Source organism: Amphiura filiformis, chromosome 3, assembly GCF_039555335.1.
Source record: "Amphiura filiformis chromosome 3, Afil_fr2py, whole genome shotgun sequence".
NCBI classification, from domain to species: domain Eukaryota; kingdom Metazoa; phylum Echinodermata; class Ophiuroidea; order Amphilepidida; family Amphiuridae; genus Amphiura; species Amphiura filiformis.
Window position 1 is genome coordinate 78,473,942 of NC_092630.1, and position 135,870 is coordinate 78,609,811.

A 135,870-nucleotide genomic window follows, 5' to 3' on the forward strand; every position below is an offset into this window, starting at 1 on the left:
CTCAAAATCTCCTAATTTCAAGTTAGATCGTTTTACCAAATCAGGGCCGAAGAGTATAGCGGGTTCTCAATAGGATACCGTTATGAGGACAAATAAATAGAGTAACAGTCAGAATGTACAAAAAGTATTATCATGAACTTAAATACTCCTGTTTAGACATCCTTATTTTTAACATATTGATGGGCAAGGCAATTATTGCACAACCACGTCTTGTAGAGAAATTTTAATTGCTATTAATTAATTCATTGCTACTAATTAATTAGTTTATTAGGGCGTTATTAATTAATTAATTGCTATTAATTAATTAATTGCTATTAATTAATTAATTGCTATTAATTAATTAATTGCTATTAATTAATTAATTAATTGCTATTAATTAATTTTAACTTAAAAGTTCTGACTTGAAGATGTTGTTTGATACTTAGCCAATGGAGCCACACCTGTTGACTGTAGAGGAATTCTTATCCAATGGTTTTGTGCTTGTCGGTCTCCTATTTGTCTCTGTTATCCTACGATCAGCATTTAATCAAAGGCATATGCATTGGATGGCTGTTGATTCAGTACATGTCCGTTCTGCACTGCAGGTAAGTCAATGGTAATTGAGTGGTCATTTCATTGCTGAGTTTGTTGATTTCTATCCAAAACAAAACAAAAAATATACTCCAAGAACTTAAGGAAATTCAGTGTCATCCTATACAATCAAATCTGACCATACAACAACATGTATCGCTTTGAAAAAGGAAATCAACCAAGCAACCAAAACAAACCAAACAAACAAAAGAAATACAACAAATAACAACTGCAACACCCGTTACCTTCTTCCGAATGACAAGTGCCTACAAACATGAAAGCTGAAATGTATGGTTTGATTACTAGTAACATTAGAGATTGTTTTTATTTTCTTAATGTAATGTACCTTTCCTGCATAATAACATCAATTCTGTTACTTTGCTAGACGACAGTTTACGAAAAATCATTACGCCTGTCAACATACGCTATTAGTGGCGGTGAAATGACAATGGGACGTATTACCAATCACATGTCTACAGATGCCACGGCCATGTTATTCCTATTCCAATGGTTACATCACCTGTGGGCAATACCCATTCAAGTAAGTTATGACAGAAATGTATTAAAAAATAACTATAGTGGGTGCATTTGAACAATCTAACAGCTCTTTACATCTTTACTTGACAATCAAGTCACGTGTTTATACTTGTTTTCTTTCTCACCCATAGGTAGTCGTCACGCTGATTCTTCTCTATTTTGAACTTGGCGCTTCTGCATTGATAGGAGCGTCTGTGTTTTTAATTGTATTTCCTTTACAAATGTCCATAGCTGGTGCTGTGTCTAAGATACAAAAGGACATATTGGTAAGTCTGACCTAGTGAAAATGTATTATATTGGAATATTTTAATTGCCCATTATCATTCTTTTTTTTCTAAGAACAACTTCAGTTGAGGATTATTATGCTCTACATGTATATGTAAAAAAAAATCAGTTTACATCTGACTACCTATTCACAAAAATGATGACATAATATGCGATGTAACAACTTGTTTTTCATAGGAATTTGCAGATGACCGATTAAAGCATTCCAACGAACTGTTGCAAGGAATGAAACTGTTGAAGCTGTATGGTTGGGAGGCCATCTTTGGTGATAAGATTGAGGAGATGCGTAAGAATGAGATGAAACAAGTATTAAAGAACAACACGTGCTACAGTATCTCAAGTAAGTCAAATTATATATTTGGATCACAGTGAGTCTTTCGAAGATAAGTAAAATAAACTCGGGTCCAAGAGCTGGTTTTGTAATGCACCAGCGCAGGGTTGAATGCGTGGCCGGTAAAATGTCACAGTCAACTATTAACGTAAACATGAGTGCGTTTGATTACCAGGTTCTGGATTGGGATTGGTTAGTGTTTTTTGAAAGTACATTCTTAAAAAGGTATACAATGACGTGTATATTCATACATAGCGGTATAAAGGTATATAGAAAGCAAAATTAAACTTCTACTCTACTTATATTTGGTACACTCACCGGAGCGCTTTCACTGGGTCAACCGGCGTCTTCAACGGATACTATTGCTCTGAAGTATAATATATACGTTTATACGTATATTTATACCTTTTGAAAGACTTAAAAGTATTTCTACAAAACGTAAAATATACGTTTTAATGTGCGTTTAATGCATGTTATGTATAGAGATTGTGTCTCACTGATCGCTTATATTTCTATTGCATGCATAATTTACAGATTTCTTGACGCTAGCTGGTCCCATATTAGTTACACTTATAGTAAGTACATTTTGCTAATGTCTTGCAACTCCAATGTGTAATAACTCACACACAGCTCTCAGAATTTAAAGTACGTTTATGGGATTTTCTATTATTTTGTAAATTGTAAAATAATATGAACACTCCTATTGTAGCCGACTGTAAATTTCACACAGGGATTATCATGTTCGTCTATACACAAGTTTTCGATACCCCCAACTATTCGACGTGAAATATTCGTTATTCAATCTATTCTAATGAATTTTTATCTTCCAACGAATGTTTGTATCAACGTGATACTTCCACGGATCTGCACTTAATATGTCCTAACTTCATTAGAACCACTCTTGTGTTTTGTATAGGCATATGCAACTTACGAGCTATTGAATGGCAAACCTCTGACACCTGAGGTCACATTTTCTTCGCTGGCTTTCTTCAATCTGCTATATGCACCCATATACAATCTTCCGATGGCACTGGCGTTTCTGGCTAATGCCGTTGTCAGCACCAGACGTCTTCAGGCCTTTCTGATGGCACCAGAGATAGATGATGACACTAGTGGAAATGGCAATGAACAGGTACAAGCTGCACTGCAATATCAACGTTTTACAAAATAACAGTAAAGACAAATTCAACAAAGTATTAAGAACTGTCACCAATTCCCCATGCTTACACAATACGTGTATTTAATATCATGATTATTTGAAGGTGAGTATAATAGTATTTGTTCTGATACGTGTGTAATTCATTCTGCTACTATCATTGTAATTAAATATACCTATCGTAGCTAAACTTCGTTTGTCACCGTTTACCACTCTATGAACAGTTACAAGGAGAGTTAGAGTGTTTCTTTTCTGCTGAAGTCACAATGGAAGCTGTGTCTTATGATGACAACACGCCACTTTTGTATGACAAACCACCAAAAATGGCGCCTGGATATGGGGCTGTTGACCAATCCGAAAATAAAGTGGTACAAGGAATTGAAACACCAAAGACACCATTGGGTGTGGCCGTTATGGTAAGCCTGTACGCATCTGTTTGATCTAGCAAGAAAACCTCATTTCAACCCATCTCAATCTCAGTCAGTGTTGCCGATGCCTTACAAGCAATGAAAGATGTGGCCATTCAACAATCGACCTCCTAGTCCGCGCCATTGTCCACCACGGTTGTTTGATGTGATCATTTATTAATTTGTCGAACAAAACATTATGTAGTGTTCAATTCTAGACCTGAACAATACCAACAACTATTACACTGATATACACATATATTTTCAGCTATTTTAACATAGATTTTCATTTCTATATCAAATTATTAATCCTGATCTGCTTTATTGTGGTAATCTTCATTGTATAAACTGTAAATTTGTGTGCAAACTGAGGGCGCTATTTACATATTATTCTCTATTTAAATTGGTCAAAAATACAAGCTATTCCTTACATTTCATGATGAGAAGTTTTTCGGATGTTCTAATACCATTATGCAAGTGTCTACCCCTTGTAAAGATGCAAACAAGATTTAAGATAAAAAGCGCCATCAGTGTTCACCTTTACTTCAAAATGACTACAGTTTTACATGCTATCAAACAACCGTGCCATGGGTTAAAATGAACTTTTCATTGATAAACCATCATGCACCTGATATGTATGTTGCTCCATCAATTCGTAAAGAAAACGTATTTTCAAACAATATCCAAAACAGGTCTCGGAAGTTAAATAGCCATATACGAGGGTCATTCAAAAAGTTCTACCTGTTGGGTCATAACTTTTGTATTGTTAAAGGTAGCTACTTGAAAATTTGCATATATGTGACGTGTCATGTCAAAAGGAGACACTTTTGGGCAGGATCGTAAATGGAGAAATAGCCAAAAATCTGCCCAGGGTGATTTTTTCACAATTTGGGTTTGTTGCAAATTTGTGATGTTATTAATGTTTAAAATATTGTATGATAGTTTCAGACCGGAATATAACTGGCATCTTGTATTTTTGAGACACTTTTCAAGGTAAATCCTACTCTCAACATTGTCAATAATATTTTTAAAGGCCGATATCTCAATTTCCAATTTTATCATACCACAACTTACCAACTCAATATATTTGCTTAGGAATGTCCGATTTCATTGGGGAAAACGGCATTGTGGAGCAAAATATCTCTATATTTAAGATATGTAAAAACCTCAAAATTGATAACCTGCCCAAAAGTGTCTCCTTTTGACATGACACGTCACTTATATAGTTCATAATGTCTCCTACAGGTGGCGAAAAATCAGCTTTAACAATATGCTGATTATCATTACCTGAAATGTTACAAGATATCCCTCCAACAATTGGAATTCTGGGTAATTTTTGTCCATCAAACTTTTACCTTTTCAGTCACAGATGATGTGTTGGACTGTAAGGTCTATATTCATTCAAAATTTATATTGTTACTAATATGATTTTTTGGGTATAAAGAGGGAAGTTCGTACATTTGGCTGCACGAATGTTTTCAAGTGCAATATCCAAAGATGCGTCACCGTTTCCGGTGTACCATATCTTACTCTGGTTTTCAGGTCACCAACAAAAATCTGAAAATGGTCTTGACATGATTTTATCATCACCTGTAGGTGACATTACGAACTATATGTGTGTAAATTTTCAAGTAGCTACCTTTAACAAAACAAAAGTGACCCAACAGGTAGAACTTTTTGAATGACCCTCGTTTGGTGAAGCAGTGGGAAACGATCTTATGTTACAGGCCCTATACTGAACTAGCACCATTTGGCGTCTTAACCGCGGTGTTGGCAATATTGTACCTTGTGCCTTATTGTATAGCTTTTATTCGTGGATCGATAAAGACCCCAGTTGTAAAATAACTAGCACCCAATGTTCATAGAAGTCACACGTTCAATACGTGAATGGTATTGTTGATAGACATATGGACAGAAAGACGAATATATATTGAATACGGCTTCACCAGGATTTGACAGATGAAATGATAGAATAAATAATCACCTCTGCATTAAATTCTGCCTCGAAACTGTCGCCATGATTGTAAGACTTGCACGTGACTAATATTATTTGATAAAAGTGACTATCTCAGGAATGTATTAAGCAACAAATTAGTGCTGTATTTTTCTGGAATGGGGAGTAGTACAACACGCACCCCATATATCCTCGACTAAGTATGAGGCAAACTTGTGATCAATGTGCGTTTTCCACTTCCTGGAACACCTCCTAAAATCACGAAAATGGCACTTACCATGCTTACCAAGTTCGCAGGAGTGATACAGCATGTTCTGATTATAATGTCATTTTGTTTACGTTTTAAGCGGACCCCTCCCCCCCCACACACACACACCCACACCCCTCTGATTGGATGAAGGGAACACTTGAGGTTTCGACAAAAAACAATCACAGAGGCCTGTTTTCCAGCTAGAAGCTCACACAGTTCTTACGATGCTATGCACTCAACCGTGTAGTGTAATTAAAGACTGTGTAGAGACAATTCACTGCTTGCTTGGAAGCTCTTGGACGAAAATGTGTGCTCAGGTGTATCGAGGTGTAAACTGTGCATAGATGAATCGTTTTTGTGTACAAACCTTTCCATATGTCTCTTGAAGAAAGTGTGTGAAAAGCAGAAGCAGCCCCGGTCCCGTTCCACACTATTCCACTTACTTTGGAAATAATCACCTGTGTAAGGATCTTGTACGCATTCTCACAGAATTCTTTTGCTGGGTTCCAATTATTCGCTCGTGAATGTGGTCCAGGAAGCTGTTCCATGTCAGTGCATTTTGCTGTTGTGTCAGTTGGACAATTGCTTGATTACTGACACGTGTTTAGAGTAGAGTATCGAAGTAATCCTGTGTGTAATTCTGATTCATTTTTATGGAATTTGTCATTTCTGTCAAACATTATGTTCCCAAACGATTGATTTCTTTTGTTCATTACTAGATCAAAGATGGCGTCTTTACGTGGAATGCAGAAAGTGAAACAGCAACTTTATCTGACATCAATGTGATCATTCCTGAAGGTCAGAATTAATCAATATCTAGCAAATCAGGATACATGTGCTACCTGATAGATTTACGACACCATTTGGTCATTTTGACCACATTAAAGACAGGAAATGGCCCTACAGACTTTTCGATGTAGCATATCTACGTTATTTTATCTATTCCCATTCTATTTCCAGTACCGTTTAATTTCTAATGAATGTTTAAAGACGCAAATCGATAATATGTTGCGTAAAATATATTCTACGCAACATATTATCGATTTTACGTCATTAAACATTCGTTAGAACGTAAACATTACTGAAATAATAATAATAATAATAGCATGAAAGTTCATCTGTGTTGGTAGACTTCATAATTGTAAATTTAAACTTATGATCTCAACACAAAATTAAGACGTACCTCAAATTTTCGGTCACAACTTTGACCTTCATCTGGAGACCTTGTCACTCGCCCGAACTGTAATAAGATTGACTCTAACCTTTCTAAAGAGGAGAGGGAAGCTTTGCAACAGCTTCAGAAAGATCAGTCAATCCAAATCTTACCAGCCGATAAGGGAAGATTAGTGGTCATCTTGAATAGTGAGGAATACAATCGCAAGTGTGAGAAACTTCTTAGTGACACTAATACCTACAAGAACTTAGGCAAAAAGGACCCAACCAGTAAGTACAAGAAACAATTAACATCTGTGCTTCTTGAAATCGAGAAAGAGGGTGGTATCAACAGAGTTGAGTACAGACAGTTGTACCCCACCACCGAAACTCCACCTAAATTTTACGGGTTGCCTAAAATTCATAAGAAAGATACTCCACTGAGACCCATTGTGAGTAGCGTCGGGTCAATCACATACAGTAGTGCTAAATTGGTTGCTGACATTTTAGCCCCTCTTGTTGGTAAGACAGAACACCACGTTGCCAATTCTCAGATTTTCGCAGAGCGAATTAAGAACGAAACTGTAGAGGAGGACGAAGAATTAAGATCTTATGATGTCACTGCTCTTTTTACCTCTGTACCCGTTGACAAAGCATTAAGAATTATTCAAGCTCGTCTGGAACAGGATAACACACTTAGTGATCGGACCCGCCTGTCTGCGGCACATGTGACAAAACTTCTCGAAGTGTGTTTGAATTGTACTTTGTGTATAATGGAAATTACTATCAGCAAATCCATGGCGCGGCTATGGGGTCACCCGTATCCCCGATCGTCTGTAACTTATATATGGAACAATTAGAACAGGAAGCGATAAGATCAGCCCCCCACCCCCCTTTGTGGTGGTTCCGTTATGTCGACGATACCCATACAAAGTTAAAGAAACAATACGCGGAGGAGTTTACGAATCACTTGAACTCAATCGATCCGGACATCAAGTTCACGACAGAAGGCGAGGAAAATAGGTCACTCGCATTCCTCGACACTCATACAGTCATCCAAGAGGACGGTACGCTTAAAATCAAAATCTATAGGAAACCGACCCACACGGATCAATACTTGAACTTTGATTCAAATCATCCTGTCCAGCATAAACTGGGTGTAATCCAGACTCTTCACCACAGAGCGGACAGTATCATATCTGAGCAAGAGGACATAGCGGAGGAGAAATCGCACATTAACAGTGCATTAAAGAAGTGCGGTTATCCGAACTGGTCCTTTGACAAAGCTAAGAAAGCGAAAGAAGGAAATCTAAGAACAGAAACCCGAAAAATGCAAACGTTGAGACAAAAGGACAAGTAGTTTTGCCCTACGTTAAAGGAACTTCCGAAGCCCTACGAAGAATCTTCGGCACCTACGGCATCAGAGTTTGTTTTAAACCCACTCAAACTCTGAGGCAGCTACTTGTCTCACCTAAAGACAAAACTGAGAAGAAAGACATTATACCGGACCAATTTATTACATCCCCTGTCAGGGGAAAACCCTGCGGGGCCAGTGTTCAGAATCTTACATTGGTGAGACTGAAAGATCTTTGAAACCCAGATTCTCAGAACACCGTCGTCCGAGTACTACCTCGTCGGACGTCTCCCAGCACGTCCACATTGAGTCCCCGGCCACCAAGTTGATTTGGATGAGGTCAAAATCCTCGACCGGGACGCTAGATACTTTGAAAGGGGTGTGAAGGAGTCAATTTACATCAGAGTCAACCAACCATCTCTCAACCGCGACGGGGGTCGATACAAGTTACCCAGAGTGTACGACCGGGTTTTGGGGTCAAGTGTCCAAAAGGTCACTGATCCCAAACTTGGGTTGCCAGTCTCCAGATGAAGGTCAAAATTGTGACCGAAAATTTGAGGTACGTCTTAATTTTGTGTTGAGATCATAAGTTTAAATTTACAATTATAAAAATAATAATAATAATAATAATCTTTCTTTATTGAGGGTAATTCCACTTCAGTGTCAAGCACTGCTTTCCAAGCAGGCCCTCATACAATTATAAAATACTGTAATACATATTGATACATAGTAAATTTACTTCTTACACATGGTAAATCAATAACATAATAAATAGTATTGAACTCATATGGCAAAGATTATACAAAATACAAGCTAAAGCTAAAATGTCCTTATAAAAGTACAATTTATAAGGAATAGAAATCCCAAATTATTTAGCAGAAGTATTGTTCGCGCTTTAAATTGATACAAAGACATATTATTTAATTCTTTGCGGATTTGAGGTGCAATTTCATTCCAAGTATTAACAGCTCTGGCATGGAGTGTACGCTTGCCTGAATTTGAATTACATTTTGGTACAACAAGAGTATTTGATGAATGATTCCTGGTAATATGCATATGACTATCATGAACAAATTCAAATTTAGATGATAGATAAGATGGACCCAGGTTTCTTAAACACTTAAAAACTAAAATAAGAAGTTGATTATTCCATCTATCATTTAGTTTTATCCACTGTAGTGCACTCATTAAGTTACTTATTGGTGTTCTAATATCAGCAGATAAAATTGTCCTGGCTAGCTGATTTTGTAACACTTGCAGCCTTGCTTGAGATTCACAAGAAAAATTACTCCATACAGAACTACCATAATTAAATTGAGGCATAACAAGTGCATTTGATAACATAACAATGGTTTGACGAGGCAGGAAGTATTTAACACGCCTAATGACACCAATTTTTTTAGAAACATTTTTACATAGAATGGGAATAGATTAGATAACGTAGATATGTTACATCAAATATTCTACGTCAAATACTCGGAATCTGTAGCGGCCTTTAAGATATTTTGGGCACATAAACTTAACATCTCGAATCGTCTCGAATAATCATTTAGTCACTGGACTCTGTTATAGAAAGTTTGATTACTTCCCGTCACAGGTAAACTGACAATGATCACTGGTAATGTTGGAAGCGGTAAATCTTCTTTAGTTGCAGCTATTTTAGGCGAGATGACAACATTGCGAGGATCTGTCCAAGTCATTCAGTAAGTTGTATGAATATGGTGGCTAACTTTTACATTTCTGGTCCTACCGGTATTATTTCTCATCTCATGTTATAGATATTAGCATTTTGTCCTACTGGCAGAATACAATGCTTGCATGCAACATTCCAACTCTATTAACGTTAACAGGAACACTTTGTGAAAATCATTTTTCTTGATTAGGATGATCCTTTATAACCTCATGATGTACCGTACCGCAGTGTTTAATTGCAATCGTCACATTCTTCTATTTGCAGAAATCGACTTTGTTTTGCTTACGCCGCTCAAAAGGCGTGGTTGATTAATGCAACTGTACGTGAAAATATTTTATTTGGACAATCTTTTAACCCCCAAAGGTAAGATTGCTTCACTTGAAGCTCCTGGTATATTGCAGAAACGTGTAGTTTTAGAACAAAGCTCTTGGGCAGAGTGACAGAGACGGAGATTTACAGCTAAAATGATAATTGACAAACTACAATAAAAATACCTATAATCTACCATTTCAGTTTACAACTTAATTTCCTTGTTTCTATGCAGGTACAGGAGTGTTTTAGAGGCTTGCGCTTTACTACCAGATATTGATATCTTACCAGCTGGGGATAAAACAGAAATAGGTGAAAAAGGGATAAACTTGAGTGGTGGACAGAAACAACGAATTAGTGTGGCCAGATCACTCTACTCACATATTGGTCTTGTCCTTTTGGTAATGTGATATTCGTAGTATTGTTCTTTTAGGCTTCACCAATTAGATTAAGTTCGTTACCAGTTTAACTTTCCTCGGCACATTTCAACACTTTTTAAATATCACGAAGCATTCATTCTTTTTTTTATCAGGACGATCCTTTATCAGCTCTTGATGTCCATGTTGGAAGTCATCTTTTTGAACATGGAATTCTTGGCATGTTGATCAAAGAAAAGAGAACTGTTATACTTGTCACACATCAATTGCAGTACTTGAGGTATGCAGCGAAGGTAAGTCATTCTTTATATAAGTCGAGATAATTCCATTTCACCACACTACAAGTTCTAAACTTATGAATTTAGGCCTGATTTCAACAATGTTATTCTCCCCGATTCCAGGTTATTGTGATGAAAGATGGAAGAATATCCCAGCAAGGAAGTTTTCAAGAGGTAACGGGTCAAGACCCAGAGCTACACAACCAATGGATGGACGCTGTGTCTGACAGTGATACGGAATCATTGGAATACAAGATGGACGCATCCCTACAACAAGAAAGACAACAACTAGAAAGTCTTGTCAAGTCAATGTCTATGTCAAATGACTTTGTTACATCTCACGGTGGTAACGTTTTATATTGCATTTATATATGTAATTTAAGTATTCTTTCTTGCGGGCTTTCTTGTAGTCAAAATCTCGATTTTATCAAAACAAAAAATACAGATAAGAAATAGTCTAATTTATTAAATGATTTCTTTGTAAATTACATATTCTTTAAAAGCAAATAAACTGATAAACGAAGATAAATACAATCATTATTAAAGAAAAACTGACTATGTTCCTATTTTTGTAGATTCCGAAGTTGGCAAGCTAATTAGTGCTGAGGAGATGGAGAGTGGTTCTATCTCTGCACGTGTATACCTATATTACATGAATGCCATGGGATGGCCACTGGTCGTATTGGTAGCTCTCAGTTATCTTACGCAGAGTGGACTTACGTTAGCGACTAATTTCTGGCTTTCTGATTGGTCTAATGCTGGTCTCATAACCAATGTAAGTTAACATAAGTACTTATCCAATGTCCCATTCTAAATATTGGGCTTTTCAAATAAATAACCAAATATCGCATTTTAATACCAGATTATACAAATAAGCTGAAATTGTATTCTAAAAGCGACGCGTTGTCCACCATTATGACCGTAGAAAATACACGCTTCAAATGAATAACACATTGATATTTCCAATTAATGTTCGAAATCTTTCCTTTTTAAGGGTACCACTGAGACGGAATATATAGTGGGATATGCAGCATTATCCTTCACCAGTATTGCAGCGACGTTGGTTTTCTGTGTTTGTTTGTTACAGGCTTTATTTCAAGCAGCTAACAAACTTCACCATGAAATGTTGTGGAATGTTATTGCTGCTCCTATGAGGTTTGTATTGTTAGATACGATAAATATTAAAAATCAATTACTTCAAGTTCTTATATTGCACAAAGTTCAATGTTTATGTTGATTTTAGAGATTTCAAAGGAAAGAAGTGACCAGGGGAAGTACAAACAATGTACAAATGAGAGACGTATTGAACCTTTTTGATTTCGAGCAAATTTGGAATCACATCCCACATTACTTGTAACGACTTTTATGTAAATAGCAATGGCATTAAAAGAGGTGCACAGTGTGTTCGGCTTATTGGAAATAACACATAGGCCTAATAACGTATCATTAATTTATGTACTTCATTTTTTCTCCCATGCAGGTTTTTCGACACAACACCGATTGGCAGAATACTCAATAGGCTATCGAACGACACCCGTGTTATAGACATTGTAATAAATCTTCATTATTAAAGATTAAATAAAATTAACACAATTAGGCAATCTTTTTAAGGGCTGGGGTATGAACGTTTGGACAGTATTTATTGTGGGGCATTAAAGCACATCAGACATATCGAATTGCATTCTGAATACGAAGAATGTCATTCTGATATCAAATAATTTTGATTTTTTGAAATTCGCAATTTGATACACATTTTATGGCAAATCATTAAAATTGATATTTTTGATATTTAACAGTACTTGAAGTAAACTTTATAAATCTGATGATTTATACTTAAAGTGTATGTAGGTGGGATGAAAAGCCGACGATCAATTGAAAATTTTGACCTTTCGTATTGAAGATATGGATTTTTTTCCCAAAACACCCAAAAATTTAGGTCTTTTGGGAAAAAAAATCCATATCTTCAATATGAAAGGTCAAAATTTTCAATTGACCGTCGGCTTTTCCTCCCTGCTACATACACTTTAAGAATATGTCATTAGATTTATATAATTTACTTCGAGGACTGTTATATATCAAAAATTTGAAAAATATCAAATTTTTATAATTTGTCATAAAATTTGTATTATATTGTGATTTAAAAAATGAAAATTATTTGATATCAGAAAGACATGCTTCGTATTCAGAATGCAATTCGATAGGTCTGAGGTGCTCTCATGTCCCACAAAAATACTGTCGAAACGCAATAAACGCTCATTTTAGATCCCTTAAGCAACCAAGATTATATATCTTAACTATACGTATACCGACGTTCTTGTTGAGGCTATATTAAGGATTTTTAAAGGATATATTTAAATTCCATAATAATAAAAATTTCTTATTTTCTTTTTCTCTTCGGTCCAATCATTTAATTTCTCTTTCTAATCATTTTGATTCTTTAGTTATTGCGTACTTTTCCTTTCCTTCTTTTTTCACTTTAACCCAGAAAATGCTTGAATCAATCGACAATACGCTATACTTTGCTATCGCTGTCCTTGCGTCATTTGTCGCTATCGCCGTTGTGACTCCTATATTCGTGGTATTGGTAACTCCAGCCTTTATTGGATACTACTTTCTTCAAAAATATTATATAGCTACATCAAGGTAAAGCTGATCTGTTTAATTCTCCTCCTTTAACCAACTCTCTCATGCTCTGTTAGTTTGTCTGTCTGTCGTAAACCCGTGTCTGTGGGCGTGTCTGGGTGTCTGTCTGTGTGTCATGTCTCGCACACGAGTATTCAAAACTACAGTTCTGTGTTGCTTATGATGCAGTTTATGGTTATTGTACTTTGTACAAGCATTCTATACATCGTTTTCCTCAATTCTTTCATTTTACAGAGGATTACAACGATTGGAGAGTGTTACAAAATCTCCAGTGTTCGCTCACTTTTCAGAGACACTTGGAGGACTTGTTACAATTAGAGCCTACAAGTAAGGATAATTGAGGACTACTGATATTTCAAGTCGCTTTGTTGTATATTTAAGAAGTATGTATTTAAAGAACACATAGGCTCAGACAAATCATTGTTTAATATCAAAATGAACAACAAACTTCATTCAAGGACACTAGATGTGGAAAGGTTGCACTACTTACATCCTGATATAAAATAAGCATATTACATTCATATATTTTAAAATTCTTAGATTGAACAGTCACGATTTAAAGTAATATTAATATTATGCGCATGGAAGTAGTGTTGATATAGTTACTATATCTTGTACAATGTCTCAGTAATCAATGTTATCAAACTCCGCGGTTTAGTACAAACTTTGTTCAAGGCAATCCCGGTTGTGGAAAGATTATATTGCTTTCAAAATTGATGAACATACAAGTGTCACATAATTTGTAAACGTTATCATTGTACAGAGAGCAGGTCCGGTTTAACCAAGCGATACTGACGAAGGTTGATATCAACAACGCAGCATACTTATTCTTACGCACGGCAAATCGATGGCTAGCTTTCAGATTGGTAAGGGTTAGAAAATAACTAGCAATTCACAGTCAAAGTTTTGATTTTTTTGGGTAGATTGGTAGGTTAAAACGTCAGACAATAATTTATTAGGGACATGAAATTTTGGTTTGTATTACAGTAGTGAAATATATCTCAATCCATATAATAGTCATAGAAGCATTTTTATCATTTGATTTTAATACATAAAGGGAATTTCATTTGTAACTTTTCATATGTAATATGATGTGTATAACCCTTTCAACTTATTATATAACTTGAAATATTAAGGTAAAACGGATTTTGCCGAATATTCTTGTTTTGATGATGCAATTCGGCAACTCATATGGAATTGTTATATAAATCTAAATAAAGCAGGAACTTGACATGATGGTTTTTTTAATTATTATTATTTATATTAAAGTAATGATTACGCTCTTGTTTTCAATCAGGATCTAATAGCATCTGGTGTGATCCTTATTGCCGGTATTGCAACAATGATTAGCTCCCTTGAGTTTGGAGTAGAGCCTAGTCTTGTGGGGTTGGCAATTGTCTATGCTTTGATGGTAAGATATTCTAAATAATTGTGTCATTTTCACCATTTCGACAGATATAATCATGATAAGTGTTGAATCATTAACGGAATGTAGTCATCAATCCTCATGTCTCATTTGTATACGTAATCAGTATGTATAGATTTCAAATTACCTTTGTTAATTATGTTGTCATTACATACTGTTCCTATTAATAAAAATAAAAATTGTTAATAATATACTAACTGAAAATGAAGTACGGAGTATATTTTGATTTGTACAGATTTCCAATTATATGAATAACCTTGTTCGATGTGCTACTGAGACTGAGATACAGATGAACGCTGTTGAAAGAGTAGAGTACTACACAAACATCAAGAGAGAACCGTATAGTGGTAAACAGAATAGTAAAGCGGTAAAACAGAAATGAGAATAAAGTGTAACAAATAAAGAGAGCAAAAAGTGGTAAACCCGAGTAGTCAAACTCGGAGTCAAATCTAGGAAAGAACATTATAGTGGCAAAGTCAAATTCACAACACATAAACAACGTAAAGAGGGCAATCCTTCCAAGCACATAGAAGGGGGCATACAGCCAAGGGTAATACACAATTCGATAAGTTACCTAAATTTAAAATTTTATCGTTTAAAGTGTTATCGAGGCGCAGGTTAAAATTTTGGTAATATTTTTGGTATATTATGGCAAAATGTTTTGGAAACATTGCCATAATTTATTTCGCGAAATTTACTTATACCTCAAATTAAAAGCGACCTTTGAGCTTGTTGATTCCTTAAACTTGCCCAATGCACATCTGTCAATATACAATGTTAGGTTGGTTTTGTATATTTAAGGAACGAGAAGCGTTGGCGACAATTGGCCACAGAAAGGGGATATTTCACTAGAAAACATATCGGTACGGTATGCTGAAGATCTTGAACCAGTCCTAAATAATATCAGTCTACATTTCAATCCAGGCGAAAAGGTAATTCGCATCTGTTATAATGTAAATACTTGGTAAATGTAGCGTTTTTTTAATTTTTAAAAAAATAAATATTTTAAGCAAATATTGCGATAAATATTTACCACACTATAATGTAGGTTACTAACATCTGAGACCAACACGGCAACAGGTCTCGGTCAACATACACACTTAATGTGTTCATATTGACTCAATGTTTGATCCAGTTTTATCTTAAAATTTGCCAAGTCAAAACATCATCATTCAGTAGGCCCTATATTTCATTTTTAGAGCTTGCACTTTATAATAATTTTAATGATGTAATAAGAAACATGGAACATTTCACAGTGATCAATTTGGTGGTAATGTTTCCACTCTCGTTTCAGGTTGGAATTTGTGGAAGAACTGGAAGTGGAAAATCGTCGCTTTCGCTGACACTTTTTAGACTTATTGATACTTTTGAAGGTAAGTAGCTGTAAGTAAGCATTGATACAAGGTAGGCAAACACATATTTCTGTAAATGTAAGTTCGAGAGTTTGTGAGTTTTGATGTGAATTGATGTTGGAATTCTCATAGCTACCAGTCACTGAACTTGTTAAATAATTACAGGTCATGTGTTTATTGATGGAATTGATATATCAAGTGTACAGCTAACAACTTTACGCCAACGTCTGGCTGTCATCCCACAAGATCCAGTCTTATTTACTGGAACAATCAGGTAAAATATAAAAGTTCGTTGTCTGCAATTAAGATAGAGGCTCTTACGTGAGCACATAAAAAGTAAATCGTTTTCAAGATTTTATAGGACATATTATTTCAGTCAACCGGCTTCCATGTTAAAATCGTTTTCTATTGTATCTTTGTTAGATGGAACTTGGACCCCAAAGGTCACAAACCTGATGACGAACTGTGGCATTCATTAGAGATAGCACAACTTACCAATATTGTGCACTCTTTGACCAAAGGTTTGGGTAAGTGAATAAAGTAATTTATGAATACTTTATCGAAAGATAAAGTATTTCTAATTTTGTCACAACTGAATTTTACATGATCATTTGAAAAAATTATACTTTGCTTACATTTTCTGAACTTGATTTTAAGCTTGTTTCATATATTCATTTTAGATTCGGACATAACGGAGGGTGGTGAGAATTTCAGTGTTGGTGAGCGACAGTTATTCTGTTTAGCACGAGCATTTCTCAGGAACTCACATGTATTAGTTATGGATGAAGCTACAGCTTCAATCGACACAAATACGGTAAATTTGAAAGGTTACATGTCGATAGGACATTAAAAAAACCCACACCCTAACTTCAAACTAACCTATTAACTAAACTAAACATATCCCTAACTAAACCCTAATACTAACTCTACCCCTAAACTAACATAAAATGCCCTTTCCTCAACTTTGACCCTTCAGATTAATGGGCTGTTCCCAAATGTACTATTTTTTAATACGACTGATTGAACTTGATCACTGGGTTGGTCCTCAATTAACACAGATATCACCGATTTTATTTCCAATTTCAGGAGGAAATTTTGCAGAAAGTTGTGCAAACTGCATTTGAAGATAAGACAGTCTTAACAATAGCGGTAAGTGAACATTTTGACAGCATTCTAACCTGGTCTCATTTGACTATTCAGAAACACTTCAAGCATGAAATGTAATTATATAAAATGTGCCACCCTGCAAAACTGGCAGTCAATAAAAGACTACTACAATTTCAAATGTTTACTCTTTTGATTATTTTTTCCACCATAGCACCGTGTTTCGACAATCCTAAATTGCGACACTATTATTGTTATGAATGAAGGAAGGATTATGGAGTATGGCACCCCAGAAACCTTACTGGCAGATCCAAGCAGTGAATTATCAGCACTTGTTGCAGCGAACAAATGAAGGATGGCAAAAGTAATGAGGATATCCAGAACCTACCCCTGGAGTCTGGAGACAATATGGAGCCCACAGGGTTTACATATAGCTCTGGGTTATGAACAGAACTTAAATGCAGGCAGTGTAACAAGAGAGATCTTTTCTGATGTAACATACCATTGGATTGGCAAAGAAATATGGCCCCAAAGTACACTAAATTCAGAGCATGTGTATTTAAAACCTTATCAGCTCATGGCAAACTAATAATATATTTTCACTGAAGTACCTTCTTTCAAATGACATAATTACGGAGGGAAAACTTGTTTCATAACTCTTAGTATCATCATGATATCCTTTCTTTAAATTTCCAGACAACTTGAAGAAATAGCAAGAAAGAATTAATTTGCAAAGTATATGTTGATTTAATCACATAAGGTTACATCATTTGTCCTTAATCAAAATTAAAATTACTTTTCTTTTATACAATTTTACATCAATTATTATTGATTGCAGATAACTAAGAATATTATAAGTGCAGACTTTGTAAATTGGTAGTTTGCGTAGTTTTTGTTAGACTAGATATATTTAAGATTCAAATCAGGAAAGAATAATGATCACTTTTCTTAAGGACTATTACATAACCGCACACTTGAACCACTCTTTTCCTGTAAATTTACAAAGAAGGTAATATTTTGGTTTTAGCTTTTTCGTTACAAGGTGATTTATATCACTCATACCTAAATTCTAGACACCTCATTGGTTGATTACCATTTACCTATCCCAACAACGCTTACACTGTGTGATAGTGCGATACATTATGATCCATCACATAGTAAACATAGTACGCAACTATGCGTGACTGTGTGAGTGTGACTGTGGAAAAGACTACTTCTCTTGGATTCACCAATTTAGTAGTGGGAAAATTATTGGAAACATGTATTATGTAAGAGCAAAATGATTATGTTGCAGAATTTATGTACGAGTGATATAAAACAAATATTAACATCTTCAATTTGTGTAATGATAGAAATATAAGAACTCACCATACCAGCTATTGAAATAGAACATCCCCCTCCACCATGCGATTATATTTAAACCATTACACTCATATACAGATATTTTTACAATATTCACACACTTAAAAATGAAAGTGAAAAAGCACACAAGATTTCTGTGTAACTAAACACAATTCATAAAGTACACTTCATTAAACTCACAAAGCCATGCCACACTGGTCTCTTATATCAACTACATATTGGCAAGCATATTGTAATATACATGGTATGTTTTGTTGGGTAAGAATGCAATTCATGTTTAGCTTTCCTTATCATATAGGGGGCCTATAGCCCGGGTACGACTTGTAAATAATCAGGGCATTCGGGCTGTGACTCGCACATTTGGGCACTTTCTCATGCCAAGGTAGCAAAATCTTACGCTTTTTAGATTTTCAAGCACCCTGGCTCATATAATCATCATGGGTGAAAAATTAAATATTGCAATTGGCACACATTAATTATCTCCCAGCGCCCCACTGGTCGACTGCATCTCGACAGCCCTGAAATAATACAAGTCAACTTAACTCAATAGGACATTGCAATTGGCAGACAATAATTCTCTCCCGGTGCCTCACTAGTCAACAGTATCAACAGCCCTGAAATAATACAAGTCAACTTAACTCAATAGGATTTATCTACTTAGAGATTTACTTAGTTATTACAACAATAAAGGTCCAATAATGATAAAGAAATTTAAAACAGTGAAAAGGGCATAAAGTATTCTGATGATAAAAAAGCTTTCACAGATTTAGCGGAGTGTTTTTGTAGACACACACAATTTTATTTCATTGATAATGATGAAAATCATCTAAAATCACAAAAAACTAATCCAATATCACAAATTTAAAAAAAAAGAAAGAATTTGTATTTGAAACAGCTGTTTTTAGTACAGTGCAGTTGTAAATAAATTAATAATAATTATTTGGCTAGAATACCAGCCTGCCACCATCACTACTAGTATACCTATGATTTGAACTATAGAGAGTGCATTGATCATTGCATCTGGTAGTGTTTGGTTAAATATTTTAATCATACACAAGACATATTGTATGTACAGAAGCTATGTAGATGTCACCATTTGTATCTCCACCATTTGCACATAGAATGACTGACATGCATAGCACATCGAGTGTAAGTTTAAACAGTTAAAAAATATATACAAACTATATATAAAGACTAAAGAATTAAATAGACAATTACTACCATGAACTATAGGTAAATTAAGTAATTCTTGTCAAAGCTGAAACATACCTGTTGCGTCCATGTAGCGTACTAAGCCTTCTGGACCACATTATATGTGTGTGCTTATCGCAGAACTACAAGCATGCCAAGTATTCCAACTTGGCCAAGAATTACCTAATATACCCACAGGAGCTCTTTACTGCATATTACTACCATGAAAAGTGAGCATTTGTACTGCATACTCTTCCCTATGCTAAATGTAAATAATCCTGCTCTGTGCAAACAGGCTACTTGATTGAAAAATCTTGATTATTTCAATTTTAAAAGACTTGATATTACCCTGTCTTATCTTATCTACACAATTGAAGAATAGCAGTTCACAGCAATTACTCTAATATTATAGAAAATTATAGTGCAAATTAAAATAAAGTACATCATGAGGAAGCTTCAAACAGAACAGTTGATGGACAAGTCAATTATGAGGATTTTGCAAACATTCTGGATAAGCAAAAATTACACATACCCATACAAGTAACTGCTGAAGACCCATCTTGGAAGATATAGCTCGGTGGAATTTTGTTATGGATGGATTTAAATGTCTCCTATTATGTCTGACAGGTGATATATAATGAAGAATGTTGTTTTTGCACTGGCAGTTATTCTATACTTTATACACCAAGTAGTAGACAACTCATAATGAAAATATGCACACAGGTATTTGAGTGCCTACACTCAGTATTGTATGACAACCCAAAAGGGTCTATGTATTTACAAAAACGGTCATTTTCTTTTATGACATGATAAAAAATAGAGACCATAAGAGTTGCTTCAATAATCACAAAACTCACTTCACAGAAGATCTGACATCTTGCACATACACAGGCAACTATTACAAATATAAGTTTGTTACACTAGCAAGATAGAGATCTTGAGACATGTTCAGTACTATGTATGTAATCTTGTCTTAATAACATTAACATAATCACATTATTTACATGTTATGTTCAACTTCTTGGTTGATTGGTCCTGCCAATCTGGCAAACATGTTTTTGATACTTGTTTGCTTTAGAAGGACACAATAATTATGTGCTACAAATACACCCAACAAATAGATGTATATGGTAAGTGAAATCATGATTTCATCGTTCAAATTCAATATGACACATATTAGTACTGACTTTGCACGCACTCATTAATCTCTGATACACTATAAATAAATAAAAGTCCAGCTGCCATTTTGATCTTAGTGCTCATAATGCATCTTATTTTCCCTCTATAAGTTACATTTTCATCACACCACATAACATTGTTACTCATGAAATACCTTACATTACACTGAAATAAAGATTCCAAATTCTCAAGTTCACTGCATAAAATCAATAATCAACAGACAAATAAAGCCAAAACTGAACCCTGAACTATACACAGATATATTATGAGGATCAACTACCATTTACTTATTTCCCTCCTTTAACAAGAGTAGTAAATATGCTATCTTCTCTTGCAAGTAACCGATCTGGAGTATCATATTCCGCTATGTGACCATCACTCAGCACCAGAATTTTATCAGAATCCAATATAGTTGCCACACGATGCTGAAAAATACAAGGAAATCAAACAGTATTAACTCCTATTTTGTTTCATGTAAAAGTTAAGCACATACGGGATGTGGACTTAACGCGGCTGTGTACTCTAGACATTGTTGCTTTCGCGAAATTGAGTTTTTTTGATATGTTTGTACTTTGTTATGTTTTTTATAAATACAAGGAATGAAAATCCAGATTTGTAAACTCCAACTGCAATATTTTAAGGATTTTATTTCACTATTCCACTCGTGTTTGAAATTGAAAAGGAAAGAAAATCTTTGTTGTACCAGCAGGGTACACGCTTGGCAAGCAACAACGCATCGCTTTGCGTGTCGCGCAATTTAATAACGCACAAATACGCTTACGCATACGCGACGCTTATCTGCATCTTGCGGCGCATCTTATGGAAACACCACGGAAGCACTGATTTCACAAAAACCTAGTCGTCATATGGCTCCGCTTTAGCTGATAAAATGTGATTTTTTCAAGTTCTTTCCCCCGATTTAAACATCAAGATATGAATAGATTTCGCCCAAACTTCTCAAGGGTTTGTGGATTTACCCGATGTTCACGTAATGTAAGGTAGAAAAACGAGAACTGCCGCATTCACCTGTAAGCTTCGATCAAAGTGCAAAATGTGACCACTTTAAACTTCAACGGCCTTTATTTCAATGTTCATTTTCTCGGTAAAATGACGATTTAGGTACACAATAACTCAATAAATACAGCATCTATAGGTAAGCAATTATGCTCATCATAAAAAGCATGATTGACTTAAGAAACGGTTTTCTCATTTTTTTATATTTTGGTCTATTTCCAATTTTAGGCATCATTTTGTGCAAATAGGCGGTTGTGAATTTTAAAAGTTCATTTTGATGCCTTATATGGTCAATATCTCCAAAAATAAGGCCAATATCAAAAAACTAAAAAAAACGTTTTTGGAATGGTGCCTCAAGATTAAGAAAAAAGCAAAACAAACATTTTTGGAAAGAGTGTTTTTTTGTTATGATGTACCGAACAAAAATGGCCAAAATTCACTTTTTGTGATTTTCTTCATAATTGTTGTTTTTACACCAAAACCGTACTTATATTGAGATTCATTGATGTCTTGCCTTTATAAAAATGTATACTTTTACATGTCTTGCGTAAATATTTACAAAGTTATGGCACTTTTACTACATGCGTATCTGAGAGTACACAGCTACCTTAACACATGTATAAATGGTCTTCTGCTTAGGGATTGTATTTTCTATCTTAAAGGTGTACTTTGTGATTTTAGCATCCTGTTTTTCGGGCATGGTTCAATGTATATCCATGAAAAAAGCTTATTTCCAAAATTAGTTGATTGATACACTGAATTTGTGAGTTCACATAGTAACATCCCCAACTTTGTTGAAGTTGGGGATTTATTTCTAGTAATGTTAGCTTGACAAAGTCAAGGAAAGTATCAAGATTTATCAGATTATCAAAATTACCAATAATGCTACTTACTGCAATTGTGATGACGGTTCTATCCTTGAAAGCTGTAGCTACAACTTGTTGTAAAATAGCATCCTGTATGGAGACAATCAAAATGGCATCTTTAAATTAAAATAAAGTTATAGGATTTACACAAAAAGGTAAGAAGAGATGGATGATAGAACATAAATTATACATATAATCTGGAAGGAAACTTCCATCCACTCATTCGATATGGCAAATATATAAAGGATAGTCTCAGGAGACCGTGCAGTTAGCTTTTTAAATTCACATTTTAGTGCATTAGTTTTTTTCCATGTTTTGATGAGTTTGTTCCATTTATGTTCAGGAAAAAAATGTGGCCTCAAAACACAATAAAAAAGCTACAAAGAGTAAAATGAATGCCTATACTTACTGTTTCCAAGTCTATAGATGCAGTGGCTTCATCCATGATAAGAATACGAGATTTTCTAAGGAAAGCCCGGGCTAGACAGAACAACTGACGCTGACCTACACTAAAATTCTCCCCTCCTTCACTCACAAATGAATCTGAAAAAAAAAAAAAAAAAAATCCAAGAAAATTATATATTAAGATACTTGTTTCTTCACTGCAGTACAGAGTACAGAGCATACATGGCTAATTCAGAAAGTTTAGGAATACAATCTCACTTGCAGCCAATAACTGGTATGATGAAATCGGCAAGTTCCAATCGCCACTCATCTAAGGTTCCACATGTGCATTTTAGTACTATAACAACATTCTTTGCTCCAAATGGTTCACTTACAAGATTAAGTTTACGAATATTGATTTAGTTTACAAATCACACTTTTCAAAATCTCACCTAGACCATTAGGTAAAGCTGTGACAATGTGTTTAAGTTGTGCAATCTCCAGTGATTCCCACAGCTCTGAGTCTGGATGATCTCCTTCTGGGTCTAAATTGAACCTGCAGTCAAAAGCAAAGCAACAAAGTTAGTCCTAAACAATCAAGTAGTAATTCCAAGCTTACAATAAAGCAGAGCTGTTTTGTCTACCTTTTCAACCATGTTTTGATGCAACATAATATTACCACTAGAAGTGTTAATAATAATATCTATTTTGATAGTTTTTATTTATCTAATAGTCACTGGCTGTTCAGCAGCTGGTCAAAAGTATTCTACAGGTAGCTCCACCCAGGACAGCATTACAAGTATCTCTTTGATATGAAGGACATATTTTAATACATTATCTCTCGGTGGTTTATATGACTCATATGCTGTTGTAGCTTCTCTCTTGCAGAAGTAATTCTGATTTATAAAAAAAACAGTGCAGTGATTTATATAGTGCGCTACGCACAAACACAACGCCTAGATGTTGATACACAAGCCTCAACACACTTTACTCGTTTTCGCTGACCACTACGGCCCACATCATTCCATAAACCATTTAACAACAACACAGAGACTTTGAAGCTTCAAGAGCGCACATCCTAGACAATCCACAATTATTTACCTTCGCAACCAGGATCAGCTCCCCGAGTTTTGTACGGGTTACAACAAGACAATTAACAGTAGGTTCCTTGTCCAGGGGAATTTCAAGCTCAATTTTCCATGAGAGCATACTAGACTACCGCCAGGGTTCAAACCCACAACCTCTCACACCATAGTCGAACGTTTTATCGATTGAGCTAACTTGACTGCTTTATATGATGTATTGGTGACATTGACCCAACGTTACATATATATATTACAACAAATTCACTAAGATTTGAGATTACCGACACAAGATGACACTGCATGAACACAATACCTTATAGTTCCTGTAAATAGCACAGGATCTTGAGGAATAATTGATAGTCTGTGTCTCAGCTCTGACAGTGGTAGCCTTGCTATGTTAATTCCATCAATTAAAATTTCACCTGTTTAGGAAATAAGAGGGAAAAAACAAATGTGTTGAATGTATTTTACACTTCATCCTATTACTACTCCCCAGTCAAGTTCTTTTTCAGACAGCTCTTGGGAAACAATTGTAAAATCCTGTGGGTACTATCCTAGGTGGTACAATGAATTTTGCATTGTTTAAAAATCCTTCTAGAATTTTAACTTTTCTTAACTGACCTATAATATCTCTTAATTTCCCACTGGGAAAGGGGAGCTTCAAAACAACAACAAAAAACCATTTCACATAAACAAACAAATAAATTATGTCCTATGGAACGTATGACAACCTTCTCAATGGAACATATGTTACACACTGTCACTTTTTGGATGGAATGTCAAATGAAATAGACAACAGCAACAATAACCACGATCTCTACTGACCCTTAAATGACATTACTGCTCACTAAGGACAGCCACTCTCATGGTCATTGTGGAAAAGCAATCCATTTGTGTCTTTGTGGCTACACCAGGTGACCCTGCTGTGTTCCTGCTGTAGTTGACAGCAAAGAGTAAAGTAAATATTCTCCCCAAGTTTGCAAAAAATAATGTAATCTTACCATTAAATGTCTCAATGATCCTGAATAAAGTGAGTGTTAGTGAAGACTTGCCACTCCCTGTTCTGCCACAAATGCCAACCTATAAAGGGTGAGAGAGAAAAGGAATGAATGAAATGAGAACATTATCCGTTAACATATCACTCTCCAGTTTTAATTATATAGCATATAATTCAGTAGAATATATTACAAATTTTCAATTCAAAAGTACACACTAGAAAAAGCAAACAAACTTGGTACGTCCGATAGTCTTAGTAGGGCATTACAGCCAGGAAAAAAAACATGCTGCTCTGCGGGCGGATGGATGGACTTGCCAAGTAGGGTTAGTCGGTCACAATTTTTTTTTTTTCTGGAAGAGGCTAAATAGCCCTTAAAAATCACAGTAAGCTTGAAAACTCTGAAAAAGTTTTGCAAACATATTAAATTTTTTTTGAAATATATGTATGCAAATACTTTAGATCAAATTTTCTTCAAAAATAGTGCTCAACTATATAATAATAAATAGGAGCGATCAAGAAGTAGTAAAGATGCTAATACAAGTTCATGGTATTTTTTACACAAATTTATTATGTCTCCTACAACATTGTTTCGAGGAGGTTTTTGCACCTCCTCTCATCAGGGAGTGATCAATAACAAAGTTCTCAAAAATAGTAAAACCACAGACTACTACAGACCATGTATCATATCAACAAAGTCCCCATGCATTGTATGCTGTAAACTCTCGCATATTCATGAGGGCCGATTGTTCGATTGTGCCATGTCTCACATTGCCTGCCTTACCGTAAAAATATGCATTAAGTGCATTGCAGTTTTGCCTGTTGCATTTTCATGGAACAATCGGCCCTCATTATCGAGTGATGCTGAGACTTTGACTGCTTGTACGCGATGTTATCTTTTTCGTCCATGAGTAAAAAAAACCTTACCTTTTCACCAGCTTTCATATGTATACTGATATTTTGTAGTACTGGGTCTAATTCTCTAGCATATCTTGCAGAGACTTCTTGATATACTATATCACCTCTATCAGGCCATTCTCTACTGGGTACCAAAATACCTAAGTAAACAAACACAATAAAGCAAAAAGAACAGAAATTAATTGACAAGCACTTGTGGTACACATTTGGGGAAAGCATATAGGCCTGAAATATGGAAAATCCTTTTTTGACCTAATGGTAAGTTGTCCTTTCTATTCCAAATCATCAGCCTTAACATAGGCAAGGATTGCACAAACCTTCCTTGAAAATATAATTCTGGGGAGCAAGTCATTGATTCTGTATCTAGCTAAACTACCCTACTAGTTGACAATCTACGAGGTCAAAAATCCTATTATTTTAAAGCTTCTATACATTAATTTTTCCTTGCATCTATTCTTACCATTATAATCTTCCTTCTCTACATTGGTGTAGAACTCAATACGTTCTATAGCATTCATCTGCATTTCCATGTCAGCAGACATAAGGATTACCCAATTCAATTGACTTGCTATCTGTAATGTTTATCCTCCCATATTATATCTTACCATCATAATCTTCCTTCTCTACATTGCTGTAGAACTCAATACGTTCTATAGCATTCATCTGCATTTCCATGTCAGCAGACATACGGATTACCCAATTCAATTGACTTGCTATCTGTAGAAGACAAAACAGTGTGAATAATATGGTAATTAACAAAGCCAAATGAGGAATTTCCATTAAAGAGTTACCAGAGAGTTCACAGACAATGCAGAGGACAATCATGTCACTGGCTGAGAGGATACAAGAATCAGAGAGAAAACAAAACAGAAATACAAGATATGATATAAGATATATAACCGAGATAAAGGAAATCACTTTCTACTGCATATTTATGACCTCCTCTTAACAACAACAAAACAGTGGTACCAATGTCACATTCCAACAGGAAGCAGATCAGGAGGAACAGGAGAATTGGTCAATTTGAGAAAGCGCTACAGTCAGTCTACTCTGAAGTACAAAGTAGCGACGCGGACACACACATTGTGCCGACTTTGTATACGCGCGCGTTGTCACTTTGTACTTCAGAGTGGACAAACTGTACAATGCAGAATGAAACTGTCACTGAGGTATGTTTACATCATTTGCAATTGGATTGTATACATGGAATTTTTTGAATTAAATTCAGGAACTTGGTAATGAAATACAGACTCCATGTAGCCCCATGAATGATTGGTCGGCTGAACCTTAATTTGGCATGTCATATCTTCCATTATGCATATACATTGTTGCACCAAAATATGAAATCATGCAGCAGTAATCGGACTGTTTTTCCCAATGGGTGCCAGGATCATTTTCTATTAAATTCTTCATTGAGAATTCAGAGACTCACTGAAAATATACAAAAGTGTGACATAATTTAACTGATCTTCTTTACCTAATTTTAAGTAAACAGTCTATTTGAAAAACCTTGTAAAAATTCTACTCTCTTTCTACAATTTAACTTACATGTATTTTATTTCCAAACCTATTTCTTAAAGCTTCTTGGATGAGAAGATATTAGAGGGTGGGTTTTGAACTAAAGGCCTCTAGATAATAACATCATTCAGTTGGTAGAGCATCAGTCCGGTGATCCGAAGGTACCAGGTTCAAATCCTGGATGGTCAGTGAAATCTTTTCACTGGCTGTCATTTATGTATGTGGAGACTTCTGTTGAAAACCTTTCTCATAAACTTATTGTATATCCTTCTATAATTTCAAGGTTATTACCTATCATCCATAACCACAATGAAAATACTTAGAGCCTGTTTACTACTTAAACAAGAATACTGCTACTTACTGATAGTGCATATGTAATGGCTAGGCCTACATAGCTTGGTTCAAGGCTACCTAGTGCAGCAGATGTCATGGTAGTAAAACCTGCAACAAGAACTATGACAGCTCCTATGAAATCCTGTGAAAAAGCAAGTTTGGGGGACAGTATTACATAGACTGATACAATATCATTTTTTGTTTAAAATTATTTAACTTCCCTTCTGAAAAGTCACACAGACCCTATGTTCAAGCTTTCATACTACTTGTAGGTAATACAACAAGACTCATGCTGACTTACCAGTCTTATCCCTAGCCATCTGTTAGCAGTTTGCAGATAAAGAAAGGCTACGTTGTTTGTTTCAATCTTCTTCAAAATTGTCCTCTGGAATCGCTTCTCTTGACTTCAACCAAGAAAAAATAAAAGTTACCAATGTGGGCTTTTGTTAGGCAAAGGTTGAATCAAAATATGGACATTTTACAACAAAGTCGGACAAAATAATGCAATATGGTCGTATTGATAAAATGTGTTCTGAAATGTATTCCCAATTATGTCGCCTTCTTTCAATAAGGCACAAATAGTGGCTACAACTTTAAGATGACTTCATACTTGGATATGATAGGGATATATGCATGTTCTTACCTGTAAGCCCGTATAGTTGATAATCCACCCAAAGATTCAGAGAATTGTGCAAATATTGGTGACTTGCTTATGCTGTCTATCCTCTGTAACTCCCTAATTACACAAACAAAAGTAACATTGGTTTAACTACAATTATCTTGGCACCAACCCGTCAACACTGTCAAATAATAGATGACATGACATTAAAAAAAAAAACATTTTACTCAAGAGAGCAATGATTCTGTTACCTTTCCATGAATTCACTGCAAGTTGGTTTGCTTTCTGATCTTGCTTAATATTTCAGAATATTCATTTACAAGATTGCCAGGCACAATAAAAATTAATTTGAAGTACTTAGAATTCAACTGAAGCAGAACATGAAATCAAAAAGTATGCAATTCATTACAATCAAACATGTATTCCTGCCGCAAACAGGACGTTTCGCACCACACCCGTATATACCATGACCAATTCGCCCAATACACATACATACCACTACCAGTTCGCCCCAATTGACATTACATACCACTACCAGTTCGCCCCAATTGACTTCCTGTGTAAAGTTGCCGTGCATATACAATGTGTGCGATCAATCAATACAACCTCCAATTGTGTGCATGTACAGGATGTAGTCCTGGTATAATCAACATGACCTTCCAGCGCAAGAGCATGGATGTATAATATTTAATAGCAAAATCACAACAACTTCAATTTCCAACCCGGACATGTGTTCTGAACTCGCCACCCATAGAGTTAGTTCACAAATATTATAAATTTTTATACCAATCTGATTTCAAATTAGAATATCTCCACAATTATGAACCCTTAACTAGCAAAAGTATACATTTTGGGGAAGCTGAAAACATAATTAAATGTACACATATCAACTCATTGCACAGGGTGACATTGAAGTTATACAGGGTGGAATAAAAAGATTCTGGATAAAAAATGAATGCTAAGGTTATATGTCAGGTCTTTTGTGTGGCAAATTTTTGAATTTGAGCACTGCGACCTGTATTTAAATTACAATAATTTACAAATCAGATTGCACCTTTTTCAGAAATAAATATGATGTATATAGTATAATAGTCCTGGTTGTGGTGTATGCTATAAGCCAGTAAAGAAATAGGCCTATGATGTGCATGTATCAGAAGGTAACAGAATTAAGGAAAGGATAGGCCCTACCCAGTTAGAGAAACAAGGGATAAACATGATCAATGAAAGAACGAACACACAGCTAATAATAATAACAGAAACAAGGAAGGAATTGTTTTAGACAACTGTCCATTATGTTTTTATAGCTAGCCTGATCATGCAACGACATAAAAAGCTGAACCATCTAGCTTCCAAATCTGGGTGTTTGATATAGGCTTACCTAGAAAGGGAAAACCTACTGGGCATGTGAACAGGAAAAATAACAAGTTATTATGAAGTTCAGAATTAAATCAAAGTCCCTATATCACTAAACATATTATTGCACAAAATTGTTCTTTGTTATTTGAACATTCTTTACCCAGGGTAGCCCCAATGTCTTATAACCCAACGAATGTGGACCATTCTAATTAGATGTAAGCTTGGACATGTTAAAACATTACAAATATGCTAAAAAAATCAACATGATCAGGGATGAAAAAAAAAAATCATGTACAACGACCGTTGGCCTGCATGATGTATATATACCCAGCAAACACAAAAATGTTTTTAAAACGTTATATATGTGTTATAAACATGTTTTGGTTTTATTAGCAAGAAAAGCACTAAAAAGGGAGATTCACAGCGAAATATTGTGTTTTCTAATAAGCCTAAAATGTATTCCCTGACGGAACTGTTATGACTGAAAGTTGTCCTTGGCATTGATCGCATGCACAGCTTTGCACGCTACGGCAACGTTACACAGTGAGTCAACTGGGCCAAACTGATCGTGGTATGTAATGTGTATTGGGCGAACTTTTTTGGGGCAAATAGGTTTCAGGGTGTAACGTCTCGCATTCTTCCTGCCTTATTGTCAATAGAGTGAGCAGCAAAGACAAATTGCAATATGTGATAACATTCCACTGACTCACCTTGATGTTGCTATGAAATACACCATGAGGAGTATATAGAGAGCTGCTATAGGTATAATAGCAATGATGAAGAAGGGCGACACAATTGCATTCACAATGATTGCAGACAGACAATGTGATTCAATAACTCATAGACTCACCTTGATGTTGCTATGAAGTACACCATGAGGAGTATATAGAGAGCTGCTATAGGTATAATAGCAATGATGAAGAAGGGTGACACAATTGCATTTACAATGATTGCAGAGATACATGTCAATGTGAAACGGAAGAAGCTTGACATTGTATTACCAAGTCGCTGGCGGAAATAAGGAAAAAAAGACATAATATATAGGTTAAATTATAGTATAAGCAGTTGATTTTGCAACTGTTTGCAGACAACCTATTGTTAATTGTACACAATAGTCTGTCTTGTCTCAAGTTGAGAGTAACGCCATGTTGGATTTCTCAGTGGCAGATTCAAATTGTGCGTTTATTCTCAACTTGAGACGTCACAAGACACAATACATTAAATATTTCATTTGACAAAACCAAGTTAAAGACTTACTGTTTTTGCTGACAGTTTCATAAGTGAACCACTGACTTTTGTCCACAATAACACCAGCTTTGAGAATGTTGGGGTTCACTGGCCATTAGCTTTGGTTCTCTCAAATTAAACTTTCAATTCAACTCTTATAAACTCAAGAAACAATCTCCCAAAATGTCAAACATCTATATGACATACCACTCATAAAACTTACCATATCCATAACATTAGTGTCTGAAGAGAAACGATTCAAGACTCGGCCGATTGGTGTGGTGTCAAAAAATCTGGAATAAAACACACCACCATAATTCAAATAAGCTGACAGGTGCTTGGATTTGATCTTAGCAGAAATACTACACAACTAATTAACTAATTAACTCTGATGTGCTCAAGTTGATGGCATACTTGCATTCACACACCAATTGATCTTAAACAGGAAGCCCCGCTTGGTCAGTTCTTCACAGAAGAACTGGCTTACACCTGTTACTTTGATGACAGACAGAACAGAATTTACATGGATAAATTTTAACCTTGACTTATTCCCTAAGGAACTTGAACCAAAAGTGGGGCTTCCACTTTAAGAGAATAGAGGTCAAAATTCAGCACAAACACATTAAACTTTCATTTGGTATATGGTATGTTTAGAATTGCTCACCATATCATAACCGACTAACAAGAATCAAAGACAGAATTAAAATGACTAGTTTGCGTCTGACATCATCTGTCAATCAAACTCAGGCACGGTTTGTTTGCGAGTGTCGTGATGATTGAGTTCCTGGATGCTGTGGTAAAACAGCGTGCCTTATGGTTAATTTTGCACCTTCAAATATACAAACCGTCTCAATAAGCTAGGTCTTAGTAATAGGAAACTTTCTTTTCTGAAGGCACCATGTCAACAATGCCTAGAAAAGTTGCATTTTGCCTTGTAAAAGTATCATAATGTTTCGCCATTTTCTGTGATTCCTTTCTCCGATTGGCACCAGATGAATCAAACTATCCTTTTACATGCTACTGACCAATCAAGGATCGTGGTGAGTTTGATTGACAGTGAAATCGGACGCAAACTAGTATTTTTAATTAAATGGTGGGATATGCTTTTCGACAGGAGTTTATAATAATTAGTATGTTTTTAGCGGGTTCACCGTCAGACAAGTTTAGAACTGTCTAAACTTGTCTGACCTCGAACCTGCTAAAAACTTACTAATATGCCTTTTAATTCTCTTTCAGATTATAAAAAAGAATAGAGAACAAATACTAATAGTGATTTTAATTGTGTTAATAGACATTTGTAATATAATTCCTACCTCATTGGAGCATGCATAATGTTAAACAACATTTTATTATGTAATCGTCTGGCTGCATATAATGTAGACAATAGAATGACAACGGATGATATGGTTGACATGACGATGCTGGATATGGACAAAGCTGCATAACCCGTCAGGTACTTGAACAAGATGTCATTAAGTTCTTCCTGTAAGGGAAAAAAAGTAAATAAAAATAAATGTAATGCATGATATTCATAAGCAAAGAAATATATTTCCATTATATGAAGAAGTAAACCTGATTCAACTACTGGAAAGAGCTCTTACATATTAACCCAAAATGTTACAATTAAACAAGACAACATATAAATACAAATCCAGACCGGCACACAACCGAACTTGAAAAAAAAAGCAAGGGAATGTGCCGGCGCGGGAATCGAACCCATGACCTTCCGATCTCTAGACGGACGCCTAATTTATATGTTGTCTTGTTTAATTGTAACACTTTGGGTTGGTAAACTGTTCACTCTTTCTTATTTAATATATTCAGTTTCCTCTCGTAGCGAGCAATCGTTCCCCATTGTGTTTATTTGTTCTTGTGCAGGATGCTTATCCCCATTATCTACTTTTCTTACATATTACACAAACTATTGCCAATCATGATGGCCCAAGACTCACCATGGAGCATCATCCAGGGATCTGATCAATAAAAACTCACAGGACTCTATAATCATGCTACATCCTGAGTAACTCACAGCCAAGATCAGCTCTATCTATGTTAGAGCTTGTAATTCAGAATTCAAGCAAGCAAATGTTTTTATGAGAGCAAGTGGTTTGAACACATAATTTGCTACAAATGTGTATGACAGTACAAGAGACCAGTGCCTTATTGATTGCATTATCAAACATAGTCCCTATTTTCACCATGGGTTCAACCATTTACAAATCTATCATAATCTCAGAAGGAATTGATTGGATTCAAATCTTGTAAGATCATCCCTAACCAATGTGACGAAATTTATGTAAAAAATTCATCATCTGTATTACTTACGGTTGTTGCATTGGTTACGTTATTTCCCGCTTCAGACCAGTCCGACAGCCAGAAATTGGTGGCAATACTGAGGCCATTCTGTCCAACAAAAAGAACCATGACGAATGCAAACAAGAGGACACCAATAGCTTTGATATAATACCAGTAGACATCAATCTTGACTGATCCTGTCAAACGTTCTTCTTTCTCTATTAGATTCCCTTTTTCACTACTGTCTGGTTCTTTAATACTTGCTGCAATTCAAAGAGATGAAACAATTATTAAAACTCAATATTCACCACATGTAGGTCCTTGTATAAAATAACACATACAACTAATTCCAGTCCAGTGTTTCAACACATATAAATGAACTGATACAGATAAAACTAATTTGTATATTTGGGTTTCATCAAATGTATACCCTGATATACACTAGCAAACATAAATTAATAAAAACATTTTGCAAAATAACAATAACAACAAAACAAATGAATAAATATTATTTTAAATTAAAACAATCAAAAATGGAAATGCCAATCATCAGCGTTGGTGTTTCTCACATCTCATAAATAATGACTTGTGTTGGATCATAATCAATGTAGACCTTTTTTTTCACCATAGTATCCTCACAAACATACACACTTTTGTGTGGTCATCTTTAAAATGTACTGTTACTATGTTTGGGTGTATTTTAAGATGTGCACTGTATATCTACTTTTCCAATAATTTCAAATCCATCTATAAACCAAACATGAATCAATTTCTTCTAATTGTCTGATCAAGAGTTGTGTACTTCCTTGAGTGATGGAAGTCATTTATTCACTGGTTGCAGTTGTGCTGACATACCCTGAGTAATTAAATTTGTTTATTCAATTTATTTTGGTATCTAATATCATTTTATTTTATTATTATTTATTTATTATAATATTTTGATTAATTAAGTTCCTTTCATACACCCTCCTGACTGAGCACAATACAATCAAAACCCTCATGTCAGCTAATATATCCATTAATATCTGTCTTGCAACTATGTATGAAATTCATTCAGAAGATATAGCAATTCAAATTCCTGATTATATTTTTACGATTTTATTGAGTATTTGTTCAGATTTAGAATGCAAAGACCTTCTCCTATGTTGCGCCTTGCACCTGGAATAGACTGCCAATTGGTATCACATGTATCAGGGAATCACAATCAGTGGGTGTTTTTAAGAAGGTTCTGAAGTCACATATCCTCAGATTATGTAGCCTTTCAATCACATGCAGTGATTGCTGTTTTAGTTTTCCTCCTGTTGTTCTTTTGTTTTGTTTTTTGTCTTTGAGCACTTCGTTCTAAAAGTAGCACCACTATCAAAATATTTGTATGTATGTATTTTGTATGTATGTAGAAGCAATGCACTTAACAACAAAAATATAAGCATAAATATAAAAATTAAAAGAACCAACATGCTTACAGCACAGCCAGAAGGAGAGCAGAACAAGGCAAAAAAAAAGGCAATTCAAATGTGATGATTTTAAAAATCAGGCAAGCAATAAATAGTACATTACAGATACAGAAACAAATATAGGCAAGCAATGTGATGCGATCAAGCAAAATCAGTCGGAACTCAGAAATATTAAATTTTCAGTTTCTTAAAGGATAGTAAAAAGCATTTACAAAGCTGGATTTTGCAGAAAACCCCACTGAAATTGAACAACCAGTTCCAAAGATATGAGCAGTAAAAGAGCTTCCAAAACAAAAGGAAACAAAAGGAAATAGTTCCTTTGTTTGGACAAAAGGAAATAGTTCCTTTGTTTGGGCTATATCTCAAAATCAATATTTCCGAGTTCCGACTGACTTTGCTTGATCGCATCACATACCATGTATATGAAAGATAAAATACAAATATATCAAAGTAAAATTAGAAGACAAAAACATTTCATTTACATGCAGCAAGAAATAAAAAGAGAGTATTGATGACTGGCACCCACCCACGCCCTCAACAATAAAAGAACATGAAAAACAACATTTTCATGAAATCAAAACCTTGACCTAAACAAACATCAGAATACATACTATCATATAAGAATATGTTTCAAAAATATATTTGTACCACATAAATATATAAATATGATATATAATGCAAAATGGATCAAAATGAAACAAGGCACACATAACGGCTAGAATAGGGAACCATTGATTAAAGCAGAGGTCACCAGTACATATGAGCAAAATTATGATGCAAACAAATGCATATTCTAAAACAATTCAATCTTAAATACAACAATTATGACTGAGGAAAATGAAACCGGTATAAGGAACACACAAAAGCAACATATGGGGAACCCTGTATGAGCAGAGGTCACCAATACATGCATCCTCCGCCTAGATCCTCAGCATCTGGTTCTTGAAACAAATAGAGAACCTGAGCACATGAAACATATTCAAAACACATGGCAAGAAAAAGAAAATAGAACAACCCTGGTGGAGAAGAGGTTGCTAGCACATGCATCCACAACCAAGAAAATTCTTACACCCAAAAATGATGAAACAGTACTTCCAACTTCATTGAAGTATTACTAACAAATACAAAAAAAAGTAACTTTTAAACGATTACCAGTTGCAGGCAACAAATAATGAACCTACCCTCCTGGTTACTGTTTGGGTTGGTATTTACTAACCTACCCTCCTGGTTACCGTTTGAGTTGATATTTACTGAAACACAACAATGATGCATCATTTTCTTCATTAAAATGTCAGAAGCATTTTTAAAGCGTGGTTGAAACATGAATATTAACATATAATCTTCTGACCAATGTACTTTTGATACATGGTGTATGACACTCTGATACCAGTCTCTTACACTGTGTGGCATCTATGAACATAGATAAAGGACACTACAAGCTGATTGTTTGAAGGAATCGGCTGTGAATGAAAATATCATTGAAAAGAGCAGATTCAGAATGTCTAAATTAAAAGAAGAATTATTGTATTTGCTTGCACCAAACCCGAGCTATACACATTTAAATTAAACCACCCATGTTTATTATAGCTGCACATGGTTTCACTTCCTATGCATGTAGCCATGATCATGGTAGTGTGTTGACTGGTATGGCACGATACTCGAATGCAAAATAAAGTTGTGTGGCAGGAGTGGTTTCGATCAATAATGCCTAGTGGGCTACATTATGGCCTAAAGATGGGCCTCAAGACTTCTTTTTCAATCTTTCCATTTCATTTTTATCATATTGCACTGCACACAAAGAAAAGAGAAGTATAATATGGCACCTCAAAGTTTTGTGAAACTAAAGAGTCCCTGTGAAGTTCATCGTCACTTTCGTCTCTTTAGTTTCCTGCAGCTGATCGGATATCAAATACATGTAAGGATTAGAGTGTGAGCAAGATTAGAATCATGTGACCTTAACAAACTGACAGTCTGAAGCTTTAGGGTCTCGAAGACCGCGAACTGCTAGATCAAAAGTGAAAATATTAGAGTTAGGCAAATAGACCAAAAGATCAGCAGCTCAAGACTTAAGTTTTAGTTGGATCATCTGAAAGACAATCAATTACACAAGTTATCATGGTTATAAGAGGAGGTATCCATACTATCTGCAGCACCGTCATAGATTTTGCATTTGAATATAGTAGGCCTAGCTTCTAGCGCAATACCAATCAATACACTTCACGCATGGTAAGTGAAACCGTGGCTGGTTTTATTCAAATGAGCATAACCCGGGTTTGGTGTAAGCAAATACAACAATTCATTTTTAATCAGAATCTGCTCTTTTCAATGATATTTTCATTTACAACGGATTCCTACAAGATTTCGTACAAAAGTGCCATAAACATGAGTTTACTTCTTTTTGAATCAGCTTGTATCTCCTTATAAGAGGACATGTTCAGATTATAATTTAAAACAGCAGACTGCTATTGAATTATTTGCACAAATTATTTACTTCTGTCAAAAAATATGATTATCAAGACTGAATTTACACTCGACTGCAAAATAAGTGATGCATCGCTTATCGCTAGCATACTAGTCACATCGATTGTATACAACAAATGTCATCAAAATATTCCAAAATACCACAAAATACATTTTAGGACATCCATTTTTGTTGATAATTATTGTTTTGAGGTAATTCATATCAGATAACTGGTGACACTTGCGAAAAAAGAAAATTAATATAAGCAAAATAGTAAATCTGGGAGTAGGCAATGATTGAACATGTGACAAGTGTCATCGCTTGGAGTAATTTCAACTTGCACAAGCGACATGCAAAAGCAATGGATATTGATTTAATCTGCTTGGTTTGGGCTATGTTATCATACACAAATACCTTGTTTTTCCAGCACTTTGGCACGTAGCTGCTGTTTCTTTTGATCTTCAATCTGCTGTGACACCATCCTCATTAGCTGTGCTCTCTCTTCCATTGTCTTCTCGTCCTCCGTCTCTGACTCAGACTCAACAATTTCTTGCATAGTCTCCCTCCAGCTAGCTGCTAGTTGTGGATCAGCTTCTTCAATGCTTTCTAGAGTGCCCTGGTGCACTATTTTGCCTTCTTTAATGTACACAATCTGTCAACATAAATTACTAGCCAAGTTAATCATGGCAGGATTAATGATCAGTAGTCATTTTAATTATACATTAACCCTAACAGTACTAGGTACTACAAAATACTACTTGATATATGCACTGCACGTTCGAATCCCACCCAGAGCAAACAACTTCTTTCTTTGTTCTCTCTTTATTCCTTCCTTTGTTCTCTCTTTATTCCTTCCCTTCCAGTCGCCAAAAAGCTCTTAGGCCGTTAGGGTTAGGTTACCACTATCGAAACTCAATATAGGCTTAATTAACCCTAACAGTACCAGGTACTACAAAATACTATTTGACATATTATGCACTGCGTGTGCGTGCATGCCAGGTGATGTGATGATGCAATCACCCCAACCTGTGGCTAAGTGTCACTGACCTAGTGCTTGAGCATGCAAGCGGTCTCGGGTTTGAATTCCACCCAGAGCAAACAACTTCTTTCTTTTTTTATCTCTTTATCCCTTCCTTTTTTCCCTTCCAGTCGCCAAAAAGCCCTTAGGCCGTTAGGGTTAATATTACAATATCACACCTTCATTTACTATAAATAATGGTGATTCTCAATCTAAATTATAGCCACAGTACAGCAATTTCAATGTTTCACATGTTCAAGATGTTTTGCCACATAATATAGCTACAACTACTCACCTTATCAACTCTGTCCAGGTATTGTATCTGATGAGTTACGAGAATCACAGTTCTTTTGTTCTCTTTATTAAGGAACTCCACGATACCTTCTTCAAACAGATGACCTCCAACATGGACATCAAGAGCTGACAGAGGGTCATCCTGAAACAAAACAACACAATACATCAGACATGCTACATGTCCTAACATTTGAGGCCCTAGCTGAATTTCAACGTAAAACTGACTCTTCAACAAACTCTTACACAGACCAACGACAGAATAGCCTGGAGAGCAGTAGTAGCGTGCGCAATGGCAACATAGCCGGAAAGCATAGACGATGATGATATGAAGTTTACAATGTTGTTTAGAAAATAAATTTGAAAACTCTTAACTTTTAATTAAATTGAAAATATTGAGAAATTGATTAACAAGATCAGAAAAAGTAATTTGCATCCTTAGCAAAACCATCCTAACCCTAAATTAATCAAATTATTATAAACACAAAAGGTTAAAACAAGTGCAGTGTACTGCTAAGCATACATGTTTGTACTTCTTGTACGATGCTTGTAAGTTGTAGAATAATGTTAAATGTTAATAACAAAATTCAAGATCATTACCTAACTATAGAAACAATAGAGTCACAAAAGAGATCAAACTTATTGATGCTACCATTTCAACCCAGTACAAGGTTCATGAATAACATGGCAGAGGTTGTGAATGTTTTGAGTCATCCAGTAATAAATCAAAATTGACAACATCTGAATCAAACGTCAGATTCCCTAACAACATTTTCAGTTAGAATACAACCTGTTCTTAACATGGACATGAGAAAAAAAAAGAAGAGCAAAGTACTTACCAAAAGGACAATTTTATTAGGGCTGTACATAGCTCTAGCCACACTGACTCTCTGTTTCTGTCCACCACTCAAATTGATTCCTTTCTCTCCTATTTCTGTTTGATCTCCTGCTGGTAGAATATCTATGTCTGGTTGCAGAGAACATGCTTTGATAATGGCCTTATATCTACAGCAAAAGGGATATCACAAAAGAAGCTTATTGTCAACTATTAGTTATTCGGAGAGTGGCTGTAACACCCTTCCAGTTTTTCATTTGATGTGCTAAAATGCTCACAATAAATTATTACCAAATGACAAAACAAAAACAAAACACATGGGCACATGTTTTGGTACTGATTACTTCTATTCCTTCAACATTTGTAACACAATCAGAATTTGAGAAATTAGCAAACTTAGGCCACATTAATTTGCCAGTTTGTCTCAAAGCTCCTCTGATGTTCAAAATCTAATGCAGAAGGCACTTAAAAAGATTTTCATTTTAGCTATAATTGATTTATAACTGATGGGAACCAAGTTGTCTTCTAATATTGCACATAATGCTACACAAAATAAATCAAATATAAAATGTATTATTTCAGTCTTGTGTTTTTTATTTTATGATGTCGGGACATATATACAAATCGCCTATTTGGGCACATTTAACCTTACAATATTCTTAACTTTTATCACAGCAAATCACAGCCTTCTTTCAAGTTCTCAATGATAAAAAGAAAAAAAAAAGGAAAAAGATTTTTTTTGATAATTCAGGCATGACTAACGTGAACCAATTTTTTAAATGAACCTGGTAGCTTTGAAACAAACTTTAAACGTTTTATATGAAAAACCCTACAACCTTTTAAAATAATTGTCAAAATGTTATTGTAAAATATTTTTTGCAAACATTTTTGCCAAATATTTTGTCAACAAATAATAACATTATGTTAGAATCTTTTGCATCAATTTAAAAAAAATGTCTTCTGAATGTTATTTAAACTTTTTATACCATTTATATACCCCGATATTTCTGTAAATTTCTGTAAAAACGTTTTGTATTTGCTGGGATATTACCAATTTGGAAACAAATAATCCTTACAAGTTACAAGTTACAGTTGACTTATCAGTTAAACTATGATATACCCTACCTTTGTTCATCAAACTCATTCCCAAAGAGTATATTGTCTCGGAATGTTGCATTCAGTAACCATGGTTTCTGAGCTCCATACGCAATACTTGCATGATCACTGTAATGTACAAAAACAACACAAGCAAATCTTTGAACTAAGGTGCTTACTACACCTACTTTAGCACCCTACACACATCAACATCTCTTTGTATACGCCTCAACACTAAAGCAAAAACAACTATTGGTTTGTCTCACAAGACATTTTTTTTGCCAAGGGAAAAAAACCAGAAAAGTTGGCTGCTGGTTTTCAATTTTCTCCTCAGACAATCTTTTACTTTTGGTTTTATCAAAATCATGGAAGTACATTTCAAATGATGACAGAAATTAATATGACTTTCTTATTTTTACCAAATATCAGTAGATGTTGTTGATTGTCTTTACTCCCTAAAATCACTTTCAGTTGACAGATATGACTTAAAAACATCTCACAACACATTGTTCTTTAAATTGTCAAAAAACACTAGTATTTGAAGCTTACCTATTCCACTGTATCATGCCATCTAATGTAGTCATTTCACCTAATAGAGCAGAGAGTAAAGATGATTTGCCAGCACCGACTTGACCTACGATGACAGTCAACTTGCCTGTAAGGAAAAGAATATTGTAGTGCATAAATTTGGTAGGATTTAAAATTCTCTTTATAAATAAGTTGGTGAAATTTTATATTCATGAACTTTATTTATCAATAAATTGATTGCCACCTTGATTGATTATTATAAAAGGCAACTTTGATCTTTTGCATCATCTATTTCTTAACATACTTTACACCACACAGATCATTTGAGAACAGATATTATTTTTTTTCAACCAAAGAATGGAATCATTTACCGTGTAAATGGTGTTAAAACTGTCGACACATTCAAGAAACGGGGTTTTTTTTCAATAATTCTTTTCTCTATAAGTAGAAACATCTTGAATGCTAATGTTTTAAAAGTTTTAGGTGTTATCTAAGAAATTAGATCCAAAGAGAACCAACTCAAAGTTGCCCTGTGTGTAATGCCATGGTAAATCCTACTGTGTGTAATGCCATGGTAAATCCTACTGTGTGTAATGCCATGGTAAATCCTACTGTGTGTAATGCCATGGTAAATCCTACTGTGTGCAATGCTATGGTAAATCCTACTGTGTGCAATGCCATGGTAAATCCTACTGTGTGCAATGCTATGGTAAATCCTACTGTGTGTAATGCTATGGTAAATCCTACTGTGTGTAATGCCATGGTAAATCCTACTGTGTGTAATGCCATGGTAAATCCTACTGTGTGTAATGCCATGGTAAATCCTACTGTGTGTAATGCCATGGTAAATCCTACTGTGTGTAATGCCATGGTAAATCCTACTGTGTGTAATGCCATGGTAAATCCTACTGTGTGTAATGCCATGGTAACTCCTACTGTGTGTAATGCCATGGTAAATCCTACTGTGTGTAATGCCCTACTGTGTAATGCCATGGTAAATCCTACTGTGTGTAATGCCATGGTAAATCCTACTGTGTGTAATGCCATGGTAAATCCTACTGTGTGTAATGCCATGGTAAATCCTACTGTGTGTAATGCCATGGTAAATCCTACTGTGTGTAATGCCATGGTAAATCCTGTGTGTAATGCCATGGTAAATCCTACTGTGTGTAATGCCATGGTAAATCCTACTGTGTGTAATGCTATGGTAAATCCTACTGTGTGTAATACCATGGTAAATCCTACTCTGTGTAATGCCATGGTAAATCCTACTGTGTAATGCCATGGTAAATCCTACTGTGTGTATGCCATGGTAAATCCTACTGTGTGTAATGCCATGGTAAATCCTACTGTGTGTAATGCTATGGTAAATCCTACTGTGTGTAATGCTATGGTAAATCCTACTTTGTGTAATGCCATGGAAAATCCTACTGTGTGTAATGCCATGGTAAATCCTACTGTGTGTAATGCCATGGTAAATCCTACTGTGTGTAATGCCATGGTAAATCCTACTGTGTGTAATGCTATGGTAAATCCTACTGCGTACGTGTTGGCCGACAAACGAGGACACACACAAGATTTTTCACCCTAAACTGTGGACCTACTTCCAACCGAGGACTGTCCTCGGTCTCAAACTGCTGCAAAAGACCTCAAATGCATGCTAGATGCTTTAAACGCGATTTGCCTGAAACCGAGGACCACACGTGTAAAAACTACCGTCCGCAGGGTGATGGCTAAAACATACTTTACACCACACAGATCATTTGAGAACAGATATTATTTTTTTTCAACCAAAGAATGGAATCATTTACCGTGTAAATGGTGTTAAAACTGTCGACACATTCAAGAAACGGTTTTTTTTCAATAAGTAATTCTTTTCTCTATAAGTAGAAACATCTTGAATGCTAATGTTTTAAAAGTTTTAGGTGTTATCTAAGAAATTAGATCCAAAGAGAACCAACTCAAAGTTGCCCTGTGTGTAATGCCATGGTAAATCCTACTGTGTGTAATGCCATGGTAAATCCTACTGTGTGTAATGCCATGGTAAATCCTACTGTGTGTAATGCCATGGTAAATCCTACTGTGTGCAATGCTATGGTGAATCCTACTGTGTGTAATGCCATGGTAAATCCTACTGTGTGTAATGCCATGGTAAATCCTACTGTGTGCAATGCCATGGTAAATCCTACTGTGTGCAATGCTATGGTAAATCCTACTGTGTGTAATGCCATGGTAAATCCTACTGTGTGTAATGCTATGGTAAATCCTACTGTGTGTAATGCCATGGTAAATCCTACTGTGTGTAATGCCATGGTAAATCCTACTGTGTAATGCCATGGTAAATCCTACTGTGTGTAATGCCATGGTAAATCCTACTGTGTGTAATGCCATGGTAAATCCTACTGTGTGTAATGCTATGGTAAATCCTACTGTGTGTAATGCTATGGTAAATCCTACTTTGTGTAATGCCATGGAAAATCCTACTGTGTGTAATGCCATGGTAAATCCTACTGTGTGTAATGCCATGGTAAATCCTACTGTGTGTAATGCCATGGTAAATCCTACTGTGTGTAATGCCATGGTAAATCCTACTGTGTGTAATGCCATGGTAAATCCTACTGTGTGTAATGCTATGGTAAATCATACTTTGTGTAATGCCATGGTAAATCCTACTGTGTGTAATGCCATGGTAAATCCTACTGTGTGTAATGCCATGGCAAATCCTACTGTGTGTAATGCCATGGTAAATCCTACTGTGTGTAATGCCATGGTAAATCCTGTGTGTAATGCCATGGTAAATCCTACTGTGTGTAATGCCATGGTAAATCCTACTGTGTGTAATGCTATGGTAAATCCTACTGTGTGTAATACCATGGTAAATCCTACTGTGTGTAATGCCATGGTAAATCCTGTGTGTAATGCCATGGTAAATCCTACTGTGTGTAATGCCATGGTAAATCCTACTGTGTGTAATGCTATGGTAAATCCTACTGTGTGTAATGCCATGGTAAATCCTACTGTGTGTAATGCCATGGTAAATCCTACTGTGTGTAAATGTAATGCCATGGTAAATCCTACTGTGTGTAATGCCATGGTAAATCCTACTGTGTGCAATGCTATGGTAAATCCTACTGTGTGTAATGCCATGGTAAATCCTACTGTGTGTAATGCCATGGTAAATCCTACTGTGTGTAATGCCATGGTAAATCCTACTGTGTGCAATGCTATGGTAAATCCTACTGTGTGTAATGCCATGGTAAATCCTACTGTGTGTAATGCTATGGTAAATCCTACTGCGTACGTGTTTGCCGACAAACGAGGACACACACAAGATTTTTCACCCTAAACTGTGGACCTACTTCCAACGAGGACTGTCCTCGGTCTCAAACTGCTGCAAAAGACCTCAAATGCATGCTAGATGCTTTAAACGCTATTTGCCTGAAACCGAGGACCACACATGTAAAAACTACCGTCCGCAGGGTGATGGCTAAAATTCCGTTTCGTATTATACACACAAAAAATCCACCATTTTAGTCCACGGTTAGGCGATGAAAACATCATACACACGTCCTCGGTTAGATAGCAAAACACAATGTCCACGTTTGGAGGCAAACACAGACAGGGGTGTGTGTAATGCCATGGTAAATCCTACTGTGTGTAATGCTATGGTAAATCCTACTGTGTGTAATGCCATGGTAAATCCTACTGTGTGTAATGCTATGGTAAATCCTACTGTGTGTAATGCTATGGTAAATCCTACTGTGTGTAATGCCATGGTAAATCCTACTGTGTGTAATGCCATGGTAAATCCTACTGTGTGTAATGCCATGGTAAATCCTATTGTGTTTAATGCTATGGTAAATCTTACTGTGTGTACTGCCATGGTAAATTCTACTGTGTGTACTGCTATGGTAAATCCTACTGTGTGTAATGCCATGGTAAATCCTACTGTGTGTAATGCCATTGTAAATCCTACTGTGTTTAATGCCATGGTAAATCATATTGTGTTTAATGCTATGGTAAATCTTACTGTGTGTACTGCCATGGTAAATTCTACTGTGTGTACTGCCATGGTAAATCCTACTGTGTGTAATGCTACGGTAAATCCTACTGTGTGTAATGCCATGATAAATCCTACTGTGTGTAATGCCATGGTAAATCCTACTGTGTGCAATGCTATGGTAAATCCTACTGTGTGCAATGCCATGGTAAATCCTACTGTGTGTAATGCCATGGTAAATCCTACTGTGTGTAATGCCATGGTAAATCCTACTGTGTGTAATGCCATGGTAAATCCTACTGTGTGTAATGCTATGGTAAATCCTACTGTGTGTAATGCTATGGTAAATCCTGTGTGTAATGCCATGGTAAATCCTACTGTGTGTAATGCTATGGTAAATCCTACTGTGTGTAATGCCATGGTAAATCCTATTGTGTTTAGGCCCGGGTGCTTAATCTCGACGATGAAGTCTGCGGCGTACTCGCAACCCAAGACGCAGACCCAAGCCGATGCGCCTATGCTGAGAAATAAAATACTGTTGCGATATGCACTAACTAAATGTGTGTCTGCTCGATGAAAAGCCATGTTCAGTCACCCGTTCATCGGCTTGATCGGCCCAACTCCTACATTTCTCGAACCGACTTATAACACTTGACAACAATACCCTAACAAATTAGTATCCTTGAGTGCGTTGATGAAAGAGGCCAATGTTTACTTAATAACATTAACTCGATCTCTGCTGCAAACCCAACATTTTTACACATTTTAAAATTATGTGCATACTTTACTCCTATGGTAGGGTTAGTCAAAATAGCTGTAGTTTGAAGCAAATGCTATTTACCATGATGACGTTTGCATGATAATATATTGAAAGTAATTTGTTCAACAAAACTTCACATTAGCCAGCATATATTGTTTTCTTTTAATTTTAGACTACATGTATTCAAATTAAAGAATAATGAAGAAGGAGACGACCTATATATGCTTCTAGCAGGGCGTAAGACAATGCGAGACACTATTAATATATATATATGCGAGGATCGGAAATTAACGATGCAAGCCCGAACAAATTTACCGTCAAACCTAGCCTCTAAAACTGTACGGTCCATTCAAAACCTTTGTAAACATGAAAGACATGTACATCAAGTAGGCCTAGCCCCAGCTGAACTTCAAGAAGACGCCAACGCGTGGCCAATGCAGATAACCCTCATATTGGCGGAGAAAATAACTGAGGACCTAAATAATTATGCAAAATACACCACGGTCGTACAGAAAACACTTACCAAACTGATTTTTAATGGCAACTTTAACTTAACATGCACGCATATATTGTCTCAAAACTTTCGAGTGATAAATAGCCTATTATTCATCAATAATGGGTTGAAAATCTATGTTTTCATAATATCCTTAGTCATGTTAGTCTGATATATAACATTATCTAATGTTCAATGCACACGTATGGGAATTTTATTAACACATGGCTTGATTTGTGAAGTGATTTCGATGATTTCGACTTTTGTTCCACGATTTTTGCATGTACCTATTTATCAATTAAAAAAATACAATGATTTTTATATTTTGAAAGCACAGTAAAGACTTGGGGCTGCATGTATAATAAAAAACAAATCCAAATTAAGAAAAAACAAATCCGCATCAACACCGACCGTTTGACAGAAAACGACGTTTTAATGTCGGGTTATATAGGTCCTACAAAGTATAAGTTAATAGACGTGTTATTAAAATTCAGAAAACATTTTTGAAAACTTCATGCAAAAAAATTCTAACATTTCGTTATTAAGTGTATAGAGCAATAACATCGTAACAAAATTTTTAAACTGTTGTTTTAGTGCTGTTTCATATTAAACGTTATGAAAATGTTTTCATGACCTTTAGGCCTATATAACCCGCAACATTTAAATTGGTCGATAGATGGAGAATTTTATCCTGCGTACTTTGGTACCTTATTCGGTACGATTGCGATTTTATTCCACTAAGCTATACGCATTTCAAAGTGTCAAATTTTGATATTTCCTCCTACAAGGCGAATTCCGCTGCCCTTGTTACGGGTTCATTTAAGATGAATACTCACTGAGCTAACTGTGTAAATGTGCGTGCTTGTTTCGCGGGAAATTAAAAAAAGGAAAAAAATCAAATTAAAATTGTTGGGGAAATAAAGTCGTATTGTGCTCAACAAGGTATTAAAATACGCAGAACAACATCCCTATCTATACTTTATGTTGACACATTGTCTCAATTGAATTCAACTTTAAATCAATAATCAATAAACAGACAAAATGCACTTTTTACATTGCTGCATCAATTATCATAATTATATTGATATTGTATTTACTTGTATCACAATAACAATATTGGAATATTCTCTATCAGAATATATTTACTCTTCAAAATATGATTGATTTAATTGTAATTTATGTGTACCATGCATTTGATGATTGATGAATAAAATTGAATTGAATTTAATTGAAATATGTGCGGTGATCGATTCACATGAACACCATTGTGGTCGTGAAAGTAAGGGAATGTTTCAATATTCAGATAGGCCTATAAAATTATAATCACAGTCACTTGATGCATAGCCATGTTTGATGTGATTTCTTTCCAGGAAAGACCCAAAATGTATAATTTGTCTGCGAAACTTGCCAACAATATCGCGAGCTATTATTATATGAAACAATACAAATTCCCTGTTTTGGTATTAATCATGTTAATATTATATTAATGAAATGCTTTCTGAAATTAGGATCTAAATAAATTTACTCCCGGGGGATATGAAAGTAGAGGTAGCAACTTTCCAATTATATTTAGCTAGTCCTCTGATATGATGCCCTTAATACCAGTATACTGATGAATTTGTAATAATTTTATTTAAAACATCTGTACTTTCTTCATGCATCATGTACATTACGCCAAGAGTTACAGATATTTCGGTTTAACTAACTTATGGCTATTAATTAAGAGAGTGGTAGGACGTCATTTGACCCGAAATGGTAATTTGGTAGGAAAGCACGCTTTCTTATTTCATCAAATGAAGTTGTCAGAGACTAGCAATGGTTAAAATTCATGTATTATTGCAAATAATGTATAATGTCAAGAACCTTTTACGGGAAATATATATGCTATATAATTATATCCTATATATAATTTATATAAAACAATGGTGAAACCGATAAAAGAAAAAAAAAAAAAAGTGAAAACATATCAACCCTTTAAAGCAGAACCAATGTGCTTTATACCATTTCTATGCTTGGATGATATCATTATGACCTTCGATATATATACTTTGCCAGATTATATCGACTGATCCGCAAATTGCTCACGGTGAGTAAACTCAAGTAAGTACTACAATAAACATTAATATAAAGGTTTTGAGTAATGAATGGCAAACCGCAGAGCAAGAAGATGGCAAGATGTTGCGAACTCGATGCACATAACTGCTCGCGAATTCGCAACCAGGTATATGGCTTCACTATATTAATTCATCGGCTTGCTGCGGCTTGAAACTGCAACACGCAGTAGAGCCATCGAAATGCTGCGAGACGACGCAGAGGTAATCGTCGAGATTAAGCACCGGGTCCTTAATGCTATGGTAAATCCTACTGAGTGTAATGCCATGGTAAATCCTACTGTGTTTAATGCCATGGTAAATCCTATTGTGTTTAATGCTATGGTAAATCTTACTCTGTGTACTGCCATGGTAAATTCTACTGTGTGTACTGCTATGGTAAATCCTACTGTGTGTAATGCCATAGTAAATCCTACTGTGTGTAATGCCATGGTAAATCCTACTGTGTTTAATGCCATGGTAAATCCTATTGTGTTTAATGCTATGGTAAATCTTACTGTGTGTACTGCTATGGTAAATCCTACTGTGTGTACTGCTATGGTAAATCCTACTGTGTGTAATGCCATGGTAAATCCTACTGTGTGCAATGCTATGGTAAATCCTACTGTGTGCAATGCTATGGTAAATCCTACTGTGTGTAATGCCATGGTAAATCCTACTGTGTGTAATGCCATGGTAAATCCTACTGTGTGTAATGCCATGGTAAATCCTACTGTGTGTAATGCTATGGTAAATCCTACTGTGTGTAATGCTATGGTAAATCCTACTGTGTGTAATGCTATGGTAAATCCTGTGTGTAATGCCATGGTAAATCCTACTGTGTGTAATGCTATGGTAAATCCTACTGTGTGTAATGCCATGGTAAATCCTATTGTGTTTAATGCTATGGTAAATCCTACTGAGTGTAATGCCATGGTAAATCCTACTGTGTGTAATGCCATGGTAAATCCTACTGTGTTTAATGCCATGGTAAATCCTATTGTGTTTAATGCTATGGTAAATCTTACTGTGTGTACTGCCATGGTAAATTCTACTGTGTGTACTGCTATGGTAAATCCTACTGTGTGTAATGCCATGGTAAATCCTACTCTGTGTAATGCCATGGTAAATCCTACTGTGTTTAATGCCATGGTAAATCCTATTGTGTTTAATGCTATGGTAAATCTTATTGTGTGTACTGCTATGGTAAATCCTACTGTGTGTACTGCTATGGTAAATCCTGTGTGTAATGCCATGGTAAATCCTACTGTGTGTACTGCTATGGTAAATCCTACTGTGTGTAATGCTATGGTAAATCCTACTGTGTAATGCCATGGTAAATCCTACTGTGTGTAATGCCATGGTAAATCCTACTGTGTGTACTGCTATGGGAAATCCTACTGTGTGTACTGCCATGGTAAATCCTACTGTGTGTAATGCCATGGTAAATCCTACTGTGTGTAATGCCATGGTAAATCTTACTGTGTGTACTGCTATGGTAAATCCCACTGTGTGTAATGCTATGGTAAATCCCACTGTGTGTAATGCCATAGTAAATCCTTCTGTGTGTAATGCCATGGTAAATCCTACTGTGTGTAATGCTATGGTAAATCCTACTGTGTGTACTGCTATGGTAAATCCTACTGTGTGTAATGCTATGGTAAATCCTACTGTGTGTAATGCCATGGTAAATCCTACTGTGTGTAATGCCATGGTAAATCTTACTGTGTGTACTGCTATGGTAAATCCTACTGTGTGTAATGCTATGGTAAATCCTACTGTGTGTAATGCCATGGTAAATCCTACTGTGTGTAATGCCATGGTAAATCCTGTGTGTACTGCTATGGTAAATCCTACTGTGTGTAATGCCATGGTAAATCCTATTGTGTTTAATGCTATGGTAAATCTTACTGTGTGTAATGCCATGGTAAATCCTACTGTGTGTGTAATGCCATGGTAAATCCTACTGTGTGTAATGCCATGGTAAATCCTACTGTGTGTACTGCTATGGTAAATCCTACTGTGTGTAATGCCATGGTAAATCCTACTGTGTGTACTGCTATGGTAAATCCTACTGTGTGTAATGCCATGGTAAATCCTACTGTGTGTAATGCCAATGCCATGGTAAATCCTACTGTGTGTAATGCCATGGTAAATCCTACTGTGTGTAATGCTATGGTAAATCCTACTGTGTGTAATGCCATGGTAAATCCTACTGTGTGTAATGCCATGGTAAATCCTACTGTGTGTAATGCCATGGTAAATCCTATTGTGTTTAATGCCATGGTAAATCCTACTGTGTGTAATGCCATGGTAAATCCTACTGTGTGTACTGCTATGGTAAATCCTACTGTGTGTAATGCCATGGTAAATCCTACTGTGTGTAATGCCATGGTAAATCCTACTGTGTGTACTGCTATGGTAAATCCTACTGTGTGTAATGCTATGGTAAATCCTACTGTGTGTAATGCCATGGTAAATCCTACTGTGTGTAATGCAATGGTAAATCCTACTGTGTGTACTGCTATGGTAAATCCTACTGTGTGTAATGCTATGGTAAATCCTACTGTGTGTAATGCCATGGTAAATCCTATTGTGTTTAATGCCATGGTAAATCCTACTGTGTGTAATGCCATGGTAAATCCTACTGTGTGTAATGCTATGGTAAATCCTACTGTGTGTAATGCCATGGTAAATCCTACTGTGTGTAATGCCATGGTAAATCCTACTGTGTGTAATGCTATGGTAAATCCTACTGTGTGTAATGCTATGGTAAATCCTACTGTGTGTAATGCTATGGTAAATCCTGTGTGTAATGCCATGGTAAATCCTACTGTGTGTAATGCTATGGTAAATCCTACTGTGTGTAATGCCATGGTAAATCCTATTGTGTTTAATGCTATGGTAAATCCTACTGAGTGTAATGCCATGGTAAATCCTACTGTGTGTAATGCCATGGTAAATCCTACTGTGTTTAATGCCATGGTAAATCCTATTGTGTTTAATGCTATGGTAAATCTTACTGTGTGTACTGCCATGGTAAATTCTACTGTGTGTACTGCTATGGTAAATCCTACTGTGTGTAATGCCATGGTAAATCCTACTGTGTGTAATGCCATGGTAAATCCTACTGTGTTTAATGCCATGGTAAATCCTATTGTGTTTAATGCTATGGTAAATCTTATTGTGTGTACTGCTATGGTAAATCCTACTGTGTGTACTGCTATGGTAAATCCTACTGTGTGTAATGCCATGGTAAATCCTACTGTGTGTACTGCTATGGTAAATCCTACTGTGTGTAATGCCCTCACTGTGTGTAATGCCATGGTAAATCCTACTGTGTGTAATGCCATGGTAAATCCTACTGTGTGTACTGCTATGGTAAATCCTACTGTGTGTACTGCCATGGTAAATCCTACTGTGTGTAATGGCATGGTAAATCCTACTGTGTGTAATGCCATGGTAAATCTTACTGTGTGTACTGCTATGGTAAATCCTACTGTGTGTAATGCTATGGTAAATCCTACTGTGTGTAATGCCATAGTAAATCCTACTGTGTGTAATGCCATGGTAAATCCTACTGTGTGTAATGCTATGGTAAATCCTACTGTGTGTACTGCTATGGTAAATCCTACTGTGTGTAATGCTATGGTAAATCCTACTGTGTGTAATGTCATGGTAAATCCTACTGTGTGTAATGCCATGGTAAATCTTACTGTGTGTACTGCTATGGTAAATCCTACTGTGTGTAATGCTATGGTAAATCCTACTGTGTGTAATGCCATGGTAAATCCTACTGTGTGTAATGCCATGGTAAATCCTACTGTGTGTACTGCTATGGTAAATCCTACTGTGTGTAATGCCATGGTAAATCCTATTGTGTTTAATGCTATGGTAAATCTTACTGTGTGTAATGCCATGGTAAATCCTACTGTGTGTAATGCTATGGTAAATCCTACTGTGTGTAATGCCATAGGTAAATCCTACTGGTAATGCCATGGTAAATCCCACTGTGTGTACTGCCATGGTAAATCCTACTGTGTGTAATGCCATGGTAAATCCTACTGGTGTAAATCCTACTGTGTGTAATGCCATGGTAAATCCTACTGTGTGTAATGCCATGGTAAATCCTACTGTGTGTAATGCCATGGTAAATGCTACTGTGTGTAATGCTATGGTAAATCCCACTGTGTGTAATGCCATGGTAAATCCTACTGTGTGTAATGCCATGGTAAATCCTACTGTGTGTAATGCCATGGTAAATCCTATTGTGTTTAATGCCATGGTAAATCCTACTGTGTGTAATGCCATGGTAAATCCTACTGTGTGTACTGCTATGGTAAATCCTACTGTGTGTAATGCCATGGTAAATCCTACTGTGTGTAATGCCATGGTAAATCCTACTGTGTGTACTGCTATGGTAAATCCTACTGTGTGTAATGCTATGGTAAATCCTACTGTGTGTAATGCCATGGTAAATCCTACTGTGTGTAATGCCATGGTAAATCCTACTGTGTGTACTGCTATGGTAAATCCTACTGTGTGTAATGCTATGGTAAATCCTACTGTGTGTAATGCCATGGTAAATCCTATTGTGTTTAATGCCATGGTAAATCCTACTGTGTGTAATGCCATGGTAAATCCTACTGTGTGTAATGCTATGGTAAATCCTACTGTGTGTAATGCCATGGTAAATCCTACTTTGTGTAATGCCATGGTAAATCCTACTGTGTGTAATGCCATGGTAAATCCTATTGTGTTTAATGCCATGGTAAATCCTACTGTGTGTAATGCCATGGTAAATCCTACTGTGTGTACTGCTATGGTAAATCCTACTGTGTGTAATGCCATGGTAAATCCTACTGTGTGTAATGCCATGGTAAATCCTACTGTGTGTAATGCCATGGTAAATCCTACTGTGTGTACTGCTATGGTAAATCCTACTGTGTGTAATGCTATGGTAAATCCTACTGTGTGTAATGCCATGGTAAATCCTACTGTGTGTAATGCCATGGTAAATCCTACTGTGTGTACTGCTATGGTAAATCCTACTGTGTGTAATGCCATGGTAAATCCTACTGTGTGTAATGCTATGGTAAATCCTACTGTGTGTAATGCTATGGTAAATCCTACTGTGTGTAATGCCATGGTAAATCCTACTGTGTGTAATGCCATGGTAAATCCTACTGTGTGTACTGCTATGGTAAATCCTACTGTGTGTAATGCTATGGTAAATCCACCATTTTGTGTTGTCGCGTACTGCAGGCATTTATCGGTTGAAGCCCGAAATGGAACAATACTTGAGAATTTAAGCTCAAGTTTTACACAGGTTTGCACATATAATACAGCCCTTTATGCGGCCCATACACTATCAATGTTATTGATAAATATTGCGGACCCTAAATGCATGAGTGGATACAAAATCTACGATTGTGAGTGTACAATGGTAGATTGTGAATCCACTCTTGTATCAAGGGTCTTTGATATTGATCAAAAAATTGAACGTATATGGGTCGCATAACACACAAAAAACCACACACTTCGAATTGCAGTTTGAATGGCGCATGGTGAAATAATTTGGGGGTTCATTATTTTCCACTCCATGAGTGACACACAAACATGGCAGAGTCAGTTCTCTTTGGTTCTAATTTTTTTTCTTATTGGGTGTTTCATGAGCTGATTGATTATAGAACCAAATTCATTCAATGTACAGCATTATTTTATTTAAGCAACTTTAAGGTGAACGCATACATCAATCATATGCTTTTATCAGAGTATATGCAAACTTGAAATAATCCACAGATCTTACCGGTCTCTATTTCTACATTTATGTCGGTCAGGATTGGCCTTGCAGAATCTACATCCCAAGTGTAACAACCATTACTGATCTAAAGGGACAAAACAAACCAACAAAACAGGAAATTAAATGGTGATTAAAACAACAAACTATTTATTTATGTTGCAAATCAATTAAAAAAACACATTCTGAATTTGATACTGAAGTGACCAGTTTGCCTATATTCATATCAATATCATCTTTTTAATTATCGTTTTAGATAGCAAGTATTCTCACTATAATTAAAATATGGGGCTTTGGGATCACATTGGATATAAAAGCAGATTGGAAATGGTGGAAAAATTATGATGTCAACACCTACTGGGTTATGATGTTATTTTCAATAAATATGAAACGAAATGAAATGAAATGATCATTGGTAATTTGGGGCCATTTGAACATCTCACCTTGACAGCAATGTTATCAGCTATAGGTTGTACCACAGATCTTGACCCTTGATTCATGCTCCCATATGAGCCAGATGCCTCATGAGAAAGAAGAGCTGTCTTATCATTACTAGCCTGACGAGATACATGCTGTGGACTATGATGGCTATGTTGACGATGTAATCCTGGCTGCTTGAACTCCACAACTGGCATCTGAAAACGAAACAAAAATTAATTAACAAGAAACGATAACTTCAGTTGGAGCTGTGTAAATAGCAGCTGACATTCACCAGCTTTTGAAACCCAGTGATGATGCTAATTGGATGGTTAGCAGAGGCATAGTACAAGTCGTCTATGTCTGTCATATTTTAAATGGTAATGTGCAATTTTCACTTTGATTCATTACAATGGTTAACTTTTGTATACACATCAGTGCATGTAACACTACACACAACAGCATGATTCCCCAATAATGGTGCAATTCAAATAATATTGATATCATTGTTACTGTAATTGTTGTGCATTTATTCTTTGTTTTAGTACTTCAATGGGCATTTCATACTTTTAGCATCCTCTTTTTAGCATATGGTTTAATAGATATCGACAAAAAAAGTGTATTCCCAAAATTTCAGTTGATTTGGACACTGAATTTGCGAGTTACGCATAATTGTATGTATTACAGTGTCCCATAGACCACCATATTGTAGACAAAAACAAAGTGAACTATGTCTTTGTCAAACAAGAAGAAAATTCATGCACGCTAACATTATGTAGTCCTAGGTTTCTAATAGCATACAAATCTCAAGCTAGGGGATGTCGAGGGTGGGAATCACTAATTCTCCCTTTAAATACCATCTATTACTTATTGAAATGGGAAATAAAGAAAATGAAGTTAACTCACAGTATCATCAGAATCCAGTTCATGTTGATGTACATCACCACCTGTAATTGACTCTCTCTTGGGTCTGCCATCATCGTTGTCTTCAATCTCTGGTGCATCAAAATAAGCTGTAAGACGTCTGGTACTGATCACAGCATTGACATGATAGGTGAACATCGTAGGCATGACTATGAGAGGAACGATCATCTGATTGAATACTGACAGGGCTGCAAAGGTCACATCAGGGGTCAGAGGCTTGTTTTCAAATTTGGAGTATAAACTGTACGCCTGTATTGAAAAATGGTAATGACAAACATTTAATATTACAACATTTAATTTGAACACTTTCACAGTATGTAATTGTTATGTTAATTCTGGCATTTGTCATTATATCATGTATTATTGAAGTTGTGAAATATATATTTCTTACATTAAAAAAAAATAAAACTGACAATGAAATCTGGGAATTAAAAACTGCATAAATCAGGAAAAAACTCTTTTTAATGGCTGGAAATCTTTACATTACTCACCACAAGTGTCACTAACAATGGAGCAGCTTGAGTTAAAACAACTGGAAATAAAGTGAAAAAAAAAAAGATATTTTGATCATTCATTATCATATGCTTGCCTACTAACGTCTACATACTATGTATAATAGTTAGTTACAGAATAAAACACGACAAATTGGTACATGATTGCACAGATATATGCAGACAGGCAAATAATAACACACATACGAACACTGACACACTTTCACGAATAAACCTCTACTATCCTGCACCAGTAATCGTGGACCTTGTGTATTGCTATCAAAATTAGGATGTCTGAAGCAATGTTTACTTGGCATATCGAGGACCAAAATGGTGGATTTTTGTGTGTGATACACAGTATGCAATATGCCTACCAACCAGTTGGTAATTCTTGTCGGTAAGTTTGTCCAACTGCAGACTTCTGCGGACAGTGCTCATTTGCAGGTAGGTTCACGGTTTCAATGTGAAAAGTCTTGTGTGTGTGTCCTCGTTTGCAGGCAAACACCGATTACCCTACATATACACACACTCCCACATACACACACTCCCTTTGGCAATGGAGCCAAAATTATATTTCCATCAACCATCAATTCAGATTAGTCGATAGTTCATTAATGACAAGTACCAATGCAATATCGACAGTCAATCCAAAGATCAAACAAATTTGGCTGCAGTATCTTACCAAGTAAAATTCGCCATGACAACTGTTTGATGAGGTTCAAAATTTCCTTAGCCCTAGCAGCATTGATGTTTTTAAAGAATACATCTTCCCAACCATAGAGTTTGATGACCTTAATACCCTGCAACATCTCGTTAGTTTGCTTCAGACGGTCATCAGAGTGTGCCTAAGTAAGGGGGAAAATAATGATATCAAGTTAACCTCATTTCCAGGAAAGTGGCCTGCAAAAATACAAAGAAATACTTCATCTTAAAAAGTTATTATAATATTTTGCAGACTTCCTTTTACAAATTAAGCGTAACGCTAACCGTCCAACGCGTATTATTTCCCACAAGGTCCTATGCACATGCTTGAAGTCGTGCGCGCATATACGCTATGGTTAGCACATAAAAGGAACCTTGCAACAGATTATATGATGGCACAGCACCAGAAGCATAACAATTTAAATACCCTACTAAATTCTTAAATTCCTGATACACTTTTTACCTTAATTCAAACCTGGAAGTCATACATTTCTCATACTGAAATGTTTGTTATGGTCTTGAATAATACTTCATTGAAGCACACAACTTTATTTATGCAAAATGCACAATTTTTTTAATTATTAGCAAGTAGCAGAAAGATTCATTAAGTTGAGACTTTGAAGCTAAACCTTAGGACTATGAATTGATGTTAATTGGCAACACTAAAATATTTGTGAGTCCCTAGCCATTTAGCCAGGCTCATATGCATACCAGCATCATCTGCTATGACAGCAGTACTGAGCCAATGGCACATTTGTCCACCGAATAAATGTTACTTTTTTTTTTTTTGCTGGGAAAAATAATACTGCTCCTAAATCATTTCAATATTGTACATTAAAAAAAGACACACAAATGTTCAAAACCCCACAATTATCAGATCTCAATCTTCTAACATTATTGATCTTACCATGATATTCTTTTGATACATAGCCTGTCTTTTAGCAATAAGAGTCTGCAATGGTACGGTGACAATGAAGATGACAGATCCAATCAAAGCAGCCACACCAAGCTCCAAGTATAAGATCAGAAGATACCCGGTTAACTGAAATGAAATGAACAGAAATTGTCATTACAAAAAGACGATCAAGTCACTTGATTAAAAACATGTTTAATCCAGGAAGCCCAGAATATTTTGCCTCTGGTTTGATCAGGTTTACATGGATGTATTATTTAGAGGTTAATGACTGCGCATCAGTTGTTTTGAGGGTATTGTGAAATATCTAAACATTGTGCTTTGGAACAGAGGAATATACCGAGGGGCGCAGCCCCGAGGGATATTCAGTGTTCTGTCTTTTAATTTGAAAACAGAACACAATTTTAACTTTATCTGTCGTTTTCTGTACTTTTAGCTACGTCACGAGACGCGGTCATTATACTTTTTCAATGACCTGCATTTGCGTCCGCATAGCGCATTAATATAAAATACCACTCAATGAGCAAATGAAAAAAAAAAGCAAAATAAGCAGATATACAAGCCACAGGACTATAAAATGCCCATATAATATCAAATACAAAAAGTGAGTTATTCATAAGTGAGGTAGTAACATCATATTCTGCATTCTGTTTTCAAATGTCTTTTTGGGAGACCAAACAACAGGGTATTATTGTCCAGCCTGCTGATGACAAATGTCAGGATATTAGCAGAGTTTGCCAATCTTGCTTAAAGCAAAGGTTGCACCATAGCACATGTTGCTAAAATATTGACTACAACCAATTAGCTATTTGAGAAGTATAATACATGTTTATCAGTCTCCACTTCAAGAGACACAGAATTCATCTTACCACATATGGAATGGACCAAACATAATGGACCCATTGCATGGAGTTCATCAGGTTGAGTGCATCTACAGACATATGATTAGTGATGAGACCCATTGTCATAGAACCACCAGATATAGTCCAACTTGATAAGCACAAAGCTTTGTCATATACAGCAGCCTGGGGATATCATAAAGAAATTCAAAGAGTAGTATGGTACAATAGAAAGGATTATATACCTCATAGATTCCTGTCATCTGATTGGTTGAATGTGCAGTCATTGAATTAACTATGCCCATAAAATGAACTATGGACCGGTCCATGGAAATGAACTATGGACCGGTCACATGCGTCCCGATCAAACTGCGCAATCGCAACATCCACGTATCCATTCGGTATACAACACAAATATTGACTGCTTTATTCGGGACATGGTTAAGATTATAGGCCCGCAGTGATCTCAAAACCATGCTTTGACCCTCGGCTGCGCCTTGGGTCATAGCATGGTTTTGAGATCACCTTGGGCCTATAATCTTAACCATGCCCCTCATAGCAGTCAATATTTGTATACTACAGGCAGCCCTTCATGGTTTTTATTTGGCACTGGCTTAGTTCCATTGCATTGAACATTTATAACTATGTTGGTTAAGTAGATAAGAACTTAAAATTTCTTATCTACTTTCCATGTTCAAGATCTGTTGACCAAAATATTGGTATTTATCCCATCAGAAGAAAAGTCATCTGGAGAATGCTTATATTTTTCTCGTAACTCATAACATTTGGCTTGAGATATCTCTCCTTATGCTGTTATGAACAAACATCTGCAGATAAAGTGGAACACTGTTTTATGTGCCATTATTATACATGTTTTGTTTCCTTGAGCATTTAACTCAAAATTGGGGAACGGATTATTTTGATATTATTATTGTGATAGAGATGAATGACTATACTGTAAAACCTCGTCTACAAGCATATAGAGTGTTTTTTATGAAAGCTTAATTAATAGGTGGCAGCCGTAAATATGCAAATACAATGGTTTTACAATAGTACTTGTTTGTATATGCCTCAAGTGGTATTTTATTTGCTCAAACTCCATAAAGTTATAATTTTATCGAATGATGGCGCCTGGATTAAGTTAGCTTTCATCAAAAGCACTCTATATGCTTGTAGACAAGGTTTTTTTTTACGGTATGTATATTAAGAAACAAACTACATAAATCAATAATAAACACAAATCTGATTGAGAATAACATACCTGTAATGCAACTTTGATGTGTGCCGACTCAGTGATGACAATATAGTAGTGTACTTGAAGGCATAGAGCACGAAGAAATGATGACAGGAACATTACCACTATCAATATAAATCCATTGGCAAAAAACGTACTAAATAGTACATATTTTGTTTCCTTGAAAAAAATCATAGAAAATGTATATATTACATCCTGTGGGACACAACAAAATAAATGTTTTCCCTTAAAGGGGGGTAACCCTATCGGTTTAGGATATGGATTCTCTTCAAACTTACACACAATTTCAAATATTATCCCCTTTATCAATCTATGTGAGAAAACGGGAACAATTTTAGCATAAATGTGAATAATTAGCATATTAGCAAGCCAATACACTGGCACGCGTGCATTGCATTCTGGTCAGGCATCCCGAAACAACGGCCGAGCGCATGTCCCGGTGGAAACAGGAAGTGTTCGCCTTGGCACTGAAAACCGGCTCGCCCCTGTACACTTTTATACCCTCTATTCATACTGATTAATCTTAAAAAACATTACATATCACTGCGCTCATTATCATTCTTGACAAGATAGCCCATGCTGTACTTACTTCGCTTAATTATTTCTTTATTTTTAGCTATATCATGCACATTTTCACATATTTATGATTTTTTTTGTTTTATTTTTTAACTAATTTTTTAATTGGGGAAGGTGCTCTCATAATTTTTTTTTTCATATTCCTCGTATCATGCTTGACAATATAGGTCATGTTTCCTTATTTATTTCGCCTCTTATGTATTTCTTTATTTTTTGTTTTTTTTTTTATATCATTATAGCGCCATCTATAGTTTGACATTAGGGGGCCTATTTGATGTATTTTTGCGGGTGAATTGGTACTGGGGTGAAGTCTTCCGAATCTATTCCGATTTCATTCTATGACTACCCAAAACTCCCGTGTCGTGTAAAATGCGAACAACTGGTAACCTGTAAAAACCGCTGTGTTTCATGATTTCTCCGGAAATACATCGACTAGCTTGGAGCGTCAAATTTCAGGATAGTAATGAGAAAAATAGTATCTATAATGTGATACCAAAACCTCATCAACAATGAAAAAAATCGGGGGATGATGCTGTCGATCGGGTTACGGACCTTTAAGTAGAATTAGAATTAGAATATTAGCTATCAGTGATGTTCATGAAATCCTTGTAAGGATGTTTACATTAATTCATCCTGATCACATACACATCGACAGTGTAGAATGTAGATACATACATATGATATGTTATTATGTAATCCTCATTAAACATATCGTCAGCCTGTTACGCTAACTGCCTAAGTCATTTTTTGTAATTTTGAGAACAAAGAACAAAATGTGGTTCAAGCATGTATCAATTACATAATCACCCTATTATTTCGGATTATTCCCTTTCATTTGTATCATCATCATTTGTTCTTGTGCAAAAATTTGTGAATAAATGTGTTTCAATGCATTCTTGAACCATATTTTGTACTTTGTTCTCAAAATTACAAAAAATGACTTGGGCAAAAAGTGTAGCAGGCTGACGATATGCAATTGTTGTGCAAAGGCCAGCTGTCTTAATGCTGGTATAGTTATAACCTGAGCCAAGTTGTAACAGAATCGTTTAACATGAGGTTAAATGAGTGCTTATCCCCAGTTTTTACATGTTAAGTACACACTTGGAATCAAAGGTTTGTTAGGCACATAGGTAGACTTTATTCCTGTACATAAACAGTCTTGTGTTCTACTACTCCTATTCATTGGACCAGGGCTTGCAGGTCACATGCCTAGCACAACCAAAATTTGACATCAGGCAACCAAAAACACAGACTAACATGCACGGTGCACAACAAATTTTAAAATGACAGATATGATTAGAAAAGACCATGGCAAGTAGAATATTAAGTTGGGCAAGTGGATTTGCATTTATTAGTTTTTTTCCTTCAGTTTTTTTTTCAAATCAAGTTCTGACAACTATGTCGCAAGAATAAGAAGGACAAATTCTGATTAATCATAATGATCATGCAGTACCTACCTCTAGCTCAGTATTACGATCATAATAGTTGTTTGAAACATAAAGGATGGCTCCCGATAGTGCTAGTGGTGGCACAAATCCTGCCGAATCACCAATGAATTTGACAATACCAGCGACAGCAAGATCAGCACCATAGACTTTCAGATATACTTTATATAAACTAAGCGATTTTCCTGTTTTGTCAGCCCTCTCCTGCAAATGAGATGTAAAAAATATTGTGAAGAAAACATAGAGATATACAGAATTTGCTTTTAAAATTAATTTATGAAGACAATTTGTTGAAAAGCAATAGCTTGTTGACATCTAAGTTAATTATTCACAGACAAATAACAGTATTAACTTGAAAGATTCGACACAGGTATACCAACTTGGTGTGGGGAACAAAGACAAAGACAAGATAAAAACTAATGCAGTATGTAAACCAGAATGGTGTACCCTGTACTGCACTAGAAAAAATCCAAAACCACAGGGATGGTACACCATTCTGGTTTACATACTGCATTAGTTTTTATCTTGTTTTTGTCTTTGTTCCCCACACCAAGTTGGTATACCTGGTTCGAATCTTTATGTTTTTATATATTCTAGGTATCCTCTTGGCTCTTGTATCATCCCGTGATCCTTGGTGTGTTTTGTACCTCGTCCGTTGGAGGCAACATTACCTACTTAGTATTAACTTGGTCAAAACTTTCATATAGTTTTACCGTTGTAATTGTAAGGGCTCTTTTTGAAATTCCCTTACACAGGAAGGTGTGCGCCATCCTGCAGCTTTCCTGTGCTTGCCTTCTTTTGTTAAAATCCTGTGTGATTATAACACTGCAATTAGCCACTTAAATTAGGAGCGCGCTTTCCTGACCGAGCTTTCCTAAGGCGCGCGCTTAGCGAGGGGAATCCTACCTTCTTTCTGTGTGAAAATGTGGTAGGGTATTTCGATATGAGCCCTAACATATATCTACACAAGGTAACCACAACATTGACCCCACTGAATCAAAACCAAGAGTTCAGGTTCGCAAGACACTTGCCTTAATCATTTAGCCAAGGTAATTCAAAAGCATAACATTCAATATACAATGTATAAGCAAGCAGGGCAAGAGGTGGGGTTGACTGACTACTTAAATCATATTATTGCCACTAATTGTCATGACCAATTATTTTATGTTTGCCAAAACTGGTAAACAAAAAATCACTTCTTTAAGATGCTAATTAGATACATGTAAGGTATGAGTTGACTTCTGACGTCATTGCCTGGCAGTAAGCGCACACATCATTGGAATTTACACCGTGTTTTGCCTGGCAGTATGCGCTCGCATCACATTTTGTTCAGGGCCTGTGCTTTTAAAAAACCTGCTACATCACAATAAGGCAGTGCCTGTATGCAATTCGATCAAGCGTTTCGATATACCAGTCCCTTGTCCTTGTTGATGAACAATGAGGTCACCTCATCTATATTGCTGATAGAAATTGATAGGCGATAGTGATGCATGCTGGGAAGTAAAAGGGCTCAAATTCACGATCTCAGGAGATGAATTCTATAGCTTCCCAGCATGCATCATGTTTGCCCATCGATCACTATCAGCAATATACCTTAAGGAATACAGACTTTGTTGATTTCAGTTCAGTCATGCCATCTTACCCTCTCTTCACGCAGAGCTCTGGTGAACTTATTCCTTTGATGCAATGTGGTGTGAACATTGGACAAGTCCCCTAGATCTTTGAGTTCAAGAGGTTCCTTGTAACCCTTAGTAAACAACCAGTTCATCCACCAGAAGAATACACCAGACATCATATTGCTATAGTTTTGCAGATATCTCATGTTCTCATTCTTCAGCTCATTGGGAAATGGTTTTTCTGCACAAAAACTCTGATGTAGAAAAAGAGGTGAACAAATTATCAACTGATTACAATTCAAATGAGTGTAGCCTGTATACTTTATGGCAGATTAATGGAGTTATTGTATGTACAAAATATATGTTAAAAGGCATGCGTCCATTGTATCTAAATTGGATCAGATGGTTTAGTCTGAGTGTAATGGCATGAATAGAACTCCAAATGAGAGGTCTATGTTATATTACAATGTAGGTAATTAATTTACTATAACTTTTAATTAAAATATAATTCTTGATTGTCATGTGGACTAGATAAATCAAGCATTCTCTTACACAAAAGATAAATTTACAAAACAGATATTGTACACCACTTACATTTGAAATAAGAATCTTAAACAAAATTATTCACATGAAACTGAAAATTGCACTACATTCATAGTAGTTTGTACTAATTACTGAGTAATACATTTCACACACACAGCTAATAGTCGTAAGGCAAGTTTGCTTCAATGTAAATTATCTAATTTTTAGATTGCATTCTTGATATCCTACCTGGCAAATTTCCTGTTGTTGTTATTGCAACAAGTAAGTTTTACAAAGTGTCACTAATGTGGACCAGTGCAACATAAAAATTGTTAATATTTTAGTTTGGGCCCACAGAAATTGACGAGGTACTAAAGATTCAAACCAGGGCCTAGATTTTGTCTTGGTTTGCGAGAATCAAAATCCATCAAAGTCACTGCACTTACTGTATGACACAATGAGAGAAGTTGATTCTCGAAACTGAATCTTATGAGAATCATTACGAGAATCGATTCTAGGCCCTGCAAACCCAATGCCCCAAATACACCTTGAAAATTGTGGCTTAATTTGAACATTGTATGACTTATCCCTAGCACCCAAATATACTGTACATCAGATCTTACCTTGCAAATGATAGAGTAGAGACAAATCAGTGTAAACAAGGAATATAGCACCAGCATCAGAATGGATACATCAACTCGCATCACTTCCCAAAACTTAACATCATCAACTTGGTATTCAGAGTCATAATATAAATTCAGAAATCTTGCTACTTCAGCTCCAAGAGATGTTACCCAATAAAGCAAGAGTAGCCAGGCCATCCCCTTTTTATTCCACACCTCCATATGATGATAATACACAAGGGCTATGATGCCTCCAAGTGATGCAACAATACCAGGGATATATAAGTGAGGCTGAGTAAGACTGTCCTTCTGTACCTCTACATCTGTGATGAGGCCCTCTCCTAGGGCACACAACAGACCAAACATAAATGGGAAATAGAGTACCCATAATGCATAGTGTCCTGGAAATGGCAAGAGGTATCTGGGATGTTTCTTTCGTAAGGATGTGGCGCAACCTAACACAAGTAGTACAAGTGATGCTAAGATGACAAAGATGATGTGAGGAGCGGTGTAGATGAGATTGGTAAAACAGGCATTTTTTATAGTGTTATTTCTGTTCCATTCAAAGTCTTCTAGGGTTTCTGTTTCTGTGCTGTTTACACCACAATACCAGTTAAACTTTTCTATTGAAGGTGCCATGGTTGACACGATTGATTCACTATATTGAACGCTGAAAGTGAAAGCAAATAAAAAACAATATTTAAAGACTAAACAAGAAGGCTATCAATTGCAATTGAATATGTGCTAAATGCTTTTAAAAAGATGTAGCTGTTTTTTAAAATCATATAAAATAAGAATAAAAAACAAAAACAACAAAACAACAAAATTTCACATTTTTTAAACAAAAAAACAAACTACCATATATTGCCTGTACAAATTTTCCATACCATATTGTGATTGTTAGTAAAAATTTAAACTGACATCAGTGCTGGCTGATACAATTGGTAATTTGAATGTACAAAACCTAGATTCTAACTTTAACTTTCATCCAGTTCATTGCCAAATTTGGTGAATTTCCCCAAATAAATCACATTCTTGCTTTAAAAAATGCACAACACAGATAAAATTTTTCATAATATTTACACAGAATAAATCATCAGGTGATAATGATTTTTAATCGCCATTTTGGTTTAAAATACCACTTTTAGCGGCAATTTTGCGCAAAATTGGTTGATTTTGCCCCCACCTGAAATACACTTTTCCCCCATGCCCCCCCCCCGAAAAAAATTAATGGCGCCACCAGTTTAAAGAGAAAAAAATTACTTGCGTAATGCGTGAGATTTTACTAACTTGACAGCTCTTTGCAACATTTTTTGCGTGAGATTTTACTACTAGGCATGAGATTATACATGTACTACCTTGGCTTGAGACCATGAGAAAGTGACCGAATGCGGGACCGAATGCACAGTGTTCGATTTACCTGGATTAGCGTAGCAAAATGCTACCGTACTTACAATTTTGTAATTGCTACTCAAATCTGAAAGTGAGTAGCATTTTTGGCTACAAATAAAAATATACGAAAATCGATCACTGGCCACTGACTTGAACTGAAAATGGAACATTCAGGATTAGCATGTTGCAAAATGCTACTCACAATTTTGGAATTGCTACTCAAATCTGAAAGTGAGTAGCATTCTTTGCTACACAAAAAAATATACGAAAATCGATCACTGCGAATGCATGACACTCATACCCAATGTGTGAGAGTTGACAGCCCTGACCTGGTTTAACAGTCATGTTTTGCAGAAGTTTTAATGGCGAAGAAATACGGACCCGGGTATTAATTTCAGTGTCTCTGCTGTACTATATAAATGTAATTATTAAGGGGGTACCACACCCCTGGCCAATTATATGCCTACTTTTGCATTTTTCTCAAAAATTATAGCACATTGGTGACAGGTAAGATATGTATATTATAGGGGCAAAGACTACAACTACTTATGTTCAGAACATCATACTAATTCACTTTCCCAATGGACTACCAAAACATGCCACCTTCGATGTACAACTGTAATTTTCTCCCAAATATGTTTCACTTACCATTTCATGTTTGCTCAAGTTTGACCAGCACATGGTGAAGAATTTATAGAATCCATTTTCAACATGTATGTTCCTTCAAAATGACAATTTCATGTCAATATTCCCAGCAGCAGCTTCCTAAATGTCTAACTTTCATGAATTGATCAGAGATGTTATCATAGCATGTTCTGACCTTTATGACAATGTGCTTGGCCAAGCCTCCCAATTGCCATATCAACTCCCAACCACACTCATTGGGAGATGGCTTCTTCCCAAATGCAGGATAGGATGTTTTTTTCCATCTCATTCCTTGCACTGGCTGACCTATTCTTCAATACCATCTAGTGCAGAGAATAAGAACTATGCCTCAATATGATGATAATATGCACACATGTTCCAGATAATGATGCAATATTGCACACATCATTGCACATGCATGGCATGCTATGTCTTGAAATACCCTCCACTCAAGCATGCAAGCATTAACCAATGAGGAGTTAACATGTTGGCAATTTAGAAAGGGTTGCCATTTCATGCCTTTCTGCACACATTGGGGTGCTATGGATTAAATGCTCTGTGGACACAGTGACTTTTTTATTGCTTGCACTGCCTTGGGCGGTATTGAGGTGTAATAATTGGAAATCATGATTTGGGGTTATGTTTTGGAGTATATACATTGAACATATACAGCTGAAATTTGACTGTGGATATTTAAACTTTCTTGAACAAAGTGAGTACAAATTGGGGATCATATTTTTCAGACATGGAATAAGGACTTTTAATGCAAGTTGAAAGTGGTAGGTATACAGGAATTTTTATAACTGGTGTAGTTATCATGTTTTGAAATATACACTCTTTGACAGCTCTCTCCGTGCCTGTTTGAATGCCTGGTAATACCATGTACCCATACACTAGGTATGGGTACATGAGACCAGGTATAACAACTACTGCACTAAAAAATTAGCAACTCAAGGCAAGTAGTTATTGATTTATTGATCAAATATTGGTTTTCCCTCATTTCTGACTGTAACTCCACAACTGTTATCTGTGCTGAAATAAAATGATCAGTGCAGTAGTTGCAGTCCTTGCCCCTATAATATACATATCTTACTTGTCACCAATGCGCTATAATTTTTGAGAAAAGTGCAAAAATCGGTACAAAATTGGGCAGGGGTGTAGTACCCCCTTAACCGGGCGATGTCCGTGTGTGTTACAATGTATTGTTCTAAAAAAACCGCTGCTCTGCATGCATATGGATAATGTCGCATTCCTTTACTTTAGGGGATTTTATTTTTACATGCAATACTAATAGCTGCCTTCTGGGCGGGTTAGGGTTATAACCCTGTGCTTCCACAAGGCAGAGTCTCTACAATACATGTATAATAAGTTAGGCCCTTCGCACTTGATTATTAGTTTCCTGTTTAACATTTTGAAAAAGGGACGAGGTGACTTTTAATTATTAATTATTAATTTATCTGTTATTTTCTTTATTTAGTTTGATCTATTACAAGCAACTATTGACTCGTTTTGACTAGAGCGGGCATTTAATTATTTTACAACAATATTTGATTTTATAAATAAGTGAAGAGTTGTACTCTTTGTTCATTCATCATAACTGTTGATATTATTAAAGTCAGAAAATGGCAAGTAGAAGTAGTTGAAAGTTATTTTAAAGGAGAAAATTAGAAATAAAAATAAAATAATTAATTATTTTGAGATTTTCAATTTTGGACGCGGGCGGTAAACAGGAAACTAATAATCAAGTGCGAAGGGCCTAAGGCTAATGAAAGTCAATGTTATGTTTAGCGTCACCCGCCAGCGTTTGGATTTTCTGGCAGCGTTTGTGATGCCAAAATCCCAAAACAGTTCATTATTTTGTATTTTGTACACAATTAGTTTCCAGTGGGGACACAAGCACAAATGCCAATGATAAATCAACCTATTCCAACATAAAAAAGAACTAAAAACAAGATTCTGTTATCAAATTGAACTATAATTGGCCATTACCCCAAGGAGGGCTGGTTTGGGACCAATAATGTGGACAGTCATTTAACAATTTATGGCCTTTTAACTGGTAAGAAAGCTGGTATAAATACCTGGATGGTGAAAAATATTTTTAATACAAATGTGTTGGTTCATATGCCTTCAAAAAAGGCCTACTGTTGATTAGAGTTGTTTTAATAGAATATTGGAGGGTATATAGTGTGACAAGTGTTGATGAAGTGGCTGCTATTTTGTAATTAATGAAACGTTGCAAAATAATGAATAATGAATAATGAAAAAGTTGCCTCATTGTGGTTTGAAAAAAATGTTACGCTAAACATAACATTGACTTTCATTAGCCTAATATACTGTAACTTGTAAGAATGAAACCCCCTAAAGTAAAGAAACGCAGCATTAGCTGTACGGTAGTGTAAATTATACAGGAAGACAATGTGCTAGGGTAAACTTGAATTTTAGATAGGTATCTTGAGCTATATTATTTTGACACACAACAATAATCTGTTTCACTTTCTGTTGGTGCCGAATTTGGAACCAATTGTAAACCAATAGACTAGTCATGTCAGTGTCCCATGCGCCCACCCATGCATCTATTGCCCCGATTTTCAACAGAATTGGTGTGTATCAGGACTAAACCCCTTAGGAAAATGATAGTATTGATCTCACCTCAGAACCAATGCACCATCATGACCATGTGTATGACTGATGTGCACGATCTCTTTGTCAGCTGTTTGTGCATGTGAGATAACATGGATAATGTTAAGCTTAAGCTTACCTACACAACTAGAACTCCTGCACTGCAGATCTACCAAGTTTAGTTTTGGCTGTACATTACACGCCAAAGGTCAACACCAGACATTCATTATCCTCTTGGACTTGTTGACAATCGTGACATTGCACAAAATTTAATACCCTGAAGCTGAAATGTAAACTTGATGCAATCGGAAAGTCCAACCCAGTTACGTCACCTGACTCAATTTCAGGTTCAGCAGCATGCAGGGTCTGCTGTAAAAAAATTCCCTTAAAAAAGGATGGCATGAATCCCTTTTTTCAGGCAATACTCACTGCCGGGGGGGGGGCCCTTCCATGTCAGATATGCATCATGTGCCTCAGGATAGACCCCTTTTTCAAACCGGCTTGTACCCAATGACCCCCTTTTTTGTGTTATGGTCCTACCTATTACCCAATGACCCCTTAAAAAAAAATTCATGTACTCAATGACCCCCTTTTTCTATTTTCTGCTATACCCAATGACCCCCCCCCCCCTTTAATTCCCAAATTTAGGTGGTATTTGTGTTCTCCTCCAGAAATAATGAGATTTTTCACATTTCCAAGGTGGCCAAGTTGTTTTTACGCAGTTTGGCACTTATTTATGTGTACTTAATGATACTCTTTTGGCAATCCTGTACTCAATGACTCCCATTTTACTTTTTGTTACCCCAATGACCATCCTTTTTCAATGTTTCATACCGAATGACCCCATTTTTATTCAGGTTGTGTACTGAATGACCCCATATTTTTGTAATTGTACATTTGACCTGAATGCCCCCTACTTTGAACATGGCCGAGGCACATCCCTGCCATGGGGAGTGCCCCCCCGGGTACTCACTACATGCGAAATCTTGTCATGGGTCAGGGCCTGTCATGGGTTGTGGGGCAATAAAGGGGCTGTGCAATAATTATGAGCCTCGAGGGGGGGGGGTAAAAATTCTGAATGGCCCATCCAAAATTGCTTGCCCACCTCAGCCTGCCAAAAATCGCTTGCCCCGTTTTTAGTCGGCCCACCAAAAAAATCTTTCTTCCCCTTGCACATGCCTAATTTTTTGGATCCCGATTTGCAAACCTTAAATGGTTTAGATATATGATGCGAGCACAGCGAGCAGGAAAATTTGCATATTAAAGCATTTGCGTACTCTTTTCCTAAGCCTTTTTAGAGCGTTTTGTTTAACATATGGAAAAGTAGTCTCTTTTGCTCAAATAAAAGGGGTCCCACAGTTAAGCAATGGGATAAAATTGTCTTTTTTCACTTTCAACTTCAATTATTATAAAGGGAAAGTCTTTTATTTTTTTGCTCACTCTTAATTGTCTCCTGTATATATTAATCTTTACTTTCCCCGATTTTCAAGGAAATCTGATGAAAGACCTCGTCGTACAGGAGCACTAAACACCGCAAGGTATTCCCAAAATCTCACTCGATTTATGGCGAATACACTGACATGCACCCTGTGTCATTAAAGTAGCGTGCTATAGACAGCCCTCACTTGATAATAGAAAGTCGGATTCACTTGGCTCAAACGATATTTCCTAGAAATACTTTGCCAGATTCTACTCTCTAAAAAGAAATCTGATTGGTTACAAAATGCTGTTGTACCGTAGGAAAAACCATACCCTCTTCCATACAGCCCTGCTTAGTGTGTTGTGTGGTTATGTATGCATTGTGCAATGACCTCGAACGCCTCTGTACACACAGCGTGCACACACTGGAGTCGAGTATAATGTATTTAAAGAGACTTTCATAGGAAAACTTTTCCATATGAAGGCACCCCATGAATGCCAAAACTGCTTGCCCCCCCCTCTCGGCAGACCAAAAATTGCTTGCCCCCCACCCCTTTCGGTTCGCTAAACATTTCTTGCCCCCCCCCCCATTTCACCCTCCCCAGGGCTCATAATTATTGCACAGCCCCTAAGTATTAGGGGTGGGGCAATTTTTGGCAGGTCAAAGGGGGTGGGGGAAACGATGGACCTTTTGTCAATTTTTCTCCCACACCACACTCCAGCATCACAGCCTGGGCACAGGACACGTATGCCACATCATGATGCAAATGAAATTACTATGTTTAAGGGGGTACTACACCCCTGCCCAATTTTGTGCCTATTTTTGCATTTTTCTCTAAAATTATAGCGCATTGGTGACAAGTAAGATATGTATATTATAGGGGCAAGGACTACAACTACTGCACTGGAAATTTTATTTCAGCACAGACAACAGTCCTGGTAGTCATTCTGGTACTGGGGCAGTAGGGATATAGGCCTAGGTCTCATGTTTGGGCTCACAAAATTCATCCTATTCCTGCGTGAAAAACATCTATCCTAAACAAACCAAGCCGGCGCTACAGTAGTGCAATACTACCCTTGATGCATGTTCATCATATATAGGCAGCTAAGTTATTAGAAAAATAATAGTAAAATTGGTATGTGTCATACCCTTGAACATATTCTGAGGAACTGAAATCCATCTCTTATTGTATATCTTTTATTTTCCTTTGTTCAAAGTGTTTTGACCCCCAATTTTAATCTTGAAAATTGCCAAATAATACCATTATTTTTGGCAGCCAAATTATGAGTAGTGATATATCCAAATGGCAGTGAAATGTTAGTCTCCTATGCAGCCAGTTTGGTTACGCTCCATACACACAAACAGTCTGCCAATGACCACAAATACGCCGGTTCTCTTTCGGATTAGCTATACGAGGGCTACAATGAAAAATCTATGAGAACCTGATAAGAAGCGATGCATCCGGGAACTTGATTGCCCGTGGGTTGAACTTCTGGCTGAATAATCAGATACGTGAGCAGCATGTGCATGCTGGATGACGGAACCATTTGGGTTTTTTATGAAAGAATATAATTATGCAGCTCTCCATGCACTTCATGCTTTAATAAATTATTTTATCTGCTAAAAGAAAATCTAGACTTTGATCAATTATTTTTAAAGGCAGTGATTTGCTCATCTAGAGGATCGTAAAAATCATCAAAATTCAGATTTTGGCACCTTTGTTACGTTAGTGTCAGAGATGTGCTAACATAGCCTCCTGGTGGTTAGGCCGAAAGCCTTGTATTAAAGACAAAAGCCTTGTATTAAAGACAAAAGCCTTGTATTAAAGACAAAAGCCTTGTATTAAAGACAAAAGCCTTGTATTAAAGACAAAAGCCTTGTATTAAAGAAATTTTTCATGAATCTGTAATTTCTATACTTAAGAAACTTTGTCAATATTGCTGTTTTCCTTATTTTTTGGGTTTTTTTAAACCAAATTTTGGTTACTCCATGTAATTATACACAAAATTAGGGTTAGGGTTAGGGTTAGTTTAAGGTTAGGGTTAGGATTAGCGTTAGGGTTAGGATTAGCTTATACGAAATAATTACATGAAGGATCGACCCAAATTTTTCATAGCAAAAATACCTAATGAAAATTTTAATGATGAATCATTCACTCTTAGGCAATCTATAAACAAGTTTAGTTCTTTTACACCTTTGTTGGAATCACTGAAAAGGTCTTTAATACTGAAGTAATACATGCATATTTCTTGGGAACTGACACTGTGCACATTCAGTAATTTGATAACACATTACACAACTTTTGTTACAATTTGTTTCATTTATTCACTCACACAAAGTAATTAAAGAATATTACAAAGTGATATTTGTTCTCACTGATCAAAATGCCCAGGTCAAAATGACCAAATCAGTAATGCCACAATGCGCATTATGAACATCTGGTTGCAATCTATAAATCCTGATGAAAATGTGATATATGCATGAGAAATCACAAAGCACGGCAGTTGCTCAATCAGTTAATCAACAAACACCTGTATATCCCCAATTATCTATGAACAAATATATTCCCAGCCTTCCAGGCAAAGTACTCAAAATATATCAACTGCAAAATATAAACAATAATGAATGACAAGGTGATGAATTCAATCCTTACAGATCTCACATAAATAAAGTGAATCATATATATGCAGTTGAAAATGTACATTTTAATTTCTAAGTTAAAGAGCTGTTTTTTTGGCTTTAAAATGACATCTCAAACATTGCTATTGGATGTAGAATATTGATTTTATGAATCAAATTAATGCAAATCCTTAGCATTGTATGTAGAGTAATGTAGACTGATTATTGTCATTTTGACATTGTTTTTAAAGTTACCTTTTCAGAGAATTGGCTGAGCAGCAACTTAGCTTGTGACACCATCTTGGCATCTTCATTCACCGTTGTGTTTACACTCCTCTGCTCACAAATTCCTTATAGTTTCATAGGTGGGTTTCTAACAACTGTCACATTTCAATGTGTTGGGTCACATATCAACTATGCTATTCAAATATAAATCCAAAATCTAGGCATTTTCTGAATTGGCAGTGATGTAATTAAGTAAATTTTTCAAATGGTCATGGCTCTTGTGCACACATGCACAAAGAGATTAGACTTAAAAGAGTCCTGACTAAAACTTGCAACAAAAGTAATGATTTTCTAAGTTCTATTACTAAATTTTAAATTCTAAAAGCATGTTTCTGACTTAACTTTCAGTAGTGATATCAGGGGTGTGAGTGACCTCAATTAAAAAACGAGGAACTTTGTTCAAAAAAGAGGGAAAAAGAGGAAAAGCACTGAAATATGCTGAAAATGAAAGAAAAAGCTAAAATTTTGCCTCAAAAGAAATTTCCAAAAAAGAGGAATTCAGCTTAAAAGATGAGATTTCATACCCCTGTGATATAAATATTTAAATTATATTGACCAATGACCATTGGAAAGTTTACAAAATAACATTCTGCCTTCAATTTTATTTCATGAACATACACATTGCTACAAAGAATATATGAAAAAAGTATGTTGAAAGATAAGTATAACATAAAAGTACAAAAATAAAAACATTACAGCTGAGATTAAACACTGATCTTATTTTACTAAATATATTTTTTGCAAGAAAATTACCATAAAATATATTGGAGGTATGATATGGTTGCACATATGACAGAACATCTTGAGATGAATGGAGTATTACTAGTCTTACGAGGGGGTATCCAAAAGTTTTTGACATCACCAAGAAGTTAAAGAGCTATATCGATGAAATTTTGTCAGTGTAATTACTGGTCTTTATGTACATTATGGTCCAAAACTGGTCTCGTAAGTATGTTTACTTTCTTCACAGGTGGCGCTAGATGGGAAGTAGGCGCAGAACCTTTTCATAATAAGATCCTCCACTTTCTTGATTTTTTTCACTTGTGGCCGCATCATCCGTAAGTGATGGACGTCCACTTCTTGGCTCATCTGTGAGGGACATGTGGCCAGTTTGGAAAATCCTTTTTCAAAAAGCAATAGTGCCATATGATGGGCAATCATCACCGTAGATTGCTTTCATTTCATCATAGATTTTCTGAGCATTGTAGGCCTAACCCCTCAAATGCAGGAACTTAATCACGCTGTGTGCCTCAATTTTCACCATCTTGCAGGCTATGCGCCTACTGCCCATCTAGCGCCACCTGTGAAGAAAGTAAACATACTTATGAGACCATTTTTGGACCATAATGTACATAAAGACCAGTAATTACACTGACATCGATATAGCTCTTTCACTTCTGGGTGATGTCAAAAACTTTTGGATACCCCCTCGTACAATATCCCCCTGCTAAATTCATCTTGGAAATCTTGGAAAAGTCCATGCTTTGAGCCTCATATATTTCCACCACACTTCTGGCTGGTTTTCAACCCTCTATTTTAGCATGGTCATTTCCATTGGCCTTGTGGGCCTCATCTAGCGATGGTTTCTCTATTACAATGGAGCAGATTAAATAATTATGAACATAATCATTACCTAACATTTTGATGATAAGTTTATATTTCCAAAAGTTTTGTTTCTAATTTGAAATTCTATATTGATATAAATATTCAAATTGCATTCTCAAATTTTTCATGAATATATGTGCAAAAAAAATACAGAATTACAGAAATAGCTATAAAAATATAGACATTACAGTTGAGATAAACCCTGATCTATGTTACTGAATACAGTTTCTAGTAAGTATAATACATACTTATTTACATGTTAAAATTGCTATTGCAGATATGACACTTGCACTAATAGGGCAAAATACCTTGAGATGAAATGTACTTGGCTTACAATACATGAGTATAGTTATATATTGTATTTTACTTATATAATTAGGATCAGCTGCTTAACAAAGTCCATTTAAGTGGGTCCTTATTATATACTTTTGTATGCAGATAAATGCTCTAAATGCATTAAAAGGCTGTACTTAAAGCAATAATGTGTGATTTTGGTCAAATTTTAATTTTGTTATTCTTTGCCAAATATTATTACATAATATTAGTAACAACTGTCAAGGTTTTCTTCTGATAATTTTAAGCAGGATTAATGAGTTAAATTGAAAGAAAACCACTAGGCCACTTAACTGTGGCCTCATGGAAGAACAGAGGATACCTTAAAACATCCACTGAATGAGTAACCCAGGCAAAAGAAGAAATACAACAAACAAAGAAACAAACAAACTGTGGAGCTCTATTGGGGAATAAAACCAGGGATCCTTGGTTTATTATAAAAACTGTATTTAAAGCACTTCTGCATTTAAAGCACTGTATTTAAAGCACTTCACGCTTAGTCTTTCACACAGTATTTTAGTACACCAATGAGCATTACAGAAATTCAAGAAAAATTGTGGAGCAAATCACACATTATAGCTTTAAAAAGGAATTATATTGAGTATAGTATAATTATACCAAGAAACAACATACAAGTATTCCTGTTTAATTGTTCCTCGCATATCATTGAAAACCTGAGTTTGGCTCAATGAATTAGAGACTAGTTTCTATTCCTATCCAACTAGGAACATTGTATGTACCATATACAACTGACACTTACAGTTACTGTTCTACTATCAACTTCTTTGTGATTGTACCTTCGCAAATGTTCATAATACATACATTAATACACACGTACATAAATGTTTACATTTAGATTAGGTGTCACTTTCTACCAGTCACAGAGTTCTCAAAAACTTGTTGCAACACAGTAAACTTCATGATATTCAAAACATTTACATATTAGTAGGAAATAAATTACTAAACAGTTTTTTTAATTGTCCAAGTGCACTTTCATAATGAAGCATGCTTTGATCTCAATTAGACCATGTGCCCATATCTCATAGCATAGATATGCATCTCAAATGGATTGAAACAATACCATAAGATCCATAACACCATTGTGCATGCTTGCGGGATAGCACATGTATAACATAATTAAAATCAATCTTCTTAATGACACCTTAAAACTACTGGCACAAGTCTCTCGATTGATAATAGTAACTCTAAAAAGCTTAAAGGTACCTCAAATATTAAGTGAAACAAATTATAGTACCAAGCTAAATATATACATCAGCATGCATAACATACAGCTGAATACATATCAAACACATGAAAGATATTCAAACTAAAATGCCTCAAGTAGAGTTTTGAAATTGGCTTTATAAATGTTAAATAGCAGTTTATTCCATACTGATGTAGCAGTAGGTAAATGCTCAAACCAGACAAAAAACCCTATATATTGCTGACTTATGTTATTGACTGCAAAATCTTAATATATACATACACACAGCTGCTCTTATTTAGTGCCATTTCAACATGTTCATTGCACATAAACTTATGCTACAATGCATATTACAAGCACACACTACAAAGAGAACAATATACCACAATGGTTAAACCAGGAACAGAGAGTATAATGAATATAAAGTACATGTATATCCATGATAAGAGTATAATATGGTGTAACAGGTTGGATAAATAAGTAGAAGAAAGACTAAGGGTATGGATGTACCTGATACACATTTAATAAAGGCACTTTACCATCTACTTGACTATTTTCCTCCTTTTACAAGAGCAGAAAATATGCTATCTTCTCTTGCAAGTAACCTATCTGGAGTATCATATTCCGCTATGTGACCATCACTCAGCACCAGAATTTTATCAGAATCCAATATAGTTGCCACACGATGCTGAAAAATACAAGGAAATCAAACAGTATTAACTCCTATCTGGTGTATTTTGTTTTTGTATTTCTTTCATTTACGCACATTCAGTATGTAGACATAGTTCCTGGTCTTTTACTAGAGAGTGTTGTAGACATGATGGCTGGAGAGAATCATTTATTTTATAACTGGGATTAACTCATGATTTCCAAATTATTTGATGAACACTTCACAAAGTAAAGGACTTATGCTACCAGAATGTTGAATTACTTCTCTCTACATATAAAGGAAAATAATGTTCTAAATTCTCAGAGTTTTAGAACATGAGATTAAAAAAGTTTCACGGCACTCATCACTCCTAACACCTTCAGACTAAAACATTGAGTCAGTTTCTGCATGTTGGTTTGGGTTGTCCCATGTTTTAATCCATTAAATAAAAAAAAGTTAGCAAATTTCTATATACTTACTGCGATTGTGAGAACAGTCCTATCCTTGAAAGCTGTAGCTACAACTTCTTGTAATATTGTATCCTACAGGAAAAACAGAAACAAAATCAATAAATAAATGAGGGTCAGAGTTTATTTGAAAATATTGTACACCTTAAGACAATTTTACAATTTCAAAAATATGTGTTGGTTACAAACTTATAAATAAACAAAAATATTTTTTAAATGCTTTAGATGGGATCGCTGGCAATTAAATAGAGAAATCCCATCGTAAAGTATCTGAGACCATTGCTTACAGAACAGAACCAATGTTAACCCGAAAGTTACATATACAAGGTGTCCCATAAAAAAGTTACATGTAGAAAATGAGCCGCATTTTGTGATGGTACAACAAAACAATGTAAATTGTTCAGATATTATTTATTCATCCTTCTTGTACTTATCTGCTAAGTTTCAACTCCGTATTAGAGCAAGATGACAAGGGTGATGAATAAGTGACTAACCATCAAACTATCCCACAATGAAAGTTGAACACAAGCTCCTTTGTTTTAATATTTTTTCTTTATTATTTTTCTCTTTTTTTTCCATGGTTGAACTTATTGCACAAAAGAAACTTATTGAAAAATTAAATATTGTACACTGAAAATCAATCTTGACTCTTGGTGGTAGCAAATTAGAGAAGAATATGTTTTTGGTGAAGGCATTTCTGCACACTGAGTTGTCATCAACATAGCAAAATTAATAACAATCATTTAGGTCTTGTTTGGATTTTGTTGAGTTGAAATCGCTGCTGTGTAACATACTGTAAGAATGTAAGAATATTATACTGGTACATAGTTCTGACTGAACTCTTGAAATAAAACTGAGCAAGTTTTACTCTCTGTTTATCAGTAAAACACCGCATCTGTCATACTATGGCTGGGCCTACTCAAATGGCTCGCTCGCCAAATACATGGTGGCTGTGACAATGTTAATGAACATTCTGTTGTATTATGTCACGTAAACAGCTTGCTCAGGAATACAGGCTAAGTACGTAACTTGTGAACTTGACATTCACAGGGGTACTAGTAGAGGATAGGTAGATTATGTCACGGAAAGGACATTTATATTTGTTAATATTAACTTAGATTATTTTCAAAAATCTACATGTAACCTTTTTTTTGGGACACCCACTAAGTATTCACATTATTGCCATTTTGGTGAATGCTGGTAACATGCTTAAAATGCTCTAGGTCTTAATTCTAATTTTATGGTATGCCTAATAAACTTCCATCCACTTGACAACCCAACTATTTCATACAAAGAGTAAATGCCTATAATACTTACGGTTTCCAAATCTATAGATGCAGTGGCTTCATCCATGATAAGAATACGAGATTTTCTGAGGAAAGCTCGGGCTAGACAGAACAACTGACGCTGACCTACACTGAAATTCTCTCCTCCTTCACTCACAAATGAATCTGAAAAAGTAAGACACAAGAGCAAAATAAGATGGATAATTTTGTGAAGATTATGTTGCTGATATAGCACAGCTGACCCCTTTTTTCTGAAAATATAGAGCAGGATAAAATATGATGGATCTAACTAAATTCAATGGCGTTTTGAGCAATGTGTAGCATGCCAAAAGATGCCATTTAATACCTCTCAAATAGCCTGAAAAAGTCTAAATTTAGGGTAAGAAGTCCCAAAACGAGCTGAAAATAAATAAAATGGCAGAAATGTGGACTTTAAAATAGCTAATTCAAGCAAACAAATTTTTTTTTTTATTGGGGAAAAAGATAATATTTCTCTGTCTCTGTCTGGCTTGAAATATGACATAATCTCTTCCATCAATGCTTGTATTTTGATTTATATGTTATATGTATTTCAATTTTATTCTATAGAGTATAGCATGCAATAAGTTTTTTACGCCAAATTTAGTATAGAAGAGGAAAGTTGAACCGGCTACAGATTTAACACAAAATTTGACAAATTCTTACCTAGCCCATTAGCTAACGACGTGACAATGTGTTTAAGTTGTGCAATCTCCAGTGATTCCCACAGCTCTGAGTCTGGATGATCTCCTTCTGGGTCTAAATTGAACCTGCAGTCAAAATCATCATATCACAAAAATTGGAACATGCATCAAATACACTTCATTATGCATTTTAATTATTCTATTTTGTTTGTTAAAGTGGAGAACGGTGTGCTTCCACCATGTTTGGATGAAATAGTTATTAGTCACAAAGTTCCACTAAGCTGTTCAATTGTGGGCAGTTCCATATCTCCTTTGCTGTGAGAAAAACATCTTAATTCACAGACGCAAGGAAAACAGGGTGTGTCTTACATTTGATTTGTATCATACATGTGTTACAAATCCTTCCCCTGCCTTCAAATACTTATCTGCCTGAATTTATTGGCTAATGATGCAACAGAGACCTAAGGCATGTGACTCTCAGTTTACATTTCTGATTCACCTATATTTTCAATACTTTCTGGCCAAGTTTGTTAATTAACAAAAGGAATTTAACCATTTACAAGTTGATGAGTTCAGATGCAAGAACCGATATATCCATTTTTCTTGATTTGAGATATATGCAAAAGTAACTCATCAAAATATAATGAACATAATCAGAAAATGTGCATGTTTTTTTTAAATACTTTAGTTCCAAAACTATACATTGGGTTTTAAAAAGTAGGGTGTCCATTAAAAGCTAAGATTATAGGGTAGATGTTGGTGGCCTTAAGGTTTTACCGTCGTCACCCGATTTGACTTGACTATTGCGCCTGTTTTCAACGTGTGCGTACTCCGCGTCATGCTCGGCGTTGCGTTGCAGACATCGCCGAGAACGATGCGTGTTGTGCGTGTCAATGCTATTTTTACGCACCGGCGATAACTAGGGCCACAAAATAAAGAAAACAATGTTTGCTGAGCGCAAAAAAAAGTGGCCGCTATTATATTAAATGCAACATGTACAAACCAAATGCCAGCGTGCTTCCACCGATAACGGACCTGGACCCCCTCCCCAAAGTAGGCCTACGACAGTAGTGTCCAATAGATGGTATGAAGTTATATAGACCTACCCATACAGAATCAGGGTGTGTTTTTTTAACATTAGGCCTAAACGAGTGTTGGTTAAATTGGTTAATACGTTTTAATAATTTTTGGCCTAAATGTTTGGTAAGCTCTATATTATAGGCCTATATTAAAGGTTAAACGTTAGTAGAACGTTTCATAATGAAACACACTACAACAAAATTAAAAACATGTTGTCAAAATGTTCTTGTAGACATATATTATTTTGGCAACATTGTTCCATTTTAGAATATGTTTTGCAGCAAGTGTTCAATGTTTTTGATTGTTATTTTAAAAATGTTTTAAAAGTTTATAATCCAACATTTAAATGTTTAAAGCATTTTGTGTTATTGGGTAAAGACCTACTACGTGCACTGAATTCATAATGCATGCGATATAGACAACACCATCAAAACTTTTCAAAAAAAGGTCACACATTTACAAAAATGATCATTGGCCAAACATTTTTCTACAGCTATAGGAAACCCAGTGTTTAACTTCGCTTTAATTGAACTGCAACCATTGATGATATGAATCCTCGAGATAATTCCGTAGGCCTATAGTTTTTGTGACCAAAAAAGTTTTCCTCTCGGTAAACGGGACTAAGCATGCTAAGTAGGCCTATGCCTATAATAATTATAGTCAAACACTTCCGCCCATGGTGTCAAACGCTTGACTGTAACATGTTTAATAAATCCTCTTTTTGGTCATTCGAGTCAGGTGATCATAAAGCTGAAAATTCCTCACTTTGTGTAACTTGATAACTCAACTTTTTGCATGCAGAATGGGAGTCTTTCGTACACCCGTTTGTGACCAAAATACACCAAATTAGGATTAGGCTAATGATTTTAAGGCTTCATTAAGTCTTTTATAGTCGACATCATTATAATTGTTCCTATTTAATATGGACACTTCTTAAACTAAGAAGTATGTTAGGTAACTTTTTATTCATACATTATAGTGAAAACTTTCCTGCGTAAACAGACAATTCCTTTTTTGTGGCCATATGCGTAAACGAACGCTGATCTGGCATCAGATCGCGCGTGTATACCAGCGCGTTTGGTACGCACCAAAATATCCATGTACGCAATTAACTACGCATGGTGTCGCAAAAAAAAATGCTTTTTGACCTATTTTGGTCAATTTACTGCTGAAAACAAGGTCCGGTACCCCCAATTTTTTTTTGCGCGATTTTACAGAGCTTTTTCTTTTTCATAACATATATAAAATTTTAAAAATTTTGTCTCGACAATTTTTTTATACAACGCAAAAGGTGGTATATTTTGGACAAATTGCTGATTTTGCCATTGGAGTGTACAGAGATTTTTGGAAATGTACACCTCTTTTAAAACGGCTGTAGTTCAAAAGTGAGGTCCGGCACCCCCTGTTTTTTTTCCTGATTTATTATCTACACATATTGATGTACAAAATATGTCAATTTAAAAAAATTTCGTCGATAGGTTTAGTTACGACGGTAAAACTTTAAGGTTAGCAACTGTTTTTAACTGTTGCGATTTGGTAGTTCACAGCATCTTGCAAATGGTAGTGAGCTTTGGGAAAAATGGCATTGATTGCAGTTCTTGAGTTATGTTATAAAGAGGGCTGAAACAACAACACTTTTGTAAAACGTACTTAACTCATTGACACCAATAAATCAAGCAAGTTTTCAAAGTATATGATTTGTAGAATGAACTTTTGTAAAACATCAGTGTTATTTTTCAATAATATATTGATTTAAACAATGAAAAAATCTATTTTTTGGCTGCTTTGACCAACAATACCGCATCTACCCTGGCCTTAACACTTTGAAAATGGCATTTATTGGCTTTTGCATATGAGCCGTTCATTTGAATGTGTGCCAATGTCACAGACTAAAATGAATGATTGCATTTACACATGAATGAGATGCCTTACTTACCTTATGGTTCCAGTAAACAACACAGGATCTTGAGGAATAATGGATAGCCTGTGTCTCAGCTCTGACAGTGGTAGATAACCAATGTTAACTCCATCAATTGAAATTTGACCTGTTTAAGAATGCAGGAATTAAGCAAACCATTTACTGAACAAATTTTGCACAAGTTTTTAGTAAATTATTGTACACCTCAGGTTTTTTTGTAATGAGATATTGAGGTTCATTCAAAACTCAAACATCACGTTTAAGCCAATGCAACTGTTTACTATTTTTAGTAAGTTACTATGAGCATAATAAATTACTGTTAGTGTAAATTCATGCTTTTTTGCAGCCTATTTAAATCTTTCTATAATTGTAACATTTCCAGTGGCATTTAATATCTCTTATAATACTTTGATATTGACAAATAAAGCTGCCCAAGTTAAATAAAATATGGTTTATTCCATACAAACAACGACATGACTCATAAGATAAAACTGCTCATAACTTTGAAACTAAAGGTGCTGCAACCCACCAAACATAAAAATGTTTTGCAAGTGTTATAAACATGTTTTGGTTTTGGTCAAAATGTTTAATATCATTTAAATGTCAGTTTAAATAAGTGGCATGAAAACGTTTTAAAAATGTTTTATCTGACAAAACACTGTAAAAACATTTTAAACATGTTGTCAAAAGGTATAGCAAAATATTTTTGGCACACACTTTTGTGAAATATTTTGTCAACATTATGTTAGAATGTTTTGTTGGAAGTTTTCAAAAATGTTTTTGCACATTATTAAAATGTTTTATACCCTTCATAAAACCCGACAGTTAAACACTTTCTGCAAAACATACAAGTTATGTGAGTTAACAAGGTATCTGAATTACCAATTGGGCAAAGGATTCCCCTAAAATATTACACAATTTAACTTACCCCGATATGTCTCAATAATTCTGAATAAAGTAAGAGTTAGCGAAGATTTACCACTGCCTGTTCTGCCACAGATGCCAACCTGGGGTGAAAGAGAGGATAAATCATAATATTACAAATAAAAGAATAATAAAGACAGTACAACTAATCTGATTTTCTACAATCACTGCCAATTTATGCAAACATTTCAGTCCACATGATTACTACATGATTTTTGTAAGGAGGAATTTAACATGCTTGACACCTTACCTTTTCACCAGCTTTCATATGTATACTGACATTCTGTAGTACTGGGTCTAATTCTTTAGCATATCTTGCTGAGACTTCTTGATATACTATATCACCTCTATCAGGCCATTCTCTACTGGGTATTATAGTACCTATTAACAAAGAAATAAAGATATAAGAATAAAAGTTAGCATAAACACTCACATTTTGATACCAGAATACACTGCAGTAACACGCACCTTACATTCTATGCTTGGCCCCTTGAATGTAAGTGCACTTTATACCAACAACCTGTCAAGCAGCACTTTAAAGTGACAAAACTCTTATTTTTTTTGATGCCCTTCCATAAGAATGTAATTTCTTGAACACTAACATCACTCAATAAGTTCTATAGCATTCATCTGCATTTCCATGTCAGCAGACATACGGATTACCAAAATTCAATTAACTTGCTATCTGTAATGTTTATCCTCCCATATATATCTTACCATCATAATCTTCCTTCTCTACATTGGTGTAGAATTCAATACGTTCTATAGCATTCATCTGCATTTCCATGTCAGCAGACATACGGATTACCAAAATTCAATTAACTTGCTATCTGTAATGTTTATCCTCCCATATTATATCTTACCATCATAATCTTCCTTCTCTACATTGGTGTAGAATTCAATACGTTCTATAGCATTCATCTGCATTTCCATGTCAGCAGACATACGGATTACCAAAATTCAATTAACTTGCTATCTGTAATGTTTATCCTCCCATATATATCTTACCATCATAATCTTCCTTCTCTACATTGGTGTAGAATTCAATACGTTCTATAGCATTCATCTGCATTTCCATGTCAGCAGACATACGGATTACCCAATTCAATTGACCTGCTATCTGTAATGTTGAAAAATAGTACAAGAGCTTTGATCATAATTAAAATCCAGACATTTAGAGGAGGAAATAAGGTTTTCATATAGCTGCATGAGCAGAGCCCAATAATTTTTGCAGTGTGAATTCTCACCAAGTACCGAAAATATAGACTTTCACCCCATGAAATAAAATGTATTTTTTCTGGATTAAGACACATATTTTGCCATTTAGGTTAAACCAAACTGTTCACAACAACTATAACTTGTTGATTGTACTTAATTAAAGATAGTTGATGTGAAATCAAGAATACAGAGCTACCTCAGGCTACTACAACAATATAATACTGCTTGTAACTTACTGAAAGTGCATACATAATAGCCAGGCCTACAAGACTTGGCTCAAGACCACCAAAGGCAGCAGTTGTCATTGTGGTAGCACCTGCAACAAGAACTATAGCAGCTCCTATGAAATCCTGTGGAAAAGACAAATGATAGGTGTATGTTACATACCGCAATGTACAGTTTTGTCTCATCTCTATAAACCATATTATATATATGATTCCATGATTCTTAGTCAGGCCCCTTCCTTTTGGGAGATCAGAGGAAAGCCCACATATTTTTAATGACCCAGTATGTGAAATATCAAGGCTGAAAGATGATTTGTTTGGAATTTGCAAGCCAAAATATATCTTTTGTGGATCACCTTTTTGTCTTTTGTATCAAAAGGGATTTAAATAACGCCATCAAACTTTGCAAGTGTGAAGTGGACATGTAAGCAAACTGAAGACACAATGGATGAAATCGGACCATCCTTCTTAAACAATAGGCTATGATTGCTATCTGGTTCCTGCCATCATCTATTACCAGTTTCAGACAGTGATGCCAACGCCGCGCTTTAGGCGCACAATTGGGCTACTTGGCGATCACTTGCCGCTACTCAAAACAGCATGCCGCTACTTGTCTAAAATTGGGCTACTTTTGCTAGTCTCAGGCCGCGGCAGTAAATTGATGTATTTTCCTTTCAATTTAGCCGATTTATAAAGGTTTTGAGTCTTTGAAGCTCCAAATCGAAATTACAATGGGTTTTGTGACCATTTATTGATCGGTCAGTAACTTCCCAGTAATAATAATAATAATAATAATAGCTTTATTTATACACGGTAAAAACATGTACAATACAGTATTGTTCTTCCACATGTCCGTGTGGATATTAAAAATATTACTAACAAACACAAGTTAATTTAAAATATAATATATTAGTGTACATAGACTAAAAACTAAAATTAATACGATCTTTTACTAAAAGACAAAATATATATAATAAATAAAATAGTAACCCTGCATTCTTCCTCATACAGTCACACTCTCACATGCACTCCTCTCTCACCCTCTCAACACACATCCTCCATACATCTTTCACAATAAAGCGTTATAATATGATTTATGTACAAGTTATATTTAAATTATTAAAATACATCATCAAAACCACTATTGCACAAAAACATACAAAATGATAAATTATTCAAAAATATTATTAGGAAATAAATTATTAAAACACATCATGATAATTTGCAGGCCCACTATTGCACAAATACAGAAATTTCATATTAATATAAAATACTATAAAAGTAGCACCTACGTTCATCTTCATACAAGCACACATATTCCCACCATGAAACAACATACACTCCACTCACCCCTCATTTACATACACGCACACCCCAACTCACCAAGCATATTGTTAAACCCTTTCATCCCCTCAACACGCATCATCCATACCCAAGATCCATACATCATATACGATTTATATACAAATTAAATTTAACTTATTAAAACACATCATCAAGATCACTATTACATAAATAATACAGATATTAAACACTATAAAATATACAAAATGATAAATTATTCACCAATATTAAGAAATAAGTTGTTTAAAATGTTTCACATTGCACATGCTTCTAGCATTGTCATCAATCGAGTTCCACAGTTGAGCACCTCTATAACTAAAGCTACGCTTCTTATATTCAGTATTTGGCTTATCCATGATAAAAACATCTTTATTTCTGGTGTTATAACAAGTTTCTTTTTTAACAAATCTATTGCACAGATATTTTGGTGCTTGATTGTTTACTATTTTATGCATTGTATCTGTTTAGTTTATGTATAACTTTCCTTCAAGATTTTTCCAGTTTAAAACATTTAAAGCTTCTGTACTTGACTCATATCTACTTACACCTGTAATAATTTTTGCTGCTCTGTTTTGTAAGACTTGAAGTTTATTACTAAGGGTTTTGTTACATCTTCCCCAAACAACATTGCAATAGTCAAAGTGAGTGGCAACAATGCTTTTATAAAGTAGACACTGATGGTGTTTGGGGATAAAATTAGCGGCTCTCCTTAGAAAATACAAACCAGTTAAAACTTTCTTTCTCACTTGGTCAATCTGGTTGTTCCATAACAGTTTATCATCAACTTCAATGCCAAGGTGTTTACAATGATTAACCCTTTGAAGACGGGTTCCTTTTATGTTTACATTAAGATCATCATTACATAAATTTGCAAGTTTTTGTGGAGTACCAATTAACATAAAATGGGTTATAAGTAAGTACCGGAAGTTTTAAAGTCAAGTGCTTTTCCGCCCAATTGGGTGTTTTGCGTTCTAAATTCGGGTAAATCCGCCCAAATATCCGGTATTGGGCCCTTTTTTGGAAGCTTAAAAAATTGAGCTACTTGAGAATCCTTTAGGGAACAAACCAAAAGATCGATGACGTCCTATAAACGTAACTAGTTTCATTTCTCAGCCGACCCCCTCCCTCCCTGCCAGAAAGTAATAATGAAATGTTGAAAATTTTGAGATAATAATAATAATGACACATTCTTCAGACCGATGTTTTTGTACAAACGTAATCGAGTGTTTTTACCCCTCCCCCTAAACGAAACTAGTTTCGTTTATAGGACGTCATTGGTCTTTTGGTTTGTTCCCTTACCACAGCCTGGCGAGTCAATGCGCCGCGCCTTGACGCTGAAAAGTTTTGGCAACACTGGTTTCAGATACAGAATGGCTTTATAGGTAATACAACAAGGCTAAGGCTTACCAGTCTTATCCCTAGCCATCTGTTAGCAGTTTGTAGGTAAAGAAAAGCTACGTTGTTTGTTTCAATCTTCTTCAAAATTGCCTTCTGGAATCGCTTCTCTTGACTGCAACCAAAGCAAACAACAATTAACCAATGATTAGGCAAATTAAGGACATTTTTCAATGTCAAGCTTATTTACCTTTATTCTAAATTAAGCTTTGTGGAGAAGCAGTACTTTGATATGACATGTCTTAATGATATCCTTACTTAGGGTATAATAATAATATCTCAAGCTGAAGTATGCAGTAAATTTATAGCACTGACTGATCATTTTCTATCACATTTAATGAGGCCTTTCTTCTTGTGGATACAAAAATGTCCCTAAACTGTAATAAAACAACCCATTCTTATGCTTGGGGTTTGTCTGGCTGTATAAAGTGTACATATTGATTAGAATACAATGTGTTCTTACCTGTAGGCCCGTATTGTTGATAATCCACCCAAAGATTCAGAGAATTGAGCAAATATTGGTGACTTGCTTATGCTGTCCAGTCTTTGTAACTCCCTGATTATATAATACAAACAACAACAATATGGGTGTCAATTGGTAAATCACATGTAATATTAATAATCATAGATGATCTTAAATTAGTTGATCTTACATTACAGTTCCTCAATTATATTATGTAACAAAAATTGGCTCTGAGGGATCTCAATTTGTTTCTACATATCTGACTGATGTTCATACAGTTATTCTAAGCACATATGTTTTAGTGTTATATATTTATATAAGATATACATGTATATCAAACCATTTTACACTTGTGGTATCTAAGATGCCAAAGGTTGGAAGGCCACTATTTTGGTCCCAATACATAATAATCCAACAGGGTGAATTTTCAGGGGTTATACAATGAGCTATATAGACCACCTTCTCCAATATATTTGATCAGTTCCACCCAGCTATAATATAATTCACCAGCTTTCTATTGTACTTATTGCCGATAATGGGGTACAGGAGGGAGTGAAAATGTAAACAAAGATGTAGGGTTCTGACTTACCTTGATGTTGCTATGAAGTACACCATGAGGAGTATATAGAGAGCTGCTATAGGTATAATAGCAATGATGAAGTAGGGCGACACAATTGCATTCACAATGATTGCAGACAGACAATGTGATTCAATAACTCATAGACTCACCTTGATGTTGCTATGAAGTACACCATGAGGAGTATATACAGAGCTGCTATAGGTATAATAGCAATGATGAAGAAGGGCGACACAATTGCATTCACAATGATTGCAGACAGACAATGTGATTCAATAACTCATAGACTCACCTTGATGTTGCTATGAAGTACACCATGAGGAGTATATAGAGAGCTGCTATAGGTATAATAGCAATGATGAAGTAGGGCGACACAATTGCATTCACAATGATTGCAGACAGACAATGTGATTCAATAACTCATAGACTCACCTTGATGTTGCTATGAAGTACACCATGAGGAGTATATAGAGAGCTGCTATAGGTATAATAGCAATGATGAAGTAGGGCGACACAATTGCATTCACAATGATTGCAGACAGACAATGTGATTCAATAACTCATAGACTCACCTTGATGTTGCTATGAAGTACACCATGAGGAGTATATAGAGAGCTGCTATAGGTATAATAGCAATGATGAAGTAGGGTGACACAATTGCATTCACAATGATTGCAGACAGACAATGTGATTCAATAACTCATAGACTCACCTTGATGTTGCTATGAAGTACACCATAAGGAGTATATAGAGAGCTGCTATAGGTATAATAGCAATGATGAAGTAGGGTGACACAATTGCATTCACAATGATTGCCGACAGACAATGTGATTCAATAACTCATAGACTCACCTTGATGTTGCTATGAAGTACACCATGAGGAGTATATAGAGAGCTGCTATAGGTATAATAGCAATGATGAAGAAGGGTGACACAATTGCATTCACAATGATTGCAGACAGACAATGTGATTCAATAACTCATAGACTCACCTTGATGTTGCTATGAAGTACACCATGAGGAGTATATACAGAGCTGCTATAGGTATAATAGCAATGATGAAATAGGGTGACACAATTGCATTCACAATGATTGCTGACAGACAATGTGATTCAATAACTCATAGACTCACCTTGATGTTGCTATGAAGTACACCATGAGGAGTATAGAGAGAGAGCTGCTATAGGTATAATAGCAATGATGAAATAGGGTGACACAATTGCATACACAATGATTGCAGACAGACAATGTGATTCAATAACTCATAGACTCACCTTGATGTTGCTATGAAGTACACCATGAGGAGTATATAGAGAGCTGCTATAGGTATAATAGCAATGATGAAGTAGGGTGACACAATTGCATTCACAATGATTGCAGACAGACAATGTGATTCAATAACTCATAGACTCACCTTGATGTTGCTATGAAGTACACCATGAGGAGTATATAGAGAGCTGCTATAGGTATAATAGCAATGATGAAGTAGGGTGACACAATTGCATTCACAATGATTGCAGACAGACAATGTGATTCAATAACTCATAGACTCACCTTGATGTTGCTATGAAGTACACCATGAGGAGTATATAGAGAGCTGCTATAGGTATAATAGCAATGATGAAGAAGGGTGACACAATTGCATTCACAATGATTGCAGACAGACAATGTGATTCAATAACTCATAGACTCACCTTGATGTTGCTATGAAGTACACCATAAGGAGTATATAGAGAGCTGCTATAGGTATAATAGCAATGATGAAGTAGGGTGACACAATTGCATTCACAATGATTGCAGACAGACAATGTGATTCAATAACTCATAGACTCACCTTGATGTTGCTATGAAGTACACCATAAGGAGTATATAGAGAGCTGCTATAGGTATAATAGCAATGATGAAGAAGGGTGACACAATTGCATTCACAATGATTGCAGAAAGACAATGTGATTCAATAACTCATAGACTCACCTTGATGTTGCTATGAAGTACACCATAAGGAGTATATAGAGAGCTGCTATAGGTATAATAGCAATGATGAAGAAGGGTGACACAATTGCATTTACAATGATTGCTGACAGACAATGTGATTCAATAACTCATAGACTTACCTTGATGTTGCTATGAAGTACACCATGAGGAGTATATAGAGAGCTGCTATAGGTATAATAGCAATGATGAAATAGGGTGACACAATTGCATTCACAATGATTGCAGACAGACAATGTGATTCAATAACTCATAGACTCACCTTGATGTTGCTATGAAGTACACCATGAGGAGTATATAGAGAGCTGCTATAGGTATAATAGCAATGATGAAGTAGGGTGACACAATTGCATTCACAATGATTGCAGACAGACAATGTGATTCAATAACTCATAGACTTACCTTGATGTTGCTATGAAGTACACCATGAGGAGTATATAGAGAGCTGCTATAGGTATAATAGCAATGATGAAGTAGGGTGACACAATTGCATTCACAATGATTGCAGACAGACAATGTGATTCAATAACTCATAGACTCACCTTGATGTTGCTATGAAGTACACCATGAGGAGTATATAGAGAGCTGCTATAGGTATAATAGCAATGATGAAGTAGGGTGACACAATTGCATTCACAATGATTGCTGACAGACAATGTGATTCAATAACTCATAGACTCACCTTGATGTTGCTATGAAGTACACCATGAGGAGTATATAGAGAGCTGCTATAGGTATAATAGCAATGATGAAATAGGGTGACACAATTGCATTCACAATGATTGCAGACAGACAATGTGATTCAATAACTCATAGACTCACCTTGATGTTGCTATGAAGTACACCATAAGGAGTATATAGAGAGCTGCTATAGGTATAATAGCAATGATGAAGTAGGGCGACACAATTGCATTCACAATGATTGCAGACAGACAATGTGATTCAATAACTCATAGACTCACCTTGATGTTGCTATGAAGTACACCATGAGGAGTATATAGAGAGCTGCTATAGGTATAATAGCAATGATGAAGAAGGGCGACACAATTGCATTCACAATGATTGCAGACAGACAATGTGATTCAATAACTCATAGACTCACCTTGATGTCGCTATGAAGTACACCATGAGGAGTATATACAGAGCTGCTATAGGTATAATAGCAATGATGAAGTAGGGTGACACAATTGCATTCACAATGATTGCTGACAGACAATGTGATTCAATAACTCATAGACTCACCTTGATGTTGCTATGAAGTACACCATGAGGAGTATATACAGAGCTGCTATAGGTATAATAGCAATGATGAAGTAGGGTGACACAATTGCATTCACAATGATTGCCGACAGACAGCTCAAGGCAAAACGAAAGAAGCTTGATACAGTGCCACCAAGTCGCTGGTAGAAAATAATAATAACATATTAGAGTTAAGAATAAATGATAAGTTACTACAACTATTAGCCAATAACTGTGAGCTCAAAGCATGAATATAATATTGAATTTGTGATTTGGACAGTATTTTTCAAATTATGCAAAATCCAATTCAAGGGCACTAATTTGTCAATGTTAGTTTCTTTATTGAATATGATGTACATTTTGCAGCTTTAAATTATTTGTATGATTTGTGCTCACAATGCTCTGGCACTTCTCTATGCTCTGTAAAGAAGTTGTACAAGTACGCTGTTCACAAAATATTATCCAATGGGTATATGAGCACTGGAGCTTTGTGGTAGTCATGTCACTTTGATGTGTTTCATCAAAAAGGAAATGGAGAAGGGGGGAGGAAACTCTAGGATAACAGTATACACAGGCACGGTGGCTCAGTGGTTACGGCCTTGGACTCATAATCTGAGAGCTTGCTTGACGTGCGTGGGTTCGATTCCCCGTCCCACCACCATGTTGCGCCCTTGGGCAAGGCGCTTTGCCTCCCTTGCCTCACCCCACCCAGGTGCAATGGGAAGCTGTTAGGGGTAGTCACAGTCATTGTACTGATGGACCCTGCGCCACTTGTAGGCTGCAAACGTGGTTCCGACATATTCTAATGACAGCGGAATAAATGTAAAGTGCTTTGAGGCTGTTTATGGCATAAAGCGCTATATAAATATCTACATTAATTTTTTTTTTTTTTTTTTTACCCTGCATGCTTTGTACGTGGGTATAATAATTCATAAACTTACCATATCCATAACATTGGTGTCAGAAGAAAATCGATTCAGAACTCTGCCAATTGGTGTGGTATCAAAAAATCTATAAAAAAAAAATAAAAAGGAAATGTCACAAACCAATCTGACAAAATTTGCTTTTATGTAAGAAACTGAGCTCAAACTGCCTACATGGTTTCATGTGTTTCCAATCCTCACATTTAATAAATTCCTCATGGTATTTAGTTCTGAATTCAATTTTTTTAAACATTTTCCACAACAGCAAGAAAATTAATGGCTAAGGCTAGATATATGTCTGATTAACACTTACTTTAACAGGGCACATTTAACATGTTTAACCCTTGTATATAATTCTGGTTTAAACACATTAATGTTGTTATAAAATAAAGGCAAAATAATAGGTAATGACACACACACAAACAAACCCAAATTTAATTAGAGGTTAATAACTCAAGATCGAAAGTTTGGAGGGCATTGAGAAAAATCTAAACATTTTGCCTTTGAACCGAGGAATATCCCGAGGGCGAGCCCTAGGATATTCCGAGGTCCAAAGCAAAATGTTTAGATTTTTCACAATGCCCGACATATTACCGATGCAAAGTTATTAACCTCATTCATAACCGTCACTTTAATCTCTTCACCTTACAAAATAACACAAAATTTTGCTCAAAAGTTTATAAAAATAGATGATTTTTACATCTTCCCTTGCCAAAAATCGATCAGGCTAAAACAGAACGACCAATAACAAAAGTGCGTATCACAATCTGTGCAAATATGGTAGCGCGCAATCCAAATACAGCCAGCCAGCGCGCAGTTTGTTGGACGCACAATACCGCGCACGTAGAAGTCAATTGTGTGCGACATTGGAACAATTACGCATTTTGCGGTCAATTGTGAGATATTAATGACCTCGATTTATGCGTTCGCGTTTTACGCAAATAATAAAATATGATTGGATCGCACGCATCGCGTTTATTAATGAGGTTATGAATGTGGATCAATGTTTAGCCTTTTCTTTTGCATAGGATTACCACTGCACCCCTGTCACAATTTACAATTATGTATACATTTACTATGGATACAATATACACAAATCAAACAAATGTCTTTAAATTATCTTGAATGTGAAGTTGTTGTGGCAGACTTGCTGTCCAAAGGAAGTGAGTTGCATGCTTTGGCTGCATATAATGATGGCATTGACTGAGTTTAGCAATGGCAATGTGAGTGGTGTCTGATGTAAGCTGTGAAATAGGACATAAATGCTGACAAATTTCAGAGTCCAAACTACGCTAGTCTAACCACTTTGTGATTCAATCAGCCAATCAAAGTTTCACACTCATATCAGAGAAAAGATTTTGTAAAAAAAATGTAATTTGTACTATATTTTCCGTACCTCATTGGAGCATGCATAATGTTAAACAACATTTTATTATGTAATCGTCTGGCTGCATATAATGTAGACAATAGAATGACAACGGATGATATGGTTGACATGACGATGCTGGATACGGACAAAGCTGCATAACCCGTCAGGTACTTGGTCAAGATAGCATTTAATTCTTCCTGTATAAGGAAAAAGCAAAATCAAAATAGAATGAATGCATATAAGCCTGGTAAAGTGATTATGTACATTGGTAAGCATTACAAGCATGTTTTAATGTGACATCATACATACACTGCAAGATTCTCATCTGTGTGACGCCGATGTCACCAGAATGTCACTCCATCGGAAACTACACCTCGGTTTTCCATATCGCCGTCCGAAATAGCCGGGTAGCCAGCCTCCTAGGTTTCTACAGAGTGACTTTCAAGCGCCGGTGACTTCGCAGGGAGAGTCACACTGGTGTGACTACGCGACTAGGCCTGGGTGCTCAGTACGGCGCTTTGGGTTGCCGGTTTTGCTTTTATTGCCATATTTTTATATTCTCTTGATTTATTCAAATAATATTCTTTATTTCTTGCTTTTTTTAGGGGATTAGGGAGGGGAAATTGCAAACTGGACTTTAAAAATAAGGGAAATATTAGATGAATAAAATGATTTGTTAGTAAAAGAAATAAACATGATCAGTAAAACAACTTGAGAAAAATTGCAAATAAAGAAGTTAAAAGTAGGAATATTATAAGAAGCATGTAGGTCTATTGATGAATTAAAAATGTTAAATGTGTAAAATAAATAAATAATTATAACAATAATAATTCATAACAAGCATTAATATTTGCGTGATAAAAAATAGGACACAATTTCAAACAAACACTGCAATAGGCCTATATTGATGTGACACCGATTTATAGGCATAATTTGATAACGTAAAAAATCAACATGAAAAACTAAATAGGCCTATGAAAACACCATTTTGAAAAACGGGAAAAGAAAATAACACAAGCCAAAGTTTTGCATAAACTTACGGCAGTAAAAGTATAAATTTGTAGTAGGCCTTTCAGGAAAGTGACAAGAAGTAAAACAAAATGCATGCTAGGCCTATAAATCAATTTTAAATATAACATAAAAATTCTTGCTTCAAAATAAGTAAAGTTTTGGCAAATCAAAATGTATAAATTGAAAATGCTAGGCCTATAATAGGCATACTTTGCGAACTTCGCTAAAAATTAATATCTCTTTTAAAACACAATTGCTTTCAAATAAAAAAAGTTTCAATAGGCCTATAAAAACGTTATCATGCAAAATATGAAAAAATAGGCATAATTTGATAGCAAAACATGTCATCTAACCACTGAAGTAAACAAAGCAATGATAAAAGTTTTGTGGGAAAACAAGCAAACAAATAAACTAAAATAAAAACGTTTGAAATGAAACAAACAAATAAACCAAGAACAAGAACTGCAAAAGTAAAACACACACAGTTGATGAGATTATTAAACAGGCAGCACAAAAACAATTAAAATATATAAAAGAGAACAACAAATAAAAGAAACAAAATGAATCGGAAGTCTCACAGTAGAAATATAAATGACAAAGAATGCAAAAGCACGATAAAAAACAAAGACGGCAGTACAGCCGCCCAGACCCGCTGTACAGCATGCATCAATCAATTAATTATAAAACCAACTCATTCCATTCATGAGCGATACAAGCAGTAAACAAGCATGATACGCCAGATTGTCATCATCAGCGCGATTTGGTAGATATACGCTGCTGCCCCCAGAGTGTTCAACTCATAACAGGGTTCGGTCAACGAACTTTCGGCAGCGTAGTCACCTTGAAGTTCGCCGACTGGGCACCGAGCAGGCGACGCATGGGGCACTGGCTACGGAAGTCACTTTGATGTGACTACAAGATGTGGACCACTGTCGGAATCTAGTCGGTGGTGTACATCATGAGTCGCCGATCTTGACATCGAGCAGGTAACACATCGGAGGCTAGCAGTTGCAGTCACTACGTGATGACACTGCTGCATAGTACCCTACTGCCTTGTTTCCGATGTAGTCACTCTCCTGTAGTGACTCTGTCGGCCACCACAGGGTAGGTTATTCTGGAGTGACGGCGGTAGTAACTTCAGAGTTCCAGTGCGATGTAGTCAATCTGTCGCCAGGAATTTTGCAGTGTATGTTGATAGCATTGTGAAGGATTTGGCAAATTGCTTCTGCATACGTATACAGACAGAGTACTATATGATATGGATGCTGAGATGAACTGAACAAAAGTTCCTTGCTAAAGTACCTTACCAACTGGTTAAACACATGTCAAGAAACACAAATATGCTCTGATATCACAAGCATCTTGCTATACATCTCAAATCCATCATAGGCTTAGCAAAGCAGGAGGCAATTAATTAATGGCAGAAAGCATCTTGTAAATTTGACTCTAATGCAAATATCTCTCCACAATTTTGTGTATAGTTTACAATACTTACTGTTGTTGCATTAGTGATATTATTTCCTGCTTCAGACCAGTCAGACAGCCAGAAATTGGTGGCAATACTGATGCCATTCATTCCAACAAACATAACCATGACCAATGCAAACAAGAGGACACCAATAGCTTTGATGTAATACCAGTAGACACCAATCTTGACTGATCCTGTCATGCGTTCCTCTTTCTCCATCAGTGTTCCTTTTTCACTATCATCTACTTCTTTGACACTTGCTGTAATTACACAAGGAAGAAACATAGGAAAAATCAATCTTAAAACAAAATATCACAAGGCTGTAATGAGCAGTTTATAGATTCAAAGTGCATTTTTGTTGAGAGAGAAATGAAACAAATAAAATATGGATTGAGATGATGATGCATCTAAACTATGCACCAAGTCTTGCACAGGTCAGGGTATAATGCATGTATCTAAGTGATCTTTGAGTACAAGTAACTACCGTCTGATCCAAGCAGAAGCTATGGCAATGTATTGCCTTAGGAAACAATATAGCAAAGGAAATTTCTCATCTGCACTACATTCACATATTTCAGAAACTGGTATTGAAATATTTGCATTAAGTTATTCACTTCTTTCAGAAAATATTATTATTCTGAGGGATACCTTTGTTTTCATAATCTGTTAATTGAATCCGGTTTGGTGCCAATGTTATCAAACATACCTTGTCTTTCTAACACTTTGGCACGTAGCTTCTGTTTCTTTTGATCTTCAATCTGCTGTGACACTGTCCTCATTAGCTGTGCTCTCTCTTCCACTGTCTTCTCATCTTCAGTCTCCGTCTCAGACTCAACAATTTCTTGCATTGTCTCTCTCCAGGTGGCTGCTAGTTGTGGATCGGCTTCTTCAATGCTATCTAGAGTGCCCTGGTGCACTATTCTGCCTTCTTTAATGTACACAATCTGTTAATAGGAATTTCAATGAAATATTCAACAGTTGATCTTGTAGTTGTTCAATATATTTATGGGTGGACTGACAAGTGAGCTTGTATGAACCCTCCATGTAAAAACAATACCATAAAACAGTGAAGTGGCCAAGTCAGTTTCAATCTGAACAACGGTAGCACATTGTTTCTTTCGCGAAATTGAGTTTTTTTGATATTTTTGTACTTTGTTATGTTTTTTATAAATACAAAGAATGAAAATCCAGATTTGTAAACTCCAACTGCAATATTTTAAGGATTTTATTTCACTAATCCACTCGTGTTTGAAATTGAAAAGGAAAGAAAATCTTTGTTGTACCAGCCAGGGTACACGCGCGCAACAACGCATCGCGTTGCGTATCGCGCAATTGTTAACGCACAAATACGCTACGCATACGCGACGCTTATCTGCATGCGCGGCGCATCTTATGGAAACATCACGGAAGCACTAATTTCACAAAAACCTAGTGGTCAAATGGCTCCGTTTTAGCTGATAAAATGTGGGTTTTTTTCAAGTTCTTTCCCCCGATTTAAATATCAAGTTATGAATGGATTTCGTTCAAACTTCTCAAGAGGCCGTGGATTTACCCGATGTTCATGTTATGTAAGGTAGAAAAACGAAAACTGCCGCATTCTCATGTGAGATTCGATGAAAGTGCAAAATGTGACCACTTTAAACTTCAACGGCCATTATTTCAATGTTCATTTTCTCGGTAAAATGACGATTTAGGTACACGATAACTCAATAAATACAGCATCTGTAGGTAAGCAAATATGATCATCGTATGAAGCATGATCGACTCAAGAAACTGTTTTCTCATTTTTTTATATTTTGGTCTATTTCCGATTTTAGGCATCATTTTGTGCAAATATGCGTTTGTGAATTTTAAAAAGTTCATTTTGATGCCTTATATGGTCAATATCTCCAAAAATAAGGCCAATATCAAAAAACTAAAAAAAACGTTTTTGGAATGGAGCCTCAAGATTGAGATAAAAACAAAATAAAATATTTTGGAAAGAGTGTTTTTTTGTTATGATGTACCTAACAAATATTGCCAAAAACTCACTTTTTGGGATTTTCTTCATAACTGTTGTTTTTACACCAAATCTATATTTATATTAAGATTCATTGATGTCTTGCCTTTATAAAAATGTATACTTTTATATGTCTTGCGCGAATAATTACAAAGTTATTGTACTTTTACTACATGCATGTCTGAGAGTACACAGCTGCCTTAATATAAAGGTATCAGACATATGTGACACGTAACAAAAACAACATCTATATTCTCTGTGGAAATATAAATCCACAAGGTTTGTAATCCACTACCCCACATAATATAGCTACATCTATTCACCTTATCAGCTCTGTCCAGGTATTGTATCTGATGAGTTACAAGAATCACAGTTCTTTTGTTCTCTTTATTAAGGAATTCCACAATACCTTCTTCAAACAGATGACCTCCAACATGGACATCAAGTGCTGACAGAGGGTCATCCTGTAAGAATAACAACACAAAGAATACATTACATCAGACACAATAAGAAGTCTCAAAAATTTGAAAACAACATTTAGAGTGTTTCTATTGAGCCATTTTTCTGACATTTGTTATTAGCAAGTGAGTCAAAGATTTGAATGTGATCGAACAGAATGACGATGCAGAGGTCAATTTCGCGACTCAACTTCCATTTTCTTTCCTGTATGTGCATTCTATCAGAACGGAGTGAGTTTCTATTGGAGTTCGCCGGTAAGCGTCCCCGCTATTTTCCATTCTCAAGAAGGAAAATGTTACTGGTAAACTCTCGCTGCTATTCGCAGGTATAGCGGGGAAGGTCAGTTTCTATTGAGCAGAATTAATCCCTTTACCGTCTCTTTACCGGTAAATGGTCCCAATAGAAACACACCTATTGAGAGACTTACTGAGAAGACTAGAAGCAGATCCTGCGGGGGCACTTGAATACAAAAACCATTACAACACAACCTAATGGCATAACTGATGGTAGAATATTTGCTACCATAAATGGCATAACTGTATAATCCTGTATTGTGCAAACTTAAATAAACATAGATTCAGCTATGGTAAGCCAGGGTTGATATAGCAGAAAATCGCCCCCAATTGGCAAACATGTCAACACCACTATATGCAATCAATTTGCCCCTTTAAGCCATATTTATTAACTTGCATGCATAGCACTTTCATATTTGAGTGATCCCCAGGATACAGTGCTCCCTTAACCCATCGTTGATCTTACAAACATAGCTAAATTAAAAGTGACATTTTTGTAAAATGCCTGAAATCAGTCAATCTGGCAGAATTGCAGGATATTGCTGGCACATTGCCAGCATGTTTGAAATTCAGCAATACAAGAAACCTTACTTCAGCCCCATCAGGTATAGACCTTTTCCAAATACAGCTGCAATTTGTTGGTACTGATCTGGTTTATAATAATATTCCAAGTCATCATGCAGCTGTTGGGGGCAGCACCTACGCTAGTTGCGCTTACACAATGCGTGTCACTGGCGAGCGCTTATGCAAATTTATGTGAACTTAAGATTGGTTTATTATGCTGCGTACACACCTGGTTCTGAACATTTCCAATGTTGATTTGAAAAGGTAGATTATAAACAATAACTCGCACCTATTGTTGGTTTCATTTATTTCTCTTTCCGTTTTGCATCAAAAGCACATAATATAAAAGTATTTTAGTAGTATTTACATCATTTCATTGTAGTCATTTCAGATCTCTCATATTATGCAATGGGAACCACAAACTACAGAGTCACTTACCAGAAGGACAATTTTATTAGGGCTGTACATAGCTCTTGCCACACTGACTCTCTGTTTCTGTCCACCGCTCAAATTGATTCCTTTCTCTCCTATTTCTGTTTGATCTCCTGCTGGTAGAATATCTATGTCTGGTTGCAGAGAACATGCTTTGAGGACAGCAGTATATCTAACAAATGAGGAAATCAACACAGAGGCTTCTTTCACAACCTTGATTTATAATGCATCTCAAAATAGTTTGGAATCCTATCCAGGGAAGCATGCCTCCTTTAGGATGGAGCATACAGGTCTCTTTGCTCACAAAAGTTTACAACAATAACAAAATGTTGTAAAAGTTCTAAAAACAAAACTTGAACATGTATTTGCAGTAGGGGGTATATATAACAAAAATATTTCTCATCTGCCCTTACAGCTCAAATCTGCTATCCTACAACCATGTCCAGTTCAGATATTTTACATATAGTTTTAACCTTGTAACATTATATTTTGTGATATGGGTAAATAATTTCTTGTACATTATTTTTTATAGAATGCTATGACCTGACAAAAAAATCAAGAGCATTTTACTATTTACATTGTCAGTATATTTAACATTATTTAGTTGCCATACTCTTACCTTTCATAATCATATTCATTCCCAAAGAGTATGTTTTCTCTGAGAGATGCATTTAGTAACCATGGTTTCTGAGCTCCAAATGCAATAGTTGAATGATTGCTGCAACAAAAAAGGAAAGAAATGTACAATAGTACTTAATCATATAGCAAGACAGTCACACACATAACATATATTCTCTAATAAACATCCCCTAATAATTTTTTCAACCAAAGTGTTTAATAAATGCCAAAATTTCCATACATTCAGTGTAAACTTAGCATGATCAACACAAGATTGGTAATTGTCAAAAGTGACATCGTGAACCCGGAAATGAACAGGATGTCATTGATCTTTAGTTCACAGTTCATCACATCAGCATGATTTTTAAGCTTACCTGACAATGAAAATCTAGCTTCATTAAACACCCCCTTTTTCAAAAATGCAACACCTGGGGCATTTTAAAGAGAATGTATGGTATGTGTAAACATCAAAAGTGGACAGCTATACATCACTTTGATTTTTCATTATCCAAATGACACATATTGAGTTTAATTCACCTTACTGTGGACCCATTTAAGATTTCACTACCTAATTGCAGGCACACTCTACATCTCCAACTGTGGTTAAGGTTTAATGTGTTTGTAGCAGCTTCATTCTGGTAACATAGGACCGTGGATATCCATGATTCATGTACAATAGCTGTTACACACTGCAGTTATCATGTGTATGTCCTGGTTTGATAGTATTTGTAAACACACACACTTTATGAAACGAATAAGCATCTTTTTTTTAATCTAATTTGTCTGTAACGGTCTAAATACATCACCAAAAAGATAGAATATGATTAATAAGAAAAATTAATTTGAAAATACTACCAAAAAACATCCTATAGAATATTATTATTTAATTTTCCAAGGACACTAGTATTTGAAGCTTACCTATTCCACTGTATTGTGCCATCTAATGTAGTCATTTCACCTAATAGAGCACACAGCAGAGATGATTTGCCAGCACCAACTTGACCTACAATGACAGTCAACTTGCCTATAAAGGAAATGACAATTGAGAATACATTAATATGTTGAATTTTAGATTATCTTTTGGGATGTATACATGCAAGTTTGATACTCAAACCCATTTAAACTCTCACAAGTTAGATTGTCATTTTGTCAGTAAGCTACACTAAGCTACTATTATTAAGCAAAAGTTTGCTTTGAAATCATGATATGACAATAAAAGCTTTGCAGGAGAATCAGTACAGCACAAAGTGCTTATATTGCATGCATATTTCACACTCCTCTTCAATATTGATTGTAGTCTCCACCAATATATCATTCAAGGAGATGATCTTCATAGCCTAATAAAACAGCTAGCACAGCTACCTCAGCATAACAATATCAGATAACCTGAAGTGGTCAACTCATTGCCAGAAAATGGACGGTAAAGCCAGTCCTATATTAGGCATGTTGTGGAGGACCTTTAACAGCTTGCAACAAAGATGCGAAAGCAAAGGTGACATCTTCAGTATCTCCAACATGAATACAGCACATGAGGAAGGATGGAATCCCTACACACAACATGACATAAAATCTCTGGAACAAGTTCAGCATCAAGCTGTCTGCTTCATCCACCAAGATTATCGTAGAACAACAATGGTGGGCGCAAATGCAGGGGGCACTATTGTCAGTCAATAGGGATAATTGCACTCTGTTAGGGCAAAATTATGGGCTACCAATTATGGGGCACGAAGTGAGCCGAAAAGTTTTGAGCAGTCGGGTGACTTATTGTAGAAGCAACAGGATTTGTATACCCTGAGCACCTTTCCTGGAATCACCAGCATATTATGCATGGTACTACATGATGTCCTTACAGAATTTCTTACGTTCTTCCCACCATATCTTCGCATGCATGGAAAATGTGACTATGCATGCTGTAATATACCACTTCCTATAATGTCATAAATCGTATTCCTATCAGAATATAAATGCAAATTTCAAATAGTCTCTTACCAGTCTCTATTTCTAGATTTATGTTTCTCAGGATTGGATTTGCAGAGCCTACATCCCACGTGAAACAACCATTACTAATCTGAAAGAAGAAATAACCAAGAAACAAAACATGAGGTAAAATGCTGATTTGCTGTATTAGTGCAAAAAATCTCTGTGCAATGGCAACCCCATTTTGAATGAGTCTATGGTTTTAAGAATTATTTATAAGGTGATAGTGTTGCTTCAGGAGAACAAAGACTGGACATCTGCAACATTGGTGAAAGTTTAATTGGCAACATTTGTTTAATGATTGGGAATTCAGGGAACTAATAAGGATCTTGGTGAGGGTTTGAAAAAATTGGTTGGGATTACAGTGTTAAGACATAATATGCAAGAGTATTTTATACAATATGTACATGTATAGACTTTTTCTATAAGCATAATGCTTTTCTTGTCTCACCTTGACAGCAATGTTATCAGGTACAGGAATTACCACAGATCTTGACCCATGATTCATGCTCCCATATGAGCCAGATGCCTCATGAGAAAGAAGAGCTGTCTTATCATTACTAGCCTGACGAGATACATGCTGTGGACTATGATGGCTATGTTGACGATGTAATCCTGGTTGCTTGAAATCCACAACTGGCATCTGAAAATAGGCAAATGAAATCCAGTTACATTCAACTTGGAAAGGCAAACACTTTCATGACTGTATGTTCAGGGGAGCGGAGGGGGCTGTTTATCACACACCTGTCAACTTTACTTTGTTGGTGCATGCTTATTTACAACCTACCTGTAATGCAATTATTCTAATAGATATCATGCAAAACTCTGAATGTACAAACATTAACAATGCTCATTGCAACATGTCTCTAATGTTGGCCTTTATCAAAAAATGTTGTACAAATGCAATGGTGGATTACCAAATAGTATAAAGAGTCCTCTCTCTCCATCTAATTGTTCAGTTTGAGCCTATTCTTGATAGAAAAACTGACAATGCCACTTTAAATTTGAAATTAAAAGTGGCATTTTGAACATTTCACTGTCCTCTAATAAACATAAATTTTCAATTTCTATTTGCATATTAAATCAAATAATATGTGACATGTTCATCAAGATTCTTACATTCCAGGAAGTTAGAAACTTCTGTTGATACCATCTTCTGTTGATACCATCTTTATGAAATCATGGTAATAAAATAAAAAAGAAGAAAAAATCTTAAAATACAACTGTGTTTAATCCTTTCAAACATGTGACATTTAAAGCTCAACAAATAATGGAGCAAAATCAAAACCCCTGATGTATATGTTATGTTGCTGCTGGGGTTGTTGCTATTGCAGAACTTGTTGGTGCATTATTCAACTTCAGCTATAACTTTGTACCATCTTTTTAGATGTGTGTAAGGGAAGTTCAACAAAGTTCAACAAATAATGAAGCAAAATCAAACTCCCTGAACATGATTTTTTGAGATTAAAATTCAAGTCAACTTACATTATCATCAGCATTCAATTCATGTACATCACCACCAGTGATTGACTCTTTCTTGGTTCTTCCATCACCACTATCCTCAATCTCTGGTGCATCAAAGTATGTTGTGAGACGTCTGGTACTGACAACCATGTTGACATGATAGGTGAATGTCAGAGGCAGGACAAACAGAGGCACAATCATTTGACTGAATACAGACAGGGATGCAAATGTCACATCTGGGGTCAGAGGCTTGTTTTTAAATGTGGAATATAAACCATATGACTGTTGGATGCAAATGATGAAAGAAAAAGAGAAACATAAATAAACAGCTGTTAAAGCATGAATTATAAATATGTATCATTTAAACATAATTAAATTATTTGTTTTATTTTGTAGTTTGAAAATCTGGTCAACATCAATTAAACAGACAAGGACCTCTTTAGTCAAATATTGCCTTTATGGCAACTTTACAAGTATTGTTGTAGCTGTAGATGTACTTACCACAATTGTTACTAGCAATGGAGCAGCCAAAGTAAGAACAACTGAAATATAAAGCAAGAAATTTGTTAGTTTGATCATGCTTGACTGCTGATATGTACAGCCATATTATTACACACTGATACTGACAGAGAGTGTCTCACATACCATCAAAACCCATGCATACATACAGATACATCACACACACGCCCCCACACACTATGTGTAAGCACCGGCAACCGAGAGCGTCTCCCCAAGACATCGGACAGATCATCAAATGTCCTGAGAAAAACCGGATAAAAAATGTCCTCGCCTATAGAAAACTCACAACCTGCTGTGTGCTATTCACTTGTGGACACACATTCCCAAATGTCAATCACCATAACATGAACATACAGTTCACACAAATGGCATGCACTATACAACCTCAAATGGGATAAGCTCAAAATAGCATTTTTATGGTATTTATGAAGGAGGTCAGCTTGAAATAGCATTTTTATGACCTCTTACACCTATCAGTAAACCATGGATGCCCTTGGTTTGGACACACAAATAGACTTACGCAGTAAGATTTGCCATGACAACTGTTTGATGAGGTTCAAAATTTCCTTACTCCTAGCAGCATTGATGTTTTTAAAGAATACATCTTCCCAACCATAGAGCTTGATGACCTTAATACCCTGCAACATCTCATTCGTTTGCTTCAGACGGTCATCCGAGTGTCCCTATGGTTGCAAAAAGAACAACAAATATGGTCAATAAGATCTGGCAATTTACCCTACATGTAGGTACAAAAATGTTTACAATGCTCCAGTCTAAACTTGCTCCCATCTAAACTTGCTGTGCATACTATGGTATCAAAACTATTTGATAGGAATTCATACCGTCACATAATTTTTTTTTGGGTGACATACCTTACCTTATTAACTTGTGACATTTTTAAGCTGCTATACAACTTGTCATGAGACTGACAACTTTGGTTCTTCTTTCCTGAAGTAGCCAACATTGGTGATGCTAGAAGCTGGTCAGGAAAGAGAAGCAAGGTTGCCAGTCTGATCAAGAGCTGTAGGCCTATAGCAGCTTGAAACTGTATAACGCGTAACCAAACTGGCTGCAGAGGAGACTACTCTTCATAATTATACTGTACATCATCAGTCCGCTACATTGGAAATCAATTTCACTTTGAACGGGTGGAGGGGAGTACAAGCCAGCATTTTACCAACACAATTTCTCTTTTTTCAGGAGAAATACGAATAAAAAAATTGCAACAAGTGTCAACTTGTAATGTAATAATTATTCTCTTCAAATAGAGTTAAACTTGTTTTTGCAATAGACATGCCCTTTAATACATTGTATGGTATCACAAGAATTTTGAAGTAAAAGCCAAGTATGGTCATAATAACAAATATAATTATGGACAACTTGACAGAAACCTATCACACAATGAGTCTAAATCACACCAAATTTACATACAGGTACCCTGCTTCCTGAAAGTTATGGGTTTAAACTCTGCCATTGTTGTGTTGGACAATTAGATAAGACCCTTTATGTACCATATCACCACAGAGCCCTTTATGCATATCACCATTAAATCATGTGCAACTAAATTTATCCAAGTTTTGTACTTAATACAAAGGTTTGATGTGTCTTTTTTTTGGCTAGATGTGATGTGCTGTTTGTTTCCTAAACATCTAGCCATAGAAAAAGAAAACTTTGCACAATTCTAGAAATTTGATACACTTCTTTGTTTTAATTCACAAACATTTTATCAGTGAGAGAAATCATGGCTTCAAGTATCTGTGAAAATTTAAGATTATGCACAGGTAACATAACTGCAGTACACACAATCTTAATTCTACAATTCTTTAGGAAGAGAATCAATTGGCACAGGCATAGCTAATTACCACAAATTAGACTAGAGGTAGACAGAATATTATTGAGCTGCTTATGTTCCCAAAAACCTGCTGTTTGTAGGATGGAAAATGCTATTATCTTCAGAAAAAAGTGTTATGTAGATGTATAAATAAAGTATCAATATCTGAACTACCTTGCAGTGTTCACCTCTCATCTTGTCTCTATCTACCAAGGTGATACAAGTCACTTGATCTTACCATGATATTCTTTTGATACATAGCCTGTCTCTTGGCAATAACAGTCTGCAATGGTATGGTAACAAAGAAGATAAGAGATCCTATCAATGCAGCCACACCAAGCTCCAAGTACAGAATCAGAAGATAACCTGCCAACTGAAAGTATATGAAGAGAGATATACAGTTGTCATAGACTTATTTCAAAGAGAAGAAAAGAGTTCATTATGTTTATACTCACTTTAAAGGCCAAACTGATTTACACATACAACAGCTTTTATACAGTGCAATTATTTCAAATATCAAAAATGATCATTGTACTTTACAAACAGAAAAAAAAACTTATGCTACTGCTATAAACTACAAGAAAAAAAGAAAGAAAAAAATTATTGCTGTCCTTGTGTCTTGAAAAAAAAAAAGCCGAGTGTCATTTTGTAATTGTCAATTATATGTGTGCAAAGATCATTTTATATTCTTTGGTGAACCAGTACCAAGGTTATTTATCAAATCATGTTAAATGCAACAAGGCAGCCAAAATCTATTTTGTGGTATGAGCAAGTCAACAATTATATAAGAGGTTTTACTTTTAAAATATATACATATTGACCTCTATTTTGACTAAACCATTCTGCTAAAGGCTCTACGGCTGATTGAAGTTCATGCTGAATTTAATTGTTACATAAAGGGTTGATCTCCACTTCAGTGCACAATGACTTACCTGATATGGAATAGACCAGACATAATGGACCCATTGCATGGAATTCATCAGGTTGGTTGCATCTACAGACATATGATTAGTGATCACTCCCATAGTCATGGAACCACCAGATATTGTCCAACTTGATAAGCACAATGCTTTATCATATACAGCAGACTGTGGATACATCATAAAGAAATATGTTAAAGGGTTAACCCCTAATGATTTGGTTTGCTAACTCAATCCACCTCCCCAAAAAGAAAATGTCAACCCCTAATGCTGGTTTCAGACTACCCTGCCGCTTGCCACTGAGCAGCGTGGCGCACACGCATTGCAGACAAACAGACACAATAAAGGCTTGTCATTGGTTGAAACCCCCTGCCGCTTGCCGCAGCAGCAAGCGGCAGGAAAGTATGCTGGAAGCTTAACTCCTCCCCCTCAAATAGTGTAAAAGTGAAAGTAAACATAAAATTTTATTTTATTTTAGGCTAAAATAGTTTAAAATTGAAACTTGATCCTGTAAACAACTAGAAACGTTGCAGTTTTCGATGCAATGAGGCATCGATTGGGATGCAATTTGGTGACGACACATGTTAGAAAAGTTATTTTGAGGCCTGTTTCAAATGAGAATAACATACCTGTATTGCTACTTTGATGTGTGCTGACTCAACAATGGCAATGTAGTAGTGGACTTGAAGGCATAGAGCACGAAGAAATGATGACAGGAACATTACCACTATCAATACAAATCCATTGGCAAAGAATGTACTAAATAGTACATATTTTGTTTCCTTGAAAAATGAATGAAACAAGGCTAGATTTGAAGTACTATTATATTATAAAATTATTTGGGGTATTATACTTGTTTTATGATATTTTTCTAACAATGCATATATGTTTGATCTAATAAAGTTCATAAAGAATCCACAATTGTTAACAATGACACCAATCCCCTAGATGACCTTTAACCCTAAAGTCCAGAGAAACCTGCATTTATGGTGGAGCAACATTTGAGCAATTTTGAAAAATGACCCTTGACCTGTGATTTTTGACCTACAACATAACTTGCCTAATACGTCACTACTCATGAACACTTGTGTCCAAGGTGCATGGGACTCAAAGTTTAGAAATAGGTGCAATTTCGGAAATTTTTAACTACAATGTCAACAATGGCACCAAATGACCCCTACATAACCTTTGACCCCAACTCAGACGAAACCTCACCCAAGATCACTCCACTCAAATTCCATCAAGACCCATCAGATTCTCTGCACAATTATGTAGAATGACCTCAAATGATCTATGCATATGATTCAGAGAATTAGATTGTTATCGAGAAGGAATCTAGCTTCTGTCATGATTGGAGAATCTTAGTATTGCTACCAATACCTACCTTCATATCAATTTCCACATCATAATAGTTGTTGGTAACATAGAGGATGGCTCCAGACAGTGCTAGTGGTGGCACAAATCCTGCCGAATCACCAATGAATTTGACAATACCAGCAATAATGAGCTCCCCACCATAGACTTTCACGTACACCCTGTATAAGCTAAGTGATGTTCCTGCTTTGCTAGCCCTCTCCTGCAATAGGGTGAAGTATAATTATGTAAAATCCCGATTACTGAACCTTCTTTAAAAAGATCCATCAGGATTTTGAAGATACATTAGCAAAAATTCTTGTAAAAAATATAAATTTGTATAGCAGTGACAGTAAACTGATCTGTCAACTGCTCTGTCATGGTCTTGTGATCTGACAAGTGGTCTATAGTCTTGACTGAGTGATGTCACTCCCTGATGACACCCTCTGGACCAGTTGATCATAAAGATAACTGAGCTGAGATGAGAGATAACCGAGTTTTCAGTCATCTTTATGATCAGCTGACTCGCATGAATGCAGACGAGGGGGCCTATGCCAGATAATGTACATAATAATACATATCACATGAAAATTGATTATAGTGACACCTAAATCATTTATCAAATGTATGCTCTTCACTGGCCAGCTGCATGACTTGGAAAGCAGCCGTTACTAGCCATTATATAGCCAAAGATGATTGTGAATTTTGTTCCCCTGTTATCACTTACCCTCTCTTCACGCAACACTTTGGTGAACTTATTCCTCTGATACAATGTGGTGTGAACCTTGGACAAGTCACCTAGATCTTTGAGTTCAAGAGGTTCCTTGTAACCCTTAGTAAACAACCAGTTCATCCACCAGAAGAATACACCAGACATCATATTGCTATAGCTTTGCAGATATCTCATGTTCTCATTCTTCAGCTCAGTGGGAAATGGTTTTTCTGCACAAAAACTCTGGAAGTACAAAAAGAGAAGAAACAAAATACAAAGAGTGTGTAAATATGTTTATAAATTGTACATATCAACTCATCTATAAATGCTATTCTGAATAAAAATATCGCGCTAATGTTTGCATATTGAAAGAGTTTGGACTTCACTCAATCTTTTTGTCTTTTAACTTTTAGGAGCATAAATTCATTACTGCACCCGATACAGGCATTTTGTTGATACCATGTGTTTTCATGATACCAGTCCCTGAAATAAGGTGGGACCATAGGCCAAAGGCCCTACGGGTTGCAAGGCCCATAAAAGCAGCCAGATAAACTCAATGCTGACACAATTTCACTTGAACATCAATCCATTGTATTTCCTGTTGTTGATTTGTGAATCTGTAGTAAGTCTTACAAAGTGTCACAAATGTAGACTATAGTTAAAATCTTTAATATTTGACTTTTGAATCCATGGACATTGATGAAGTACCAAAGATTCAAACCCAATGCCAAAAATACCCAATGCCAAAAATCTTACCTTGCAAATGATAGAGTAGAGACAAATCAGTGTAAACAAGGAATATAGCACCAGCATCAGAATGGACACATCAACTCGCATCACTTCCCAAAACTTCACATCATCAACTTCATATTGAGAGTCATAATATAAATTCAGAAATCTTGCTACTTCAGCTCCAAGAGATGTTACCCAATAAAGCAAGAGTAACCAGGCCATCCCCTTTTTATTCCACACCTCCATATGATGATAATACACAAGGGCTATGATGCCTCCAAGTGATGCAACGATACCAGGGATATATAAGTGAGGCTGAGTAAGACTGTCCTTCTGTACCTCTACATCTGTGATGAGACCCTCTCCCAGGGCACATAATAGACCAAACATAAATGGGAAATAGAGTACCCATAATGCATAGTGTCCAGGAAATTGCAAGAGGTATCTGGGATGTTTCTTTCGTAAGGATGTGGCGCAACCTAACACAAGTAGCACAAATGATGCTAAGATGACAAAGATGAAGTGAGGAGCAGTGTAGATGAGATTGGTAAAACAGGCATTTTTGATAGTGTTATTTCTGTTCCATTCAAAGTCTTCTAGGGTTTCACTGCTGTTTACACCACAAAACCAGTTGAACTTTTCTATTGAAGGTGCCATGGTTGACATGATTGATTTACTGGAACACCTGTACAAAGATTTGAATCAAAGAAATGTTAGAAAATTCATTAATTGAGCATTTAATTTTCTGGTATCACATTTTTATAATTGTTAATATTTCTTGCACATACAGATATTATGATCATTGTTTATTATAGGACCAGTCCCCTTTTAATTAGTACCAGTCTCAAAGCACATTCAGGATCTTTAAAAATAAATGAGCACACTCCTTGCCAATGGAATTCTGCTTGACTCCTTTCCACATCATTCAAACATTGATTTAACATTTATTCCCATTGCATAAGCAACATTGTTACCATAGCCTTGTCATCTAGTTATATCTAAAGAAATTGTGGTATTAAAATTTACTTACCACTCCAGATACATGCATAGCCCATGGGCATTATAAACCCATGCTGCTTGCTTTTCTTTTATTCATCACTCATGCTGATGCGATGATATTATACTGCCACGATAATCATGATAATTGCAGGCAGTTAAACTATGCACCCCCCAACAAAAGATGCATCTCAAAACTGCATGCATATATGAAAGTATACACCAGGCACAAAAAGAAACTTGTCAGTTATATTCATCCTTGCTGTTCAATAACTTGATAATTTTGGATTATTCTGAAATATACATTTTGTTAATTGGACTTTGCTTTCTCATTTAACACCCTGTTTGTGAAAAACGAACAAGAATTGACCAAGATATGCGCCTCCAAAGCCTCAAACCCCAAAATCAAAAGTTGCATTTTCGACGATTTTCAATGGGAACGCATTGTTGTATTGCACACACGCACCACAGGCCAATCAATAAAGCACTTTTCATTTTGGGGTTTGAGAGTTTGGAGGCGCATATCTTGGTCAATTCTTGCTCAATGTTCACGAACAGGGTGTCAAATGAGAAAGAAAAGTCCAATTAACAAAATGTATATTTCAGAATAATCCAAAATTGTGAGCCGTCACATCAAAACATACCTCTTCGGGGCTTTTATAGTTTCAAGATATGAAGTAAAATGTGTTTGAAATTATAAAGGAAATAAAAGAAAATTTGAACCTTGTCTTTTATCACATTCTGTGATGTGTAAGGCAAACATTCAGTAATGAGGTATCATTTTAAAGCTTGATTTCATAAAAAATTGATTAGTATTTCTTTTCCATAAAATGTTAGCTTTTAGATAAATGTCATCCCTTTTTAATTTTGAGCCGAATAACTGAGGTATAAAAGCAAAGAAAATTGTAATTTACTACTGGCGCCGATGTTGCCAATGTCACTCCATCGGTTGTGCTATGGCACAATCCTTTGATGTGTGTATGTCCTCCCACACGCCATGTATGGATTGTACTGTGTTATAATGAACATTGTGTACCCGTTCGACTAATATTTCCATCATAATAATTAAACAATAGGCCTACTGTAGTTTATCACAATTGTGCAAAAAACAGAATTTGGAAAAATGTGAGGGCGCCCTCCCTCAGCAAATGTTACAATATGGCTTTAAAGGAGTATCCTCTTTTTGTGACATTTGTCAGTATAAATATCCACAAAAAAAGCTTGTTCCCAAAATTTCAGTTGATTCTGATTCTGTGTTTGCGAGTACGTCCATAGACAATGTGTTGTACTGCTAAACGAATTAATCTGCAAGGATTTTTTTGAACATAAACATTATGTTGCCAGAGGGTATAAATTTTATCTCAAATGTTTTTGAGAAAAGTTTTTTTTGGGGGGGGGGGGTGATGCTGAATGCTGTGGATCACAAAATGCCCTTTTAATAGGGCATTTCTTGATCCACAGCCTCATCCCCCCACTTTGCTCTAAAAAAGTTGAGATTTTTATACCACTGGAAACCTCAACTGGCTACATATTGGAATATATACCAAATATTTCTTACAGATTAATTCGTTTAGCAAAAATATCGTCAAATTTGAATTTCATTCCAGGGGCCTATGGAGCAGTGTAATACACATAAATCATGCATATTAAACTCACAAACGCAAAATCAGCAGCTGAAATTTTAGGAGTAAGCTTTTTTCTGTGGATATCTACGGAAAAATGTCATAAAAAGAGGATGCTAGGATCCTTTAATAAGTGGTGGCAAAAAACAAAACAAAAGTGGGCTAAAAATACACCCCCCACACACACACGAACAAAAGCATGCTATATAAAAAAATTTTAATAGCACATAATTAGCTTATAAATTTGCAAAATCTTTGAGAGACAAACCTTAATTATTGGCCTATTGATTTTAAAGCTTTAAAGGCTATAGTGTACTCACTGCTTGCTTCATGTAGACATTTGACTCCTACTTTCATATATTGTGTTGATTAATCACTGCTGTATCATGGCAAATTGTGAAACCGAACTGCACTGTCAAGGTCTGATTACTAGTAATCAAAGTATTCTCTAGGCTAGAATACTTTGGATTAATTAAGGCTTTCCTCACTGCACTAGATCCCGGCCCTGGGCTTGTGTAATTGCATAGAGAGCTCTCAGTACACATGTGTGCACACCCCGTCCATGCCTAGCATGTGAGAGCCTTTACACAATTGAGAGTGTTTACTCTTTTATATTTGCATTGATTATAACAAAATTGCAAGTCATTGCTAGCTCTCCCATGCTGCACAGCACAACACAGCCTTATGCATGTACATGTAGTGCTGTAGATGGCAGTATACAGCATGTCAACTGCTCATTGTTTACCAACAGAGCTGAGGAAGGTCATTGTGAGAGGTTTAATAGGTGACCCCAAATTATAAAGAATTATTATTAAGTTCCCTTTTTATAAATGGAATGGTCCACAGTGGGAGAATGTCAGTATCTCTTGAACATGCAATAGTAACAAATAAAATCTATGTACTACAAAATAATAAATTAATTAGAGATTTTCCATGTGGACAAGTCCACCAGCTAATTCTAATTGTCAATGACATGCATTGCTGGGTGACATTTAGTCCGAATAATCAGACCCAGAACAAAATATTAATTTCTGACATGATCGTGTACTGGGTCTGAACTGTTTCCATATGAAATCTAGATGGCAAATTGGACAATAGAAGCACATGGTTCTACGTGACAGCTTTTTTAATCCCTATTCAGGTTACGTGAATCACGCTATTGTGGACCATCCTTCTGATACTTGAGTGTTTGGACAAGCGGAACGGGTTTTTGTCTACCTCTCTGTTTGTAAACAAACCAGGAGGTCGAAATCGTCCTCCTCGCCGAATACGAAAGTCAGCGTAATAGTACGGCACTAGGTGACATTGAAGTGTTTTTCTATCCGAGGCCTGAGATATTTGCTAGGCAAAAAAATAAATTGTTGTGTACTAGGCCCTCAAGTGGGAAAATCAGAAGGTTATTAAATGGTCGGTTGATCAAAATTTTAAACATCCCCCATTATAATACTTCTTCCATGGGGACATTTGTCAATTTTGACTACCAGATAATTGTTCGATAATCAGTTTATAAGACTAGTCTTTCAATAAGCTTCAATAAGACATTGAGATTATGAACAGTATAATAAAGTAAAAATTGCCACATTAAAAAAAATCAAAGTTCTGGAATTTAAAGTCATGACTTGCTCCACAGCGACGCCGACAATTTTTGTTGAATTTCTACTTTTTGGAACATACAATGGTGTACTATATAAAAGACTATGCCTGAAGTGCTTTAAAGCCATAATGTACTATCTTAGGCTAATGAAAGTTGATCCCCAGTTTCCCGTTACATAGTTTTTCATGACTGGGTAGGTGACTGTTTCATTATTCATTATTCATTATTTTCAAACTTTCGTTATCGGTGCAAAGTTAATTACGGAATGCTATGTTTTGAGGCCCAAATAAAATAATAAAGTATAGTAATGACCATGCTTCACTTCAAAACAAATTTTAATTAAGCACATCTTCTTTGGAATCTTCAAATTAACCTATAGGTTGTGCAACATATGAAAGCACCAGAAGTCCATGATAGTCTTTGGAGAACCACTTTTCCATATAAATACACGGTGTCTGTGTGTTCTATTGCACACTACTTTTTACAAACCAAACTTACTCTCCACTAGCACATCTTTGGAAGCAATATTTATACGGAAATTAGTTTGTCTACTTGCACAAACTGGAGGTTGCTGGTAAAAATCATCACAGGGTGCACGTGTTAATAATAAAACAACCATGCAAGAAATTGACAAATAAATCATTTTATTTATAAGTTTATTTTATTAAATACATAAATATTTGTAAGAAAAGCAGAATAAATTTGACTTCAAATTTTGTTTATTTTATTTATTTTGATGTTGTCTATATATAGCGCGCTACATAGTGCACGGTAGGTTAGTGTTCCATATAAGATTAATAAGATACCATTAACATAAATTTACATATAGATACCATTAACATAAATTTACATATAAACCATAAATATTAATATAAATTAGTAAATAAATAAATAAATAAATAAATAAATAAATAAATAAATAAATAAATAAATAAATAAATAAATAAATAAATAAATAAATAAATAAATAAATAACTTCAGTACATCCCAGTACATTCTAATATATCCATGTACATTCTAGTACATCCCAGTACATTCTAGTATATTCTAGTACATTTTAGTACATTCTAGGACATTCTAGTACATTGTAGTACATTCTAGTACATTCTAGTACATCCCAGTATATTCTAGTACATCCCAGTACATTCTAGTAAATTCTAGTACATTCTAGTACATTATAGTACATCCAGTACATCCTAGTATATCCCAGTACATTCTAGTACATCCCAGTACATTCTAGTAAATTCTAGTACATTCTAGAACATTCTAGTACATCCTAGTACATTCTAGTATATCCCAGTACATTCTAGTACATCCCAGTACATTCTAGTACATTCTAGTACATTCAAGTACATTCTAGTACATTCTAGTACATCCCAGTATATTCTAGTACATCCCAGTACATTCTAGTAAATTCTAGTACATTCTAGTACATTCTAGTACATCCCAGTACATTCTAGTATATCCCAGTACATTCTAGTATATCCCAGTACATTCTAGTACATCCCAGTACATTCTAGTAAATTCTAGTACAATCTAGTACATTAGAGTACATCCCAGTATATTCTAGTACATCCCAGTACATTCTAGTAAATTCTAGTACATTCTAGTACATTATAGTACATCCCAGTACATTCTAGTATATCCCAGTACATTCTAGTAGCCTACATCCCAGTACATTCTAGTAAATTCTAGTACATTCTAGTACATTCTAGTACATCCCAGTACATTCTAGTATATCCCAGTACATTCAGTACATCCCAGTACATTCTAGTACATTCTAGTACATTCTAGTACATTCTAGTACATTCCAGTATATTCTAGTACATTCTAGTACATTCTAGTACATCCCAGTACATTCTAGTATATCCCAGTACATTCTAGTATATCCCAGTACATTCTAGTACATCCCAGTACATTAGAGTACATCCCAGTATATTCTAGTACATCCCAGTACATTCTAGTAAATTCTAGTACATTCTAGTACATTCTAGTACATCCCAGTACATTCAGTACATTCGAGTACATCCCAGTACATTCTAGTACATTCTAGTACATTCTAGTACATTCTAGTACATTCTAGTACATCCCAGTATATTCTAGTACATCCCAGTACATTCTAGTAAATTCTAGTACATTCTAGTACATTCTAGTACATCCCAGTACATTCTAGTATATCCAAGTACATTCTAGTATATCCCAGTACATTCTAGTACATCCCAGTACATTCTAGTAAATTCTAGTACATTCTAGTACATTAGAGTACATCCCAGTATATTCTAGTACATCCCAGTACATTCTAGTAAATTCTAGTACATTCTAGTACATTATAGTACATCCCAGTACATTCTAGTATATCCCAGTACATTTTAGAACTTCCCAGTACATTCTAGTAATTCTAGTACATTCTAGTACATTCTAGTACATCCCAGTACATTCTAGTATATCCCAGTACATTCGAGTACATCCCAGTACATTCTAGTACATTCTAGTATATTCTAGTACATTCTAGTACATTCTAGTACATTCTAGTACATTCTAGTACATCCCAGTATATTCTAGTACATCCCAGTACATTCTAGTAAATTCTAGTACATTCTAGTACATTATAGTACATCCCAGTACATTCTAGTATATCCCAGTACATTCTAGTACATCGCAGTACATTCTAGTACATTAGAGTACATCCCAGTATATTCTAGTACATCCCAGTACATTCTAGTAAATTCTAGTACATTCTAGTACATTATAGTACATCCCAGTACATTCTAGTATATCCCAGTACATTCTAGTGCATCGCAGTACATTCTAGTACATTCTAGTACATTAGAGTACATCCCAGTATATTCTAGTACATCCCAGTACATTCTAGTAAATTCTAGTACATTCTAGTACATTCTAGTACATCCTAGTACATTCTAGTATATCCCAGTACATTCAGTACATCCCAGTACATTCTAGTACATTCTAGTACATTCTAGTACATTCTAGTACATCCCAGTATATTCTAGTACATCCCAGTACATTCTAGTAAATTCTAGTACATTCTAGTACATTCTAGTACATCCCAGTACATTCTAGTATATCCCAGTACATTCTAGTATATCCCAGTACATTCTAGTACATCCCAGTACATTCTAGTAAATTCTAGTACATTCTAGTACATTAGAGTACATCCCAGTATATTCTAGTACATCCCAGTACATTCTAGTAAATTCTAGTACATTCTAGTACATTATAGTACATCCCAGTACATTCTAGTATATCCCAGTACATTTTAGAACTTCCCAGTACATTCTAGTAATTCTAGTACATTCTAGTACATTCTAGTACATCCCAGTACATTCTAGTATATCCCAGTACATTCTAGTACATCCCAGTACATTCTAGTACATCCCAGTACATTTTAGTACATCCCAGTACATTCTAGTACATCTCAGTACATTCTAGTACATCCTAGTACATTTTAGTACATCCCATTACGTTCTAGTATATATAAGTACATTCTAGTACATCTTAGTACATATTCTAGTACATTCTAGTACATCCCAGTACATTCTAGTAAATCCCATTCCCAGTATAATTATTATAGTATATCCTAGTACATCCCAGTACATTCTAGTACATCCCAGTATATTCTGCTACAGCACAGTACATTCTAGTAAATCATAGTACATCCCAGTACATTTTAGTACATCCTAGTACATTCTAGTACATCTTAGTACATCACAGTACATCCTAGAACATTCTAGGACATCATAGTACATCCCAGTACATTGTAGTACATCTCAGTACATTCTAGTTCATCCTAGTATATCCCAGTACATCGCAGTACATTCTAGTACATCTCAGTACATTCTAGTATATATTAGTAAAATCTAGTACATTCTAGTACATCCCAATACATCATGGTACATCCCAGTACATTCTAGTACATCTCAATACATTCTAGTACATCTTAGTACATTCTAGTACATCACAGTACTTTCTAGTACATCACAGTACATCTCAGTACATCTCAGTACATCCCAGTACATTCTAGTACATATCAGTACATCCAAGTACATCCCAGTACATTCTAGTACATCCCAGTACATTATAGTACATCATAGTACATCCCAGTACATTATAATACATCCCAGTACATTTTAGTACATCTCAGTACATTCTAGTACATCTTAGTACATTCTAGTACATCCCAGTACATTATAGTACATCCTAGTACATCCTAGTACTTTCCAGTACATTCTAGTACATCCCAGTACATTCTAGTACATCCCAGTACATTCTAGTACATCATAGTACATCACAGTACATTTTAGTACATCCTAGTACATTCTAGTACATCCTAGTACATCACAGTAGGCCTAGTTCATCCTAGTACATCCCAGTACATTATAGTACATCTCAGTACATTGTGGTACATCCTAGTACATTATAGTACATCCCAGTACATTCTAGTACATCCTAGTACATTTTACATCCTATTTCATTATAGTACATCCCAGTACATTCTAGTACATCACAGTACATTCTACATAGATCTATGCTGTTAGTTTCCGTTTCCATATTATTTATTTACTAGCGGGAGACCCGCGCTTCGCGCGGTTCCCCGCTAGTTGAGTAAACGGGAGCGGTTACTAAACGGGAGTGCTTAGTAAACATGGTAAATGGTGTCTTGGTGTAGATTATTCATCCAGTATACATGTATAGCAATGATCATGTTAGCTTGATAATCATATGTTATAGCTCCTGTCATATTAAAGAAGCTAAACTTTAAGTGAATCCAGACCTGTGATAATGTTGTTACTCACTCAATCCCTCAGATTTCTTTTGAAACAGCTCGTGACAAAATGGTTGATTTTAACTTTATCCCAACTAACATAAAACATTAATGTTAGAAGAGGTTGCTAGAAAACGTTTCAATTTTGGGTTATAACGGTATAAAACATGTAAGCAACATGTTTAAAATTGCAACAAAACATTTTAAGCGAGCCTGTGTTGTTAATAGCTAGGCCTACATTATAGCCAGGATTTATTTGCGAGGTATATTTACATTCCATGCTATTATTCGGTACTTAACTGCAAACTGAAACTCGCTTCTGTTAACCTCTATTTGTTCAAGTATGCCTGTGTACTGTAATACATCCGAAAGCATGTAGACTATGGGGCATGCATCTCTACGGCCCTTGGTTTTCCACTTTTGTAGTCTACTCTTGGGAACTACATGAAAACACAACAAATCAACAGTAAAGATATGTCTGAATTGATATTCAAAAAGTTCCCACGTTTTACTTGGGACATTAAGGAGTTATTTAGGGTTAAAAATGGGTTTTTTATAAAGGTGTGAATAGATATTAGTTCGTAATCGTAATGTGTAAAGTAATAATGGTTTTAAGGTGTAGAGATTATCCAGTTATGATAGGAATTATTAGGTATGTATAGTACAATAATTATGAAAATGAGTATTGGAGATAACATGAGGAAGGTAGGAATTTTTTTGAGTAAAAAATTCCTAAAAATAGTTATCTACTTAATCTTACTCTACGAAATCTTATAATGATTAATACGCCAATTTCCATATAAAAACATCTTGATCATACACATATTTCAGTGTAGATCCTACAAGGTACCAGCCAAAAGTCACACACTACACATAAGAAACAACTGTGAACCAACTTAGTAAAAAATTCACCCACGTCCGGAATATATTTGTGTGACGACATAATATAACCAACCAATCACAGAACTTTAATATTTTGGCGGACAATTCACTTGCTCAGCAGGAGGTAATCTGGTAGGATCCTCGCAATTTACTATAAAAGCACAACACATTGCAGACTTCCATTCATTTTGTATTCGTACATCCAACCTACAACATGAATCAAGAACAAAGTGAACTAGATGACCAGCTACTTAACGCCGACGGAGATTTGCATAGTGGTCAACCTAAGGTAACATCTCAACGTAGTGATGCGACTGGTTCTGGTGAATCTTCAAACAGGAATAATACACGGTTGACTACAGATAATTGGCTCACTGTTCGACGTCTCTCTAATAAATCGAGAGATATTGTTTCCATCCGAGAGCGTACAAGACATCTCCTACGTAGAACCCATCTACAATTGGACCAAACACTCAAACCAAATTGGCTATCTAGGCAGCAAAACCCACCTATACTGCCTGGGACGGTGTCGTTTCCGCAAGCGTTCCACGACGAGTGGGCAAAGACAACAACCAAATACGAGAAGAGACTTGTGAAAAAGGTTGTTAAATACCTACCAGATGTAATCACGAGCCTAGATCTTCGACTGGAAGAGCATAGGAAGAGTTCTAGAGCCACAATCAAACGGGAGATAACAGACGAGAAACAACAAGAACGTGCAACCGGTCTTTTTCTGAGCTTTACCAGCAAAGCAGAGCAAGAGGCTCCGATGTTCAAGGGACCACAACCCCAGCAGGCAAGAAGGACTTAACCTAGTTCACACCTCTATACTTAAACCCAACGGCTCTTTTCAGAGCCACCGCCATTTCTAAAAAGAGATTGACCCTAGTGTCACTATACTACAAACCCATATTACTCCAGTCTCCACCCTATATCAAACGGCTCTCTTCCGGGCCAACACATACCATTGAGGAGACTATACATACTTGTAATCAATCCCATCTTTCTATATCCAATCTCATACTTGAAACATAATGGCTAAAAGAAAACTCTATGGAAGTCAAAAAAGTAAAAAGAAACTAAGCATCATGAAACACAACAAGAAACAAAAACAAACCTTCAGATCACTCAAATCTAGCAAAACTTTATAGACCCTTCATCAAAAACTACTCCAGTCTTCTTCTCTCAGATATCCAAATCATTGCTTTAGCAAAGGGTCTTAAATTTATTCCAACTCCTAAAAAACCTCATAGATCAGAACTAGTAGAATCTTTTGATAACTTTGCAAGAAAAATGAGAGTCTCATACATCATGCATAACAAAACCAAAATCCTAGCTCCATTTAGACCTAAATCAGAATGGATACCACTAGACTCCGAAAACTGTAAACTAGAAGATTATTTGGAGCAAACCAAAGAAGAACTCTGTCATCAAAGATTCAGTAGGCCTAAACCAAACATGTCTAAAGAAGAAAGACACGTTCTTAATGAACTCTCCAACAACCCTAACATAGTCATCAAAAAACCAGATAAAACCAGAGGCATCATCATCATGTCAGATTTCCAATATAGAAAAGTTGGCTTTACACACCTATCTAGTCATCACTATGAACAAATACCATATGATAAAACGCATGAAACAGCTACTCTTGTACATAATACTTTAATAGATATGTACAACTCTAAATACATTGACAACGATACATGTGACTATCTAGACCCCCTCAACTATGATATCAGAACTAACTATATGTACTTTCTACCTAAGATCCACAAACCACCCCCATGCAACCTACCCTTCCATGCAAGACCTATTATCAGTGGAACTAGTGGACCTACATCCAAAATCTCACAATTTTGCGACTATTTCTTAAAACCTATAGCCTTAAAACAATCTACGTACATTAAAGATACCACAGATATCATAAACAAAATAGAGGCGAATCAGTACCCCCCTAACATCATTCTAGCTACTATAGATGTCACAGCTATGTACTGCAATATCATTCAATCGGAAGCAATAGATATAGCATGCAAAACCTATCATGACGCACCTAAACTCTTATATAACATTAAAAAACCACCAACAGAAGAATTTCGAAAACTTCTAAGTCTCATTCTAGAACATAACACATTTAGCTTTGGTGACTGCTTCTACAGACAAAAAATTGGCTTGGCAATGGGCTCAAACGTGAGCCCCACCCTAGCTAATTTAACATTATATCCACTCGAACTACAATTTCTTCAAACTACTCAAAATATACTTAACTACTGGAGATACTTAGATGACTGCTTGATCATTCTCCAAGGAACAGAAGAGGCACTAGAGCATCACATTCACTTTCTAAACACAATGCACCCTACTATCAAATTTACAGCCACCATCTCAAAAGATCATGTTGATTACCTAGATATCACAATCTTTAAAGGAGAAAGATTCAGAAATACTGGCATACTTGATATCAAAATGTACACAAAAAATTGTGAAACATATATGTACCTTATACCTGATTCAACACACCCACCATCCACATTCTCGGGTTTCATTAAAGGAGAATTCCTTAGAATAATAAGGAACTCCAGCAATGTGCATGATGCAAATGAAAGATCAGACTTATTTACGGAAAAACTGATAACCCGAGGATACACCCGCGACTTCATTAACAACATTAGAAAAACAGTTTCACACACTAGAAGATCTTAAACCTAAACCACCCCAAACTAACAACTATCCTCTTGTCTTCATCACAAAATACACAGGACACCTAGAATCAAATACTCTCAAACAGGCTCTTAACAAACATTGGGACATCATTAAAAATGATATCAAACTTTCAGGCATATTTCCCAATACTCCACTTATAGCGTTCCAAAGAGCAAAAAACATACAAGATAAACTTGTAAATGCTAAACTACCACCAGATGAGCATCTAGCTATTCTTACAGATCTAGCTAATGAGTGAATCATAAACACTATAATAGGTCTATTAAAACCACTGAACTCTTACCATACATATTCTTCGTCTATTCCCAAACAAAATCAAAATAGACCACATCACCAAGATTATACTTAACACATACTTCTCAAACCCTAAACAAACATTAAATTATAAAAATGGAGAAATGGTATTTCAACCTTGCACCTGATGATTTCCTAGCTATAAGGAATGAAACTGCAGTAGTGCCTTTTTTAGGAATTTTGTACTCAAAAATTCCTACCTCCCTCTTGTTATCTCCAATACTCATTTTCATAATTATTGTACTATACATACCTAATAATTCCTATCATAACTGGATAATCTCTACACCTTAAAACCATTATTACTTTACACATTACGATTACGAACTAATATCTATTCACACCTTTATAAAATCTTTGTCTAGAATCTCTATGACGTCTCTGAATGGAGGGAACATATCCATCCCTATTATGTACCGAGATGTACTAAAATGTACTGGGATGTACTGGGATGTACTAGAATGTACTAGATTTTACTAAGATGTACTAGAATGTACTGATATGTACTGGAATGTACTGGGATGTACTGGAATGTACTGGGATGTACTAGAATGTACTAAGATGTACTAGAATGTACTGAGATGTACTAGAATGTACTGGGATGTACTAGAATGTACTGGGATGTATTAAAATGTACCGAGATGTACTAAAATGTACTGGGATGTACTAGAGTATACTAAAATGTACTAAGATGTACCAGAATGTACTGGGATGTACTATGATGTACTAGGATGTACTGGGATGTACTAGAATGTACTGGGATGTACTAGAATGTACTGGGATGTACTAGAATGTACTGGGACGTACTAGAATGTATTGGGATGTACTAGGATGTACTAGAATGTACCGAGATGTACTAAAATGTACTGGGATGTACTGGGATGTACTAGAATATACTAGAATGTAATAAGATATACCAGAATGTACTGGGATGTACTATGATGTACTAGAATGTACTGGAATGTACTGGGATGTACTAGAATGTACTAAGATGTACTAGAATGTACTGAGATGTACTAGAATGTACTGGGATGTACTAGAATGTACCGAGATGTACTAAAATGTACTGAGATGTACTAGAATGTACTCGGATGTACTAGGATGTACTGAGATGTACTAGAATGTACTGGGATGTACTAGAATGTACTGGGATGTACTAGAATGTACCGAGATGTACTAAAATGTACTGAGATGTACTAGAATGTACTCGGATGTACTAGGATGTACTGAGATGTACTAGAATGTACTGGGATGTACTGCGATGTACTAGAATGTACTAGGATGAACTAGAATGTACTAAGATGTACTAGCATGTACTGGGATGTACTATGATGTACTAGAATGTATTGTGATGTACTAGAATGTACTGGGATGTACTATAATGTACTAGGATGTACTAAAATGTACTGGGATGTACTACAATGTACTGGGATGTACTAGGATGTACTAGAATGTACCGAGATGTACTAGAATGTACTGGGATGTACTTGGATGTACTAGAATGTACTAAGATGTACTAGAATGTACTGAGATGTACTAGAATGTACTGGGATGTACTAAAATGTACTGGGATGTACTATAATGTACTGGGATGTACTAGAACGTACTGGGATGTACTAGAATGTACTGGGATATACTAGAATGTACTAAGATGTACTAGCATGTACTGGGATGTACTATGATGTACTAGAATGTACTGTGATGTACTAGAATGTACTGGGATGTACTATAATGTACTAGGAAGTACTAAAATGTACTGGGATGTACTACAATGTACTGGGATGTACTAGGATGTACTAGAATGTACCGAGATGTACTAGAATGTACTGGGATGTACTTGGATGTACTAGAATGTACTAAGATGTACTAGAATGTACTGAGATGTACTAGAATGTACTGGGATGTACTAAAATGTACTGGGATGTACTATAATGTACTGAGATGTACTAGAACGTACTGGGATGTACTAAAATGTACTGGGATGTACTATAATGTACTGAGATGTACTAGAACGTACTGGGATGTACTAGAATGTACTGGGATATACTAGAATGTACTGAGATGTACTAGAATGTACTCGGATGTACTAGGATGTACTGGGATGTACTAGAATGTACTATGATGTACTAGAATATACTGTGATGTACTAGAATGTACTGGGATGTACTATAATGTACTAGGATGTACTGGGATTTACTAAAATGTACTGGCATGTACTACAATGTACTGGGATGTACTAGGATGTACTAGAATGTACCGAGATGTACTAGAATGTACTGGGATGTACTTGGATGTACTAGAATGTACTAAGAGGTACTAGAATGTACTGGGATGTACTAGAATGTACCGAGATGTACTAAAATGTACTGAGATGTACTAGAATGTACTCGGATGTACTAGGATGTACTGAGATGTACTAGGATGTACTGAGATGTAATAGGATGTACTGAGATGTACTAGAATGTACTGGGATGTACTGCGATGTACTAGAATGTACTAGGATGAACTAGAATGTACTAAGATGTACTAGCATGTACTGGGATGTACTATGATGTACTAGAATGTACTGTGATGTACTAGAATGTACTGGGATGTACTATAATGTACTAGGATGTACTAAAATGTACTGGGATGTACTACAATGTACTGGGATGTACTAGGATGTACTAGAATGTACCGAGATGTACTAGAATGTACTGGGATGTACTTGGATGTACTAGAATGTACTAAGATGTACTAGAATGTACTGAGATGTACCAGAATGTACTGGGATGTACTAAAATGTACTGGGATGTACTATAATGTACTGGGATGTACTAGAACGTACTGGGATGTACTAGAATGTACTGGGATATACTAGAATGTACTAAGATGTACTAGCATGTACTGGGATGTACTATGATGTACTAGAATGTACTGTGATGTACTAGAATGTACTGGGATGTACTATAATGTACTAGGATGTACTAAAATGTACTGGGATGTACTACAATGTACTGGGATGTACAAGGATGTACTAGAATGTACCGAGATGTACTAGAATGTACTGGGATGTACTTGGATGTACTAGAATGTACTAAGATGTACTAGAATGTACTGAGATGTACTAGAATGTACTATGATGTACTAGAATATACTGTGATGTACTAGAATGTACTGGGATGTACTATAATGTACTAGGATGTACTGGGATTTACTAAAATGTACTGGGATGTACTACAATGTACTGGGATGTATTAGGATGTACTAGAATGTACCGAGATGTACTAGAATGTACTGGGATGTACTTGGATGTACTAGAATGTACTAAGAGGTACTAGAATGTACTGGGATGTACTAGAATGTACCGAGATGTACTAAAATGTACTGAGATGTACTAGAATGTACTCGGATGTACTAGGATGTACTAGAATGTACTGGGATGTACTGGGATGTACTATAATGTACTGGGATGTACTAGAATGTACTGGGATGTACTAGAATGTACTGGGATATACTAGAATGTACTGAGATGTACTAGAATGTACTCGGATGTACTAGGATGTACTGGGATGTACTAGAATGTACTATGATGTACTAGAATATACTGTGATGTACTAGAATGTACTGGGATGTACTATAATGTACTAGGATGTACTGGGATTTACTAAAATGTACTGGGATGTACTACAATGTACTGGGATGTACTAGGATGTACTGAGATGTACTAGAATGTACTGGGATGTACTAGAACGTACTGGGATGTACTATAATGAACTGGGATGTACTAAAATGTACTGGGATGTACTATAATGTACTGGGATGTACTAGAACGTACTGGAATGTACTAGAATGTACTGGGATATACTAGAATGTACTAAGATGTACTAGCATGTACTGAGATGTACCAGAATGTACTGGGATGTACTAAAATGTACTGGGATGTACTATAATGTACTGGGATGTACTAGAACGTACTGGGATGTACTAGAATGTACTGGGATATACTAGAATGTACTAAGATGTACTAGCATGTACTGGGATGTACTATGATGTACTAGAATGTACTGTGATGTACTAGAATGTACTGGGATGTACTATAATGTACTAGGATGTACTAAAATGTACTGGGATGTACTACAATGTACTGGGATGTACAAGGATGTACTAGAATGTACCGAGATGTACTAGAATGTACTGGGATGTACTTGGATGTACTAGAATGTACTAAGATGTACTAGAATGTACTGAGATGTACTAGAATGTACTATGATGTACTAGAATATACTGTGATGTACTAGAATGTACTGGGATGTACTATAATGTACTAGGATGTACTGGGATTTACTAAAATGTACTGGGATGTACTACAATGTACTGGGATGTACTTGGATGTACTAGAATGTACCGAGATGTACTAGAATGTACTGGGATGTACTTGGATGTACTAGAATGTACTAAGAGGTACTAGAATGTACTGGGATGTACTAGAATGTACCGAGATGTACTAAAATGTACTGAGATGTACTAGAATGTACTCGGATGTACTAGGATGTACTAGAATGTACTGGGATGTACTGCGATGTACTAGAATGTACTAGGATGAACTAGAATGTACTAAGATGTACTAGCATGTACTGGGATGTACTATGATGTACTAGAATGTACTGTGATGTACTAGAATGTACTGGGATGTACTAGAATGTACTGGGATGTACTAGGATGTACTAAAATGTACTGGGATGTACTACAATGTACTGGGATGTACTAGGATGTACTAGAATGTACCGAGATGTACTAGAATGTACTGGGATGTACTTGGATGTACTAGAATGTACTAAGATGTACTAGAATGTACTGAGATGTACTAGAATGTACTGGGATGTACTAAAATGTACTGGGATGTACTATAATGTACTGGGATGTACTAGAACGTACTGGGATGTACTAGAATGTACTGGGATATACTAGAATGTACTAAGATGTACTAGCATGTACTGGGATGTACTATGATGTACTAGAATGTACTGTGATGTACTAGAATGTACTGGGATGTACTATAGTGTACTAAAATGTACTGGGATGTACTACAATGTACTGGGATGTACTAGGATGTACTAGAATGTACCGAGATGTACTAGAATGTACTGGGATGTACTTGGATGTACTAGAATGTACTAAGATGTACTAGAATGTACTGCGATGTACTAGAATGTACTGGGATGTACTAAAATGTACTGGGATGTACTAGAACGTACTGGGATGTACTAGAATGTACTGGGATATACTAGAATGTACTGAGATGTACTAGAATGTACTCGGATGTACTAGGATGTACTGGGATGTACTAGAATGTACTATGATGTACTAGAATATACTGTGATGTACTAGAATGTACTGGGATGTACTATAATGTACTAGGATGTACTGGGATTTACTAAAATGTACTGGGATGTACTACAATGTACTGGGATGTACTAGGATGTACTAGAATGTACCGAGATGTACTAGAATGTACTGGGATGTACTTGGATGTACTAGAATGTACTAAGAGGTACTAGAATGTACTGGGATGTACTAGAATGTACCGAGATGTACTAAAATGTACTGAGATGTACTAGAATGTACTCGGATTTACTAGGATGTACTGAGATGTACTAGAATGTACTGGGATGTACTGCGATGTACTAGAATGTACTAGGATGAACTAGAATGTACTAACATGTACTAGCATGTACTGGGATGTACTATGATGTACTAGAATGTACTGTGATGTACTAGAATGTACTGGGATGTACTATAATGTACTAGGATGTACTAAAATGTACTGGGATGTACTACAATGTACTGGGATGTACTAGGATGTACTAGAATGTACCGAGATGTACTAGAATGTACTGGGATGTACTTGGATGTACTAGAATGTACTAAGATGTACTAGAATGTACTGAGATGTACTAGAATGTACTGGGATGTACTAAAATGTACTGGGATGTACTATAATGTACTGGGATGTACTAGAACGTACTGGGATGTACTAGAATGTACTGGGATATACTAGAATGTACTAAGATGTACTAGCATGTACTGGGATGTACTATGATGTACTAGAATGTACTGTGATGTACTAGAATGTACTGGGATGTACTATAATGTACTAAAATGTACTGGGATGTACTACAATGTACTGGGATGTACTAGGATGTACTAGAATGTACCGAGATGTACTAGAATGTACTGGGATGTACTTGGATGTACTAGAATGTACTAAGATGTACTAGAATGTACTGCGATGTACTAGAATGTACTGGGATGTACTAAAATGTACTGGGATGTACTATAATGTACTGGGATGTACTAGAACGTACTGGGATGTACTAGAATGTACTGGGATATACTAGAATGTACTGAGATGTACTAGAATGTACTCGGATGTACTAGGATGTACTGGGATGTACTAGAATGTACTATGATGTACTAGAATATACTGTGATGTACTAGAATGTACTGGGATGTACTATAATGTACTAGGATGTACTGGGATGTACTAAAATGTACTGGGATGTACTACAATGTACTGGGATGTACTAGGATGTACTGAGATGTACTAGAATGTACTGGGATGTACTAGAACGTACTGGGATGTACTATAATGCACTGGGATGTACTAAAATGTACTGGGATGTACTATAATGTACTGGGATGTACTAGAACGTACTGGGATGTACTAGAATGTACTGGGATATACTAGAATGTACTAAGATGTACTAGCATGTACTGAGATGTACCAGAATGTACTGGGATGTACTAAAATGTACTGGGATGTACTATAATGTACTGGGATGTACTAGAACGTACTGGGATGTACTAGAATGTACTGGGATATACTAGAATGTACTAAGATGTACTAGCATGTACTGGGATGTACTATGATGTACTAGAATGTACTGTGATGTACTAGAATGTACTGGGATGTACTATAATGTACTAGGATGTACTAAAATGTACTGGGATGTACTACAATGTACTGGGATGTACAAGGATGTACTAGAATGTACCGAGATGTACTAGAATGTACTGGGATGTACTTGGATGTACTAGAATGTACTAAGATGTACTAGAATGTACTGAGATGTACTAGAATGTACTATGATGTACTAGAATATACTGTGATGTACTAGAATGTACTGGGATGTACTATAATGTACTAGGATGTACTGGGATTTACTAAAATGTACTGGGATGTACTACAATGTACTGGGATGTACTAGGATGTACTAGAATGTACCGAGATGTACTAGAATGTACTGGGATGTACTTGGATGTACTAGAATGTACTAACAGGTACTAGAATGTACTGGGATGTACTAGAATGTACCGAGATGTACTAAAATGTACTGAGATGTACTAGAATGTACTCGGATGTACTAGGATGTACTAGAATGTACTGGGATGTACTGCGATGTACTAGAATGTACTAGGATGAACTAGAATGTACTAAGATGTACTAGCATGTACTGGGATGTACTATGATGTACTAGAATGTACTGTGATGTACTAGAATGTACTGGGATGTACTAGGATGTACTAAAATGTACTGGGATGTACTACAATGTACTGGGATGTACTAGGATGTACTAGAATGTACCGAGATGTACTAGAATGTACTGGGATGTACTTGGATGTACTAGAATGTACTAAGATGTACTAGAATGTACTGAGATGTACTAGAATGTACTGGGATGTACTAAAATGTACTGGGATGTACTATAATGTACTGGGATGTACTAGAACGTACTGGGATGTACTAGAATGTACTGGGATATACTAGAATGTACTAAGATGTACTAGCATGTACTGGGATGTACTATGATGTACTAGAATGTACTGTGATGTACTAGAATGTACTGGGATGTACTATAGTGTACTAAAATGTACTGGGATGTACTACAATGTACTGGGATGTACTAGGATGTACTAGAATGTACCGAGATGTACTAGAATGTACTGGGATGTACTTGGATGTACTAGAATGTACTAAGATGTACTAGAATGTACTGCGATGTACTAGAATGTACTGGGATGTACTAAAATGTACTGGGATGTACTAGAACGTACTGGGATGTACTAGAATGTACTGGGATATACTAGAATGTACTGAGATGTACTAGAATGTACTCGGATGTACTAGGATGTACTGGGATGTACTAGAATGTACTATGATGTACTAGAATATACTGTGATGTACTAGAATGTACTGGGATGTACTATAATGTACTAGGATGTACTGGGATTTACTAAAATGTACTGGGATGTACTACAATGTGCTGGGATGTACTAGGATGTACTAGAATGTACCGAGATGTACTAGAATGTACTGGGATGTACTTGGATGTACTAGAATGTACTAAGAGGTACTAGAATGTACTGGGATGTACTAGAATGTACCGAGATGTACTAAAATGTACTGAGATGTACTAGAATGTACTCGGATGTACTAGGATGTACTGAGATGTACTAGAATGTACTGGGATGTACTGCGATGTACTAGAATGTACTAGGATGAACTAGAATGTACTAACATGTACTAGCATGTACTGGGATGTACTATGATGTACTAGAATGTACTGTGATGTACTAGAATGTACTGGGATGTACTATAATGTACTAGGATGTACTAAAATGTACTGGGATGTACTACAATGTACTGGGATGTACTAGGATGTACTAGAATGTACCGAGATGTACTAGAATGTACTGGGATGTACTTGGATGTACTAGAATGTACTAAGATGTACTAGAATGTACTGAGATGTACTAGAATGTACTGGGATGTACTAAAATGTACTGGGATGTACTATAATGTACTGGGATGTACTAGAACGTACTGGGATGTACTAGAATGTACTGGGATATACTAGAATGTACTAAGATGTACTAGCATGTACTGGGATGTACTATGATGTACTAGAATGTACTGTGATGTACTAGAATGTACTGGGATGTACTATAATGTACTAAAATGTACTGGGATGTACTACAATGTACTGGGATGTACTAGGATGTACTACAATGGATGTACAAGGATGTACTAGAATGTACCGAGATGTACTAGAATGTACTGGGATGTACTTGGATGTACTAGAATGTACTAAGATGTACTAGAATGTACTGCGATGTACTAGAATGTACTGGGATGTACTAAAATGTACTGGGATGTACTATAATGTACTGGGATGTACTAGAACGTACTGGGATGTACTAGAATGTACTGGGATATACTAGAATGTACTGAGATGTACTAGAATGTACTCGGATGTACTAGGATGTACTGGGATGTACTAGAATGTACTATGATGTACTAGAATATACTGTGATGTACTAGAATGTACTGGGATGTACTATAATGTACTAGGATGTACTGGGATTTACTAAAATGTACTGGGATGTACTACAATGTACTGGGATGTACTAGGATGTACTGAGATGTACTAGAATGTACTGGGATGTACTAGAACGTACTGGGATGTACTATAATGCACTGGGATGTACTAAAATGTACTGGGATGTACTATAATGTACTGGGATGATGTACTAGAACGTACTGGGATGTACTAGAATGTACTGGGATATACTAGAATGTACTAAGATGTACTAGCATGTACTGAGATGTACCAGAATGTACTGGGATGTACTAAAATGTACTGGGATGTACTATAATGTACTAGGATGTACTAGAACGTACTGGGATGTACTAGAATGTACTGGGATATACTAGAATGTACTAAGATGTACTAGCATGTACTGGGATGTACTATGATGTACTAGAATGTACTGTGATGTACTAGAATGTACTGGGATGTACTATAATGTACTAGGATGTACTAAAATGTACTGGGATGTACTACAATGTACTGGGATGTACAAGGATGTACTAGAATGTACCGAGATGTACTAGAATGTACTGGGATGTACTTGGATGTACTATAATGTACTAAGATGTACTAGAATGTACTGAGATGTACTAGAATGTACTATGATGTACTAGAATATACTGTGATGTACTAGAATGTACTGGGATGTACTATAATGTACTAGGATGTACTGGGATTTACTAAAATGTACTGGGATGTACTACAATGTACTGGGATGTACTAGGATGTACTAGAATGTACCGAGATGTACTAGAATGTACTGGGATGTACTTGGATGTACTAGAATGTACTAAGAGGTACTAGAATGTACTGGGATGTACTAGAATGTACTGAGATGTACTAAAATGTACTGAGATGTACTAGAATGTACTCGGATGTACTAGGATGTACTAGAATGTACTGGGATGTACTGCGATGTACTAGAATGTACTAGGATGAACTAGAATGTACTAAGATGTACTAGCATGTACTGGGATGTACTATGATGTACTAGAATGTACTGTGATGTACTAGAATGTACTGGGATGTACTAGGATGTACTAAAATGTACTGGGATGTACTACAATGTACTGGGATGTACTAGGATGTACTAGAATGTACCGAGATGTACTAGAATGTACTGGGATGTACTTGGATGTACTAGAATGTACTAAGATGTACTAGAATGTACTGAGATGTACTAGAATGTACTGGGATGTACTAAAATGTACTGGGATGTACTATAATGTACTGGGATGTACTAGAACGTACTGGGATGTACTAGAATGTACTGGGATATACTAGAATGTACTAAGATGTACTAGCATGTACTGGGATGTACTATGATGTACTAGAATGTACTGTGATGTACTAGAATGTACTGGGATGTACTATAGTGTACTAAAATGTACTGGGATGTACTAAAATGTACTGGGATGTACTAGGATGTACTAGAATGTACCGAGATGTACTAGAATGTACTGGGATGTACTTGGATGTACTAGAATGTACTAAGATGTACTAGAATGTACTGCGATGTACTAGAATGTACTGGGATGTACTAAAATGTACTGGGATGTACTATAATGTACTGGGATGTACTAGAACGTACTGGGATGTACTAGAATGTACTGGGATATACTAGAATGTACTGAGATGTACTAGAATATACTCGGATGTACTAGGATGTACTGGGATGTACTAGAATGTACTATGATGTACTAGAATATACTGTGATGTACTAGAATGTACTGGGATGTACTATAATGTACTAGGATGTACTGGGATTTACTAAAATGTACTGGGATGTACTACAATGTACTGGGATGTACTAGGATGTACTAGAATGTACCGAGATGTACTAGAATGTACTGGGATGTACTTGGATGTACTAGAATGTACTAAGAGGTACTAGAATGTACTGGGATGTACTAGAATGTACCGAGATGTACTAAAATGTACTGAGATGTACTAGAATGTACTCGGATGTACTAGGATGTACTGAGATGTACTAGAATGTACTGGGATGTACTGCGATGTACTAGAATGTACTAGGATGAACTAGAATGTACTAACATGTACTAGCATGTACTGGGATGTACTATGATGTACTAGAATGTACTGTGATGTACTAGAATGTACTGGGATGTACTATAATGTACTAGGATGTACTAAAATGTACTGATGTACTAAAACTGGGATGTACTGGATGTACTAGAATGTACCGAGATGTACTAGAATGTACTGGGATGTACTTGGATGTACTAGAATGTACTAAGATGTACTAGAATGTACTGAGATGTACTAGAATGTACTGGGATGTACTAAAATGTACTGGGATGTACTATAATGTACTGGGATGTACTAGAACGTACTGGGATGTACTAGAATGTACTGGGATATACTAGAATGTACTAAGATGTACTAGAATGTACTGGATGTACTATGATGTACTAGAATGTACTGTGATGTACTAGAATGTACTGGGATGTACTATAATGTACTAAAATGTACTGGGATGTACTACAATGTACTGGGATGTACTAGGATGTACTAGAATGTACCGAGATGTACTAGAATGTACTGGGATGTACTAGGATGTACTAGTGTACTGGGATGTACTATAATGTACTGGGATGTACTAGAACGTACTGGGATGTACTAGAATGTACTGGGATATACTAGAATGTACTAAGATGTACTAGCATGTAC

At 35.8% G+C, this 135,870-nt stretch overlaps 4 protein-coding genes across 6 annotated transcripts; 2 read left to right on the forward strand and 2 right to left on the reverse strand.

The window, feature by feature from the left end:
* The first annotated feature begins 425 nt into the window (after positions 1–425).
* LOC140147518 (ATP-binding cassette sub-family C member 9-like) lies at positions 426–17,545 on the forward strand. The gene is made up of 28 exons (XM_072169299.1): positions 426–584; positions 956–1,111; positions 1,239–1,373; positions 1,570–1,732; positions 2,258–2,298; positions 2,640–2,855; positions 3,104–3,295; positions 6,210–6,288; positions 9,594–9,699; positions 9,954–10,052; positions 10,234–10,399; positions 10,531–10,668; positions 10,777–10,999; positions 11,229–11,428; positions 11,648–11,808; positions 12,134–12,203; positions 13,139–13,296; positions 13,531–13,623; positions 14,060–14,162; positions 14,594–14,707; positions 14,958–15,069; positions 15,524–15,654; positions 16,017–16,095; positions 16,240–16,348; positions 16,498–16,601; positions 16,755–16,888; positions 17,161–17,223; positions 17,393–17,545. The coding sequence occupies exons 1-28, from the start codon at positions 429–431 to the stop codon at positions 17,528–17,530; spliced, it is 3,639 nt and encodes a 1,212-aa protein (XP_072025400.1). The 5' UTR covers positions 426–428; the 3' UTR covers positions 17,531–17,545.
* Positions 17,546–18,067: 522 nt separating this feature from the next.
* Positions 18,068–69,659, reverse strand: LOC140149196 (ATP-binding cassette sub-family C member 9-like). 3 transcript variants are annotated; one of them, XM_072171409.1, is made up of 33 exons: positions 69,467–69,659; positions 64,668–65,337; positions 63,549–63,776; positions 61,919–62,110; positions 59,892–60,044; positions 58,661–58,816; positions 57,786–57,920; positions 56,859–57,021; positions 56,177–56,217; positions 55,668–55,934; positions 54,788–54,979; positions 54,354–54,432; positions 41,223–41,328; positions 40,704–40,802; positions 39,583–39,748; positions 38,748–38,888; positions 37,849–38,086; positions 36,155–36,223; positions 33,550–33,782; positions 32,538–32,707; positions 31,448–31,517; positions 30,848–31,005; positions 28,666–28,758; positions 28,324–28,426; positions 28,051–28,164; positions 26,777–26,888; positions 26,181–26,311; positions 25,261–25,339; positions 24,573–24,681; positions 23,627–23,730; positions 23,200–23,333; positions 22,818–22,880; positions 18,068–21,335 (listed from the first exon to the last, which is right to left on the reverse strand). In XM_072171409.1, the coding sequence occupies exons 2-33, from the start codon at positions 65,304–65,306 to the stop codon at positions 21,198–21,200; spliced, it is 4,875 nt and encodes a 1,624-aa protein (XP_072027510.1). In that variant the 5' UTR covers positions 65,307–65,337; positions 69,467–69,659; the 3' UTR covers positions 18,068–21,197. The 3 variants fall into 3 exon arrangements, with proteins under 3 accessions (XP_072027510.1, XP_072027509.1, XP_072027511.1); XM_072171408.1 differs by having other exon boundaries at positions 69,463–69,659; XM_072171410.1 differs by lacking the exon at positions 36,155–36,223 and having other exon boundaries at positions 69,463–69,658.
* Positions 69,660–73,043: 3,384 nt separating this feature from the next.
* Positions 73,044–114,307, reverse strand: LOC140149197 (ATP-binding cassette sub-family C member 9-like). Its single transcript, XM_072171411.1, has 32 exons — positions 113,810–114,307; positions 110,896–111,556; positions 110,155–110,382; positions 109,459–109,650; positions 108,704–108,856; positions 108,087–108,242; positions 107,393–107,527; positions 105,844–106,006; positions 105,306–105,346; positions 104,826–105,086; positions 103,792–103,983; positions 103,353–103,431; positions 102,282–102,387; positions 101,365–101,463; positions 100,752–100,917; positions 99,321–99,461; positions 97,705–97,942; positions 97,026–97,258; positions 94,547–94,716; positions 93,169–93,238; positions 92,231–92,388; positions 88,420–88,512; positions 87,969–88,071; positions 85,230–85,343; positions 84,784–84,895; positions 84,026–84,156; positions 83,780–83,858; positions 82,870–82,978; positions 79,876–79,979; positions 79,223–79,356; positions 77,918–77,980; positions 73,044–77,477 (listed from the first exon to the last, which is right to left on the reverse strand). Exons 2-32 carry the CDS (start codon positions 111,535–111,537, stop codon positions 77,340–77,342), a joined length of 4,803 nt encoding a protein of 1,600 aa, XP_072027512.1. The 5' UTR covers positions 111,538–111,556; positions 113,810–114,307; the 3' UTR covers positions 73,044–77,339.
* A 7,752-nt stretch (positions 114,308–122,059) lies between these two features.
* Positions 122,060–123,451, forward strand: LOC140147519 (uncharacterized). Its single transcript, XM_072169301.1, has one exon. It carries the CDS (start codon positions 122,060–122,062, stop codon positions 123,449–123,451), a length of 1,392 nt encoding a protein of 463 aa, XP_072025402.1.
* Positions 123,452–135,870: the final 12,419 nt, after the last annotated feature.

What these genes read in the sequence shown, in the direction of transcription:
- LOC140147518 (XM_072169299.1), top strand. Translation starts at nt 429, where the DNA reads ATGGAGCCACACCTGTTGACTGTAGAGGAATTCTTATCCAATGGTTTT. An exon ending in ACTTGAGGTATGCAGCGAAG is followed by an intron (nt 10,669 to 10,776) that starts GTAAGTCATTCT and finishes CCCCGATTCCAG; the next exon opens with GTTATTGTGATGAAAGATGG. An exon ending in CAAGAGAGAACCGTATAGTG is followed by an intron (nt 15,070 to 15,523) that starts GTAAACAGAATA and finishes TGTATATTTAAG; the next exon opens with GAACGAGAAGCGTTGGCGAC.
- LOC140147519 (XM_072169301.1), top strand. Translation starts at nt 122,060, where the DNA reads ATGCATAACAAAACCAAAATCCTAGCTCCATTTAGACCTAAATCAGAA.
- LOC140149196 (XM_072171409.1), bottom strand. Translation starts at nt 65,306, where the DNA reads ATGGCACCTTCAATAGAAAAGTTTAACTGGTATTGTGGTGTAAACAGC. An exon ending in CATCTATAGACTTGGAAACA is followed by an intron (nt 22,881 to 23,199) that starts GTAAGTATAGGC and finishes GTCTCCATACAG; the next exon opens with GATGCTATTTTACAACAAGT. An exon ending in GAACCGTCATCACAATTGCA is followed by an intron (nt 21,336 to 22,817) that starts GTAAGTAGCATT and finishes TGTATTTTTCAG; the next exon opens with CATCGTGTGGCAACTATATT.
- LOC140149197 (XM_072171411.1), bottom strand. Translation starts at nt 111,537, where the DNA reads ATGTCAACCATGGCACCTTCAATAGAAAAGTTCAACTGGTTTTGTGGT. An exon ending in ATGTGGAAATTGATATGAAG is followed by an intron (nt 108,857 to 109,458) that starts GTAGGTATTGGT and finishes TCATTTTTCAAG; the next exon opens with GAAACAAAATATGTACTATT. An exon ending in CTGATAACATTGCTGTCAAG is followed by an intron (nt 103,432 to 103,791) that starts GTGAGACAAGAA and finishes TTCTTCTTTCAG; the next exon opens with ATTAGTAATGGTTGTTTCAC.